The sequence below is a fragment of the Cygnus olor genome, chromosome 34 (assembly GCF_009769625.2).
Source record: "Cygnus olor isolate bCygOlo1 chromosome 34, bCygOlo1.pri.v2, whole genome shotgun sequence".
Taxonomy (NCBI): domain Eukaryota; kingdom Metazoa; phylum Chordata; class Aves; order Anseriformes; family Anatidae; genus Cygnus; species Cygnus olor.
The window spans coordinates 322,909-461,053 of NC_054091.1; the positions used below are offsets into that span (position 1 = coordinate 322,909).

Below are 138,145 nucleotides of genomic sequence, written 5' to 3' on the forward strand. Positions count from 1 at the left end.
TGACCTTCATCACTTCTTCTGCGATGTCCCCCCTCTCTTGGAACTGGCCTGTGCAGACACTTTCTGCAACCAAGTGACTCTGCACACTATCATCCTCGTAGTTGCTGTCCTTCCCTTTTCCATGATAGTTATTTCTTACACTAAAATTATCAGGGCAATTCTGAAAATGCCTTCAGTTCCGAGCAGACACAAAGCCTTTTCCACCTGCTCTTCACACCTCGGGATTGTGACTCTCTTTTATGGCTCAGCCATGCTTGTGTACTTTACACGCCGGTCAAGGGACTCTGCAGACACTGACAAATACCTTGCCCTGTTTTACACAATTGTGACCCCCATGTTTAACCCAGTCATCTATAGTCTGAGGAACAAGGAAGTTAGAATCGCCCTGAGAAGACTCCTATGGAGAAAGTGATATGGCAGAGTATGTGAAAGAAGCCCAAATAGTACCAAAAGTCCCAACGAGGCATTTGGCTGTGTGAATGTAGGCATCAAGAATCAGCTTAGACAAAATTGATATCTTTGATTCTCCTCAAGGCCTTGATCCTCCTCAAGAAGGGGACAAGTCTCCTGGGGCATTCCTGTTATCTCTGAGAACCCCACCTAGGTATCTTCATGCTCCAAAACACCTGGAGTTCTCCTTTATATTTAAATTCAAAACCCTTATTCAAGCAGTGTCTGTCTAAGTTGTCAGTACCATTAAAGAGCAATACTCAAAGAAGCTGATGGAGATCACAGGGTAACACATGCACTGAGAAGGTGCATTGGGTTTATGCAGCGAGGTTCTGGTAGTAGTGGGGCTGCAGGGGTGGCATCTGTGAGAAGAGACCAAGAGCTGCCTCAAGTCGGCTAAGAGCCAGTTCCAGCCATCTCAAAAAAGTAACAACCACCGGCCAAAGCTGAGCCAATGACCGATGCTGGTTGCACCTCTGTGATAAAATATGGAAGAGAGGCTAGAGAACATTGTGCTGCCTCTGTGAGACAGGAGTGAGAAATGTAATGAAACAAGACTGCAGACATCAGGGCCAATGAAGAAGGAGAAGGATCTGGCTTCCTGAGAAGCATCTCTCTAATAAAAGGGTGTCTCCTCATTGCAGCAACTGAAGGCTGGGCTCTTCTTCCCTATGAAAGCAGGAATTGGTTCCAGGAATTACACTCTCCATGGGCTGTTGCTGTGCTTGGTTCTCCATGGGCTCAAGGCTTGGAGGTCATAGGGAGATGTGTTGCAGAATGAGGGCTGGACTCAGCTCCCACTTGTGGCTGCTTCCCACCTTGACCGTCTTAGCCAGTATGAAATAACTCCCTGTACCCGGGCACCACTGTCCCCTCTTCCCGCAGAGCAGCACTGCCATCTCAGGGTCCTCTGAGGAGCACTAGGAGGAGGCCAGGAGCAGCAGGGCTGGTGCTCCTGGAGGAGGGATGGGGAGAGGTCAGGGAAGAGCTGACCTGGGCTGGAATTTTTCTCACAGAGAAAAATACTGATGTTCTGTTAATCCAAGACAATGCCCAGGCTGCGGGTACCCTGAAGTACACTTATAGTGAAGTCCCTTTTGACTTGGCGCTCTGCTAGTGTCTCCTGCTCTAAACTTTGGTGCCTTCATTCCTCCAGAAGGGTGTCATCAAAAGGAAGGGTGGGACCCTGTGTCAGGAGCTATACTGAAAGAACAATAACCCATACCCCATGGTAGTTCACAGACGTCCTTCAGTCCCCATGCCCAGCACACATCCTTGAGACAGTCTCTCCCACTCCATGTGCCAGGCCTTACCCCAAAAGTCTCCCCCAGACAAAGCTCCTCAGCTGTGGTCGAGCTGCATCACTGGAGTCCAGCCATGACCATAGGGAGGACAGAGCCTCTCATGGGTCTTCTGAAGGGAGATCATCCTCTGTGATCCCCAGAGAAAATGGCAGCAGGCAGAGGAGAACTTAAGAAACTGTTGCCCATTCCTGTGCACATGGGGCCCTCAGCCCAAGATCCTGATTGGCTTGTTGTTGCATGAACAGACAGCAGAAGCTCTCACACGAGCCTTAGTCCAAGATCACACCATTTCACAGAATGCTTGAGGCATTTCATCATAGGAGGTTTTCAAGATGTTCAAGCATGACTTCCCTTTGACGAATCCATGCTGACTACTGCTGATGACTTTCACGTCCTTTCTTTGCCTGTAAATGGTTACCAGGAAGAACTTCTCCATCACTTTCAGAGGGATGGAGGTGAGGCTGCCCAGCCTATAGGCTCATGGGTCCTCCTTCTTGCCCTTCTTGAAGATATGGAAAGCACAGCACTATATGAGCTGTTATAAGAATGTTAACTCAATCCCAGCCACACCTAGTACAGTTAGGCTTGGTCAGAGTAGGTGAGGTAATCTGTCCTGGTGGCAGGGATGGGGGGGGAAAGACAAAAGACCAAGAGGAAAAAAAAAAAAAAAAGGTGAAAGGGGCAGAAAGAGAAATTTCGAATGGTTTTCAGGAGAAAATAAATCACCGTGAATGTGAATTAAAGCTTGGTGAGGAGAAAGTACTGACTAATCTGATCTCTCAGTTAAGTTGTCTCTGCTCAGAGCAGACCACAGTGCTAGAGAGCTCCAGAGGTCCTTTGTGACCCTAGGTCCTGTCAGGGAACGGGGCTGCACAGTGGAGGCAGGGGTAGTGGGCACTTCTGTGTGTGGTGGCGTTGCTGGCCTTTGTAATCCCTGGCCGGACCTGTCCTCAGCACTGCACAGTGACCATGTTCATCCTCAAAATGCGGCTCTGATCCATGGGCTGCAGGACTCCATCAAGGATGGGGGTACCACAGACAATTTCTCAGAAACACTGCTGGGCATTACAGAATCACAGAATAATGAGGGTTGGAAGAGGCCTCTGGAGACTGTCTGGTTCAAGTGCTTCCTACTCAAGCAGGGTCAGCTGGAGCAGGTTGGCCGGGACAGGGTCCAGCAGTGTTTAGAATATCTCCCAGGGCAGAGGCTGCAGTATCTCTCTGGGCAACGGTCATCAGTCACCTACAGTAAAGAAACGTTTCATAGGGTCAGCTAGTGGCCATTGCCTCTGGTACTTCATCAGCCTCTCTACCAGGATCTTATGGGAGACATGTGAAAAGACTTTCTGAAGACAAGGCAGACAGCATCCACCGCTCTCCCCTCATTTACCAAGGCAGTCTTTTCATTGGAGAAGGCTATCACGTTGTTAAAGTCGCAAGAGACCCTTGGGGAATCCATGCTGACCACTCCTGATCACTTTGTTGTCCTCCATGTGCTTGGAAACATTTGCCAGGATTAGCTGCTCCACCACCTTCTCAGGATCTGAGGAAAGGCTGTCTGGCCTCTAGTTCCCTGGGACCTCTGTCTTGCCTTCGTGCAAGGTAGGAGTCACATTTGCCTTCCTCAGCTCTGCTCTGGGCCTCTTTCTAAGGCTGTGCTCTGGGTTTCTGGGTATTGCTTGCAGTCTGGCGCTTGGAGAGCCATGGTGCTATGCAACTGTACACCCCATAAAGATTTGGCCAGCTCATAAAGAGGAAGGATGAAAGGGAAGTCCTAGCACATGTGGCCATTGGTCAACAGCAAAGAGCTATATCTATCCAACCCCTCTAACCTTAATTGCTCTCTGCTCCATTTAGATCTGAAATGGAGATGTGCAATGTGCCAATACACGCATGTCCTGGGAACACAGTTTCACCACTCAAAGTTTTGGGAAAGAATGTGTTTGGGAAAATGGGTGCAAATTTGGATGAGAATTCATAGACAAGCCTAAATATTCTGAAAGTTAGTGCATTTCATTTGTTTTGTCTCTTGGCTTCCCTCCATAAATCAAGAGAGCTCAGGATTTCAGCATGTGACTCTCTGAGTCCAAAAAGCGAATATCAGGAAATGAAGTCCTGGGAAAGGAGTGGTTTTGGTGGCCTTGACATATGTGCTTGACACTCACAAAAAAAGATATTTTTCATTTCTCTAAGGTTCTCCATTGTGGAAATTGGACTAAGTAGAGGAAATATGGACTTAATATAGAGCTGAAGAGTGTCTTTTATTTTTGACCAGACCGTGCCTTTTATCTTTCATTGCTGTCAATTAAGACATTACCTTCAGTCCCTGCATGTAGCTCATTCTCCAAGGAAAGCAGCTGGGAATCGGTGCCAAGGGGCTGGAAAACATTCCAATGCAATGCTCATGAAAAATCTCAGAGCTTATCACAGCTGCTGTCAGTCCCAGGTGGCTGATAAGGGAAAGAGTGGGGCTGAGGGGTAGGGATGAAGACTGTGCATAGGGTGCCTGGCAGAAAGGGTCTTGATTTCCCCACGGGCTCAGAGTCCCTTAGGAGACATTCAGGACCGATATCAGTTGGAGATTGTTGATGTCACTTTATCTGTAGGCAGACAAGTAAAGAAACAGCAGAAAGAAGAAATCTTTTCCTATACTTTTCATTATTATTATTCTTGAAGTCTCTCCATTTAAGGAGACTCCTGGCATCTCCCTAATTAACCCCATAAGAACTGAAGACTTCAGGAGAATTATGTCCGGAGCCTTGGCTTGTGAGGGCGTTTTGCATGTTGATTCGCCCTCTGCTGCCAAGTTCCTGAACTGCAGATCCTGAAGCAAGTCTGAAGAAGTAAAGGACAGAAGCAAGCCCCCAGATGTTTGAGGGTGTTGGCCAACCCCGATGAGGGCCATCCCAGAAGAGACCACGAGAGAAATAACCAGACAAGGTGCCAGTCTCTGGGAGATGGTGAAGGAGAAAATCAGAGGCACTGGTTACGAGTGGAAAACCAAATGGAGAAGTTGCTCTGAAAGCCCTTGATGTGTTTCACCAAGGGGGATGGCCAAGGCCTGAGCACATCCCCTGGGAAGGGGGATCCTGCACTTCCTGGGCTGCTCGGGGCTCTGGCAGGGGCAATGGGATGTGGGGGTGTGCAATTCCGAGTGTAGGACACTGGTAGGACACTTGCCAGGCTCTGTGGGGCCTCAGTGGAAGAGGCTGCAGCTGTAGCCCTAAGGACACCAGTTTCATTGGGGGGCTCCAACCCTACTGTAGCCCTTTGTCATCCCTCTCTGCAGCCTCTCCCAATTTTTCCTGTACCTGTGCTTGCATCCCTGCAAACTTTTACCACACATTCACATTCCCAGCTCACTCTGTCCCCTCGACTGCACAAGGTCTCCTGATTTCTCTCCATCCTCACTAGATTTGGCTTCAAACACTTTGTCTTCCTGAGGATTTACCAATACCTGTGGTTTCCCCACAACACATCGGGCTTCTTCCAAAGCCCAGTCCTAATGGTCTTCTATCAGCCAATATGTCCCAGACCCACATTTGTTTGCTTCATCTCTGCATTGAATCTCTACATTGCAGCCCTGACCTCCGCATTACCCTTCTGAAATGGAAAAGGACTCACTAGAGCATGTACATCTCTGAAGAGAATGTGGCACGTGGATAAGTCCACACCTCTGAAGGCACACCTGCAAACGTCTGTGGCGGTCGGTAAGTCCATGACACAGTAGGTAGAGCTTTGAAGGGACTGTGGCTCATGGATAAGGCTGTGTCAGAGCACGTACAGCTCTAAGGGACTGTGGCCAGTGGACGAGCCCAGGCTGGAGCTGAGTTGACGGGAGGAGTTCATTGCAATGTCAGATTGTGCGGCCTGGTCTGTGCTGTGGTTTGACCCAGCAGGTAGATAAGCACCTCACAGCCATGTTCCATAGCAGGAAACACTCGAATCAATGGCAGACGAGCCTCACAAGAAGCAGTGCAAGCGCAGCAGTGACCTGAGCTGAGCTGGCATTGGTGACCTCTCAGTCCATGTAACATATGTCTTCTCCTGTCCTGGGGGGCCACACCAACAGCTAGAACCCAATTCATGGACAAAATGGATTCATTGAACATTTTATGGGCATTTCACTGAGTAGGCCCATAGACTAAGGGTATGAAATCCGTGTTTTAATTGCAGGGTGTTGATTAATGAAGACGTCTTGGAAAGTCCTGAACCTGCCATTATATAAACAGTAGAGAATAAGGGGTGGATATTGTCCTGGTTACTTCTTGGGTGACTTTTATGGCTCTCAGCCCAGCTCAGAGAGGTTGTTTGTTCCTCCACAGAGGGACACTGAATGGCTAAGTCAGAAGTCCATATGTGTGCCCTGTATAGATGAGGCTTCAGTGTGCACATTGTGTGCCTGTGCATGTGAGGCGAACCTGAGTGAGCACAAATGCCCTCTCCCTGTGTCCATTCCTCATGCCATGGGGTATCTCAGAGAAGTGCAGAGCAGGGCGATGCACCACAGGGCTCAGGTGCCTCCCAGAATCTGGGAGAGGCAGCAGGAGCCAGAGGGACACCACAAGCACTGCAATGCCCTGCCTTTGGGTGTACAAGGGTAGGACTTGTGTGTTCTTGCCTGTCTCCTGCACCACCCTCCCCTGCCTTCCTGGACTGTGTCAGCAAATGTGCCAGAGGGACCAGAGAGCTTTCTGGAGACTTGGAATGACATCAGACGTGTCTTCCAGAAGAGGAAAAAAGAGGGTGAGAAGAATTAAGGCTGGTCAGCCTCACCTCCATCCCTGGGAAGGTGATGGGGCAAGTTTTTCCACAGCTACCTCTGGGCACTTGAAGGACAAAAATGGGATTGCTGAAACCCTAGGGGAGGGGAAAGAAAGGGACGCTGTCTACCTGCACTTTAGCAAGGCTGTTGACATTGTCTCCTGGAGACTACTTACAGCCTGATTGGTGCTATGTGGACTTAACAAATGGATGAGGCTGTGGGTGGGAATTTGGCTGGACAATCAGGCGCAGTTGTCATCTGTGATGGAAAGTTCTCCTGTCAGGCAGTTCCTAGCACCATCCCTCAGTGATGAGCGCTTGAGCCAGCACTGTTGAATGTCATTATTAACTCTCTGAATTACAGGATGGAGCACACTTTCAGATCCTTTCTGGATGGTGCCAAGCTCAGAGGAGCCCTTGACCAACCGCATCTAGTTTAGTGTGCCTTGAGCAGGACAGGTGAAGAGGATGCCATTCAGGGGTCTCTTCCAACATGAGTTATTTTGTGATTCCATGACTCTTTCCCTGAGAGTGTTCTCTGAAGTCCTGAAAGGTAGAGGAAGAAGAAAAGAGAGAGAGGCAGAGGTAGAGAGACATCACGTGTTACTATGAACACAGTAAATCCTGTGAGGAATGTTTCCATATTTAAAGAAGTGTTAGAAAATTTGATTGATAAATTTCATTTAAAAAGCTTACTTTTTGTGTCCTCAGGTCCTGGCCCACAAGGCGAGTGCTGGCTGAATGTGTTCTTATGTGGTCTGTTGTGCCTCAGAAACTTGAAGTCCAGTAGGAAGCATCTGGTCACCTCAGTCTCTGGAGCTGACAGGCCAGCAGCAGTAACATGGCTGGGGACAGGGCCTATGAGGTGACTGCTTCCTGAAGCAGCTGATGTGTCAGCCTTGCCTCCTGGCTGAGACCTGTGCTTTCTGGCTTACACCTGCCAGCATCCCTGATAAGGCAGCAGAAGGCGCCTGCTTGGCACATTGATTGTGAGATGCCCTCTGTCTGAGGGCCTGATAGGCCCCATGCAGGAAGAGGCCTTGGGTGTGGGTTTTCAAGTCCCTTCTGCCTGAGAACATGGTGGGCCAGCAACAGGCACACAACTTGGTCACGTCTACCCTAGAAACTGGCAGGCCAGCAGCAGGTATATGGCTTGGAAGACCATGGTGAGGTTTCTCCTGTCTCATCAGGCCATAGGGCTCCAGAAGGCTAATGGCTTGGGACATCTGCCAGAAAAGTGGTTTGTGGATGATGGAGCTTTCTCTGGTGGTGGGAAACAGCAGAAGAGATTCAAAACTGCCACAAAGTGCTGCTTGAAGTTTAAGACTGGGCATGAGGAGGAGGAAATATCACTGAAAGGGTAGTGCTGTGGTGCCAGAGGTCACCCAGAAGGAGTCTGTGGTCAGCCCATGCCATTGTGTTTCAAGCAACTGCCATGGAGGGTGGGGAGACATCAGTGAGAGTAAGGAGATGCATGTATGAGAGCAAGGGGGAGAAGTGAGGTGGGTGACTAAAGCTTGCAGGGAAAAGGGGGCACAGACAGGACAGCATAGGACTGCCTGTAATGGAAAAGACCAAGAGCACTGGCAAGACCAGAAGGCCCCAGCAGAACCAAGGGCTTTGTCCCCCTGCCTATGGCAGTTGTCTCTGCTACTGAGGCTCATGAGGAGACATGCTGTGTTCATGACACTGGGGCCTTGTTGCTTCCTTGAACCCAGTGGGGAGGCCAGGAGGTGTCATAGCATTGTCCTTCACACAGCATCACACACCCCACATCCCACTGCCCCAGGAAGAGCCCTGAGCCATGGGTGAGGGACAGGACCTCCCTTCCCAGGGGCTGTGGACAAGGCTTGGCCCTTCTGCTTCACCAAACAAACCAAGGCCTTTACTCAGCATTAGAGTCTCCTGCCCAGCGCTTTTGCCTACCTGCAATCATGGCCTCCGATTGTCTGCTCTAACAAGTCCATGGGGAGGCTTTGTCAGTAATGACCCTCACTGGGGCCCATTAATACTCCTAGACACTTCAAGGTTTCCTTCTGACTTGAACTTCTCCTGCAGTTACATCATTCTCCTCTCACTACCTGAGGTTTATGGACTCAGCACCAAATGCACCATGGGGCTCATTACAATTCAGTCATTTTCATCCAGTCTTCCAGACTTGTACAATTAATTAGTGAGGTTTGAAAAGTGCAGTTAAAGAGGAAGTTTTCTATGAGCACTTTACAGAAAGCATTTTCTTTATTTAAGATTAGTTTCCATTAATCTTGAGTTTTCATAAGAAGTGACAGAATCATTCTCTAGTTGACATGGATCCAATGTGCCTCCTAAGGAGGTCTGGATGTGTAGGAAAAGCAGTCCCCTGCAGTCCTAGACTGTATGGACAACCTTGCTGCTCAGCTCCCCATCCCCACCACTTGTCTCATCAGCCACCTGGGACTCGCATCACTTTTCCTTACACCAGACTTCTCCACTGAAGTCTGCAGCTGGATGTTACAGCATCTTTTCACCAAGTCCCACCTCCTTTCCTCAGACAACTGGCTGCACACAGGCACAGTTTTTGTTGTTGTTGTTATTAACATTTAACAACAAACAAGCAAACCCCACGGTCCTCAACAGTGAGCCAAATCCAAGTTGCCTCCAATGAGGTGCAACTTCCACAAGGGATGACTATACAAGAAATGTTTGACATGGGTAGGAAATGATGAATAGAAATGCAATTACAGAGTTGGCTGTAGGGATGATGAGATAGAAAACTGAAATATGGGAAGCTTGAGATCCCTCAAGTTCTGAGAACCAACTGTGTAGGTGAGAGGTATCTGAATGATCAAAGAGTAAGGGGAGGGGAATCTGGAGAAGAATGGAAACTGCACACGTCCAGACAGTCTGCTGGAAAGGTTACTTCCAACACGGTCTGTTTCATAAAGCCAGGTGGAAATACCAGAAAGACTGGGGAGATGAAGTGCGGTGCATAAGGGACAGAGTTCTGGCAATGCAAGTACAGGGGAAGATTGGTATTTTTTCTTTCGCTGTAATAAACATCCAGGAAAAAAAAAAAAAAAAAAAAAAGATGTCATGGGACAATTCAAACATTGTATTAGAAGTGTTCAATCATTTCAGCTGATTGAAGTGTGCTAATTGAAGTGAAACGTTTGAAATGGTTAAAAAAAAATTGTAGGCAATACTCGGGCCTAAAGCCTTAAAATGACGATTTTCTGTCCTGCATGGAGCCCAGTTACCATAAAACCATCCCTGCTCGGGACTGTTCATGCCACCCCTCACTCCTGGCGCAGAGCAAATCTGTGACATGTCGACCTCTCCAGCTTGTTAGAGGCCCAGATGATGTAGGCAATGGTATCTGAATTACCAAATGCGGGTACAGGTATAGCAAACTAGGGATCAATGGGGGAAAATGTGATTGGTGAGAACTGGTAATTGAGCAGGGCACTGCATGTAAGAAAGGAAGGGATTAAAGTGTCTCGAGGAGGAAGAATCCTGTGGAAGAGGAGGGGAGAGGGATGCAAGGGGCCAGCTGCATGTGGATATGGGGCTGGTCAGGGCTGGTCTGGTCAGGCCCTGTTCCTGATCACTGTCCTGCCTTCTTATTCAACTCTGTTGCTGGCTATTTGCTGTGTGAGTGTGCCCACTCCTGGGTGTGTTGGGGGTGACTCATACAATTATGGAACCACATAGCCATGTGTGCGTCTGCACCCATGGGTAATTGCTGCTGGGGATGCGTGGAGCACTGGCGACCTTCAGAGCAGATCAGGCTGAGGTGGGGAATGGGATGGGGCCAGGTGTGTTGCTCATGGCTCTGTGTGTGCTGCTGGTGGTGTGGTGGCTGTGAAGGTGCTGTTCCCTGTTGGTGTTGCTCTGTGTGTGGTCGGCTGTGTCCATGCCCTGTGTGTATTTGCCTGTGTGCACAAGAGTGTTGGAAATTCTGAGAGAATTTCTCCAGGTTCCTGATGAAAGAAGAAGCTGGGCTTTGCTGGATCTTAGGACTGAGGGATATTTTCTGATGCTCCCACAGACACAGAGATGGTGAAAGGGGTGTTAGCATGTTATCAATATGCTCCCTTTTCCTGTGGAGCATGCAAAGGCATCCAGCCATGGACAGGCCCAAGGAGAGGGTTCGTCCTTCCTGTGGTCACAACTGTACTCCAGTCCTTGGGGTGGACCCAAGCTGAGGACATGCTGAGGACTTTTGGGCTCAGGTTCAGCACACAGACTGGGGGGGTGTGTGTCACAGACATGTGCTGGACACAGCCAGAGGAACAGCAGCAAACTGCTATGGCTGCTGGGCCCTGTTTCCATCAGTCAAAGCCCTGACACAGGGCACAGGCATTGCTTTTGATACCACCCAACAAGAAAGATGGTTGCATTAAGGGCTGGAGAATATAGGGCACCAGTTCTTCCTCAGCCACTTCCTAGGCTTGGGGAAGCACCAGGAAACCATGGACGTGTGGCTCTGTATCGTAAGAAGCACAGAATCATAGAACTATTAAGGTTGGAAAAGACCTCCAAGATCATCTGGTCCAACCATCCCCCTACCACCAATATCACCCACTAAACCAGGTCCCTAAGTACTACATCCGAACTTTTCCTCTGCACAGCTTTCCAGCCAGTCTGTCCCAAGCCCATAGCACTGCATGGGGTTGTTGTGGCCACAGGGCAGGACGCGGCACTTAGCCATGGTGAACCTCATCCCATTGGCCTCTGCCTATCGATCCAACGTGTCCAGGTCCCCCTGCAGAGCCTTCCTATCCTTCAGCAGATCGACACTTCCCCCCAACTTGTTGTCATCTGCAAACTTACTGAGGGTGCACTCAATTCCCTCATCCAAATCATCAATAAAGCTGTTAAAGAGGATGGGCCCCAACACCAACCCCTGGGGAACACCACTAGTGACCGGTCACCAGCTGGATTTCACTCCGTTCACCACTACTCTCTGGGCCCAGCAATCCGGCCAGTTTTTAACCCAGCAAAGAGTGTACATGTCCAAGCCATGGGCTGCCAACTTCTCCACAAGAATACTATGGGAGACCGTGTCAAAGGCCTTGCTGAAGTCTAGGTGGACTGCATCAACATGATTTCCCTCATCCACCATGCAAGTCACCCAGACATAGAAGGAGATGAGGTTGGTCAGGCAGGACCGGCCTTTCATGAACCCATGCTGACTGGGCCTCATCCCCAGGTTGTCCCACATACGTTTTGTGATTGCATTCACGATGATCTGTTCCATCACCTTTCCTGGCGCTGAGGTGAGGCTGACAGGCCTGTAATTCCCCGGGTCCTCCTTACAAACCTTCTTGTAGATGGGCTTCATATTAGGAAGTCGCCAGTCATCTGGGACCTCTCCGGATGACCATGACCACTGACAGATGATGGAAAGAGTCTGATAGGTGATGGAAAGCGGCACAAGCTTCTGGAAAGCTTGGCAACCACCTTGAAAAAAGAACCAAGCCTTCAGACAGTGCACTGTGGAGATGCCATTTTATTTTGCAGATGCTATGGAAGAGTCAGCTCTGACCTTCTGTTAGACACATATTTATAGAGCCTCAAGAGCAAACAGAGCAGTGTCGCTCCTCAGCAGAAGTAGGATGAAAAAGAAATATTACTCTAAGAGCATAATAAATGCAAATGATATCAAAGATAAGAAGGACAATAATGATAATGAAAGAAGGACTGGGCCTGAGGGGAAGTACCAAGTTAAGTCATTTCTGGAAAAAGAGGGGAAGTTTGTCACTATTCAGAAACAGCCATAAAATCACTTTGCTAACAGCCCACTTGAGCTCCCTGCTTCTCATGCTATAGATGAGGGGGTTCAATATTGGAGGTATCACCGAGTACAGAACTGCCACCACCAGGTTCAGGGATGGGGAGGAGATGGAGGGGGGCTTCAGGTAAGCAAAAAAGCAGGTGTTGATAAACAGTGAGACCACAGCCAAGTGAGGGAGGCACGTGGAAAAGGCTTTGTGCCATCCCTGCTCAGAGGGCATCCTCAGCACAGCCCTGAAGATCTGCACGTAGGACAGTATGATGAAAACAAAACAGCCAGATGCTAAACAGACACCAACCAGAAGAAGCCAAACTTCCCTGAGGTAGGAGTCTGAGCAGGAGAGCTTGAGGACGGAGGGGATTTCACAGAAGAACTGGTCCAGGGTATTTTGTCCACAGAGTGGCAGTGAAAATGTATTGGCCGTGTGCAGCAGAGCATAGAGAAAGCAACTGCCCCAGGCAGCTGCTGCCATCTGGGCACAAGCTCTGCTGCCCAGGAGGCTCCTGTAGTGCAGGGGCTTGCAGACGGCAACGTAGCGGTCGTAGGCCATGATGGTGAGGAGACAATATTCTGCTGAAAACAAAAAGAGGAAGAAAAACATCTGTGTGGCACATCCTATGTACGAGATGGCCCTGGTGTCCCAGAGGGAATTGGCCATGGCTTTGGGGAGAGTGGTGGAGATGCAGCCCAGGTCGAGGAGGGCGAGGTTGAGGAGGAAGAAGTACATGGGGGTGTGGAGGTGGCGGTCGCAGGCTACAGCGGTGAGGATGAGGCCGTTGCCCAGGAGGGCAGCCAGGTAGATGCCCAGGAAGAGCCCGAAGTGCAGCAGCTGCAGCTCCCGCGTGTCTGCGAATGGCAGGAGGAGGAACGCGGTGATGGAGCTGCTGTTGGACATTTCATGCCCCTGGGAATGGGGACCTGTTGAAGAAGGAAAATGCAGTGACACTTTAGGACAGACTTCTTTGAGTGAAACCTACTCAGTTTCTTGCAGAAACCTCTGAAACTTAGTGATACACTGTCTGCATTCCTTGTCACATCAGACATTCATTAAAAGAGGGCGTTGTGGTTTAACCCTGCTGGCAGCTAAGCACCACAGAGCCGTTTGCTCACCCTCCCCCCTTCCTCTCTGGGATGGGGGAGAGAATTAGAAAGAAATGAAAGCCTGTGAGTTGAGATAAAGACAGTTTATCAGGATAGAAAAGAAAGGAAAATAATAATTATAATGATAAAAGTACTACTAATAATCATGTTTACAAAACAAGTGATGCACGATGCAATTGGACATGTGCTGACTCTTGGTCTCAGGGCCTGTCCAAAGACAAAAGGACATGGAGAACTTTGGGCAGACTTCTCTGAGCAAATTTCTGTTCTTTCATCAACACCCCTCCTTTCTCCCACACCTCCACAAATCTTTCTCAGCAGCAGCTTCACTCACGTCTCTTGCTGGAGCTCTTCTTTCTGCTGGCTGAGCGCTGTTTGGATCAGCAGCCTCTGCCCATGAGCTCCTTAAGACTCAGACCTGCTATGCAGCGGTGGGTACCTGGGAAAGCCGGTGACACATTCTGAAACCTGTAGTTTTGTTCAGATGCAGTGCACCTGTAATACAGAGGGGCTGTACAGGGACACCGCTGGATGTCCTTAAATCAGAGTGACCTGAACAGAGCCAGCTCATTTCGCTGCCCTGCGCACTGCAGTGCCCAGAGCCACATTGGCTAGAACAGCTTGGGCACTTTACTGCCACTAACACAATTCAAGAGCAGGACTCACAATTCTGGAGTTAGAACTCTGGCATTAACTCCACTGCTGAGAGAGACTGAGGGGAACAGTAAGGGCAGGATGGATGGGAGAGGAAACACAGAGAAATGCCCTCCCACACAGAGAAATGAGGGAGGAAGAAAATGGAGTGAGAGATGGGCAGCTGGGGGGGTTCTCTTCTGAGGGTCCTCCTGCCAAGGGGAAAACACAGCCTGAGATCCCATGGATGTGGGGGCAGAGGCTTTGCTGAATGGGAGCAGACACCATGTGGTTGGTCAGGGGAAGGTGCCTGCATGGCAGGGATGGCAGAGAGGTGCTCAAATTCCCCTGCCACAGAGTTTCTGGGAGCAGCTCCCTCTCACTCCCTGACCAAGGCTCTGCTGCCTGCAGTTGTCCCTGCCTGCAGCTGGGTCTCTGTCCCCACGCCTCCTGCCTGCAGGTCACAGCCCCCATCCCACCCGCCGGGTGCTCAGCTCTGCCCTGCAGACACCTCCTGGCAGCAGGGCTCTGCCCAGGGGCAGCTCGCTGGGGGCACGTCCTAGAGACCAGGTCACACAGACCCTGCTGGCACTGCATGTGTGGTGGTGGAGCTTTCTGTGGGCTGAGGGACAGGCAAGGGAATTGTTGGGGGGTCCTTGTAACCCTCAGTGGTATGGCTTAGGAGTGTCATGCTCATCATGGAAATTATAGTATCTCTTCCTATTCCCACAGAGCCAAAGAAGACAAAACTGAAAGCTCAGGAGGCTCAGAAAAGCTGAGACTGAATCTGAAATCCCTTGCCTTGACCCAGCTCTTGCAAAGTCCCTTGGATACACCCTGGTGGTGTTGTGGATCTGTGAGCAGGCTGCCCCAGGCAGCAGCCTCCCGCCAGCAGCAGGACCCTGCCCTGCCGGGGGGGCTCCTTCCACCCGCAGCTTCTCCCCGCAGCACCCCGGGCAGCTCCCCGGGCAGGCTGAGTGCTGAGCCTGGCAGGCGGCAGAGGCCCTGCCCCGGCACACAGCCCCTGGGGCACAGCAGGGACCCTGCTCTGCACCACAGCCCTGGGCACCCCTGCCTGCACCCCCGGCTTCTCCTTCCTCCGGGAGCTGCGGCTGCATTGCCCTCCAGCCAGACACTTACCGGGCTCAGGGCTGGCAAGTGTTCTCCCCCAGCGAGCTCTGTGCATCCTGCCACTTCTGCCTGCCTTTACCCACTCTGTCTGTGCAGGCAGTGCCCCCAGCCCTGCTGCGCTGGGCAGAGGAGCTGCTCCTGGGCAGAGCTGGCTCTGTGCAGCGCTGCCCGCTTGCCAGGAGCTCCCCTTGGGCCCAGGAGCCCGGCCCAGCTCAGCAGCAGAGGCTCAGCCCAAGGCCTCCCTTGCTCTGCCCCCCACCAGGCTCCCTGCCCATGGCCCTGGGGCTGCAGGGGAACCTGCTGGGAAACAGCCTGAAGGAATCCCTGGGCTTCCCTCCCTCCCCTGGGCACACACACTTCTTCATATCAGGCTCATTTCTCCTTGCAGAAAACCAATTAAGTGTAACAATCACATCTTGTTGTCCCAGTATCGGTTCGGACATGAAGTCATGGTCAGGGACTGATCTCCTCCATCCCCACTTGAGGAAGGAATTCAGCAGAGTCAGTCGAGGCATCTCATGCTGCTTGTTATTCCTGCGGCTGGAAGAGGGTCTCAGCTCCCTCCCATGTCTGCCACAGACTCACAGGACCTGGGATTCCTCCGGCCTCAGTTCAGGTGTCGGGGAGTCTCAGATAGTGCCATATTGCCACTGGTGCACCATTTGGATTGCTAATGGCACTTCGACCCTGAGCAACCCCACAACTGAAGGATCCTGTGAGGGACCGGGCAAGGCAGAAAACTGTTTAATGTGCATAAATCACCATAAATCACCTCCAGCATGGCCAATTCCATCAGATACAGGCTCCCTCTCTCCCTGGTGGTCCATGTGCCTGGGTGACATGCAACATCTTCCTTGAAGGGATACCTTTCCTTTAGGCCTGACAGGAGTTGCCTCAAGAGAGTGAGGATTTGTGCCCCCTTTCCAATTGCTTTGTCAGTGCCCCCTTCCCTGGGGAGGGATCCCAGCTGCTTGGCTTCCCTGCCCTCTAATTCCAGGCTACTGGCCCTGTTATCCCAGTATCGGAACAGACAGGTGACAATGTGCTGGCCTAGATGATGGCTGAAATCTTTTCGCATATCTCAGCTCCCCAAGGAACAGTGATCAGGTGCTTACTGATGATTTTATGTTATCTCACTCTTCATCCACCTGTTCCTTTGACGGCCCTACTTTGGAATAGCCTGCCTCGTCTTCTTCTTCCTCCTTCCCTGTATGAGTAGGAGCTTCTTTCCTTGCTAAACAAGCTGATTTTGTGTTTTTCTCACATATACGTATGACTGACACAGGCACAGGTTGGTTCTGTGGCCCAGTCACAGGGATTGGCGTTGTGTAGATTGCAACTCAGTAAGCAAAAGCCAAGCCCCAGTACATTGCAGTGATTTCTGTCTCTTTGGAATTGCCAGGGTGATGACACTCCTTTTTCAAGCATTCAGTGATTTTTTTTTTAGGATTCTGCACTTGTTCATGGGTGAAGTAACAAAGCATTGCAGGTGTCTACAGTTCTAGGTGCCTGCCCATATCCTCCCACAGTCCCTGCCACTCACAATTATCCTGCCTCAAGGCACATCACTGTGTGGCATTCTAGAAATAGGTTACCCTAACCTTAAACAAAACCTGAAACACATTCAGGAGAAATAAGAATAAGAAGAAGTTGGTTTGAACATCCCAAGGATATTGAAAGTTTTGAAGAGCTATTGTAACTAGCCTGGAGGAGAAAGGGGGAGGTGAAGGAGAAAGGGAAAGGGAAGAATTGGGGAGAAGAAGTGTCCCCCCTCATCCCTCCCATAGATTGGCTCCCCGAGGAGAAAAGGTAACGACTGTTAATTATGAATAGTTTCTGAGAGATGGTTCCTCAAGTATGGAGGTGACAGCAATGCTGAGTACAACTACCAGATTAGCCTCATGACCAGTAATTTCATCATAACATAAGGTAGCGTTACCCAGTAGAGTAAACTAATAACCATAAACCAGCCCCCAGAAAGCCCCCAGCACAACAGGGAATACACTGAGTACGTAATGGGCTATCTAACAGAATTCTGAGGCGAAACACAGCTACTACACCGAGATTAAAAAATAAATAAAAAAATACACATTGTGGTCAGCAGCTATGAAGCAGATATAATGCTTGTAACCGTTTTATTTTAACATGATCTGGTCGTATCTGTTTTTATCTCAACCCTTCGGGCCCCACGCAGGACCCCTTCAGGAAGGAGGGCATCCCACATGAGAGACCCAGAGAGGGCAGAGATGGGTTGTCAAGCAGCGGTGGAGACAAGTGTCATGGACTGACTGCAATCCCCATTCCCCTGCACCACTCAGTGGAAGGAGTTACAAGAGGCTGGATTGGGGGAATGGTGTTTTTAGTTTGCTTGTGGTTCCTGACGGTTGTAGTCCACTGGTAATAGGCAATAAATTCTATTAATCTATAGACCTATGCTAAGTCTGTCTTGCCTGTGATGATAATTGGTGCCCATGATGGTATTTGGTGGGTGACCTCGTGCTCTACCTCAACCCCTGAGCTCTTTTCATCATATTTTCTCCCCCTTTTCCTTGTAGGTTGGAAGTGAAAGAGCTGTTGCCGTGGAGTTCACCTGCGTAGCTGGATAACACCACCACAGTAATGGACATGGAAAGGGTTCAGCACCAGGACTGTGGCCACCCAGGGATGGCATCTCAAAACCCAGGACATGCTCTGCCAGCCTGGCTGCACAGAAGAGAAGGAACAGAGGTTCCCCTGAAGGAGAGCAGTAGAAGAGGAAGGCTTGATTTCCAACACAGGCATTTCTGGCACATCCCTGAGAGGCCTGTGCGAGCTGCAGGCCACACCAGTCTCTGGGACACCAGAGGTCTTTCCTCCCAATGCCAGATCCCAAAGAGGCACCAGCTCCCAGGGAAACCTGGCCCTGGATTGTCCCCATCAGGAGAAGTCTGAGCCATGCCCAGAGAAGCCCTGGGGCTCAGGGCAGCCCTAGCATCAGGACCCAGGAATCCTGGCTGCCACATTGTCCCCCTGAGCCCAGAAGAACCCTCAGGCAGGCCTCTTGCAGCAGCCATCAGCCCTATCCAGCCTCCTCCCAAAGCCCTGGACTTGAAGCTCTGGACAGCTGACAGCCCCTCGGCCACCCCTTGGGAAGGGGCTCCTGACACCCTCACCTTTGGAGGAGAGCTGCAGGAGCACTGGAAACAGGGAAGTCAGGTCAAAGGTGATGGTCACCCTCCAGCAGCCCTCCATCTCGCTTGCTGCTGGCCCTCAGCTCAGGACAAGGGATGCCCACCCTGGCTCCTCAACCACAGCTCCTCTGCAAGGTACCCCTGCTCCTCCACCCATTGGCGAGGGTCGCCCAGTGCAACCTTGCTGCCTGCTGACCCCACTCCTGGCCACAGAAGGACAGCGGTGGGGAGCACCTAAGCAGCGCCCAGCAGGGACCAGGCCTTGCAGGGAAGTGCCGGCACTGCCGCTGCTCCAGTGAAGATGTCCTGGTGATGCAGTGCATCCCTCTGTGACATCAGCACGTGTCATTTGAAGGCCTGTGATGTCAGCAGCAAGGAGATGGCGCAGCTCAGGAGAGAGACGAGAGATTTCCCTTCTTGTCCTGAGAAACTGTCACCTCCCTTCTGACCAGTTCTTTTCCACAGGGTCTTGACAAATCCACCAGGAACCTCTCCAAATGGTGACAAAGGCCATTGGATATAGGAAGTAGAGCGCTGGAGAAGTCACTGCTGTGTTCCTGCACCAACACACCTCTGCTCTTGGAAGCCCTTCCAGAAAGTTGGGGTTTGAGGCTTGTCCTGGGCCTGGGCTTTTTTCAAAAGATGGGAGTGAAGGCACCTGGGTTGCAGCAGCCCCTCAGTGTGCCTGAACTCCTCTCCACTGCATGTCCCTCACTTGGAGAAGTAGGATGTGTTATATGGATGGAATTGCAGTGCATGCCAGGGCCTTCCTCCCTGAACATCCCACAAGGCTCTGTGCTCTGAGAAGGCCTCAGCAACATCCCCCGGCCTGCCATGCGGGAGGCAGAGGTGGTACACGAGGGAATGGCAAACGTAATCGCTGTTGATCATCCCCAGCTGTCTCTTCTGAAGAATCTGCACCCATCCAGCACAGCACCCCAAGCTGAGGGACCTGTTCCCCCACACCTCAGCAGCTCTTCCATCCATGTCCCAGCCCTGTGACAGCAGGCGGGGATCCAGCTCCTCCTGCCTGTGCCCCAGGCTGAGGGCATTGGGGCACATCTTGGCTGCAGCACCTCAAATGTGGCACAAGGGCCAAACTCAGACTTGTCCCAGATCCTGTGCCCAAGCATGAGCATGCAGAGGCTTTCCTTCACAGTAGAGACATGCTGCCATGGATGGCAGATGGCCACGGGAGGATGAAATGAGGGGCCCGAAGCACAGCACGCCCTGGTGTTCCTGAGGCCAGAAGGAAACAGGCCTGGGCTGTGCCGCCCTGACAGCAGAGGGCCTTTTGTGGTGTTGGTGCAGCCCTGAGGGCCAGTGCTAGAGCTGGGGCTGATCTCCAGGCAGGAGAAGGGGCTGCCGCCAATGTCCTTGGCTATGGGCATCCTGTGATCCAGGGACACAGAAAAAAATCACTGGGCTGTGTCTTGAGTAAAGGATGGGGGTAAGAAGCAGCAGCAGTGTTTGCAAACACAAGTGGAAACCCCAGTGCGATGTGCCTCATATCCATGCACTGCCTGCCTCTACTGGATAGAGGAGGGACAGACCTTGGCTTGCTGCAGCCCTGGGAAGCGGCCACTTGCTCATAAGCATCAAGTCTGTTGGAGATGCCATCAGGGGTGCCCGTTAAGTACCAGCTATGAATGGCCAAAGCTGTCCTGTGGGTCCGGTGCTGCCCGTGTCAGCTGCATGCTCCAGTGGTGCTGGGCAGCGCTGGCATCTCAGGTAGCACTGCAGGCCTGGAATTGGCTATTACATGGAGCAGCTGCCCTGAACGAGGTTAGGCAATGTAGGGATGTCCATGGGACAAGTGTTGTTACAGTCACTGGAGATGGAGGGAAAACCAGATGGAGAAGAGGGAGAGGGAGACTGAGCTCTCCCTGTGGCACAGGACTCCCTTTGGTCAGGTGGATGCCTCTACAGGCTGCCCTGAGCCTACTGAGGAGGGACAGGTTTAGTTGTCCTAAATGTGTGCATTTGCTGTCACTTCAGCTGGCCAAAGGCATTCCCCACCAGCCTCAAGGGGATGCCCCCAGGTGCTGCCCTGTCCCTTGGGGTTCCTCCATGAGAGCTTGCAGATACCTGCACATACCTCTGCCCCCTGACATGTCACCAGGTGTTTGCAACCCCCTGATTTCCTCCATCTCCATTGGTGATCATGTCTCTTCCTGGAGGTGAGAAATGGAGCTCACCTGCAGGTGCTCATGTTATGGACACCTAAATTGAGGGCAGAGTAATCCCAGGTCCTGGGGGTTTGTGGCAGGCATGGTAGGGATCTGAGCCCCATTACAGCCCCAGGACAAAAACCCAGCATGAGATGCCTCAAGTGACTCTGCTGAATCCCTTCCGTAAGCAGGGGGTTAAAGGAGTTATTTTTGTGACCATGTCTGGGTGTCCCATCATCATCCGGGATGAGAAGAGGTGATTGTTATAGGTAATTCTTTTTCTGCTAGGAGAAATGAGCCTGGTGTGAAGAAGTGTGTGTGCCCAGGGGAGGGAGGGGACCCCAGAGATTCCTTCAGGCTGTTTTCCAGCAGGTTCCCCTGCAGCCCCAGGGCCATGGGCAGGGAGCCTGGTGGGGGGCAGAGCAAGGGAGGCCTTGGGCTGGGCCTCTGCTGCTGAGCTGGGCCGGGCTCCTGGGCCCAAGGGGAGCTCCTGGCAAGTGGGCAGCGCTGCAGAGAGCCAGCTCTGCCCAGGAGCAGCTCCTCTGCCCAGCGCAGCAGGGCTGGGGGCACTGCCTGCACAGACAGAGTGGGTAAAGGCAGGCAGAAGTGGCAGGATGCACAGAGCTCGCTGGGGGAGAACACTTGCCAGCCCTGAGCCCGGTAAGTGTCTGGCTGGAGGGCAATGCAGCCGCAGCTCCTGGAGGAAGGAGAAGCCGGGGGTGCAGGCAGGGGTGCCCAGGGCTGTGGTGCAGAGCAGGGTCCTTGCTGTGCCCCAGGGGCTGTGTGCCGGGGCAGGGCCTCTGCCGCCTGCCAGGCTCAGCACTCAGCCTGCCCGGGGAGCTGCCCAGGGCGCTGCGGGGAGAAGCTGCGGGTAGAAGGAGCCCCCCCGGCAGGGCAGGGTCCTGCTGCTGGCGGGAGGCTGCTGCCTGGGGCAGCCTGCTCACAGATCCACAGCACCACCAGGGTGTATCCAAGGGGACTTTGCAAGAGCAGAGACAAGGAAGGGTTTACCTAATCCTGTTTTGGTATTTCTGAGTCTCTGCTTTCAGTTTTCTCCTTTTGTCTCAGTGGGGATAGAAATAGGTGCTTTTATTTCCAAGAAGAGGCTGAGGCTGCTAAACCATCACAAGGAGGTTTACAAGGATCCCAGCAAGTCCCTTTCCTGCCCCTCAGCCCCTAGAAAGCTCCACCACCACACATGCAGTGCCAGCAGGGTCTGTGTGACCTGGTCTCTAGGACGTGCCCCCAGCGAGCTGCCCCTGGGCAGAGCCCTGCTGCCAGGAGGTGTCTGCAGGGCAGAGCTGAGCACCCGGCGGGTGGGATGGGGGCTGTGACCTGCAGGCAGGAGGCGTGGGGACAGAGACCCAGCTGCAGGCAGGGACAGCTGCAGGCAGCAGAGCCATGGGCAGGGAGTGAGCGGGAGCTGCTCCCAGAAACTCCGTGGTAGGGGAGATTTGAGCACTTCCCTGCCATCCCTGTGCTGCGGATGCCTCCCCTGGAGCCAGTCCCTACTCTCCTTTTTCTCACACCATAGACTTCCAGCCCTAATGTCACTGGGGCTTTTGATAGGCTGCAGGCTGCCTTGCACAAGGGCACAGCTCTTCCCTAGCAGCTCTGTGCTATCTAGCATCCCCATGGAGAAGACATGTCAGTCCTAAGGCCATAGAAATGCTGCTGGATGGCTGTATATTGGCAGCTGTTATGACCCCTCCCTGTCCCTGGAGAAGAGCAGAGAGCTGAGATCCTCCTCAGGTACGATGAGATGGGTGAGGGGCTTGGGGATCTGCACTTTGAACCTGGATTCAGGTGCTGTCAGCAGCATCCAGGTTCTTTTCAGGGGAACACCTGAGTGTGACCATCCTCCAGAGGTGCCCGCACAGGGCAGCTGAGACCAGGATGGATGGACACAACCACTGTCCTCACTCTGCCCTGAGGGACAGTCCCTTTGCCTCCCAGGAGCCCAAGGTTTCACTTGGTGGGCAGTAAATGTGCCAAGGATTTGTGCCTTAAACGCACTCCTCAGGTGTAGGGGGACAAGTATAAAGTAACAAACCAAAGCATTATGCACAAAGCCCTGCTCTGCAGTTGGGTGAATTTTGAGAAAGTGTACTCCAAAACTCCCTGTTACATCAAACACAGTTCATCTGAGACCACCCCATGTTCCATTTACTTCTTGCTACAGGTCAGCACTGTCTCCTGCAGAGTCTCTTGCCCCCAGTAGCACCCTCAGGCAGCACCACTTTGACATCAAGCAGAGGACCAGTCCTCCCAGAAGTGAAGAGGCAGTTTTTTATGGTTAAAAAAAAAAAAAAAGAAAGAAAGAAAGAAAGAAAAATAAATGTAGTAAAATAGTCTAGGTTTTCCTCACAGAGGTCTACCCTAACATTTTAATTCTCTTTCCTCCTTGGACAGGCCTCCCTATTCAGAGCAGCAGATCGCCATTCCCAGGAGGATCAGATGTCCAACAGCAGCTCCATCACCGAGTTCCTCCTCCTGCCATTAGCATACACGCGGGAGCTGCAGCTCCTGCACTTCGGGCTCTCCCTGGGCATCTACCTGGCTGCCCTCCTGGGCAACGGCCTCATCCTCACTGCCGTAGCCTGCGACCACCGCCTCCACACCCCCATGTACGTCTTCCTCCTCAACCTCGCCCTCCTCGACCTGGGCTGCATCTCCACCACTCTCCCCAAAGCCATGGCCAATTCCCTCTGGGACACAAGAGCCATTTCCTATTCAGGATGTGCTGCACAGTTCTTTTTCTTGCTCTTCTTGATATCAGCAGAGTTTTATCTTCTCACTGTCATGTCCTATGACCGCTACATTGCCATCTGCAAGCCCTTGCACTACGGGAGCCTCCTGGGCAGCAGAGCTTGTGCCCAGATGGCAGCAGCTGTCTGGGGCAGTGGGGTTCTCACTGCTCTGCTGCACACAGCCAATACATTTTCCCTGCCCCTCTGCCAAGGCAATGCTGTGGACCAGTTCTTCTGTGAAATCCCTCAGATCCTCAAGCTCTCCTGCTCAGACTCCTACCTCAGGGAAATTGAGCTTCTCACATTTAGTGGTTTTCTGTTTTGGGGGTGTTCTGTTTTCATTCTTTTCTCCTATGTGCAGATCTTCAGGGCCGTGCTGAGGATGCCCTCTGAGCAGGGACGGCACAAAGTCTTTTCCACGTGCCTCCCTCACCTGGCCGTGGTCTTTCTGTTTCTCAGCACTGGCATGTGTGCCTACCTGAAGCCCCCCTCCATCTCCTCTCCATCCCTGGACCTTGTGATGGCTTTCCTGTACTCGGTGATGCCCCCAGCAGTGAACCCCCTCATCTACAGCATGAGGAACCAGGAGCTCAAGAATGCCATTAGGAAAGTGATGTCATGGATGTTTGTAAGGATGTGTTGAGGAAACTGATTGTGCCTCTCCACAACTGTTTCTTTTCTTCTTCAGATGAATTACAGTTTATGTAATGACATGGCAAGCCTGTCTTAACTTCTGGAGGGATTTGTTTGGTTTTCTTTTTCTTTTTCCCCGTGTGATAATGTTTTCCACAAAGAAATGCTGTTCTTCATCCTGTTGTACCCAAGTACCGACATATCATAGAATCATAGAATGGCCAGGGTTGAAAAGGACCTTAAAGATCACGTAGTTTCAACCGCTCTGCTCTGGGCAGGGTTGCCAACTACTAAAGCAGGCTGCCCAGAGCCACATCCAGCCTGATGGATATCTTGTGTGACCCTGAGGCTTTGCATAAACAAGGAGCCAGATTCTTTGTGTATTTAAACAAAATAAATGAAGCTACAACAACTTCTTTGTCTGAGACCCACTCTCAGCTGATCAGGAAGTAATGGGAATAGCAAACCCCTTTCTGGCTGCAGCAACCCGGGGCAGGCTGCCCTGGCCCTGGGGCAGCAGGAGCTGCCTGAGGACCCCCAGGGATGGTCCAGAGGGGCTGCAGGCCTCTGAGGTTGTGCTGCAGAAGAGAGCAGGGGACACAGCATGGTACACTGACCTCTGTATGCTTGTGCCATGGTTGTCCCATATGTGGGGCTGAGCCCTCTGTGTCTCCGGGAGCTTCTGTGCTCGTCAGAGGGGCTGGGGCTGTGGTGGCAGTGCCCAGAGCCCTGCAGCAGCCTGCGCTGGGCACTGCCCTGGGGCCACTGCCACTGGGCTGGGATGAGGACAGGGAGGTGGGCAGAGATCAGGGAGGTGGGAGAACTGTGCTCAGGGTCTGTGTTGGGGGAATGGCCAGCCCTGTCAGCCTCTGTCCCGGCCCAGAGCCCTGCAGACCTGGAGCAGGGCTGTCTGCAGAGGCTCCCATGGGATGTGGCTGGGTCAGGGCAGGGGCCATGGGCTGGAGCAGGCTGCAAAGGCAGGAGGGCCATGGCAGGAAGGGACCCTGAGGGTGCCATTGGGATTGTAACACGGGGAGTTTGACCCAGCACTGAATGTGCACTGCCATGTGCGGTGCCTTGGCAGCACGGCTGTGGGACCATGTGTGGGGCAGTGGGGCTGGGATGCTGCAGGGACACAGTGTTCAGAGGGGCCACGAAGGAGCTGCCGGGGGGTGACAGCAAGGACAGGATCCAAAACAGAAATTTATGGTGGAGGTGGAGGTATGGTTTTAGCAAGGGCAGAGCTCACCTGGAAGTGGTGTTATCGAGAAAAGTCAAGAGCAAAGAGAAGAGCTTTTGCTGGAGCTAAGGCTCAGATTTCTCACCCAGCTCGCCCAGGGCTCGTCCTGAGCAAGGCGGCCACGAGCCCTGCCTGCCCTCCTGCCTGCCCCGTGCCGTCAGGTGGCTGTAGCAGAGGGGACCCACAGCCAGCCCCTCGATGGGGCTCTGCCAGCCCCTCGGCCTCCCCTCTGCAGTGACGTCATTTCTGCCCAGGGGGCTCTCTGACGAGCGTGATGATGTCATAGTGCCTGCTGGCCAGCCCTTCTGAGGGCCAATCAGGCTGCTGCAGTGGCAGTGACCTCACTCCAGCCCCTCCCCACGGCCTGCCTCTCCGCTTCCTCTCTCCCCTGTCTGGACCCCGGGGACAAAAGTCGGTGTCACGCAGCAGCTTTGCAGTGGTGGCCTCCGTGGTGGTGTTGCCAGGGAGGACATCTGCCCCTGTGCCAAAAGGACCTACTACTGCCCAGATGCATTTGGTGTTTCAAGCTGTCAGTGGCAGAGGTCTTGCAAAGTCTTTCTGCAGTTGTGCCCAGGGACCTTCACTCCATGGGTCCTGGGCCGGGGCTTTCACTTCAGACGAACCTGCGTCAGTCGTGGCACAAGAAAGACGCCTCTTACAGCTGTGCTCTGCATCCTCCTTCATGGTAGGGCACCACTCGGTGTCCTTCGCTCTGCTCACAGTGTTTGTCTTAGCTCAGGGATGAACAGGATTAGATCTGCTTGAGTCTTCTGAGGCCCAATCCAAGGCCTATTGCCTGCTGCACCTACAGCACAATAACCATTACTTCTCCGTATTATGCAGATTGACCTGATGGGTCTGTTCATATTAATCCCTTTTAATTTCACTAGATGGAAGAGGACATATTCCCAGACTGGGGCAAGCTGCTGGGCTCTGCCACAGCCATTCAAAATCACCTGCTCTTGAGTCGTTCAGCCTGAGTTTATCACACATGGACCGAAACGATTTTTTGGGGGGTCTCAATGGCCATTTCAAGTGTAGTTAACTCCAGGAATCCACTGGCAAGTGTGCCAGGATGCATGGTGCCAGCCCACAGGAATCCCTCACAGAACCTATGGTCTTGTCCAGGCCATAGTCTCAAGTTCCCCTAGACTGCGGTGGCTGCCTTCCAATGATTGTGACTTATTTACACTCATAGGACCATAGAACAATAGAGCCATGTAGATTGGAAAAGACCTCTCAGATCATTTGGCTCAGGCCAAAGACGACAAGCTAACAAACTCTGACCTGTATACAGCCCTTCCTGATAAATTTGGCAGTGGCCCTGTGTTATCTTTGTTTCCTCTTTAACTGTAACAGGAACAGTTCACCTTGGTACCATGGCACAAGCATACAAAGGTCAGTGTCCCCTGCTGTGTCCCCTGATCTCCTCTGCAGCACATCCTCAGAGGCCTTCAGCCCCTCTGTGCCATCTCTGGGGGCCCTCAGGCAGCTCCTGCCACCCCAGGGCCAGGGCAGCCTGCCCTGCCCTGCTGCAGAGAGAAAACAGTTTATTATTCCTGTTTATTAATCCACTGAACATAGGTCTCAGAGAAAGAAATTGCTCCAGCTTCATTTATTTTGATTAAATACACAGAGCCTGGAGCCTTTTTTTACTGAAACCGTAGGTCACACAGACAACGGAATACTCAGGTAGAAGGAAGTGAAGGGCTTTTCTGCATAGACAACATTATCACAAGGACACAAGGGAAAAACAACCGAACAAACCAACAAACACCAAGCAGAAAGGCAAGAGTGCCTGTCGTGACATACAGTGGGAGTCATTTGCAGAAGAAGGTAGACAGTCTGTGGCCACAGATAAAAACCCAATCAATCAACATTTTCCATATCGAATCCTTGAGATCCTGGTTCCTCATGCTGTAGATGAAGGGGTTCGCTACTGGAGGCACCATGGAGTACAGAACTGCCGCCGCCAGGTTCAGGTTTGGGGAGGAGATGGAGTGGGGCTTCAGGTAGGCAAATATGACAGTGCTGAAAAAGAGTGAGACCACGGCCAGGTGAGGGAGGCACGTGGAAAAGGCTTTGTGGCGGCCATGCTCAGAGGGCATCCTCGGCACTGCCATGAAGATCTGCACGTAGGAAAAAACAATGAAAACAAAGCATCCACAACCCAAAAAGGACGTTGTTGTGGTTTAGCCCGGCTGGCAGTCAAACACCACACAGCCGTTCGCTCACCCTCCCCCCTCCCTCTCCGGGATGGGGGAGAGAAACGGGAAAGTGAAGTCTGTGAGTTGAGATAAAGGCAGTTTATTAAGACAGGGAAAAGAATAACAATAATAATAATAATAATAATAATAATAATAATAATAATAATAATAGTATTAATAGTAATAATGTGTACGAAATAAGTGATGCACAATGCAGTTGCTCACCACCCGTTGACTGATGCCCAGCCTATCCCCGAGCAGCCGGCCCCCCCCCTCCACCCCGGCTAGCCACCCCTATATATTGTTCAGCATGACGTCAGATGGTATGGAATACCCCTTTGGCCAGTTTGGGTCAGCTGTCCTGGGTCTGTCCCCTCCCAGCTCCTGCTGCATCCCTAGCCTGCTCGCTAGCAGGACAGAGAGAGGCTGAAAAGTCCTTGGCTTGGTGTAAGCACTGCTCTACAACAATTAAAACATCAGCATGTTATCAGCGCTCTTCTCATTCTAATCCAAAACATAGCACCCTGCCAGCTACTGGGAGGAAAATTAACTCTGTCCTAACTGAAACCAGGACAGACGTGAACATGAGAAGCCCAGCTTCCCTGAGGTAGGAGTCTGTGCAAGAGAGCTTGAGGATGTGGGGGAATTCACAGAAGAACTGGTCCACAGCATTGCCTTGGCAGAGGGGCAGGGAAAATGTACTGGCAGTGTGCAGCAGAGCATAGAGAACCCCACTGCCCCAGGCAGCTGCTGCCATCTGGGCACAAGCTCTGCTGCCCACGAGGGTCCCGTAGTGCAGGGGCTTGCAGATGGCAACGTAGCGGTCATAGGACATGACAGTGAGAAGAAAAAACTCTGCTGATATCAAAAAGACAAATGCAAAGACCTGTGCAGCACATCCTGAGTAGGAGATAGCCCTGGTGTCCCAGAGGGAATTGGCCATGGCTTTGGGGAGAGTGGTGGAGATGCAGCCCAAGTCGAGGAGGGCGAGGTTGAGGAGGAAGAAGTACATGGGGGTGTGGAGGTGGTGGTCGCAGGCTACGGCGGTGAGGATGAGGCCGTTGCCCAGGAGGGCAGCCAGGTAGATGCCCAGGAAGAGCGCGAAGTGCAGGAGCTGCAGCTCCCACGTGTCTGCGAATGGCAGGAGGAGGAACTCGCTGATGGAGCTGCTGTTGGACATCTGATCCTCCTGGACAAAGGGGACTACCCAAGGAAGAAAAGACAGTGATAATTAGCAGAGACACCTCTGAGAAAAATTTTCTCCACCTCTCACTGAAACCCCCCACAGTGACTTTCCCCTTTCCGAGACCTTTCTGCTGCTCTGTTGCTTGAGCTTTGGATGGTGCTGGAGGAGAGTGCCTCTGGGAGCAGGGGACCCTGCTGTGCACTTTGGAGGAGTCACGCCTGTCCTACAATTCTAGGTATAAAGAAATCAGGAGTGACCTCTGATTAAATCTACCTCTGATGTATGTGGACTTCCCAGCATTACCACTCTCAACACGCTTGACTGCCAAACAGCATTTGTGCTTTAATTTGTTCCAACTGCATGTGTGACACTCGGAAGAGTTTTTTTTGAGGGTAGAAAACCCTGGCATTTGTAATATATTCCAGGTGCAATTTTGTGAGTCCCAGGGGCAAAGTGAATGTCCTTAGTGCAGTGTTGATAGCCAGTCTGTCCATCTACCCTGGTCTCAGCCAGAGTCTTCAAGGGCTCAGTCCAGTTGCCCACACTGAGCTGCTCAATTGTTGTGGCTTCAGGAACACCCGGGAAAGTGATTCAGCTTTTTCCTTCCCTCCAGACTGCATTGCCCCAAGCCCCAGAGTTTAGAAGGGGGTTTGGGCACCTTTCCCCTAAGGACAGGTCTGCGTGGTGGGACCCAGAGGGTCAGAGCTTGAGCTGCAGCTGAAAGCCAGATCTGCAGGGAGCCATAAAGCAACAACAGCAACAGTAGGTGTAGGAGCAGAGAAAAATAGCGCAGGGCTTCTGCCAGGAGAGGCAAAGCCAGAGAGGTACTGACAGAAACTCAGGAGAGTCTGCTCTGCTGGAGGACCTGCTGCTGAGGTTATGAGTCACATCGTGAATCTTGTGGGACTGAGGGCGGAAAGGGAAGTACCAGAGTATTCTGTTAGCACTGTCTTGCCATTCCCTGCCCATGGCTCTGCTGCCTGCAGCTGTCCCTGCCTGCAGCTGGGTCTCTGTCCCCACGCCTCCTGCCTGCAGGTCACAGCCCCCATCCCACCCGCCGGGTGCTCAGCTCTGCCCTGCAGACACCTCCTGGCAGCAGGGCTCTGCCCAGCGGCAGCTCGCTGGGGGCACGTCCTAGAGACCAGGTCACACAGACCCTGCTGGCACTGCATGTGTGGTGGTGGAGCTTTCTAGGGGCTGAGGGGCAGGAAAGGGACTTGCTGGGATCCTTGTAAACCTCCTTGTGATGGTTTAGCAGCCTCAGCCTCTTCTTGGAAATAAAAGCACCTATTTCTATCCCCACTGAGACAAAAGGAGAAAACTGAAAGCAGAGACTCAGAAATACCAAAACGGGATTAGGTAAACCCTTCCTTGTCTCTGCTCTTGCAAAGTCCCCTTGGATACACCCTGGTGGTGCTGTGGATCTGTGAGCAGGCTGCCCCAGGCAGCAGCCTCCCGCCAGCAGCAGGACCCTGCCCTGTCGGGGGGGCTCCTTCCACCCGCAGCTTCTCCCCGCAGCGCCCTGGGCAGCTCCCCGGGCAGGCTGAGTGCTGAGCCTGGCAGGCGGCAGAGGCCCTGCCCCGGCACACAGCCCCTGGGGCACAGCAAGGACCCTGCTCTGCACCACAGCCCTGGGCACCCCTGCCTGCACCCCCGGCTTCTCCTTCCTCCAGGAGCTGCAGCTGCATTGCCCTCCAGCCAGACACTTACCGGGCTCAGGGCTGGCAAGTGTTCTCCCCCAGCGAGCTCTGTGCATCCTGCCACTTCTGCCCGCCTTTACCCACTCTGTCTGTGCAGGCAGTGCCCCCAGCCCTGCTGCGCTGGGCAGAGGAGCTGCTCCTGGGCAGAGCTGGCTCTCTGCAGCGCTGCCCGCTTGCCAGGAGCTCCCCTTGGGCCCAGGAGCCTGGCCCTGCTCAGCAGCAGAGGCCCAGCCCAAGGCCTCCCTTGCTCTGCCCCCCACCAGGCTCCCTGCACATGGCCCTTGGGTGCCAGGGCTCACAGCTCCTGGATGGCAGCAGGGTCCCTCCTGGGGAACACGCTTGGAAGCAGACAAAGCAAACACTGACTGGCCCTCTCTAAGCACCGTGCTGACTGATTCCTGCAGCAGGAATTGCCCTGCCAGGGTGTACAGGGCTACGGGACGTGCCAAAGTTCCTCTCTGTTGTTCAACTTACTCATCAATGAAGTGGATGATGTAACAGAGTGCACCCTCAGCGACTTTGCTGATGACACAAAGCTGGGAGGATTGGCTGATACCCCAGAAGGCTGTGCTGCCATTCAGAGGGGCCTGAACATGCTGCAGAGATAGGCTGAGAGGAACCCCATGAAGTTCAACAAGGGCAAGTGCAGGGTCCTGTCTCCATCCTAGGGCGGAATAACCCCCAGTACCAGTACAGGCCGGGAATGATCTGCTGGAGAGCAGCTCTGCAAAGAAGGACCTGGAAGTCCTGGTGGACAGCAGGCTGAGCATGAGTCAGCAGTGTGCCCTTGTGGCCAAGAAGGCCGACGGGATCCTGGGGTGCATTCGGAAGAGTGTTGCCAGCAAGCCAAGGGAGGTGATCCTCCCCCTCTACTCAGCCTGTACAGGTGCTTGGTGTTATTCCTCCCTAGGAAGGAGACACCAATTTTCTTTGTGGTGTCAAATGCATGAGAAGCCGGACAGGGTCAGAAAAGTGGCCATTTATTTGCAGAATAAGCAGTAGGGCTGGATTCCCCTGAAATGCTACCAGTTGCTTGACAGAGCGGCACACTGCCACAGTCATGGTGACAGCCTGGCAGCTTTGCGCCTGGGTATTACTGTGAGATCAGCCAAATGGGATGAAGGCTTTGTTCCTCATCCCTTCTGTTGAGAGAGGGGTTTTGCCTCTCGGCAGGAGCTATCGCTGCCACATGTCACCCAGGCAACCTCCGTGAGTGGCATGTGCCCTTGGGGCCCAGAGATGTGCAAAGCCTTGGTTCTCTTGCTTTCCAATATCCACTGGCATTCCATCCAAGCTAAGCAACCCAAGTCCTTCTCCAGAGCTGGTCATCAGGGAAAGGCACTTCTGGGACTCCTTGCAACTGGCTTCAGTAATTCTGCCATTGCTTATGTCAATCATGAGTGCCTGGAGTGTTTCGGACTCTTCTAGAGGTGAGTTTGAAGTATGGGAATGCTTTATACAAACACAAAAGAGCTTTGACATGTTGGCTTGCACTCAGTGACTTCTGTCCTAGAGCACTGCAGGTTATTGAATCAAAGACTGGAGTGCGCGGAGTGCATCCAGTGTCCTAGAGCCACTCACACACTGGCCGATACTGACTTGGGTACTGAAATTACAGTCTGGTCGGGGTCTTCAACTTCCCAGATGTCTGCTGGAAAGACAACACAGCAGAGAGGAAATAGTCTAGGAGGTCTCTGGAGTGGGTGGAAGATAAGCAGGCGGTCCCAGTCAACTGTCGGTTAGCAAATGTGACGCCCATCTACAGGAAAGGCCCAAAGGAGGACCCAGGGAACTACAAGCCTGTCAGTCTGACTTTGGTGCCGGGGAAGGTTATGGTGCAGATTATCATGTGTGCCATCCTACTGCGTATACAGGACAACATACAGGTGATCAGGCCCAGTCAGCATGGGTTTATGGAAGGCAGGTCCTGCTTGACGAACCTGTTCTCCTATGAAAAGGTGATGCACTTAGTGGATGAGGGAGAGGCTGTGGATGTTGTCTGCTTAAGGTTTAGCAAAGGTTTTGACTCTGTTTCCCAGAGTTAAATACAATTGGCGGCCAGTCACAAGTGGTGTCCCCCACGGCTCAGCGACAGGACAAGAAGAAATGGCCTCGCGTTGCACCAGGGGAGGTTTAGGTTGGATATTGGGAAAAATGTCTTCCCTGAAAGGGTTGTGATACGTTGGAACAGGCTGCCCAGAGATGATGTGGTGGAGTGGTCATCTCTGGAGGTATTCACAAGACATACAGATGTGGTGCTTAGGGACAAGGTTTAGTGGTAGACGTGGCAGTGTTAGGTTAACGGTGGAACTTGATGATCTGAGAGGTCTTTTCCAATCTACATGATTCTAAGACTCCATGGCTCTAGGAGTCTAACATAAGTCATAATCATTGGAAGGCAGCCACCGCAGTCTAGGGGAACTTGAGACTATGGCCTGGACAAGACCATAGGTTCTGTGAGGGATTCCTGTGGGCTGGCACCATGCATCCTGGCACACTTGCCAGTGGATTCCTGGAGTTAACTACACTTGAAATGGCCATTGAGACCCCCCAAAAAATCGTTTCGGTCCATGTGTGATAAACTCAGGCTGAACGACTCAAGAGCAGGTGATTTTGAATGGCTGTGGCAGAGCCCAGCAGCTTGCCCCAGTCTGGGAATATGTCCTCTTCCATCTAGTGAAATTAAAAGGGATTAATATGAACAGACCCATCAGGTCAATCTGCATAATACGGAGAAGTAATGGTTATTGTGCTGTAGGTGCAGCAGGCAATAGGCCTTGGATTGGGCCTCAGAAGACTCAAGCAGATCTAATCCTGTTCATCCCTGAGCTAAGACAAACACTGTGAGCAGAGCGAAGGACACCGAGTGGTGCCCTACCATGAAGGAGGATGCAGAGCACAGCTGTAAGAGGCGTCTTTCTTGTGCCACGACTGACGCAGGTTCGTCTGAAGTGAAAGCCCCAGCCCAGGACCCATGGAGTGAAGGTCCCTGGGCACAACTGCAGAAAGACTTTGCAAGACCTCTGCCACTGACAGCTTGAAACACCAAATGCATCTTGGCAGTAGTAGGTCCTTTTGGCACAGGGGCAGATGTCCTCCCTGGCAACACCACCACGGAGGCCACCACTGCAAAGCTGCTGCGTGACACCGACTTTTGTCCCCGGGGTCCAGACAGGGGAGAGAGGAAGCAGAGAGGCAGGCCGTGGGGAGGGGCTGGAGTGAGGTCACTGCCACTGCAGCAGCCTGATTGGCCCTCAGAAGGGCTGGCCGGCAGGCACTATGACATCATCCCACGCATCAGAGAGCCCCCTGGGCAGAAATGACGTCACTGCAGAGGGGAGGGTGAGGGGCTGGCAGAGCCCCATCGAGGGGCTGGCTGTGGGTCCCCTCTGCTACAGCCACCTGACGGCACGGGGCAGGCAGGAGGGCAGGCAGGGCTCGTGGCCGCCTTGCTCAGGACGAGCCCTGGGCGAGCTGGATGAGAAATCTGAGCCTTAGCTCCAGCAAAAGCTCTTCTCTTTGCTCTTGACTTTTCTCGATAACACCACTTCCAGGTGAGCTCTGCCCTTGCTAAAACCATACCTCCACCTCCACCATAAATTTCTGTTTTGGATCCTGTCCTTGCTGTCACCCCCCGGCAGCTCCTTCGTGGCCCCTCTGAACACTGTGTCCCTGCAGCAGCCCAGCCCCACTGCCCCACACATGCTCCCACAGCCGTGCTGCCAAGGCACCGCACATGGCAGTGCACATTCAGTGCTGGGTCAAACTCCCCGTGTTACAATCCCAATGGCACCCTCAGGGTCCCTTCCTGCCATGGCCCTCCTGCCTTTGCAGCCTGCTCCAGCCCATGGCCCCTGCCCTGACCCAGCCACATCCCATGGGAGCCTCTGCAGACAGCCCTGCTCCAGGTCTGCAGGGCTCTGGGCCGGGACAGAGGCTGACAGGGCTGGCCATTCCCCCAACACAGACCCTGAGCACAGTTCTCCCACCTCCCTTATCTCTGCCCACCTCCCGGTCCTCATCCCAGCCCAGTGGCAGTGGCCCCAGGGCAGTGCCCACCACAGGCTGCTGCAGGGCTCTGGGCACTGCCACCACAGCCCCAGCCTCTCTGACGGGCACAGAAGCTCCTGGGGGCACAGAGGGCTCAGCCCCACAGATGGGGACTTCCATGGCACAAGCGTACAGAGGTCAGTGTCCCCTGCTGTGTCCCCTGCTCTCTTCTGCAACAGATCCCCAAGAGGCCTGCAGACCCTCCATGCCATCCCTGACAGCACTTGACATCCATGACATCACTTTCCTAATGGCAGAAATGGTCTCTCCTTGAGCTCCTGGTTCCTTGTGCAGTACATGAGGGGGTTCACTGCTGGGAGCATCACTGAGTACAGGACAGCCATCACCAGTTCCAAGGATGGTGACAAGATGGAAGGGCACTTCAGGTAGGCAAAAAAGGCACTCCTGAGAAACAGGGAGACCATGGTGAGGAGAGGGACGCACGTGGAGAAGGCTTTGTGCCGTTCATGTTCAGAAGGCATCCTCAGCACAGCCCTAAAGATCTGCACATAGCTGATGGACTCTCCAGGGAGCTTCACATTTATGTCCTGGAGGATGTCCTCTGCCCTGCCCCATGAGGGACAATCATGCCTATGTACCTCAGTGACCATCTCTGCTGTCATTAGACACCAACATGTTGCTCCTAAATCCTATGCTTGGTCTCTCCCAAATCCATGCAGCAACAGGCCTGCCGGGGAGCAACTGCACAGCCCTGATTTTGGCACAAGCTGTGAAAGAAGAGTGAAGTGTTCAGACTGCACTATTAAGATCCTGTTTTATTAAGCAGATACTAAAACAGTCAGTGCTGACCTACTGTAAGACATATTTATAGAGTATATTATAGCCTCCAGAGTAAACAGAGCAGTGTCATTCCTCATTAGAGATGAGACATCTGCAAACATTTCTCTAAGAACATAAATGCTAATGACACTAAAGATAACAATGAAAATATACATATGAAACAAGGATGAGGCCTTCATGGGGATAGGAAAGTCACTTGCGTAGAAAGAGGGAAAATCTATCACTACTCAGAAACATACATGAAATCATTTGCCTAATGGCACCCTTGAGCTCCTGGCTTCTCAAGCTGTAGATGAGGGGGTTCAGTGTTGGGGGCATGACCGAGTACAGAACTGCCACCACCAGGTCAGAGGATGGGGAGGAGATGGAGTGGGGCTTTAGGTAGGCAAAAATGGCTGTGCTGAGAAAAAGAGAGACCACAGCCAGGTGAGGGAGGCACGTGGAAAAGGCTTTGTGCCGTCCCTGCTCAGAGGGCATCCTCAGCACGGCCCTGAAGATCTGCACGTAGGAAAAAACAATGAAAACAAAACATCCAGATGTCAAACAAGCACTAAACAGAAGCACCCAAACTTCCCTGAGGTAGGCATCTGTACAGGAAAGCTTGAGGATCTGGGGAATTTCACAGAAGAACTGGTTCACAGCATTGCCTTGGCAGAGGGGCAGAGAAAATGTACTGGCAGTGTGCAGGACAGCATTGAGAACCCCACTGCCCCAGGCAGCTGCTGCCATCTTGGCACAAGCTCTGCTGCCCAGGAGGCTCCCGTAGTGCAGGGGCTTGCAGATGGCAATGTAGCGGTCGTAGGCCATGACGGTGAGAAGGGAAAGCTCTGATGGAATGAAAATGAGTAGCAGAAATATCTGTGAGCACATCCTTGATAGGAGATGGCCCCGGTGTTCCAGAGGGAATTGGCCATGGCTTTGGGGAGAGTGATGGAGATGGATCCCAGGTCGAGGAGGGCGAGGTTGAGGAGGAAGAAGTACATGGGGGTGTGGAGGCGGTGGTCGCAGGCTACAGCGGTGAGGATGAGGCCATTGCCCAGGAGGGCAGCCAGGTAGATGCCCAGGAAGAGCGCGAAGTGCAGGAGCTGCAGCTCCTGCGTGTATGCGAATGGCAGGAGGAGGAACTCGCTGATGGAGCTGCTGTTGGACATGTGCTGCCTGCTGGGTATGGGGATCTGTACAGGTAGTAAAAGACAATGAAAAGTTAGGACAGGCTTCTCCGAGTGAACCCTATGCCATTCCTTGTAGACCCTCCTCCTGCCATACTTAAAGGCTTTTCCTTTCTCTACTGAAATCTTTCATTCAGCTTCACCACATGAGCTTCATTTTAAAGGTTCAGTGCACCATGAGGAGCAGGGGCCTTTGCTCCTGGGCTCTTGAGGGAATAAGTCCTTACTCAGTGCAGTGAGTACACGGGAACGTGGCAGCTGGGAAAGGTTTTATTTTCAGATTTTGTCAGATGAAATACTTTCTTACACAGAAGGCCATGTCAGCATCTGCATTCCAGTGCTACAGAATGTAGTTGACAGAAAGGAGTTTTAGGGGCAATTTTTTCTACATATCCTTTTCCCTCTCTTCATGCCCAAGCAGTGTTCTCTACACTCAGAAATCCTGAGGATTTCTGCTGCACTCACTGTGAACGGTTGTGAGACCTGAGAGGCAAAGTATTCCCTTTGGCTCAGAGCAGGGTGAGGGGAGTTGGCTGGGCTTGTTCCCAACTGCCCTGAGTGTGCAGCTTTTGCAGATGGAGGACAATCACATTTCTGTTACCCAGAAAGACGCCAGACACTGCTGAGAGAGGAGGAATCCACTGCCGATTCCTCAACGCCCAGCCTTTGTCAAGGTACCTGAGCAAGGTCTCAGCACCACACCTCCTGCCAAGGACACCTAACGTTCATTTCACCAGCCCAATAGTATGTCCTTGCATTTAGCATCTCTTCTACTACTTATGCCTTCCAGATATTACAAGCATACTATGGGAAAGATTTCAGTCCTGCAGGGCAGCTCACAGCTCGAAAGACCAAGAGGGCAGCGACTTTTTTTTTAGGTGTGAGAGGAAGCTAGGAGGTAGGCTCACAGGAAGGGGTCTTTACTGAATGGAAAAATATGGAGTTTTCTGATGAATTAGCCCTGTGACAGGTTTTATGATTTACCTTCCTCTCATTCCTTGATCATACCCCTGATGACTGAAGGTTTTATTTCTGGGAGCTGTTTCCTTGTCTCAAGTCTTATTCCTGTTTCTGCTCACAGCCTCAACCCAATCTCTGTGCAGTAATCTTTGCCCTTCGGCAACCTGCCTGTATGCAGGGGACTGCCTAGTTGCATGTGCATGTTTACAGGTGGAAAAGAACCTGTAGAAATGCCCGGATGGGTTGAGCAAAGATGATGCTGTTGCTATTGATAGGAAGAGGAGAGGCTGAAGGCAGTTCCAGGGCAGCTCACAAACCTACTGATCATCAGTATCACAGTTCAGGAATCTCACCAATGTGCTCATATTTGACAGCTCCTTTTCCATTTCTCCCTGTTTCCTGTCCCCATCCAGTAGAGTAGGTAACTGACAAGAGGGCAGAATATTCCTAATTAGACTTTTCTTGTGGAAAACTTAACTGGGAAATGCCACTGGGTGCTGTATACCTGTGAGCAGGCTGCCCCAGGCAGCAGCCTCCTGCCAGCAGCAGGACCCTGCCCTGCCGGGGGGGCTTCTTCCACCCGCAGCTTCTCCCTGCAGCACCCTGGGCAGCCCCCCGGGCGGGCTGAGTGCTGAGCCTGGCAGGCGGCAGAGGCCCTGCCCCGGCACACAGCCCCTGGGGCACAGCAGGGACCCTGCTCTGCACCACAGCCCTGGGCACCCCTGCCTGCACCCCCGGCTTCTCCTTCCTCCAGGAGCTGCGGCTGCATTGCCCTCCAGCCAGACACTTACCGGGCTCAGGGCTGGCAAGTGTTCTCCCCCAGCGAGCTCTGTGCATCCTGCCACTTCTGCCTGCCTTTACCCACTCTGTCTGTGCAGGCAGTGCCCCCAGCCCTGCTGCGCTGGGCAGAGGAGCTGCTCCTGGGCAGAGCTGGCTCTCTGCAGCGCTGCCCGCTTGCCAGGAGCTCCCCTTGGGCCCAGGAGCCTGGCCCTGCTCAGCAGCAGAGGCCCAGCCCAAGGCCTCCCTTGCTCTGCCCCCCACCAGGCTCCCTGCACATGGCCCTGGCGCTGCAGGGGAACCTGCTGGGAAACAGCCTGAAGGAATCTCTGGGGTCCCCTCCCTCCCCTGGGCACACACACTTCACAACACAGTCATTTCTCCTAGCAGAAAATGAATTAGCTGTAACAATAACTTCTTTATGTCCCAGTATCACTTTGGACATGAAGTCATGGTGGGGGGCATTTCTTCCTCCTTGTGGCCAGTTCCAACCTTCCAAAATGCACTTTGTGGTGTGTTATTTGCATTTTTTTTTTCGTCCTGCTCTTCTCTACTACCAAAGAAAGCTTCATCAAGGTTGAAAACTCTCCTAAAGTAGGCATCCCAACCTATCAGCATACTTGCTGCCTGTCAGCCAACCAGACAGAAGTCACCTCACCAGCATCTTTCAAGAAATGGGGCTGTTGCTGGCCTTGCACTTCTTGGCTGGTCACACCCAAGCCTTGTACCTCCTGCTGTCCAGTCATGGACTCAAGCAGAAGGGACAGGACAACCCATATGTGGGCCTTCTTTCTGTCTGGGTCCTCCTGGGTATGTAGGCAGAGGGGATCCCACAGTCAGCATGCCAACCAGGTGCCTTCTGCTGGCCTTCCAGTGCCACTGGCAGATGTCAGCCCAAAAGTACAGATCCCAGGGAGAAGTCAAGGGTGACCTGTCAGCTACTTCAGACAGAAATGACCTCACAGTCCCTTTCCGTGACACGTTCCTGTTGCTGCCCTATCAACTGCAGAGACAGAAGTGACCTCACAGTCACTGCCCCAGTCACATTCCTCCTGCTGGGGCAGGAGATCCTGAGGCAGAGCTGAGCTCATCAGAGCATTCCCACCCATCTCCTCCTTGTGGCCCACAAGCTGATCAGATCCATGGCCCCTCACATTCATCTTTGAATGCCATGTGACTGCACAGCAACCTCACGGTTCCTGCCCTGCCCCAAGGGGGCAAGCGCCTATAGTTAAAGGTTAGGAGAGGGGTTGAAGATGAGGAAGTTAATGCACAGGAACAGGGGCTTTGGGTGTTAGTTGTTCATTTATGGCATTAGGGACTAGGGGACTAGAGCTCACTTTTCTGGGTTAGAGATTAAGCAAAATCTAGTGGAAGTGTTTGGTGTTCTGCTTGGGGTGTCAGGTCTGTGGTTAGGGTATGGTCAAGCTCTGTAGTTTAGGGTTTTGTTTAGGTCTGCAAGAAGACTAGGGTTAACTAGAGCATTTTAATGCTAGTGTTAAGGGCAGGGATCAGGGTGAGCAAGAGTGTAAGCATAATGGAAAAAGGCTATGGACTAAGTTTGGCTTCAAGGTATATTGTGGTCAAACGTTAGAGTAGTGGATTCCTGTCAGGGTGTGGAGTAGCATTTAGGTTTAGGGATTAATGTTACAGAATAAAATAGGTTAAGGGCCTCACATGACTGCTTTAAGTCAGCTTTACGGTGGGATCAACATTACCTGAACATTCTTACCTCTTCAAAATCGTTAGCTTCTGCTATCCAAGCTCCTCTTCCCTCCCCCAAATCTCTCATCTCTGCTGGCCAGGCTTTCCTGACTTCCTGATATCAGCCACCTTCTTAGGGGCAGCTTTCTGATGGCTTTCATGAACTCAGAGTATCTGTCTCACCTCTGCTGGCTCCTCCACTCCTGAGAAAGAAACAACTCCTAAGCCAGCATGGAGAAGGACACCAAGGTCTGTAGGAGCACCCTGCACAATGTGCCCAGCAGCTCTGCAACACCACAAAAGTGTGCTTCCTGCCTACAAGTTTTGGTTCCAGAATGGTTCCTGTGGACCCAGGGTAACTTCTTCCAGGCTCTCATGCAGGCTTTATGTTCCCCCGGGCATCTGGGAGGCAGTGGCCCCCTCTGTGCAGAAAACTGAAAGCAGCCCTGAAGGATGAATTAGGCAAAGCTGAAACCTCTGACATGACAACAGCTATCCAAGACCTCTTCCTCTATGGGGCCTGCCAGGTAATTAGGAAGAGAAGATCTTACAACCTACGTGCAAAGCAGGTGCATCTGCTGGCCTATCATGGACACCAGCAGATGTGAGCCTAAAGGCACAGATCCCAGCCGGAAGTCAAGGGATGACCTGTTGGCTACTTCAGAAAGAAGTCAACTCACAGGCCATTTAACAGCCGTTCGTGTCCTACTGGACTTAGAGCTTCTGGGGCACCACTGCCCTCATAATACCATACCTACAAAACATCCCCTTCTTGGGCAAGGATCTGGCCAGGTAGAAGTGAGCTGGCTGTGATCCTTCAAGCCCATGGCACTGCTGCCGGACTCCCAGCCTCTCTGATGCATGGGAGCCAGTTCTATGCCAGTCCTGGGAGGTGCTAGGGCAGGAGGGACCTTGCAGGCAATGTTCAAGTCCCGTGCCTGTTGGCAGTCTCTCAGCTCCTTCCACACAGTGAAGATCACGCTGACGTCCAGAAGCCATGTGCCTGAAGCTGGCCTAGAAGACACTCAGGGGAGGCGCCCTCCCAGCCCAAGCCCCTGCCCCAGATGCAGCTGGCAGTGCTGCTCTGCAGAGCGAGGGGGCTGTGGTACCCGGGGCACAGGGGCACTCTGCAGGGCTGTGTTGGGCAGGCTGGGGGGCAGACCCAGCTCATGGGGTCACTGCCATTGCCCCAGGGCTGCAAAGAATCACTCGCCAGACTCCTTTGCCGGGCCTGATGCATGCCCTGGGGCTACAGAGCTCTCCTCTGCCTGTTCACACCAGATCGAGCACTTGAGCTCTGGTCAGGCCACCTGGGATAGGCTCATGCTCTGCAGGCTCCATTCACTGCTGTTTCCTGGGCTCAAACTTCCCCTGCAGATCCAAGCACTGGTGCTCCCTGGCTGTGCTGCTGGGATGGGACTCTTTTCCTCTGCACCCCTGCACACGGGCACTGTCCCTGCAGAGCCAGACCAGGTCTCAGAGGAAGGACGTCAGACAAAGAAGGCAGTGCAGGCTCCTTTGTTTTGTTTAAATTCACAGAGAGCATGGCTCCTCAGGTACAGAATCTCAGTACATACACTCAACATGTACATACTGAACTGGAAATGGGACAAATAATGATATTTTATTGGGCAACAGCTGAATTAAAACTAAAAAATACTGGTACTAACAATACAAACTCAAAGACACAAACAAACAAACAAAAAGAATATTGAAGAGAATTTTGGCTCTTCCTGTAATAAGTGGCTTTATGAGTCATTTGCAGAAGATGACTGAAAAATAATTTCTTCTGAAACACCTCAAGATATCAGTTTCCACAGGGCATGTTTCAGTCCCTTATTCCTCATGCTGTAGATGAAGGGGTTCAATGCTGGAGGAACCACTGAGTACAGAACTGCCACCACATGGTCCAGGGATGGGGAAGAGATGGAGGGGGGCTTCAGGTAGGCAAACATGATTGTGCTGACAAAGAGGGAGACCACGGCCAGGTGAGGGAGGCATGTGGAAAAGGCTTTGAGCTGGCCCCGCTCAGAAGGCATCCTCAGCACAGCCCTGAAGATCTGCACATAGGACACCACAATGAAAAAAAAACAACCAAAGCCTAAAGAAAAGCTAAACACAAGTGCCATGACTTCCCTGAGGTAGGCATCAGAGCAGGAGAGCTTGAGGATCTGGGAGATTTCACAGAAGAACTGGTTCACAGCATTGCCTTGGCAGAGGGGCAGTGAAAATGTATTGGCCGTGTGCAGGACAGCATTGAGAACCCCACTGCCCCAGGCAGCTGCTGCCATCTGGGCACAAGCTCTGCTGCCCAGGAGGCTCCCGTAGTGCAGGGGCTTGCAGATGGCAACGTAGCGGTCGTAGGCCATGACGGTGAGAAGGGAATATTCCACGGACATAAAAAGTACAAATAGAAACACCTGTGCAATACACCCGTCATAGGAGATGGCCCTGGTGTCCCAGAGGGAATTGGCCATGGCTTTGGGCAGAGTGGTGGAGATGCAGCCCAGGTCGAGGAGGGTGAGGTTGAGGAGGAAGAAGTACATGGGGGTGTGGAGGCGGTGGTCGCAGGTTATGGCGGTGAGGATGAGGCCGTTGCCCAGGAGGGCAGCCAGGTAGATGCCCAGGAAGAGCACAAAGTGCAGGAGCTGCAGCTCCCGCGTGTCTGCGAATGGCAGGAAGAGGAACTTGCTCACTGAGCTGCTGTTGGCCATTTGCTGTTTCTGGTCATTTGGTCCTGCCCAAGGAAGAAAAAGCACTGCCAAGTTACCGCAGACTTATCTGAGAAGTTATGGCAGACTTAGTGAGAAAAACTCTATTTCTCAGCTTAAGGCCCCCAAAATGCTTGTTCCCTTCCAGGCAGACAATTGGCAGGTCCCTTTCAGGAGTTCTGATTCATGTTGCCTGAGGGTATCCCTGGGAGAAGGGGACTCTGCTGTAGACAACAGAGGAGGAAGTCCTGCTGTATAGCAAGAGGTAAAGAGGAACATGGGATAATCTCAGATAAAATTTAGTAATGATATCAAAGAGTCTTACCCCTTTGTTGCTCACAGTTCAACCAATTGCCGAGCAGGACTTTGGGGATTTATTTTTTTGTATTTTTTGTTATTGATACCTTCCCAGCATTTAAGTTCTTTTTCTGAGGCAGAAATCCTGGGCATTTCTACTGCACTCCAAGTGAAATCCTGTGGATCCTCGGAGGCAAAGGGACTGTCCCTTTAGTGCAGAGTGTCCTTCAGGGAGGACAGCCAGTCTGTCCATCAGTGCTGGTCTGAGCTGCCCTGTGCTGGTATCTCTTTGAGCTGATTGCAGTTGCAATCAGAGTTTCACCTGAGCAGGATCTGAACACTGCTGAGAGCAGAGGAATCCAGGCTCAAATTGCACATCTCCAGACCCCCCACCCTGTCCCCATACTCCCCTTCCCCCAAGCACACCGAGGGCTCACTCCATGGGCATGTGAAACCCCCATCCCCAGCCAGCCTGGGAACAAGAACAGCAGCAGCACGGCCAGGTGGAGAAGCCAGGAGGAATGGCACCGTGCTGCTGCCAGGGGAGGCAAGGCCAGGGAGGGACAGACAGACACTCAGCAGACCCTCCTCTGCTGCAGCTCTCCCTGCAGAGGAGACTGCTCATGCTCATTGCAAATACTGTGTGTTCTGTTCTGGCAGGAAGACACAAAGGCAGGGCCCTGGGCATCAGAGGGTTTCCAGCTCCTAAAGATCAGCTAGGATAAAACCTGAGAGGACCAAAAAGATAGTGTTGGTGCAGTCTGTGGGCTGAGGTGTGGAAAGGGACTTCATGAAGTTCATCGCTGATACATATCCCATTGCAATGCTCTAGGTGTCTCAGTCTCCTGTACAATCCCAACAACCCATTACCATGAAACCTGCCTGCCTTCCACTGCAAGAATCTGCAAGCACAGACTGCAGAAAAATTCTTACCCTTCGGGTAGCACCTGCCTTGGTCTTTCTCTTGAAAAATCCAGTCACCGATGCCATTCTCTAAAGCATCTTCTACTCTGTGCTGGAGAAACAAAAAGAGCCGCCCTGAGAGATGCTATCAACGATCAGATGTGCCAGCTGTAGAAGACCCCTCTGGCAACCCCATCTGCATTGCCCTGCTGCCAGAGACTCACAGTGTCAAGAGGCTGCAGATCTGTCCTGCCACACGCTGCCCTCTGTTGTTGCACTCCTCGCTGCCTCCAAGCCCTCTCTCCTCTCCTCTCCCTGTGCCACCTGCGGTCAGAGCCCCCAGCCCTACTGCGCTGTGCAGAGGAGCTGCTCCTGGGCAGAGCTGTCTCTCTGCAGCGCTGCCCGCTTGCCAGGAGCTCCCCTTGGGCCCAGGAGCCCGGCCCAGCTCAGCAGCCCAGCACCCGATCATGGCATTGCTTGCTCTGTGCCATTGGGCTCCCTCGAGGTGTCTCCAAGGCCTCAGGGCTGACAGCTCCTGAAGGCAGCAGGGTCTCTGCTGGGGTGTAGTGTTTGAGGTTGACAGGAATAACCACTGACTGCTCCTCACTGAACACAGAAGAGACTGATTTTAGAAGTGTGATTTGTGCTATTGATGTGCAGTTGTCAAACATGACGTTGTGGTTTAACCCAGCTGGCAGCTCAGCACCACACAGCTGTTAGCTAACTGCCCCTGCAGCTCCACACCTGTAAAGCTCATGGGTTGAGATAAAGACAGTTTAAAAGGACAGAAAAGGAAGAGATTAATAATAATAATAACAAGAATCACAACAATAAAAATCAGGTTTGCAAGGCAAGTGATGCACAGTGCAATTGCTCACTACCCTGTGATCGATGCCCATCCCATCCCCGAGGAGTGGTCCCCTCGACCCTGGCCAGCCTGCATCGGGATCCAGTGTTGCGGTCCCTTGACATTTGTTTTAGGGTAAAACCAGCTTTCAGAGGGATTTGGATTATTTCTTTCCCTTTCTCAAATACTTCTTCTGCTCTGTTGCCCCACATGATGATGTCACCAAGGTATTGCAGGTGTTCAGGAGCTTCCCCCATTCCAGGGCAGTCTGGGTCAGTCCATGGTAAATGGTAGAGCCAATTGCTTTGTCAGTCACCCCTTCCCTAGAGGGGGATCCCAGCTGCTTGGCTTCCCTGCCCTCTAATTCCAGGCTATTGGCCCTGTTCTCCCAGCACTGGAGCAGCCAAGTGACAGTGTGCTCATCTAAATGATGACTGAAATTTTTTCGCAAGTCTCATAGCTCACCCTGGGATAAGGGTCTTGTGGTTACTGATGCCATTCTGATCTCTTCCTTTTTGCCCTCCTTCTTCCTTGATGGCCCAACTTTGTTGAAGCATTCCTTGTCTTCTTCCTCCTTTCTTGTCTGCATAGGAGTTTTTTTCCTTTCTAAGAAAGAAAAAAGTTTTTTACATCCATAGTTTTCTCTTGCATATAGGAACAACCAATAGTGGCACAGGTTGGTTCTCTGGCACAGCAATGGGGCCCATCAGAGGGGCTGGAGTGGCTGCAGGGCCTGTCACAGGGGTTGGAGTGGCTGCAGGGCCCATCCCAGGAGTTGTTGTGGCTGCAGGGCCTTTCAGAGGAGTTGGAGTGGCTGCAGGGACTGTCACACAGGTTGGAGTGGCGGTAGGGCCTGTCACTGGACTTGGAGTAGTATTGACTGTGTCTTCTATACTTAGGAAAAGCCCCAGCATGTTGCAGTGATTTGTGTCTTTTCACAAGACTTTTTCATGCATTTCACCAATTTTTTAGGATTCTGCACTTGCTCAGGGGTGAAGTTCCAAAGCATTGGATGTGCCCACTGCTCTAGGGGCCTGCCAGTATCCTCCCATGCTCCTAGCCCCTACTAAATCTCCTGCCTTGGGGCAGACTTCTGGATGGCATTCTCAAGTACTTGTTTAACCTTAAACAAAAGCTGAAATACATTCAGGAGACATCACAATAGGAACATGCTGGATTGACCATCCCAGGGATATTCAAAGCTTTGAAGAGCTATTGTAACTAGCCTGGAAGAGAAAGGGGAGGTGAAGGAGAAAGGGAGAGTGAAGTAGTTGTGAAAAGTGTTACCCTTTTGTCAGCTCCCTGTCCCTATCTACCAGCTCAGGGGCTGAGTACCAGGGGAACAAGTGGTCTTGCTGCTAAAGGCAGAGGCATAGAAGGCATTAAATATCTCAGTCTTTTCTTCATCTCTTCTCAAAATGTTTCTCTCCACATCCAATAAAGTATGAAGATTCTCCTTAATCCTCCCCTTCTTGTGTATTTATAAAAACATTTTTATTGTCTTTGATGGTAACAGCCAGACTGATCTCCGGTTAGGCTTTGGCCCTTCTAATTTTGTCCCTGCAAAGCCTTGCAACATTTAGGACAAAGCTCCAAACAAAATGACAGAAGGCATGAGAAGGAAGCACAGAAAAGGTGCCTTCCATGCTCTAGCCTTCTGTGAGTCTGTGCTGCAATTCCGTTCAACTAGTTACTCCTGTATTGTCCAAATTCTCCTGCAACTTCTGATGCTGCTATCTTGTGAGAGACAGCACAATCAGGGTGAGCCCTCTGCCTACAGACATTAACAGCTGACACAATGGAGCATCTGTCCAGGGGAACCCTGAGAAACAGTAGGATGTTGCCTACCGAAACCTCTTGACATTTACAAGAAGAGCCTAGTCCTGCAACAGAAGAAGAAGAACCCCATGCATCAGGGCAGACTGGGACCATGCTGAGTGAGCAGTGCCCAGGAGGAGGAGGGCCTGGGCACCACGAGGGATGCCGTAGAGCAGCGGTGCCTGCTCACCAGGAACGAGGCCAGCTTCCTACAGAGCTGTCTTACAAGGAACATGGCCACCAAGAAAATCTGAGTCATCTTACTCAGCTCAGATCCGGTGTGACATGACACAGACAAGGGTCTACAGCCAGCTGGGAAAGAGGTGAAGGTCTAGGAGTCCCTAGGATATCCTGGTGTGGAGAGGATCAAGGACATTGACAAGGCTGAAAGTCCCAGCAGGACCCAGGTCCTTGTGTCCATGGCTATGGCTGTGGTCTCTGCCACTGAGGCCTATGAGGAGACAGCTTATCGTTAAAGCACCAGGGCCTCATTGCCTCCTTGCCCCCTCCCATGAACCAGGCAGGAGTCGTACCATTCTCCAGCACTTGTCCATAGACATCCCCATCTCCTACTGCCCCAGGAAGAGCCCTGAGCAAGGTGTGAAGGGAAAGGATCTCCCATTTCCAGGGGCCGGGGATCAAGGCTCAGCCCTTGTGCTTGGTGAAACACATCCAATTTGTCTACACATCAGTGTCACCTTCACATTGCCTTTGTCTCCTTGTCCTCACTGCCTCCAATGTTCTGCTCTAACGAGCTCCAAGGGAGGCTATGTCAGTCCTGGCCCTCGGGGAACACTGCAGGAAACTTGCATCTGACATCGACTTCTTGAGAGATTTCTTCAGTTTGCTCTCAGTGTCTGAGGTTCATGGGCTCATCCCCAAAGCCACCAGAGGGGTGATTCCTATGCCTTGGGCTGGGCCTCTGCTGCTGAGCTGGGCCGGGCTCCTGGGACAGAGAGAGCTCCTGGCAAGAGGGCCCTGGTGCAGAGAGACAGCTCTGCCCAGGAGCAGCTCCTCTGCACAGCGCAGCAGGGCTGGGGGCTCTGATCGCAGCAGAGACGCAGAGAGGAGAGAAGGAGAGAGGGCTTGGAGGCAGTTGGGAGTGGGAGGATGCCGAGAGCTGATTGCAGGAGAAATCTGCACAGCCCTTGACACGGTAAGTCTCTGGCTGCAGGGCCATGCAGCTGCACATCCTGGAAGGGTCTCCTCCTGGGACTTGTTTCTGGGAGGGCAGTGGGCAATGCAGTAGGCTTTGAGAGTCCTGCTGGATTGCACTATGAGGTGAGGAAGACTGGCAGAAGCCCCTTGGCATTCCCATTACCTAGGTGCCCCCAGTCAGCCCAGAACACCCTGCCCTGGCTGGCCGTGCCGGGCTCTCTGTCAGCTGCCCTGTAGCTCCTGCAGCCATGGAGGTGCCCCTTGGCCGTGCCCTGCTGGGTGGCAGGGTGCTGCAGGGCAGCACTGAGCACAGCCGCGTGGGATGGGGTCTGTGAGCACGGGCAGGGGGAAAGAAGAGGTGGGCGCAGAGCTGCAGCTCCCAGCAGGGACAGCTGCAGGCAGCAGAGAGAGGGGCAGGCAGCCAGAAGGAGCTGTTGCCAGAAATGCCGTGGCAGGGGGGATTCGGGCACCTCGCGGCTGTGCCCTGCAGTGCAGATGACTTTCCCTGGAGCAGCCCCTCCCTGGCCTCCTCTCCTCACTGCAGCCCATGGGCTGTGGGGCAGGCATGGCCAGCACAGCAGGCAGAGCCCAGATGAAGAGAAGCTCCCAACCGCAGTCTGCCTCAGAGCTTCACCCAGAGACAAGGTGAGGATGCTGTCTAGCTGCACTTGGACTGGGGCTTCTCTGCTCTCAGCTGTCTCCAGTTTCTTCTCATGGAAACACCTGAGTGGGATGGTCCTGCAGCTTACAGAGGGGTGACAAAGGGCAGCTGTGAACAGGACTGCTGGGCAGAGCTGCTCTGCTCAGTCTTCACCAAGGGACAGTCCCTTTGACTCCTGGCACCCACAGGATTTCACCAGGAGTGCACAGGAAATCTCAGGGAGTTCAACCACACAATATGTCTCCTAAGGATTATAGGGGCAAATGGAATAAAACACAGCAAACAAACCCCCTGAAGCTTTGCCTGTGCTTTCACATGAGCTTTTTGTAACAGCACTGCAAATCTCATGGATCTGACAAGTGGAATGAACTTGAGTTTTCCCTGTGAGTTTTGAGTTTTCCCTTTTTCCCTCCCGATGCACAGCAGGAAGTACTCCACAGCAGCCCCTACTCCCAGTGCCACTCTCAGCTAGCATCATCTTGAGCTCAAGAGAGCTGCATAAAGGTTCTTTGCAAAGAGAGGCTCAGGCTGGGGGTGATCTAAGAATTCCAATAGGTTTTCCTCAGAGAAGTCTGTTCTGACTTTGTTCTGCCTTCTCCTCTTTAACAGGCAACAATGTCCATTGTCAGCAAACGTCCAACAGCAGCTCCATCACCAAGTTCCTCCTGCTGGCATTTGCAGACACGCGGGAGCTGCAGCTTCTGCACTTCGCGCTCTTCCTGGACATCTACCTGGCTGCCCTCCTGGGCAACGGCCTCATCCTCACAGCCGTAGCCTGCGACCACCACCTCAACACCACTATGTACTTCTTCCTCCTCAACCTCGCCCTCCTCGACCTGGGCTGCATCTCCACCACTCTCCCCAAAGCCGTGGCCAATTCCCTCTGGGACACCAGAGCCATCTCCTATGACAGGTGTGCTGCACAGGTCTTTCTCTTCTTCATATCATCAGAAATTTCTGTCCTTACTATCATGTCCTACGACCACTACATTGTCATCTGCAAGCCCCTGCACTATGCGACCCTCCTGGGCAGCAGAGCTTGTGCCCAGATGGCAGCAGCTGCGTGGGGCAGTGGCTTTCTCCGTGCTGTCCTGCACACTGCCAATACATTTTCCCTGCCACTCTGCCAAGGCTATACTCTGGACCAGTTCTTTTGTGAAATTCCCAAGATCCTCAAGCTTTCCTGCTCAGAGTCATTTCTCAGGGTGGTTGGGCTCATCATAGTCAGTGTCTGTTTATCATTTGGGTGTTTTGTTTTCATTGTTGTGTCCTACGTGGAGATCTTCAGGGCTCTGCTGAGGATCCCCTCTGAGCATGGCCGGCACAAAGCCTTTTCCACGTGCCTTCCTCACCTGGCCTTCATTTCCCTGTTTATCAGCAGAGGCGTGTTTGCCTACCTGAAGCCCCCCTCCCTTTTCTCGCCATCCCTGGACCTGATGATAGCAGTTCTGTACTTGGGGTTGCCTCCAGCAGCAAACCCTCTCATCTACAGCATGAGGAACCAGGAGCTCAAGGATGCAGTGAGAAAACTAATTGGATACATGCTTCTTCATCATTAATAATGGATTCACAATCCTAGAGGACTCAGAGCTTTTGAAAACCTATTAGGACCATAATAGTTTCTTTTATACAATTTTCTGAAAGTTTTGATTTTGATTTAATAATTATATTTGATAATGAAATGTATTTGGTTTGTTTGTTTGTTTCTAGTCCATTTATATCATATAGAACCATACTTCCTGTGCAGGTAAAGACAATAAATAACCCAGTAGAACTTCATTGATCTCAGCTGCCATCTCTTCCCATCTGCGCTGGAGCTGGGGGAGCAGCCCCAGCATGCTGGAGGAGCTCAGGGCCAAGAGCCCAGCTGCCACATGGAGGAGCAGCCCCGGTGCCTCTCAGGGCTGCCCCTCACTGCCCGCTGGGCTCTGCCTCTCTGCTGCTTTCGGGCTGGGGCTGCTGCTTCCCTGGAGCCATGGCCATGGCCAGCAGCAGGATGTGGCCTTTTCACTGCTGCTCTTTTTTGGCTTCCACATTGTGCTTCTTGTATTTGGATAAGCCCTGAGATCTTATGTGCCTTGGTGACAGTCCCATTGTCTCTGCAGTGGTATCTCCACCATACCTCTTCATGCCTCTTCCAAAGCTGATGTCAGGAATACACCCAAGAAACTTCTCCATTGACAGGCCTCTTGCTTTTCTGGGCTTCACCATGGATCAGAGCCCCAGAGTGGTCAGTGAAGGACCGAGGGCTGGACTGGGAGTTCCCTTCTTGGTTGCACATGGCCCAGCAAACAGTACCTGTGTCCAGTTCTGGGCTCCCCGGTACAAAAAAGACAGGGATCTCCTGGAAAGAGTCCGGCGGAGGGCCACAAAGATGATACGGGGCCTGAAGCATCTTCCCTATGAAGAAAGGCTGAGAGACCTGGGTCTGTTCAGCCTGGAGAAGACTGAGAGGGGATCTCATCAATGTGTATAAATACCTAAGGTGTGGGAGACAGAGGGATTTGGCCAACCTCTTTTCAGTGGTTTGTGGGGACAGGACAAGGGGTAATGGCCACAAGATAGAGCACAGGAAGTTCCACAGCAACATGCGAAAGAACTTCTTCACGGTGAGGGTGACGGAGCACTGGAACAGGCTGCCCAGGGAGATTGTGGAGTCTCCTTCTCTGGAGATATTCAAGGCCCATCTGGACGCCTACCTGGGTAGCCTGCTCTAAGGAACCTGCTTTGGCAAGGGGATTGGACCCGATGATCTTTTGAGGTCCCTTCCAACCCCTTCTGTGATTCTGTGATTCTGTGATTCTGCATATTCACATCTTTCTGTCTGTACAGTGATATATATTTCTATAGCCACAGCTGTAACTACAGCTATATGTGCAAGTAAATGTAAATGTATATACAGAGTTACACGTGTACACATGGATAACTGGGAGAGAGACGCACAAGTGGCTGGGACTCTAGGATTTTTACATCATCTGAACTATCAGGAAACCATCCCAGCAGTGCTGGGAGCTGGGGAGAGGGGAGAGGGGGAGGAAGGTTCCGGTGACATGGCTGGGAGGTGGGTTGTGACGCCATTCCTACTGCAGTGATCTGACTGCCTGGTGGCAGGCAGGCAGACACGGCGATGTCATCGAGTGCATCACAAATCCCATGGGACACAAGGGGCAACTCATGCAGGGGACAGCTCTGTCGAGCCACCATGGCTGGGCTGCTGCTGCTGAGGTCACCTCCTCACAACACTGCAATGGGCCAGGAGCAGGCAGGCCTCAGGAGGCCATCAAGAGCAGCAGCTGTGGAAGCTGCAGGCAGATGCCAGGGCCCCTGGGGAGGGCTGCCCTGCAGTGATGCCACCTGGACATGGGGTGGGAGCCTGTGGGACAAGGCATGAGAAAGTGCTGGATGTGACAGAGCACAGCGTGAGAAGGGAGAGAGTACAGGCAGGGCTGTGAGGGACAGCAGCATCTCATGTGCCCTTGGTTGGCAGAGATGTGAGCAACGAGCAAACGACACAGAGAGCTGGAGGGGAGCAGTGGGGACCCTCTGGGGAGTCAAGTCTAGCAAAGGCAGCAGTGCCCAGGAAACCCATCGGTGATGTCACTGAAGCCCAAATGATGTAGGCAATGGTATCTGTACTGTCAAATGAGGGGATATGTATACCAAACTAGGGATCAGTAGAGGAAATCTAGTTGGCAAGTGTTGATAAATGGGATAAGGACTGTAGCAGAGAAAGGGAGGGATGAAGGTCGACTGAGGAGGAAGAATCCTGTGGGAGAGAGGAAAAAGAAAGCGGAGAGGAGAGGAGAGGAGAGGAGAGGAGAGGAGAGGAGAGGAGAGGAGAGTGGACAGGAGTTGGAGTTGGTCTGGGTGTGCTCAGCTATATCTGCCTGCATGTCCACATCCATGTGCACAACAATCTGCCTGCATGTGCACAACATATTCTTGCAGACACCAGCTGCAGGTGAACTTCGTCTTTCCTAAAAGCTTATGTCCACCACAAAGGTAAGTTATGTAAGTTTCTTTTTTGGAGCCTGTCCTTGCTGTCACGCCCTGGCAGCTCCTTCATGGCCCCTGTCTGCACCCTGTCCCTGCAGCGGCCCAGAGCCACTGCCCCACACATGGTCCCACAGCCATGCTGCCAAGGCACCGCCCACGGCAGTGCACATTCAGGGCTGGGTCAAGGTCCCTCTGTTATAATCCCAATGGCACACTCGGGGTCCCTTCCCACCATGGCCCTCCTGCCTTTGCAGCCTCCTCCACCACCAACAGGCCCTGAGCCTGGCATGAGGATGGAGATGGCCTGGCAGACAAATGCAGCCCTAAACCTGGGGGGAGCGGCCAGTGCGGGACATGGCTGACGAGAAAGGCTGCGGGTGACAAAGGCCCTGGGCCACCTTCCTGCTCTGTCTGTGCCAGCAGGGCACAGCCCGGCCTCCTCCCTCCTGCACCAGTCTGTCTTTGATCTCTGCCACATAACCCAAAGCCAGCGGTGCATGTCCTCCCCCTGCATGTTCTCACATCCCAGCTCGACACGGATGTTTCTCTCTGCTGGGCAGCTTCCAGCCCAGCCCAGCTGCCCCCCAGCTCTCCCACCTCCCTGATCTCTGCCCACCTCCCTGCCCTCTGCCCAGCCCAGCCCAGCAGCCCAGACTGGGCTGGCCCCACGGCAGTGCCCACCACAGGCTGCTGCAGGGCTCTGGGCACTGCCACCACAGCCCCAGTTCCCATTCACTCCTGATCTGCTGAGATTGGGTCTCAGACCAAGGTTTATTTGGTTTAAATACACGGAGAGCCTGCCTTCCTGGCTACAGAAACCCTGGGTCACATGGACAGGCAGATGGATACTCAGGTAGAAGGGCATGAAGAAGGGCATTTCTGGGTAGACAACAGTATCACAACAGCAGAAAGGGAAACCAACAAACTGAACAAACTCCTTATAAAAGGGGGAGATGGATTGTCAAGACATACACGGAGAGTCATCTGCAGAAAAAAGAAAACAGTCTGTGGTCACTGATAAACACCCTGTTAGCAGTTTCCATATTGAATTCTTGAGCTCCTGGTTCCTCATGCTGTAGATGAAGGGGTTCAATACTGGAGGCAGCACGGAGTACAGAAATGCAACCACCAGGTTCAGGGGTGGGGAAGAGATGGAGGAGGGGTTCATGTAGGCAAAAATTCCAGTGCTGACAAAGAGGGAGACCATGGCCAGGTGAGGGAGGCACGTGGAAAAGGCTTTGTGCCGTCCCTGCTCAGAGGGCATCCTCAGCACAGCCCTGAAGATCTGCACATAAGAGAAAACAATGAAAACAAAACACCCAAACCCTAAAAAGGAAATGAACGTGAGAAGTCCAGCTTCCCTGAGGAAGGAGTCTGAGCAGGAGAGTTTGAGGATCTGGGGGATTTCACAGAAGAACTGCTCCACAGCATTGCCTTGGCAGAGGGGCAGTGAAAATGTATTGCAAGTGTGCAGGACAGCATTGAGAACCCCACTGCCCCAGGCAGCTGCTGCCATCTGGGCACAAGCTCTGCTGCCCAGGAGGGTCCCATAGTGCAGGGGCTTGCAGATGGCAATGTAGCGGTCATAGGACATGATGGTGAGAACAGAATACTCTGCTGAGAGGAAGAATACAAATAGAAAGACCTGTGCAACACATCCTTGATAGGAGATGGCCCTGGTGTCCCAGAGGGAATTGGCCATGGCTTTGGGGAGAGTGGTGGAGATGCAGCCCAGGTCGAGGAGGGCGAGGTTGAGGAGGAAGAAGTACATGGGGGTGTGGAGGCGGTGGTCGCAGGCTACAGCGGTGAGGATGAGGCCGTTGCCCAGGAGGGCAGCCAGGTAGATGCCCAGGAAGAGCGCGAAGTGCAGGAGCTGCAGCTCCCGCGTGTCTGCGAATGGCAGGAGGAGGAACTCACTGATGGAGCTGCTGTTGGACATTTGATTCCTTTGGGCATGGGGACCTGTCTGAGGAGGGAAATACAGCAAAATGTTATGCTAGACTCTGTGAGGAAAATTCTATTTCTTGTACAAACCTGAGAAGAGTCTGCTGAGAGCAAAAGCATCCAATTTCAAAGTGCAAATCTCCAATCTCCTCAGCTCTTCTGGATGGTCTTAGTTCTCCCCATCTAGCAAGAGACAGAGGGATCATTGCAGCTGACCACGTAGAGATGTCCAGTAGCAGCTCCATGCCTTTAGCCATCAGGTGTCTTCTCCATGGATAGCACAGAGCTGCTATGGCAGAACTGTGCCCTAGTGGAGGGCAGCCTGCAGCCCAGCAGAACCTTTGCAGGAAAAGAGTGGAAAGCCCTAAAGGTGGGGTGACCTTTAGGTAGAGTCAGCCCATTCACAGCCCCAAAGAATTTTGAGAGCCCTCCATGTCAGGAGGGGACATGGATGCTTTTCCTTCATTAATGTATCTGCATGATAGAATGTGTATCATCACTGTCTCAGCTGCACCTGAATTCTAAACAACTACAGTATTGACTCAAAAGGCAACTCACGTTCAAGTTCCAGTGACATTGTGCTTGGAGGTCTATGCTATGGATGAGAGGAGATCTAGAGCATTCTTCTGTGAAGGCGTCAGCAGTACAGGGATGGCAGGGAAGTGCTCAAATCCCCCCTGCCATGGAGTTTCTGGGAGCAGCTCCCACTGCCCATGGCTCTGCTGCCTGCAGCTGTCCCTGCCTGCAGCTGGGTCTCTGTCCCCACGCCTCCTGCCTGCAGGTCACAGCCCCCATCCCACCCGCCGGGTGCTCAGCTCTGCCCTGCAGACACCTCCTGGCAGCAGGGCTCTGCCCAGGGGCAGCTCGCTGGGGGCATGTCCTAGAGACCAGGTCACACAGACCCTGCTGGCACTGCATGTGTGGTGGTGGAGCTTTCTAGGGGCTGAGGGGCAGGAAAGGGACTTGATGGGAGTCCTTGTAAGCCTCAGTAGTATGGCTTAGGAGTGTCAGCCTCTCCTTGGAAATAACAGTCTCTATTTCCATTCCCACTGAGCCAAAGAAGCAAATAGTCTGAAAAGCTGAGCCTGCAGCCTCTAACCGCTGACTGCCTTCTCGCCTTAATACATCCCACGGGTGCTGTGGATCTGTGAGCAGACTGCCCCAGGCAGCAGCCTCCTGCCAGCAGCAGGACCCTGCCCTGCCGGGGGGGCTCCTTCCACCCACAGCTTCTCCCCGCAGCGCCCTGGGCAGCTCCCCGGGCAGGCTGAGTGCTGAGCCTGGCAGGCGGCAGAGGCCCTGCCCCGGCACACAGCCCCTGGGGCACAGCAGGGACCCTGCTCTGCACCACAGCCCTGGGCACCCCTGCCTGCACCCCCGGCTTCTCCTTCCTCCAGGAGCTACGGCTGCATTGCCCTCCAGCCAGACACTTACCAGGGTCAGGTCTGGCAAGTGTTCTCCCCCAGCGAGCTCTGTGCATCCTGCCACTTCTGCCTGCCTTTAAGCACTCTGTCTGTGCAGGCAGTGCCCCCAGCCCTGCTGCGCTGGGCAGAGGAGCTGCTCCTGGGCAGAGCTGGCTCTCTGCAGCGCTGCCCGCTTGCCAGGAGCTCCCCTTGGGCCCAGGAGCCCGGCCCAGCTCAGCAGCAGAGGCCCAGCCCAAGGCCTCCTTCGCTCTGCCCCCCACCAGGCTCCCTGCCCATGGCCCTGGGGCTGCAGGGAACCTACTGGGAAACAGCCTGAAGGAATCCCTGGGGTTCCCTCCCTCACCTGGGCACACACACTTCTTGATAGCAGGCTCATTTCTCCTTGCAGAGAACCAATTAAGTGTAACAATCACATCTTCTTGTGCAGCTGTCAGTTTGGACACCTAGAGAGAGTCAGGAACTGATGTCCTTTACCCCTGTTTAGGGACGGGTTTCAGCAGAGTCAGTCAGTGCATCTCATGCTGGTTGTTATTCCTGGGACTGTAATGGGGCTCATCTCCCTCCCATGCCTGCCACAGACTCACAGGAGCTGGGATTCCTCTGGCATTCATTCAGGTGTACACAACACAGGCACCTGCATGTGAGGTACCTCACTAATGCCAATTAGTGTCCCACTAATGCTCCTTAGTTGAGATGGAGGACAGGCAGGAGTTGTTCAGATGCAAACATCTAAAATGGCAGCAGATGCCACATGTAGGACAAGTGAACCTGTCCCTACTCCTTATGTTCAGGGCAGCCTATGGAGGAAGTCAGCAGAGCAAAAGGAGTCATGTGTCATAGTGACACAGTGAAAACTCAATAACCAAAGTTATTAAGCAGGTATTCTTTATCTCTGCACTGGGTGTGTGGGGGATTGCTCCACCTAACACACACTCCAAGGGTTACTGCTAGTGTGCTTATATTAATGGAATATATACATATTCATGTCCATGCCATGTAAGCTTCTTGCATATTCATTAGGTCTCCGAAGAATCATTAACATGGGCTCCCACCCCTATTCGCATGCACACCAGAGTCCTCGGGTGGTCCTCCAGCGTACTCTGGTGGTCTTTTGATGAAGGCCAGAAGTCTACCTTGCTGCTAAATTTCTGACCCTTCCTTTCTTTTACAGACTTCAGCAGTCCAAGACAGTTCTTGCTGGTTCTATTATCTGTGTGTATGAAGTCTTTTCTTCCCTTATCTTTAGGGTCGTCCCATCCTCATACTCCCTGTCTCTGTCCTGTCCTTGTGGCTGATATACAACATACTTCCTGTGTTAGCTAAAACCTGCAAAATCAACATGCTTTACCTTGTTCCCTTGTCTCAATAGGATAAACCTCTTCCTTCCTCTTCTATATGACCCTTGACTTTAATGGCTGCTGTGTCATGGACATCCCTGCATGAACTCAGGTCTCACCAGCAAGGTCTCCTTGCCTTTTGTGCCTTGAGGCAGGACTCTGCAGAAGTACAAGAGGTGCTGGGTGGGGATAAAATCAGCGGTTACTTTGCAAACTCCACTCTTAACAGTTCATGGGACCATAGGACCTGCATCCAAGGGTGCCGAGAGAGTGTTCTGGCCTGGAGGTACTGGTTCCTTACGATCCCCAGAAGAAAAGGAATGCCAGGTCCCTCTTTAGAGTCCATTTCTGGACTGCAATTTTCTTGACAGCAACTGTGAAGGAAGACCTGAGCCCTCAGGCACTACCCTGAGCACAATCACTTTATGGGATGGAAATGCTGTTCTGGAGGCCAGCTGTGTCTACACAGGCTTATACCAACAGAAAAGGCTCAGAAGGAGAGCAAGGAAGTGGAACGAGAGCTACTTGCCGAGGCGACCGGCTCCGGGGCAGACGCGTGCTGCAGCGGAGCGCGGGATCGGGACAAGCAGGGCTATTTTTCGGGCATCGAGCCTATGTGAGGGAGCCGCCAGGCACCGGCAGCCCTCGTGAGGGAGGCTGACGAGGCGTAGGCGGAGCCAGCAGCGTCAGCGACAGCTCCTCCCCCAGGCCGTTCAAAGGCAGCCCTTAGGGAGCGCGAGCGACCAGGAGCGCGGCCAACAGGGCCGGCCAACAGGGAGTGACGCGGGGGGAGTGAAGCGGCAGTTAGCGAGGCAGTTGGCGCAGGCAGGGCGGGCAGGAAGGGCGGAGTGCTCACACCCGCCCATAGGGACAACTCCTCTAACGGCACTCTCCCGTCAGCTGGGCTGCAATGGTCTCCACCAGGCACGGTGCTTTCTCTAGGAAGTCAGTACACACCCAGACCGACTGCCCGTCCAAACATGCGGCAGTTCAGGTCTCCGGATGCGGGGAGTGTCTGAGCCTCTTGCTGCCGTCGGCGGGAGGCAGAGAGACTGCTTGCGTGAGGTGCGAGCAGGTGGACGACCTGGTCCGCATGGTGGCGGAACTCAAGGAGGAGGTGCAGAGGTTGAGGGATATCAGGGAGTGCGAGCGGGAGATAGACTGGTGGAGCAGCTCCCTGCAGGACCGGAGGGAGAGGGACCAGGGTGAGACGCCCCAAAGGGGGGTGGACCCCCTGCCCTGTCGCCATCGGGCAGAGGGAGGGGACCTGCGAGTTGAGGAGGAATGGAGACAGGTCCCTTCTCGACCTCGCAGGAGATGCCCTCCCCTTCCGGCGCCGCCTTCCCAGGTGCCCTTGAACAATAGGTTTGAGGCCCTGGAGCTTGAGAGACCGGTGGGTGAGGACGAGGTAGGAAGCCTACCCAGGAGGATGCCTGAGGTGAGGAAGTTGACTCCACGCCTCAGGACTGCCTCCACCAAGAAAGAAAGAAGGGTGATTGTTGTGGGCGACTCCCTCCTCAGGGGAACGGAGGGCCCTATTTGTCGGCCTGACCCCACACATAGGGAAGTCTGCTGCCTCCCTGGGGCCAGGGTCAGAGACGTTACCAGGAAGCTTCCAAACCTGGTTCGCGCCTCTGACTATTACCCGCTTTTGATAGTCCAGGCTGGCAGTGATGATGTTGAAAAGAGAAGCCTCAAGGCTATCAAACAGGACTATAGGGGGCTGGGACGATTGGTGGAGGGAGCGGGAGTGCAGGTGGTGTTTTCGTCTATCCCTACGGGGGAAGGGAGAGGCACGGAGAGGACACGGAAAGCTCACGTGGTTAATAGGTGGCTCAGAGGCTGGTGCCAGCACAGAAATTTTGTTTTTTTTCACCATGGGGAGCTTTACTCGGCACCCGGCCTGATGGCCCCAGACGGGTCCCTGTCTCCAAGGGGAAAACGGATCCTAGCCCAGGAGCTGGCGGGGCTCATAGAGAGCACTTTAAACTAGGTAAGAAGGGGGACGGGGCTCAAACAAGGCTTGTTGGAGCTGTGCCGGGGGAAACAATGGCTAGGCTGGGGAAGAAGGCGATGGCCCAGCTGAAGTGCATCTACACTAATGCACGCAGCATGGGTAACAAACAGGAGGAGCTGGAAGCCATCGTGCAGCAGGCAGGCTACGACTTGGTTGCCATCACGGAGACGTGGTGGGACCGCTCCCACGACTGGAGTGCTGCAATGCCTGGCTATCGGCTCTTCAGGAGGGACAGGCAGCACAGAGGGGGTGGTGGCGTGCCTCTCTACATTAGAGAATCTTTCGATGTTGTGGAACTCCAGGCTGGGAATGATAAGGTTGAATCCCTGTGGGTTAGGATCCGCGGGAAGGCCGGCAAGGCTAGCATCCTGGTCGGGGTCTGTTATAGACCGCCAAACCAGGATGAGGAGACGGATGAAGAGTTTTATAGGCAACTGACAGAAGTTGCAAAATCATCGGCGCTTGTTCTCGTGGGGGACTTCAACTTCCCAGACATATCCTGGAAGCACAACACGGCACAGAGAAAGCAGTCTAGGAGGTTTCTGGAGAGCGTGGGAGATAGCTTCCTGACGCAGCTGGTCAGTGAACATACCAGGGGTGGTGCCCCGCTAGACCTTCTCTTCACAAACAGAGAAGGACTGGTGGGAGATGTGGTGGTCGGAAGCTGTCTTGGGCAGAGTGACCACGAAATGGTCACTCTGGCAAGTTCTCTATTCTTGGCGAGGCCAGGAAGGGGACCAGTAAAACTGTTGTATTGGACTTCCGGAGGGCTGACTTTGAGCTGCTCAGGACGCTGGTTGGCCGAGTCCCTTGGGAGGCGGTTCTGAAGAGCAGAGGAGTCCAGGAAGGCTGGGCGCTCCTCAAGAAGGAAATCTTAACGGCACAGGAGCGGTCCGTCCCCACGTGCCCAAAGACGAGCCGGCGTGGAAGAAGACCGGCCTGGCTCAACAGAGAGTTGCGGCTTGTGCTTAGCAGAAAAAAGAGGGTTTATAATCTTTGGAAAAAAGGGTGGGCCACTGAGGAGGACTACAAGGATGTAGCGAGGCTGTGCAGGGAGAAAATTAGAAAGGCCAAAGCTCATCTGGAGCTCAACCTGGCTACTGCCGTTAAAGACAACAAAAAATCCTTTTACAAATATATCAACGCGAAACGGAGGACTAAGGAGAATCTCTATCCTTTACTGGATGCGAGGGGAAACCTAATTACTAAGGATGAGGAAAAGGCTGAGGTGCTTAATGCCGCCTTTGCCTCAGTCTTTAGCGGCAATACCGGTTGTTCTCTGGATACCCAGTTCCCTGAGCTGGTGGAAGGGGATGGGGAGCAGGATGTGGCCTTCGCTATTCATGAGGAAATGGTTGGCGACCTGCTACGGAGCTTGGATGTGCGCAAGTCGATGGGGCCGGATGGGATGCACCCGAGGGTACTGAAAGAACTGGCGGAGGAGCTGGCCGAGCCGCTTTCCATCATTTATCGGCAGTCCTGGCTATCGGGGGAGGTCCCAGTTGACTGGCAGCTAGCCAATGTGACGCCCATCTATAAGAAGGGCCGGAGGGCAGACCCGGGGAACTATAGGCCTGTCAGTTTGACCTCAGTGCCAGGAAAGCTCATGGAGCAGATTATCTTGAGGGTCATCACGCGGCACTTGCAGGGCAAGCAGGCGATCAGGCCCAGTCAGCATGGGTTTATGAAAGGCAGGTCCTGCTTGACGAACCTGATCTCCTTCTATGACAAAGTGACGCGCTTGGTGGATGAGGGAAAGGCTGTGGATGTGGTTTACCTTGACCTCAGTAAGGCTTTTGACACCGTTCCCCACAACATTCTCCTCAAGAAACTGGCTGCTCGGGGCTTGGACTGGCGTACGCTTCGCTGGGTTAGAAACTGGCTGGATAGCCAGGCCCAGAGAGTTGTGGTGAATGGAGTCAAATCCGGTTGGAGGCTGGTCACTAGTGGTGTCCCCCAGGGCTCGGTACTGGGGCCGGTCCTCTTTAATATCTTTATCGATGATCTGGATGAGGGCGTCCAGTGCACCCTTAGTAAGTTTGCAGATGACACCAAGCTAAGTGCGTGTGTCAATCTGCTCGAGGGCAGGAAGGCTCTGCAGGAGGATCTGGATAGGCTGGAGCGATGGGCTGAGGTCAACTGTATGAAGTTCAACAAGGCCAAGTGCCGGGTCCTGCACCTGGGGCGCAACAACCCCAAGCAGAGCTACAGGCTGGGAGATGAGTGGCTGGAAAGCTGCCTGGCCGAGAAGGACCTGGGAGTATTGGTTGATAGTCGGCTGAATATGAGCCAGCAGTGTGCTCAGGTGGCCAAGAAGGCCAACAGCATCCTGGCCTGTATAAGAAGCAGTGTGGCCAGCAGGTCTAGGGAAGTGATTGTGCCCCTGTACTTGGCTCTGGTGAGGCCGCACCTTGAGTACTGTGTTCAGTTTTGGGCCCCTCACTACAGGAAGGACATGGACGTGCTCGAGCGAGTCCAGAGAAGGGCGACCAAGCTGGTGAGGGGTCTGGAGAACAAGTCTTACGAGGAGCGGCTGAGGGAGCTGGGCTTGTTCAGCCTGGAGAAGAGGAGGCTCAGGGGCGACCTTATCGCTCTCTACAGTTACCTTAAAGGAGGCTGTAGAGAGGTGGGGGTTGGTCTGTTCTCCCACGTGCCTGGTGACAGGACGAGGGGGAATGGGCGAAAGTTGCGACAGGGGAGTTTTAGGTTGGATGTTAGGAAGTGCTTCTTTACCGAAAGGGTTATTAAGCATTGGAACGGGCTGCCCAGGGAGGTGGTGGAGTCACCATCCCTGGAGGTCTTTAAAAGACGTTTAGATGTAGAGCTCAGCAATATGGTTTAGTGGAGTACTTAGTGTTAGGTCGGAGGTTGGACTCGATGATCTTGAGGTCTCTTCCAACCTAGAAATCTGCGTCTGTGTCTGTGTCAGTTCTGGACAGACCAAACCCTGCTGCTTCCTGGCAGTGCTGCTGTGATGGGACTCTATTCCTCTCCACTTCTACCCATGGACCTTACCCTGGAACCCCGAACAAAGTTCTCAGAGGAAAGTTTCTTATGATCCCTGGAAGAAAGGCGTTCAGACACTGTAAGGGATCATTTAAATGCTCTTAGAGCTAAGACAATAAGGAGAGAAGAGTATCAATCATCTATTGAAGTTGGTGTGATGTCTTTCCAGACACAATAATCCACTGTTAGTCTCCACTCTCCATCAGACTTTTGAAGCGGCCATATGGGACTATTAAAGGGTTAGCACGTTTTGCTGATCACTCCTTGGCTCTCCAGTCAATCAGTCAGCTTATGGATGGGAATCAGGGAGTCTTGTGTGTAGTGATATTGCCACAGGTGCATGATTTTGGCAGAGATTGGCACTTCAACCCTCAGCAATCCCACAATAGAAGGGTCCTGTGAGAGACCAGGCAAGGCAGAAAACTGTTTAAAATCTTCCATCTCCAAGACAGCTATGATAAAAGCTCACTGGTACCTTTTTGGTTCCTTGGAACACCTTCTCCTGAGGTAGTCTCTGCAAAGGCTGCCTGGAGTCCCAGTGGGGTGCTCTGCCAGTCATTCCCAGTTAAGCTGACTTTGCCCTCCAACACAGTTAGCTCTTGGGATCCCCCTGTCACTCCAGAAATACAGGTGGGTTCTGCCCCTTTCAAGCTTGATGGTATCACGGTACACTCTGCACTGGTGTCCACTAGAGCCTTCTACTCCAAATCCACAGAGGCCAATAAAGCCAATTATCCCTTTCCTCCCCCTGGCTGAGGCAGGGCCCCTCTAGTCCTGGTCACAGCAATCATTACTCTGTCTGGGGAACTGCCCAGTGGAAATTAGAGCAGCAATTTTCCTGGAAGAACCCCTTTTTTCCATTGTTTTTCTTTGCATCTCATCTATTGGTGCCTGTAGGGTTAAGGTGGATTTCCCATCCCAATTGCTCATGTCCTCTGCACAGTAATGCTGGTAAAACCACAGGGTGACACGTGGTGTCTACCCACTATATCCCCCCTCTCTTGGGCAGAGGGACATTTACACCTACTCACTGAGATATTGGTTCATACAGTTGAGGAGGAAGATTTTTCCTTTTTTTTTTTCCTTTATTATTTTTCCTCTGATGGCCCTACTTTGGAGTAGTCTGCCTTTTCTTCTTCCTCCTTCCCTGTATGAGTAGGAGCTTCTTTCCTTGCTAAACAAGCTGATTTTGTCTCTCTTGTTTCTTCTTGTGTATATGTATGACTGATACAGGCACAGGCTGGTTCTCTGGCCCAGTCACAGGGATTGGCGTTGTGTAGATTGCAACTCAGTAAGCATAGGCCAAGCCCCAGCACATTGCACTGATTTCTGTCTCTTTGGAATTGCTAGGGTGATAGCACTCCTTTTTCAAGCATTCTGCCAGTTTTTTAGGATTCTGCACTTGTTCAGGGGTGAAGTTCCAAGGGACTGCAGGTGCCCACAGTTCTAGGTGCCTGCCCATATCCTCCCACACTCCCTGCCACTCATAGCTATCCTGCCTCAAGGCACATCACTGTGTGGCATTCTGAAATAGTTTTCCCTAACCTTAAACAAAACCTGAAACACATTCAGGAGAAATAAGAATAAGAAGAGGCTGGTTTGAACATTCCAAGGATATTGAAAGTTTTGAAGAGCTATTGTAACTAGCCTGGAGGAGAAAGGGGGAGGTGAAGGAGAAAGGGAGAGGGAAGAAGTGGGGAGAAGAAGTGTCCCCCCTCATCCCTCCCATAGATTGTCTCCCCGAGGAGAAAAGGTAAAGACTGTTAATTATGAATAGTTTCTGAGAGATGGTTCCTCAAGTATGGAGGTGACAGCAATGCTGAGTACAACTACCAGATTAGTCTCACGACCAGCAATTTCAGCATAATATAAGGCAGTGTTAGGCTGTAGAGTAAACTAATGCCAATAATCCAGCCCCCAGAAAGGATAAACAGCACAACAGGGAAACACACAGTATGTAATGTGCTATACAACACAATTCTAAGGCCAAACACAACTACCACACTGAGGTTAAAAAAACAAATACAAAATAAATCCACATTGTGGTCAGCAACTATGAAGGTGATATAATGCTTGTAACAGTTTTATTTTAACACGATCTGGTCATATCTGTCATTGTCTCAATCCTTTGGGCCCCACGCAGGATCCTTTCAGGAAGGAGGGGATCCCATGGGAGCGATGCAGGGGCAGAGATTGACCGTCAAGGAGCGGTGGAGACAAGTGTCATGGACTGACTGCAATCCCCATTCCCCTGCTCCACTCAGGGGAAGGAGGTATAAAAGTGTGGATAGGGGGAATGGTGTTTTTAGTTTGCTTGCAGTTCCTGGCGGTTGTAGTCCACTGGTGATAGGCAATAAATTATATTAATCTGCCTATGATAAGTCTGTCTTGCCTGTGATGATAACTGGAGCCAATAACAATATTTGGTGGGTGACCTCCTCTTCTACCTCAGCCCTTGAGCTCTTCTCATCATACTTTCTCTCCCTTTTCCTTGTAGGTTGGGAAGTGAAAGAGCAGTTGCTGTGGAGTTCACCTGCGTAGCCAGATAAAACCACCACGGCAGGGGTATGGGAAGGGTTAAGCACCAGGGTTGTGCCCATCCAGGGATGGCATCTCAGCATCCACGACGTGCTGTGCCAGCCTGGCTGCACAGCAGGGAAGGAAGTGAGGTTCCCCTGAAGGAGAGCAGTACAAGGGGAAGGCTTGATTTCCAACTCAGGCATTTCTGGCACATTCCTGAGAGGCCTGTGGGAGCTGCAGGCAACAACAGTCTTTGGGACACAGGACGTCTGTCCTCCCAGACCAGACCAGATCCCAAAGAGGCACCAGCTCCCAGGGAAACCTGGCCCTGGATTGTCCCCCATCACGAAGAGGCTGAGCCATGGCCAGAGGAGCCCTGGAGCTTAGGGCAGCCCTAGCATCAGGACCCAGGAATCCTGGCTGCCACATTGTCCCCTGAGCCCAGCATGACTCTCAGGCAGGGCTCTCATAGCTTCCACCTGCCCCATTCAGCCCCCCTTCCCCTTCCCTCTGATCCCAGGACTTGCAGCTTTGGACAGCTGACAGCCCCTGTGTGACACACTCACCTTTGGGGGAGAGCTGCAGGAGCACTGGGAACATGGAACTCATGTCGGAGGTGATGGTCACCCTTCAGCAGCCCTCCATCTCGCTCTCTGCTGGCCCTCAGCTCAGGACAAGGGATGCCCGCCCTGGCTCCTCAACCACAGCTCCTCTGCAAGGTGCCCCTGCTCTTCCGCCCGTCAGCGAGGGTTGCCCAGTGCAACCTTGCTGCCTGCTGCCCCCACTCCTGGCCACAGAAGGACAGCGGTGGGGAGCACCCAAGCAGCGCCCAGCAGGGACCAGGCCTTGCAGGGAAGTGCCGGCACTGCCGCTGCTCCAGTGAAGATGTCCTGGTGATGCAGTGCATCCCCCTGTGACATCAGCAAGTGTCATCTGAAGGCTTATGATATCACAAGCATGGAGACGGCACAGCTCGGGAGAGAGATAAGAGATTTCCCTTCTTGTCCTGAGAAACAGTCACCTCCCTTCTGCCCAGTTCTTTTCCAGCAGTTCCTGACAAATCCACCAGGAACCTCTCCAAATGGTGACAAAGGCCATGGAATATAGGAAGTGGAGTGCTGGAGAAGTCACTGCTGTCCCCCTGCCCCAACATGTTTCTGCTCTTGGGAGCCCTTCCAGGAGGGCTGGGTTTGAGCCTACTGCCCTGGGCCTGGGCTTTTTTCAAAAGACGGGAGCGAAGGCACCTGGGATGCAGCAGCCCCTCACTGTGCCTGAACTCCTCTTCTGCACGAGTCTGGGCACTCTCTCATAACTTGACCAAGTCTCTAATTTCTGGAGGCCTGTGGTATGCTGAAGGCCGGACTACTGCCCCTGACTGTACTGCACAGAGATACATGTGGTCCTGTGTCACCTGGACTATGCTGCAGGTGCACACTACTGGGTCATGTCAACCTGGTCATGATGTTCAGGGCATGAGCTGCCATGTCTGCAACCAGAGCCCCAGAAGAGGAGAGGTGCATCTCTGCAGCCATGCTCCCCTTTCCTCTTGCATGACAGATGGGTTGCCAGTGACTGCCCAGCAGTGCCCATCCCTGGGGGCTGTGCACAGCTGGGTGAGGCTCTCGGGGTGGGGTTTCTCTGCCTCTTTGTCTTCCTCAGAGTGAGCACCGTGATATTTCCCCACTTTTCACCACCCGTTCATGCTGCTCCTGCTATAGTGTTTAGGCTCCGTAGGGATGGTGGATTCAGGTACAGTTCCAAAAATGACCCTGATCACCCTGCCACAGATGTGTCTGCATAGCAATGAGGTGTTCCATCACCCATCTGACTTGTGGGGCACAGGCAATGCAGTGCAAGGGGGTGGGTAACATGCCAACTGTCCCTGCACAAGACCTAGAGTGCCTTTCTCCTGGGATCATAATGAACCAGCACCTCCTGGTCATAACCAAGAATTCTTCAATGTAGGCCCTACTGTCCCATGGACTATAAGGATGTAGTCTGCAAAGTACCAGTGATTTTATCCCCACCCAGCACCTCTTGTACCCAGGCAGAGTCCTGTGTCAGGGCATAAAAGGCAGGCAGACCTTGCTGGTGTTAGATGAGGCCATGTGGACATGTCCATGACATAAACTAATTCTCAGAGAAGATGTGATTGTTACACTTAATTGGTTCTCTGCAAGGAGAAATGAGCCTGCTATCAAGAAGTGTGTGTGCCCAGGTGAGGGAGGGAAGCCCAGGGATTCCTTCAGGCTGTTTCCCAGCAGGTTCCCCAGGGCCATGTGCAGGGAGCCTGGTGGGGGGCAGAGCAAAGGAGGCCTTGGGCTGGGCCTCTGCTACTGAGCTGGGCAGGGCTCCTGGGCCCAAGGGGAGCTCCTGGCAAGCAGGCAGCGCTGCAGAGAGCCAGCTCTGCCCAGGAGCAGCTCCTCTGCCCAGCGCAGCAGGGCTGGGGGCACTGCCTGTAGCTGACATGGGGAGAGAAGTGAGTGGGAGAGAGGTAAGGGACTGTGTGGAGAGGCAGGATGCTAAGAGCTCGCGGAATGAGCAGTGCTTATAGCCCTTAACAGGGTAAGTCTTGTAGTAGTGCAGTACACAGGTATTATCCTGGAGGAATCCTATACTTGGAATATCCCATAGCAGATCAGGCTGGAGGCTCTTCGTATTTCTGTATTGCAGAGAAGGATGTATTGCAGAGAAGAATGTGCTGCAGAGAAGGGCTTCCCTGCTGCAGGGTCAGTGTCCAGGCCCTGAGGGCTACATTGTCGCGGCCGGCTGCAAGCTTTGAAGCCAGGGGTGCAGGCAGGTGTGCCCAGGGCTGTGGTGCAGAGCAGGGTCCCTGCTGTGCCCCAGGGGCTGTGTGCCGGGGCAGGGCCCCTGCCGCCTGCCAGGCTCAGCACTCAGCCTGCCTGGGGAGCTGCCCAGGGCGCTGCGGGGAGAAGCTGCGGGTGGAAGGAGCCCCCCCGACAGGGCAGGGTCCTGCTGCTGGCAGGAGGCTGCTGCCTGGGGCAGCCTGCTCCACAGCGCAAGCAGGATGTATCCAAGGGGACATCGCAAGAGAAGACAAAAGGCAGGGGTTAGCTCCTTGAATCTCTGCTTTCCTGAGTCTCTGCTTTCATTTTTTTCTTCTTTGTCTCAGACAGAATAGAAATAGAGGCTCTTATTTCCAAGAAGAGCCTGAGGCTCCTTAGTCATCACTAGGAGGGTTATAAGGATCGCAGCAAGTCCCTTTCCTGCCCTTCAGCCCATAGAAAGCTCCATGACCACATGTAGCATTCTCCCCAAACCTGAACCTGGCGGCGGCAGTTCTGTACTCAACTCCGTGCCATCCCTGCACTGCAGACAAGACGCCTTCCCCTGAGCAGCCGTGTTGTCTGCTCTCCCATCCAGCAAAGCCTCTGCCCCCACAGTCATGGGGTCTCTGACTGTTAGCCTCTCGGCTGCCCAACCTTCAGAAGAAGAGGACACTCCCAGTGCTCACCTCTCACTCTCATTCTTGCTTTCCTCAGCAGAAGCACTGGGGCATTTCTTTGTGTTTCCCCTCCCATCCATCCTGCCCTTACTATTCTCCTCAGACTCTCTGGGCAGTGGGATTAAAGCCAGAGCTCAAACACCAGAACAGTGAGTCCTGCTCTGGAGATGTGTCACTGGGAGCAAAGTGCCCAGGCTGTTCTAGCCAAAATGTCTCAGGGCACTGCAGTGCCTAGTGCCGGGAAATGAGCTGGCTCTGTTCAGGTCACTCTGGTTAAAGGTGATCCAGCAGTGTCCCTGGGGTTATCCTGCTGGAGGATGTTGAACAGCCTTTCTTTATTATAGATGCACTACATCTGAACAAAAGTATGTGTTTCAGAATGTTCCTTTCCCAGAATGTTCAGTTCCTTTCCCAGGACCACACTGCTGCACAGCAGGGCAGAGTCCTTGAGAGCTCATGGGCAGAGGCCGCTGCTCCAAACAGTGCTCAGCCAGCACAAACCAGAGCTCCAGCCAGAGAGGAGAATGAAGCTGCTGCTGAGAAAGCATGTGTTTGTGACTGATAGGAACAACATCATCACTGTTTGAGCTGCATTAGGGATCATAATTCATATGCAGCTCAAACAGTGACAATGTTGTTCTTATCGCTCAGGTATGTGCATGAACAAAAAGCATCCATGTTCCCTCCTAACTTTTGGGCCTCTAAGGTGTGTTGGGCTAGGAAGGATCTCACCCTTCGGGACACCACATCTAAGGATATTTGACTCTTTACATGGGGCTTCTGCTGGGCTGCAGGCTGCCATGCTCAAGGGCACAGCTCTGCTCTAGCAGCTCTGTGTTACCTAGCAGCTCCATGGAGAAGAGACATCAGTCCTAAGGCCATACAAATGCTGCTGGATGGCTGTATGTGCGCAGCTGCTGTGATCCCTCTGTGTCTGTGGTGAAGAGCAGAGAGCTGAGATCTTCCTCAGGTATGATGAAATGGGTTAGGTGTTTGGAGATCTGCCCTTTGAACCTGGATTCCTCTGCTCTCAGCAGTATTCAGGTTATTTTCAGGGAAACAGCTAAGTGTGACCATCCTCCGGAGGTGCCTGTACAGAGCAGCTGAGACCAGGACTGATGGATACACCAGCTGCCCCCACTCTGCCCTGAGGGACAGTCATGCTGAAAAATTCTTTGATAGCTCAACTGTATTCTACCTGAGAAAAGCCCATGTTGTCATCTACCTAACTCTGTAGGGCAGGACTCCCTCCTCCAGATCACCTCTGATCCTGGTGGTACCGTCAATCAGTACCAATCACAGCTCATGAAAGGGACCTGCAAAGGCCTTCCTGAAAGGGGAGAGGCAGTCTGGGAGGTTTCTACAAGAAATGGAGTAGATTTGATCACAGAGTTCTGTCCTAATGTTTTCCTGTTTTTTCCTCCTCAGACAGCTCTCCATACCCAGATTACTTCCCTCACTCTGATCTCAAGGACAGAGTCATTACCTCACAGGACCCACAAGATTTCACCTGGAGTGAAACAGAAATGCAAAGGGTTTCCATAGTCGCCTGCTCCCAGTAGCACTCTCTGACACCACCAAGCAGGGCCCTAGAAAGGCACTTGCAGAGGTCTTCCTTAAAGGGAAGCATCATTTTTGAGGTTTAAGAAGAAACGGAGTACATTTTGCTCACACAGTCCAGCCTGACATTTTGCTGTATTTTCTTTCTCAGACAGGTCTTCAGGCCCAGAGGAATTAAATGTCCAACAGCAGCTCCATCACCGAGTTCCTCCTCCTGCCATTTGCAGACACGCGGGAGCTGCAGCTCCTGCACTTCGCGCTCTTCCTGGGCATCTACCTGGCTGCCCTCCTGGGCAACGGCCTCATCCTCACCGCCGTAGCCTGCGACCACCGCCTCCACACCCCCATGTACTTCTTCCTCCTCAACCTCGCCCTCCTCGACCTGGGCTGCATCTCCACCACTCTCCCCAAAGCCATGGCCAATTCCCTCTGGGACACCAGGGCCATCTCCTATGAAGGATGTGTTGCACAGGTCTTTTTCTTTTTCTGTTTGTTTTTAGCAGAGTTTTCTATCCTCACCATCATGTCCTACGACCGCTATGTTGCCATCTGCAAGCCCCTGCACTACAGGAGCCTCCTGGGCAGCAGAGCTTGTGCCCAGATGGCAGCAGCTGCCTGGGGCAGTGGGGTTCTCTATGCTCTGATGCACACTGCCAATTCATTTTCACTGCCACTCTGTGGAGGAAATATCCTGGACCAGTTCTTCTGTGAAATCCCTCAGATCCTCAAGCTCTCCTGCGCAGACTCCTACCTCAGGGAAGTTTGGCTTCTACTGGCTGGTTTCTGTTTAGCATTTGTCTGTTTTGTTTTCATCATACTGTCCTATGTGCAGATCTTCAGGGCTGTGCTGAGGATGCCCTCTGAGCAGGGACGACACAAAGCCTTTTCCACGTGCCTCCCCCACCTCTTTGTGGTCTCCCTGTTTCTCAGCACTGGCTTTTTTGCCTACCTGAAACCCTCCTCCATCTCCTCCCCATCCCTGGATCTGGTGGTGGCAGTTCTCTATTCAGTCATGCCCCCAATATTCAATCCTCTCATCTACAGCATGAGAAACGAGGAGCTCAAGCGTGCTATCAGGAAAGTGATTACATGGATTTTTCTTAAGATTGATAATTTTTTCCCCTTTCTCCACAAATGACTTTGTTTGTTTTCCGTTGCAGGCCTGCATGGTACTTACTTTCATTCTCATTATTTTGTAATTATCTTCAATGTCATTTCCAATTATTTCTTTCTTAGAAAAAAATTATTTATTCATCCCTCATCTCCTGAGGTATGAAACTGCTCTGTTTACTCTGGACATTATTTGACTACCTATTTGTCAGCACTCTCCCTTGGCATCTGCTTAATAAAACAGGATCTTCCCCAATGCACTACCTGAAATCATGCCTCTTCTTTCAAAGCTGTTGCCAGCAACAGGGTTGAGCATTGGGGTCGTTTCACACTGATGGGCAGCTCAACTCCACCACTCTTTCACCCCCGCTCCTGAAAGAAGTAGATGGAGAAAACAGAGTGGAAAAGGGCTCCAGGGCTGTTTTAAAGGACAGGCAGATCAGTCACCAATTGCAGTCATGGGCAAAGCAGACTCAGTGTAGGGAGATTAAGATAATTTATTGAGCATTACTAACAGTCTGGAGCAGTGTGTAATGGGTCTGGCTGGGATGTTAACATTCCCTGCAGCAGCCCATACAGTGCTGTGCTCTGCACTTGTAGGTAGAATAGCACTGCTATCACACCAGTGTTGTGTCTGCTGCTGAGCAGTGCTGGCACAGCATCAGGAGTCTCTCTAACCCTCCCAGAGCCAGCAGGCTAGGGGTGGGCAAAAAGTGAGAAAGGAACATCACCAGGGCAGCCGACCTAAACCAACCAAAGGAATATTCCATACCATATAATGTCACACTCAGCAATAAAAGGTGGAAAAAGGAAGCAGAGGGGAGGGGTGGGCTCTCGTTGCAAAAACATCTGTCCTCCCGAACAATGGCTACGTGCATTGAGGCCCTGCTTCAAGGATGTGAACATTGCTCATTTGTGGGAAGTAGAGAGTAATTTCTTTCCTCTGCACTTCCACACAGCCTTTACTTTTTTTTTTTCCTTTTCCCCTCCCTTTTCCCCTTTCCCTTTTTTCCCTTTAGTTAAATGGTCTAATTAGTAATAATCTTTCCTTAATAATTATTTGTCCTGGTTTCAGCTAGGATAGAGTTAATTATCCTCCTAGTAGCTGGTAGGGTGCTGTGTTTGGGATTTAGGATGAGAATAATGTTGATAACACACTGATGTTTTAATTGTTGCAGAGCAGTGCTTACACCAAGCCAAGGACTTTTCAGCTTCTTGCTCTGTCCTGCCAGCGGGCAGGCTGGGGGTGTAGCAGGAGCTGGGAGGGGACAGACCCAGGACAGCTGACCCAAACTGGCCAAAGGGGTATTCCATACCATCTGACGTCATGCTGAACAATATATAGGGGTGGCTAGCCGGGGTGGGGGGGGGCCAGCTGCTCAGGGATAGGCTGCGCATCGGTCAGCGGGTGGTGAGCAACTGCATTGTGCATCACTTGTTTCGTACACATTATTATTATTATTACTATTACTATTACTATTATTATTATTATTATTATTATTATTGTTATTGTTATTGTTATTGTTATTATTATTATTATTATTATTTTCTGTCCTAATAAACTGTCTCTATCTCAACCCACAGGCTTCATTTTCCTGTTTCTCTCCCCTATTCCAGAGAGGGAGGGGGGAGGGTGAGCGAACGGCTGTGTGGTGTTTAGCTGCCAGCCGGGTTAAACCACAACAGTCCTTTTTGGCACCCAACGTGAAGCCTCGAAGGGTTCAGGTTACGACAGATTTGACCAGAGTGTGTTAAACTAAAATTGGTATAAGTATTAGACCTGCTTAATAGTAGCTAGTCACAATGCTGATTGCTTTGATCTCATGTCTGCTGTGCCTGTTTTCCAAATTGAGTTATATAGCACATTACTTACTGTATGTGTTCCCTGTTGTGCTGTTTATCCTTTCCAGGACCTGGTTTAAGATCATTATTTTACTGTGTGGTGTAACACTGGCTTATGATACGATGAAATTTCTGGTCATGACCCTAACCTGGTATTTGTACTCAGCACTGTCGTTGACTCTATACTTTGGAAACTATATCTCAGAAACTATTAACAATTACCCCTATTGCCTTTTTTCTTCAGGGAGCCAGTGTATGGAGGGGACAGGGGGAGATATTTTTTCCTACTTGTTCACTCTCCCTTTGTCCTTCACCCTCCTCTTATCCTCTGGGCTAGTTACGATAGTTCTTCAAGATTTTGAATATCCTTGGGATGTTCAGACGAGCACGTTCTTATTGTTATGTCTCCTGAATGCACTTCAGATTTTGTTTAAGGTTAAACAACTACTTAGGAATGCCATCCAGAGATCTGTCCTGAGGCAGGATAGTCATGAGTGGCAGGGAGTGTGGGAAGATATGGGCGGGTTTCTAGGGCAGTGGGCACCTCCAGTGCTTTGGAAATTCACCCCTGAACAACTGCAAAATCCTAAAAAACTGACAGAATGCTTGAAAAAGGGGTGTCATCACTCTGGCAATTCCAAAGAGACACAAGTCACTGCAATGTGGTGGCCTATGTCTATCGAGTTGCAATTGATGTTACTATAAACCTAGTGACAGACCCTGCGGCGACTCCAAGTCCTGTGACAGGCCCAATGGCCATGCCAAACTCTGCAGCCACTCCAACCCCTGTGATGGACCCTGTGGCTGCTGCAGACCCTGCAGCCGCTCCAACCTCTGCAGCCTCTTCAGCTCCTGCAGCCTCTCCAGCTCCTGTGGCCACACCAACTCCTGCGGCCACACCAGCTCCTGCAGCCACTCCAGCTCCTGCGGCCTCTCCAGCTCCTGCGGCCGCTCCAATCCTTGTGATGGGCCCAGCGGTCATTCCAGCTCCTGTGACAGGCCCAGCAGTCATTCCAACCCCTGTGGCAGGCCCAGCGGTCATCCCAGCTCCTGTGGCAGGCCCAGCAGTTGTTCCAGCCCCTGTGGCTGGCCCAGCATTTATTCCAACCCCTGTGACAGGCCCTGTGGCTGGGTCAGAGAAATGAACTGTAGCAGTGCAAGTTGCTCCTGTAACCAAGGTGAAAAAATGGTATAGAGTCAGATCATTTAGCATGCAGAGAAACTCCTGTTAAGACTAAGTATGGACAAGAAAAGGCCGGGCCGTCAGAGAAACAGGAGGTTGAAGATGAAGATGTTGCAAAAACAACAGTATCTAGCCGAAACCTATACCAGCGTGAGCTATGAGATGTGTGAAAAGATTTTGGTCACTGTATAGGTGAGCAGTTAGTCACCTGGCTGCTCCAGTGCTGGGACACTGGAGCCAATTGTGTGGAATTAGAGGGCAGGGAAGCCAGGCGGCTGGAATCCCTTGCTAGAGATGCAGGCATTGACAAAGCAATTGGAGATGGAGCAACAGGCTACAGCCTCTGGAGGCGTCTCCTGTCAGATGTGAAGGAAAGGTATCCCTTCAATGAAGAACTTGTATGTTGTCCACTTGTATGTTGTCCATTATATTTCCATAGTGGACCACTATGGAAAAGGGAATCGAGTACCTGAGGGAATTAGCTGTACGGGAGGTGATTTATAGAGACCGAGACAACGAACAAATATCCACAGGTCCAGATAAGTCAAGTGTTCACAACCCATGTGGTGGAAGTTTGTACAGAGTGCACCATCATCATATGCCAGCTCATTGGCAGTAATGGCCTGGAAAGAAGATGAGGAACCCACAGTGGATGAATTGACTAAACAATTCCAGCAGTACGAATAAAGTATCTCCTCTTCCCTACAGGCCTGCATCTCGGCTGTGGAGAAACTTTCTGAAAGTGTCAATCAACTAAAAGAGAATACTTTGGAGAAACTTTCTGAAAAGGTCCACCAACTTGAAGAGAGATTATTTTCCTCCCCACCTGTACAAGCCAGAGTTTCAGCTATCAGGGGTAAGCATCCATCCATGCAAGGAAGATGATATAGTGGGTACACACCCCGTGCCACCCTGTGATTCTACCTATGTGACCATGGAAAGGACATGACAAAACACGATGGAAAATCTACTGAGACCCTAGAGGCACGGGTACATGAATTGCAAAAGAAAACAATCGGGAAAAAGGGGTTCTCTGAGAAGCTTGCTGCTCCAACTTCCAGCAGGCAGTCCTTCAGACACAGAAATAAAGATTCTGACCAGGATTGGAGGAGCCCTGCCTCCAGCCAGGGGGAGGAAAGGGACAATTGAGTTTATTGGACTGTGTGGATTCGATGGCCTGGCATGTCAGACGCACAGAAGTATAAGGCTTTAGTAGACACCGGTGCACAGTGTACTGTAATGCCATCAGGCTATAAAGGGCCAGAACCCATCTGTATTTATGGGGTGATGGGGGGATCCCAGCAGTTAACTGTATTGGAGGCTGAAGTGAGTCTAACTGGGAATGACTGGCAAAAGCACCATATTGTGACTGGCCTGGATGCTCCGTGCATCTTTGGCATAGACTATCTTAGAAGAGGATATTTCAAGGACCCAAAAGGGTTCTGCTGGGCTTTTGGCATAGCTGCCTTAGAGACAGAGGACATTAAACAGTTGTCTACCTTGCCCGGTCTCTCAGAGGACCCTTCTGTTGTGGGGCTGCTGAGGGTTGAAGAATAGCAGGTGCCAATCACTACCACAACTGTGCACCGGCAGCAATGTCTCACCAACCAAAACTCCCTGATTCCCATCCATAAGCTAATTCGTCAACTGGAGAGCCAAGGAGTGATCAGCAAGACCCATTCACCTTTTAATAGTCCCATATGGCCAGTGCGAAAGTCTAATGGTGAGTGGAGACTAACAGTGGACTATCGTGGCCTGAATGAAGGCACGCCACTGCTGAGTGGCACCACATGCTAGAACTCCAGTACAAACTGGAATTGAAGGCAGCCAAGTCGTATGCCACAATTGATATCGCTAATGCATTTTTCTCCATCCCCCGAGCAGCAGAGTGCAGACCACAGTTTGCTTTCACTTGGAGGGGTGTCCAATACACCTGGAATTGGCTGCCCCAGGGGTGGAAACACAGCCCTACTATTTGCCATGGACTGATTCAGTCTGCGTTGGAACAGGGGGAAGCTCCTGAACACCTGCAGTACATCGATGACATCATTGTGTGGGGTGATACAGCAGAGGATGTTTTTGAGAAAGGAAGAAAATAGTCCAAATCCTTCTGAAGGCCGGTTTTGCCATAAAACAAAATAAAGTCAAAGGACCTGCACGAGAGATCCAGTTTTTAGGAATAAAATGGCAAGGTGGATGTCGTCAAATCCCAATGGATGCGATCAACAAAATAACAGCTATGTCTCCACCAACTAGCAAAAAGGAAACACAAACTTTCCTAGGTGTCGTGGGGTTTTGGAGAATGCACATTCCAAATTACAGTCTGATCATAAACCCGCTCTACCAAGTAACCCATAAGAAGAATGATTTCAAATGGGGCCCTGAGTGATGACAAGCCTTTGAACAAATTAAGCAGGACTTAATTTGTTAAGGACTTAAGCAGGACTATTGTTCATGCAGTAGCCCTTGGGCCAGTCCGAACAGGACCAGATGTAAAGAATGTGCTCTACACCGCAGCCGGGGAGAATGGCCACACCTGGAGCCTCTGGCAGAAAGAGCCTGGGGAAACTTGAGGTCGACCCCTAGGGTTTTGGAGTCGGGGATACAGAAGATCTGAGGCCTGCTACACTCCAACCGAAAAGGAGATATTGGCAGCATATGAAGGAGTTCAATCTGCTTCAGAAGTGGTCAGTACTGAAGTGCATCTCCTCCTGGCACCCTGACTGCTGGTACTACGCTGGATGTTCAAAGGAAGGTTCCCCTCTACACATCATGCAGCTGATGCTACATGGAGCAAGTGGGTTGCACTGATTACTCAGTGGGCTCGAATAGGAAACCTCAGTTGCCCAGGAATCTTTGAATTTGTCATGGACTGGCCAGAAGGCAAATATTTTGGGATATCACCAGAGGAGGAGGTGGCCCGTGCTGAAGAAGTCCCATTGTACAACAAGCTACCAGAAAAAGAGAAGAAATATGCCCTGTTCACTGATGGGTCCTGTTGTATTATGGGAAAGCATTGGAGATGCTACACGACGAGTTGCAGAAGCTGCTGAGGGAGAAGGTGAATCGAGTCAGTTTGCAGAGGTGAGAGCCGTTCAGCTGGCCTTAGATATTGCTGAATGAGAAAAGTGGCCAGTTCTCTATCTCTATACTGATTCATGGATGGTAGCAAATGCCCTGTGGGGGTGGTTACAGCAATGGAAGCAGAACAACTGGGAACGCCGGGGCAAACCCATCTGGGCTGCTGCATTGTGGCAAGATATTGCTGCCCGGGTAGAGAACCTGGTTGTAAAGGTACGCCATGTAGATGCTCATGTGCCCAAGAGTCGGGCTACTGAAGAACATCAAAACAACCAGCAGGTGGATCAGGCTGCTAAGATTGAAGTGGCTTAGGTGGACCTGGACTGGCAACATAAAGGTGAATTATTTATAGCCCGATGGGCCCATGACACCTCAGGCCATCAAGGTAGAGATGCAACATACAGATGGGCTCGTGACCGAGGGGTGGACCTGACCATGGACACTATAGCACAGGTTATTCATGATTGTGAAACATGTGCTGCAATCAAGCAAGCCAAACGGTCAAAGCCTCTCTGGTATGGAGGACGATGGCTGAAATATAAATATGGAGAGGCCTGGCAGATTGATTACATCACACTCCCTCAAAGCCGCAACGGCAAGCGCCACGTACTTACAATGGTGGAAGCAACCACCGGATGGCTGGAAACATATCCTGTGCCCCATGCCACCGCCCGGAACACTATCCTGGGCCTTGAAAAGCAAGTCCTATGGCGACATGGCACCCCAGAAAGAATTGAGTCAGACAATGGGACTCATTTCCGAAACAAACTTATAGACACTTGGGCCAAAGAACATGGTGTTGAGTGGGTGTATCACATCCCCTATCATGCACCAGCCTCCGGGAAAGTCAAATGATACAATGGACTGTTAAAGACTACACTGAAAGCAATGGGTGCTGGGACATTCAGAAATTGGGATACACATTTGGCAAAGGCCACCTGGTTAGTCAATCCTAGAGGATCTGCCAACCGAGCTGGACCTGCCCAATCAAACCTGTTACGTACTGTAGAAGGGGATAAAGTTCCTGTAGTGCACGTAAGAAACATGCTGGGTAAAACCGTCTGGGCTACTCCTGCCTCAGGAAAAGGCAAACCCATTTGTGGGATTGCTTTTGCTCAGGGACCTGGATGCACTTGGTGGGTAATACAAAAGAATGGGGAGGTCCGGTGTGTACCTCAAGGGGACCTAATACTGGGTGAGAATAGCCCATGAGTTGAATTGTAGTATGTTAATGTAATATGTAATATAACACTGTATGTCATCACTACCATGGTTGCTATATATCATAGATGAAAATGGTGATTAATTAGAAGGTATTGGAAAGAGTGTAACCTGAGCATGACATAAATGGTATGGAATAAGGGGTGGATGCATGTCCTGGTTTCAGTTAGGACAGAGTTAATTTTCCTCCTAGTAGCTGGCAGGGTGCTATGTTTTGGATTAGGATGAGAAGAGCGCTGATAACATGCTGATGTTTTAATTGTTGTAGAGCAGTGCTTACACCAAGCCAAGGACTTTTCAGCTTCTCGCTCTGTCCTGCCAGCGGGCAGGCTAGAGGTGCAGCAGGAGCTGGGAGGGGACAGACCCAGGACAGCTGATCCAGACTGTCCAAATATTTAGAGATTTAGACATCCATTTAGACATACCATCTGATACCATGCTAAACAATATGTAGGGGTGGCTAGCTGGGGTGGGGGGCCGTCTGCTCGGGGATAGGCTGGGCATCGGTCAGCGGGTGGTGAGCAATTGCATTGTGCATCACTTGTTTCATACAGATTATTATTATTATTATTATTATTATTATTATTATTATTATTATTATTATTATCCTGTCTTAATAAACTGTCTTTATCTCAACTCACAGGCTTCACTTTCCCGTTTCTCTCCTCCATCCCAGAGAGGGAGTGGGGAGGGTGAGCGAACGGCTGTGTGGTGTTTAGCTGCCGACCGGGTTAAACCACAGCAAGACTAAACACGTACAAGTCTATGGGGCATGATGACATACATCCCAGGGTCCGGAGGGAACTGGCTGATGTAGTTGCCAAGCCTCTCTTCATCGTATTTGAAAAGTCCTGGCAGTCAGGTGAAGTCCCTAGTGACTGGAAAAAGGAAAACATCACTCTCATTTCTAAAAAGGGTAGAAAGGAGGACCCAGGGAACTACAGAATGGTGAGCCTCACCTCTGTGCCCGGCAAGATCATGGAAAAGATCCTCCTGGAATCAATGTCAAGGCATATGCAAGACAAAGAGGTGATCTGACACAACCAGCATGGCTTCACCAAAGGGTAAATCATGCCGGACCACTCTGGTGGCTTTCCACAATGGAGTAACCACATCAGACAACAAGGGAAGACCGACCGATGTCATCTACTTGGACTTCTGCAAGGCCTTTGACACGGTCCCACATGACATCCTGGTCTCCACATTGCAGATGTACGGATCTAATGGGTATACTTTTCAGTGGATAAGGTCAAAAACACAGAGTGGCAATCAATGGATCCATATCCAAGTGGAGGGTGACGACAAGTGCTTTACCTCAGGGGTCTGTCCTCGGACCAGTACTGTTTAATATCTTCATCAACGACATAGACAGTGGCATTGAGTGGAGATGACACCAAGCTGAGTGGTGCAGTTGATACTATAGAAGGAAGGGATGCCATCCAAGGGGACCTGGACAGGCTTGAGAACTGGGCCTGTGTGAACCTAATGAGGTTCAGCAAGTCCAAGTGCAAGGTGCTGCACCTAGGACAGGGAAATCCCAGACATGTGAAGAGGCTGGGAGAAGAACTCATTGAGAGGAGCCCTGCAGAGAAGGATTTGGGGGCTCTGCTGGACGAAAAGCTCGACTTGAGCCAGCAGTGCATGATTGTAGCCCAGAAGGCCAACGGCATCCTGGGCTGCATCAAGAGAGGAGTGGGCAGCAGGTGGAGGCAGGTGATTGTCCCCCTCTGCTCTGCCCTTGTGAGGCCTCACCTGGAGTCCTGTGTCCAGGTCTGGAGCCCCCAGCACAAGAAGGATGTGGATCTGTTCGAGTGGGTCCAGAGGAAGGTCACAAAGATGATTAAGGGGCTGGAGCACCTCTCCTATGAAGAAGGGCTGAGAGAGCTGGGGCTGTTCAGCCTGACAGAGGAGAAGGCTCCAGGGTGACGTCATTTGCAGACTTTCAATACCTAAAGGGTCTTATAAAAGGGATGGAGAAGGACTCTTTACTCACATAGATAATGATAGGACAAGGGGAAGTGGTTTTAAACTAAAAGAGGGGATATTCAGATTAGAGGTTAGAAGGAAATTTTTCACTCAGAGGATAGTGAGGCACTGGAACAGGTTTTCCACAGAGGTATCTGGGTGGATGGGGGCAGAGCAGTGGATGTCATCTACCTTGACTTCAGCAAGGCTTTCGATACTGTCTCCCATTACATCCTGATAGCAAAGCTGAGAAAGTGTGGGATAGAGGAGTGGACAGTTAGGTGGGTTATGAACTGGCTGACTGGCCGATCTCAGAGGGTGGTGATCAGCGGCACAGAGTCCGGCTGGAGACCTGTGACTAGCGGTGTTCCCCAGGGCTCGGTGCTGGGTCCGGTCTTGTTCAACATCTTCATCGATGACCTTGATGAGAGAATAGTGTCTGCCCTCAGCAAGTACGCCGATGACACAAAGCTGGGAGGAGTGGCTGACACGCCAGAAGGCTGTGCTGCCATTCAGCGAGACCTGGACAGGCTGGAGAGATGGGCAGGAAGAAACCAAATGAGGTTTAATAAGAGCAAGTGTAGAGTCCTGCACCTGGGAAGGAACAACCGGACGTATCAGTACAGGCTGGGGGATGACCTGCTGGAGAGGAGCTCTGAGGAGAAGGACCTGGGGGTCCTGGTGGACGACAGGTTGACCATGAGCCAGCAGTGTGACCTCGTGGCCAAGAGGGCCAATGGGATCCTGGCGTGCATTAAAAGGAGCGTGGCCAGCAGGTCAAGGGAGGTGATCCTCCCACTCTACTCTGCCCTGGTCAGGCCTCACCTGGAGTACTGTGTCCAGTTCTGGGCTCCCTGGTACAAAAAAGACAGGGATCTCCTGGAAAGAGTCCGGCGGAGGGCCACAAAGATGATACGGGGCCTGAAGCATCTTCCCTATGAAGAAAGGCTGAGAGACCTGGGTCTGTTCAGCCTGGAGAAGACTGAGAGGGGATCTCATCAATGTGTATAAATACCTAAGGTGTGGGAGACAGAGGAATTTGGCCAACCTCTTTTCAGTGGTTTGTGGGGATAGGACAAGGGGTAATGGCCACAAGATAGAGCACAGGAAGTTCCGCACCAACATGCGAAAGAACTTCTTCACGGTGAGGGTGACGGAGCACTGGAACAGGCTGCCCAGGGAGATTGTGGAGTCTCCTTCTCTGGAGATATTCAAGGCCCATCTGGACGCCTACCTGGGTAGCCTGCTCTAAGGAACCTGCTTTGGCAAGGGGGTTGGACCCGATGATCTTTTGAGGTCCCTTCCAACCCCTTCGATTCTGTGATTCTATGATTCTGTGATTCTGTATTGGATGCCCCATCCCTGCAGGTCTTCAAGAGCAAGTTAGAAGAAGTCCTGAGCAACCCAGATCCACTGGGAGGTGTCACTGCCTATGGTAGGGGGGTTGGAACTAGATGATCTTTGAGGTCCTTTCCAACCCAGGCCATTCTATGATTCCATAATTCTATGACTGGTTAAAAATAATTTTAAAACTTGGTATGCAGCAGGACAAGAATAACATTATTTCTATCAATATAAAATTTTGTTAAAACATTAATAAAAATATACTTAAAGAAATCATTCTATCAGTTTCCCAAATAACCAGCTAGTCCTGTTAGGATTATTTCTAGTATTACATTTTGATAATAAGCATAATGACAAAAATGATATAATAATAATCACAATAATGAAGTCGTTATTGATGATGAAGAACTATGTATAGAAATACTTTCCTCACTGCATATTTGAGCTCCTGGTTCCTCATGCTGTAGATGAGAGGGTTCACTGCTGGAGGCAACACTGAGTACAGAAATGACACCACCAGGTCCAGTGACTGGGAGGTGATGGAGGGAGGCTTCAGGTAGGCAAACAAGCCAGTGCTAACAGTCAGAGAGACCACAGCAAGGTGAGGGAGGCACGTGGAAAAGGCTTTGTGCCGGCCCTGAGAAGAGGGCATCCTCAGCACGGCTCTAAAAATCTGCACATAGGACACCACAATGTAAACAAAGCAAAGAAATACTAAAGAAAGAGTAAAGACAAGTGCCCCAACTTCCCTGAGGTAGGCATCTGAGCAAGAGAGCTTGAGGATCTGGGGGATTTCACAGAAGAACTGGTCCACAGCATTGCCTTGGCAGAGGGGCAGGGAAAATGTACTGGCCGTGTGCAGGACAGCATTGAGAAAGCCACTGCCCCAGGCAGCTGCTGCCATCTGGGCACAAGCTCTGCTGCCCAGGAGGCTCCTGTAGTGCAGGGGCTTGCAGATGGCAATGTAGCGGTCGTAGGACATGATGGTGAGAAGGGAAAACTCTGTACCAGCCAAGAAGGCAAAGAGAAAGACCTGTGCAGCACACCCTTGATAGGAGATGACCCTGGTGTCCCAGAGGGAATTGGCCATGGCTTTGGGCAGAGTGGTGGAGATGCAGCTCAAGTCGAGGAGGGCGAGGTTGAAGAGGAAGAAGTACATGGGGGTGTGGAGGCGGTGGTCACAGGCTACAGCGGTGAGGATGAGGCTGTTGCCCAGGAGGGCAGCCAGGTAGATGCCCAGGAAGAGCGCGAAGTGCAGGAGCTGCAGCTCCGGTGTGTCTGCGAATGCCAGGAGGAGGAACTCAGTGATGGCACTGCTGTTGGACATCTGCTTTTTTGGGGATGTGATCCTAAACAAAGAAGAGGATGAGAGTAATAAAGTACAACAAACATATCAGAGGAAAACTAATTCCATTTCTCATTTAAAATCATCAAATATATTGTCCACTTTCTGGCAAACATTTGGCAGATTCTTATCATGTGTCCTGATTCATTCTGCCTGAGGGTCTCTGTTGGAACAGGGGGCTTTACTATGGGCAAAGGAGTCCTGTCCTACAGCAAGAGGTGAAGAGGAACATGGGGGAATGTCAGTTTCACTTCCATCCTGATATCAAAAGAGTTTTGCCCCGGTGTTGGTCCCAGTTCACCAAACTGCAGAGCAGAGCTGTGGAGGCTTTTTTTTTTTGTTTGTTTGTTTCAGCTGTCCCACCACTCCTGAGGAGTGTTTCTAAGCCACAAATCCTGATTATTTCTGCTGGGCTCAAAGTGAATCCTTGTGGATCATCATCAGAGAAAAAGGTTCTGTCACTTTAGTGCAGAGTGTCACTCAGGGAGGACAGCCAGTCTGTCCATCAAGTCCGGTCTCAGCTGCCTTGTGAGAGCTGCAGGAAAATTCTACTCAAATGTTTGACTGAAAAGAACAAGGACACTGCTGAGAGATTCTTGAGGAATCAAGGCTCAAAGTGCACATCTCCAGACCCCTCACCCTGTCCCCATACTCCCCTTCCCCCAAGCACAACGGGGGCTCACTCCATGTGCATGTGAAACCCCCATCCCCAGCCAGCCTGGGAACAAGAACAGCAGCAGCACGGCCAGGTGGAGAAGCCAGGAGGAATGGCACCGTGCTGCTGCCAGGGAAGGCAAGGCCAGCGAGGGACAGACAGACACTCAGCAGACCCTCCTCTGCTGCAGCTCTGTCTGCAGAAGAGGCAGCTCCTACTGGGGACACCGGGGGCTTGAGGGCAGAGGCTCTGCTGGTGGGAGAGGAGAGAAGGGGGTGTCCCAGGGAAGGTGCCTGCCCTGCAGGGGATGGCAGGGAGGTGCCTGAGCCCTCCCTCGCACAGCATTTCTGGCAGCAGCTCCCTCTCACTACCTGCCCATGTCCCTGCTGCCTGCCCATGTCCCTGCTGGGAGCGGGTTCTCTGTCCCCACATCTCCTCCCTGTCCACGCTCACAGACCCCATCCCATAAGCTGTGTGCTGAGCTCTGCCCTGCAGAGGACTCCTGAGTACAGAGCCCTGTCCATGGGCATCACAGGGGCTGCAGCTCCGAAAGATCAGCTCAGTTAGAACCTGAGGAGACCACAAACGTGATGTTGGTGCAGTCTTTAAGCTGAGGTGGCTGAAGGGTCTTTGTGAAGTTCATTGCTGACATACTGATCTCTCAGTGCAATGCTCTAGTAGACTCAGTCTCCTGTACAATCCTGACAACCCATTACCATGAAACCAGTAAAAACTTTGCAGCAGAAATCTTAAACCATAGAGTCCAAAAAAGCCTTCCCCTTCAGATAAAACAAGCCTCGGTCTTTCTCTTAAGATGCTTCCTCATAAAAGACATTCTCTACAGCATCTTCTACTCTTTGCTGGAAAAAACAGAGAGAACCATCTGGACATATGGTATATCAGCCATTGGATGTGCCAGCTGTAGAAGACCCCTTTGGCAACTACACCTGCATTGCCCTGCTGCCAGAGACTCACAGTGTCAAGAGGCTGCAGATCTGTCCTGCCACACGCTGCCCTCTGTTGTTGCACTCCTCGCTGCCTCCAAGCCCGCTCTCTGTCTCTCCTCTCCCCATGCCACCTGCGGTCAGAGCCCCCAGCCCTACTGCGCTGTGCAGAGGAGCTGCTCCTGGGCAGAGCTGTCTCTCTGCAGCGCTGCCCGCTTGCCAGGAGCTCCCCTTGGGCCCAGGAGCCCAGCCCAGCTCAGCAGCACAGCACCTGACCATGGCATCGCTTGCTCTGTGCCATTGGGCTCCCTCGAGGTGTCCCCAAGGCCTCGGGGCTGACAGCTCCTGAAGGCAGCAGGATCTCTCCTGGGGTGTGGTGTTTGAGGCAGACTGAAGGCATCACCGACTGCTCCTCTCTGAACAAAGGGGAGATGGATTTTGGAAGTGTAATTTCTGCTATTAGAGTGAGGATGTCTACCAGAAGTACAAATGACACCCTCCGTTAAAACCCTATTCCTTTTCCACGGTGTGGAAAGACACCTCAGCCATGACAGGCAGAGATAATTTCACCTCTCTGAGCTTTGTTCACCATTTCTTTTACAAACTGAGAAGAAACATATTGGTGATTCGTGTCCCAACAAGAGAGAGGAGACCAGAATGTTCTAAAACGTATTCCATGAAGAAAGGCAAATGGGACAATAAGACAGCATTGATTGACTTTCCCCTACTGTGAATATGAAAGGCCTTCAACCCTTAGATAAATATATTCCTCATCTTTCACATGACCAGCACGGTGAATGGGATGTGGAACACCCTCATCATTGTGCTGGTGCCTACAAGCAAACACCTGCAGATGCCCGTGGCCTTCTTCCTGGGGGAGATTTGTTCTCCTTGCAGACCTTGTACAGCTCCACCACCCTGCGCCAGATGCTGGCCAGCTTCCTGACTGGGGACAGAACCCCCATTGCTCACAGAAGTGGGAGCGCTATCAGCTGCAACTTCTGCATGAACTGAGTGCTTCCTGCTGGGGCCATGTCCTATGGTCAGTCCTGTGCTTTATGCCATCCCTGTTCTCTGCAAGAGTCATGAAGTGGAAGGTCTGGCTCCAGAAGGCAGCAGTACCTGAACCAGGGGTATTTCTCTCATGTACAGTAATTATTTTTCTTCCTGCCAGCTATAGTTCTGTGGCCCCGGTGTCATGGTCCCCTCCTGTGATTTTTGTCCCATTGCTGGAACTTTCCTGCAGTGCTATGGTGATACTCATGGTCTTTGCTTTTATAATCTGCAGTTTGGATCCAATCTTCCTCTTCCCTCCCCTGCAGTTTTCATGTGTGTGTGTGCTGTGTTGGCAGGCCCAAGGCCTTATCCACCTGCTCTTCTGTCCTCACGAGTGTCACTGTTTTCTATGACACCATCATCACTCTCCGTGTGAAGCACAGAACAGTCCTTTTCAGAGATTTTAACCAAGCCCTTTCCCAAACCTTCATCATCCCCCTGGTCAGTCCTCAGGTTGCTTAGAGGTGGTTTTGGAAGGGTGATAGAGGTGGTGGTGGAGCTGCAGACGTCGTCATAAGACCTATCTCAAAGACTTTGGAAATGACAGATTGATCAAAGACGTTCCTCAGGACTTGGAAAAGGCAGATGTCAAACCCATCTTCTACTAGAAGGGGGACCAGAAGGGTGATTAAGCCTAACCAAGAATTAAAATGCCAGCCTTAACCCTAGCCCTCAACCAAGAACTAATCTCTAACCTACTGTCCTGGTTTCAGTTAGGACAGAGTTAATTTTCCTCCTAGTAGCTGGTAGGCTGCTATGTTTTGGATTAGGATGAGAAGAGCGCTGATAACATGCTGATGTTTTAATTGTTGCAGAGCAGTGCTTACACCAAGCCAAGGACTTTTCAGCTTCTCTCTCTGTCCTGCTAGCGAGCAGGCTAGGGATGCAGCAGGAGCTGGGAGGGGACAGACCCAGGACAGCTGACCCAAACTGGCCAAAGGGGTATTCCATACCATCTGACGTCATGCTGAACAATATATAGGGGTGGCTAGCCGCGGTGGGGGGGCCGGCTGCTCGGGGATAGGCTGCGCATCGGTCAACGGGTGGTGAGCAATTGCATTGTGCATCACTTATTTCGTACACATTATTATTATTAATACTATTATTATTATTGTTATTATTTTTCCTGTCTTAATAAACTGTCTTTATCTCAACTCACAGGCTTCACTTTCCCGTTTCTCTCCCCCATCCCAGAGAAGGAGAGGGGAGGGTGAGCGAACGGCTGTGTGGTGTTTAGCTGCCAGCCGGGCTAAACCACACCACCTACAAAGCTTGCTCTTCCCCTATACCTTGAGCAGGCACCTTGAGGAGAACACCAATCCCTCCCTCAAAGCCCTTGCTGTTCCCTTAACCCTAGGAGGTGACCTCAAATCTCTAAATGTTAAAATGAATACCTAACCCCCAAAGCCCACCACCATGCACACAGCACATCTTATCTTCAACATACCCTAACTTCAGCTGTTTGTCCCCTTGGGGATTGGCAGGAACTGTAAGGTCCTGGAGCAGTCGCATGGCATTGGAAGAGGCATGTGAGGTGACAGGCATGTGATCAGATCAGAGGCCACAAGGAGGAGCTGGCTGGGAATGCTGTGATTAGGTCAGGTGTGCCTCAGGATCTGCTGGGCCTGCAGGAGGCACGTGGCTGTGAAGGAGTCTGGGAGGTCACTTCTGTCCCTGGAGCTGACAGACCATCAGGAGGAATGTGGCACAGATAGGGACCGTAAAGGCCAGAAGCATGCACATGGCATTGAAGATGGTGAGGCAACTTCTGTTCTGGTCAGCTGAGAGACCACAGGAAGGCTGGTGGGATGGGAGTCATGCTTGAGGAGTAGTTTGTGAGACCATTGAATCATAGAATGGCTCATGTTGGAAGGGACCTTAAAGATCATCTAGTTCCAACCACCCAGCCATAAACAGGGATGCCACCCATGAAATCAAGTTGCCCAGGGCCTCATTCAACCTGCTCTTGAACAGCTCCAGGGATGGGGCATCTCTAAGGTCTCTCAGCAACTTGTTCCAGTGCCTCACCTCCCTCTGAGTGAAAAATTTCCTCCTAACCTCTAGTCTAGATCTCACCTCTTTTAGTTTAAAACCATTCCACCTTTTGCTGTCATTATCTGACTGAGCAAAGAGTCACTCCCCATCTTTTTTATAAGCCCTCTTTAAGTACTGAAAGACCACAAAGAGGTCACCCAGGGGCTTTCTCTTCTCCAGGCTGAACAGCCCCAGCTCTCTCATCCCTTCTTCATAGGAGAGGTGCTCCAGCCCCTTAATCATCTTTGTGACCTTCCTCTGGACCCACTCGAACAGATCCACATCCTTCTTGTGCTGGGGGCTCCAGACCTGGACACAGGACTCCAGGTGAGGCCTCACAAGGGCAGAGCAGAGGGGGACAATCACCTGCCTCCACCTGCTGCCCACTCCTCTCTTGATGCAGCCCAGGATGCCGTTGGCCTTCTGGGCTACAAGCATGCACTGCTGGCTCAAGCTGAGCTTTTTGTCCAGCAGAACCCCCAAATCCTTCCCTGCAGGGCTGCTCTCAATGAGTTCTTCTCCCAGCCTGTCCTCCTGTCTGGGACTTCCCCAGCCCAGGTGCAGCACCTTGCACTTGGACTTGCTGAACCTCCTTAGATTCACATGGGCCCACATTTCAAGCTTGTCCAGGAACATTTGGATGGCATCCCTTTCTCTGTTGCATCAACTACACCTCTTAGCTTGATGTCATCTGCACGCTTGCTGAGGGTGCACTCGACCCCACTGTCTATGTCATTGATAAAGATATTAAACAGTACTGGTCCCAGGACAAACCCCTAAGGTACACCACTCATCACCAGCCTCCACTTGGACATAGAGCCGTTGACCATCACTCTCTGGGTGTGACCTTCAAGCCAACTCCTTATCCACTCAATGGTGCACCCATCAAATGCATATCTCTCCAGTTTGGAGACCAGGATGTCTTGTGGGACCGTGTCAAAGGTCTTACAGAAATTCAAGTAGATGACATCGGTTGGTCTTCCCTTGTTGTCTGATGTGGTCACTCCACTGTGGAAAGCCACCAGATCGGTCAGGCATGATTTACCCTTTGGTGAAGCCATGCTGGTTGTGTCAGATCACCTCTTTGTCTTGCATATGCCTTGACATTGATTCCAGGAGGATCTTTTCCATGATCTTGCCGGGCACAGAGGTGAGGCTCACCATTCTGTAGTTCCCTGGGTCCTCCTTTCTACCCTTTATAAAAAGGGGAGTGATATTTTTCTTTTTCCAGTCACTAGGGACTTCACCCGACTGCTAGGACTTTTCAGATATGATGGAGAGAGGCTTGGCAACTACATCAGCCAGTTCCCTCCGGACCCTGGGATGCATGTCATCAGGCCCCATAGACCCGTACATGTTGAGTTTCATCAGGTGGTCTTGAACCTGCTCTTCGCTTACAGCATGTGGGACTTTGCTCCCCCAGCCTCCATCTTCAGGTTCAAGGAAACCAGAGACTTGGGAAGCCTGACTGGCAGTGAAGACTGAGGCAAAGAAGTTGTTGAGTCCCTTGCCTTCTCCATGTCTGTCATTACTAGTTCACCCTTCTCATCCATCAGAGGGAGTACACCCTCCCTGGCCTTTCTTTTCTGAGCAATGTATCTCTTATCTGAGCAACGAATCTCTTCCTGTTATTCCTCGCATCCCTTGACAAGCACAGTTCCATCTGTGCCTTGGCTTTCTTTATACCATTCCTGCACATTTTAAACTGAAACATGCATGAGGGCCTGGGAGAGGTAACCCTGAATACATAGAAGCCATTTGGGAAACAAAACTTGTAGGTAGGAAGCGCAGTTTTGTGGAGGTGCAGAGCTGATGGACACATTGTGGAGGATGCTCCTAAAGACCTTTGAGTCCTTTTCCCTCCTGACTACAATGCCACTTCCTTCTCAGGAATGGAGTAGCCAACAAAGGTGAGACAGATACCCTGAGATCTTGAATGTCATCAGAAAGGTAATCCCATGATATGGGGAGGTCAGAAGCAGCCTGGACAAGAGAGATGTGAGATTTTGGGGTGGGAAGAGGAGTATGGAAGCAGAAATTAATGATTTCATAGAGGTAAGAGGTTCATGTAATGTCGAAGCTGCAGTAATACTGATTTAAAACAGTCATGTATGGCCTTTACCTTATTTTAACTAATAATTTTCATCCCTAAAACCTAAATGCTATTCCAACACTCTGACAGGAATCCACTACTCTAATGCTTGAACTCAGAGTATCCACTGAAGCAAAACTCAGGCCATCACTCCTTTCCCTTACCTTTACTCTCTTGTTCACCCTAATCCCTTCCCTTAACATTAGCATTAAAATGCTCTATTTAACCCTAGACTTCTTGGCAGACCTGATACCCACAGAAGAACACCAAACCTTCCCAAATCTTTGTTTACTCTTTAACCCAGAAAGGTGAGCTCTAGTCCCATGTGTATCTGAAAGCGGTCAGCTCCCCCGAGGAATGTGACGGTGACAGTGACTGTGAGGTCACTTCTGTCTCTGCAGCTGATAGGGCAGCAGCAGGAACGTGTTACAGAAAGGGACTGTGAGGTCACTTCTGTCTGTAGGTGGCAGATCACCCTTGACTTCTACCTGGGATCTGTACTTTTTGACTGACATCTGACAGCTTCAAGGTCAAGGCCTGGCCCTTGTCTCGGTGAAACACATCCAGCTTTTCTACATATCAGTGTGCCTCGACATTGTCTTTCTCTATTTGTCCTAACTACTTCCAATGTTTTGCTCTAACGAGCTCCAAGGGAGGCTATGTCTGTCCTGGCACTAAGGGGAACACTGCAGGAAACTTGCCTCTGACTTGGACTTCTGGAGAGATGTCTTCAATTGTCTCTCAGTGCCTGAGGTTCGTGGGCTCCTCCCCAAAGCCCCCCGAGGGGGGATTGCAATGCCTTGGTCTGGGCGTCTGGTGCTGAGCTGGGCCGGGCTCCTGGGACAGAGAGAGCTCCTGGCAAGAGGGCCCTGGTGCAGAGAGACAGCTCTGCCCAGGAGCAGCTCCTCTGCACAGCGCAGCAGGGCTGGGGGCTCTGATCGCAGCAGAGACGCAGAGAGGAGAGAAGGAGAGAGGGCTTGGAGGCAGTTGGGAGTGGGAGGATGCTGAGAGCTGATTGCAGGAGAAATCTGCACAGCCCTTGACAAGCCCTTGACAAAGCCCTTGACAGCCCTCTGGCTGCAGGGCCATGCAGCTGCACGTCCTGGAAGGGTCTCCTTCTGGGTCTTGTTTCTGGGAGGGTAGTGGGCAATGCAGTAGGCTTTGAGACTGCGGCTGGATTGCACTGCGAGGTGAGGAAGTCTGGCAGAAGCCCCTTGGAGTGCCCTAAGCCAGGTGCCCCCGGTCAGCCCACACGCTGCCCTGGCTGGCCATGCCGGGCTCTCTGTAAGCTGCCCTGTAGCTCCTGCAGCCATGGAGGTGCCCCTTGGCTGTGCCCTGTTGGTGGCAGAGTGCTGCAGGGCAGCACTGAGCACAGCCGCGTGCGAAGGGGTGTGTGACCACGGGCAGGGTGAAAGAGAGGAGGGTCCAGAACAGCAGGAGCAGAGTGGCCAAGCATCCTTCAGACACTGCAGGGGTGCAGCTGGGATGCTGGCACACTGCAGCTTTCAGATATCCAGCTCTGTCTGTGGGGCATACTCCTGGGCTGCAGGCTGCTCTCCAGCAGGATGCAGCTCTCTCGTGGCATCCTTTTGTTATCCAGGTGGCCCAAGGAGAAGACACCTCCTTGCGAAGCCATGTTTGTGCTGCTGGATGGCTGTCTGTGGGCAGCTGGAGTGAGGCTTCTGCACCACTGGCTAGGAGGGAAGTGCTGAGATCCTGATCAGGTGCCCAGAGACAAGGTGAGGATGTTGTCCAGCTGCACTGGGACTGGGGCTTCTCTGTTCTCAGCTGTCTCCAGTTTCTTCTCAGGGAAACACCTCAGTGGGATGGTCCTGCAGCTCACAGAGGGGTGACACAGGGCAGCTGAGAACAGGTCTGGTGGGAATATCTTCTCTGCTCAGTCTTCACCAAGGCACAGTCCCTTTGCCTCCTGGCACCACCAAGATTTCACTGGGACTGCATAAATGTCAGGGAGCTTAACCATCAAATACCTCTCCTAAGCATTACAGGAATAACTGAAAGAAAGGAAAGCAAACAAATTACCTGCAGCTCCAGTCTGTATTCTGGTGAACAGCAACACTGCAAATCTCTTGGATCTGAGAAGTAGAATAAATTCGTGTTTCCCCTGTGTTCCTGCTTCCCTCCTGCTGCACAGCAGGCAGGACTCCTCTGGAGCCCACAGCAGTCCCTGCTCCCAGTGCCACTCTCATCCAGCACCAGGTGCAGCTCAAGCAAGAGAGCTGCAGAAAGGTTCTGTGCAAAGAGAGAGGCTTGGGCTGGGGGGTGCTCTCAGACTTGCCCTGGTTTTACTCAAAGTCTGTTCTAACTTTTTTCTTCCTTCTCCTCTTCAACAGACAACAGTGTCCAACGTCAGAAAATGCCCAACAGCAGCTCTGTGAGCAAGTTCCTCCTGCTGGCATTTGCAGACACGCGGGAGCTGCAGCTCCTGCACTTCGCGCTCTTCCTGGGCATCTACCTGGCTGCCCTCCTGGGCAACAGCCTCATCCTCACCGCCGTAGCCTGTGACCACTGCCTCCACACCCCCATGTACTTCTTCCTCCTCAGCCTCGCCCTCCTCGACCTGGGCTGCATCTCCACCACTCTCCCCAAAGCCATGGCCAATTCCCTCTGGGACACCAGGGCCATCTCCTATCAAGGATGAGTTGCACAGGTCTTTCTGTTTGTTTTCTTGTCTGGAGCAGAGTTTTCTCTTTTTACAATCATGTCCTACGACCGCTACATTGGCATCTGCAAGCCCCTGCACTACAGGAGCCTCCTGGGCAGCAGAGCTTGTGCCCAGATGGCAGCAGCTGCCTGGGGCAGTGGGGTTCTCAGTGTTCTGCTGCACACTGCCAATACATTTTCACTGCCATTCTGCCAAGGCAATGCTGTGGACCAGTTCTTCTGTGAAATCCCCCAGATACTCAAGCTTTCCTGCTCAGATGCCTACCTCAGGGAATTTGGGGCACTTGTATTTAGTGTTTCGTTATTATTTGGTTGTTTTGTTTTCATTGTGTTGTCCTATGTGCAGATCTTCAGGGCAGTGCTGAGGATGCCCTCTTCTCAGGGCCAGCACAAACCCTTTTCCATGTGCCTCCCTCACCTGGCTGTGGTCTCTCTCTTTATCAGCACTGTCATGTTTACCTACCTGAAGCCCCTCTCCATCTCCTCCCCATCCCTAGACCTGGTTGTGGCAGTTCTGTACTCTGTGGTGCCTCCAGCAGTGAACCCCTTCACCTACAGCATGAGGAACCAGGAGCTCAAGAATGCCCTGCGGAAATTGACGACTAGATGTGTTTCAGAAGCAATAGATTTCCAAGCTACTACTGCAGATGACTAATAATATCAATGACTACAACAGCTAATACTGTTTTTGTGTGCATTTGTGTATTTATGAGTGTTTTTATTACAGGATTTTCTTTGTTTTAATACTGCTAAAGTTGCCCATTAACATGATAGGATTCATCTCATTTCTTTTTCAGTATGTACCTGTCAAGTACAGCTCAGAGATTCTGTATATGAGGAGCCAGGCTCTCTGTGAATTTAAACAAAAAAAAAGGTGTCTGCACTGCCTGGTCTGGCGTCCTTCCTTTGAGACCTGGTCTGGCTCTGCAGGGGCAGTGCCAGTGTGCAGGGGTGCAGAGGAAAAGAGTCCCATCCCAGCAGCACGGCCAGGGAGCACCAGCGCTTGGGGCATGCAGAGCTGCTCTCTTGCCACTGCCACTGTCTCCTGCTGAGCCCTGCTGGTGGGGTCAGGCCCGGCTTCTCCTGTAGCTTGGTGGCAGTGCTGCTGTGCGGCTATACTGGGACTGCAGGCAGGGACAGGCAGTGGGCACGGCAGTGGCACAGCTGGCCTCCGCTGCAGCACTTCCCTCCTAAGAGGGGATCTCCTCCGGGCACTGCCTGAAGGCTGAGGCCTTCCTGCAAAGCTGCTGTCAAGATCAAGCCCCAGGAAGAGGCTCCAAAGGGGCACGATGCTTTGCTTCTTTCCACATAGGCTCGGTGTGGTGAGAGCAGAGACTCAGCATGGACTTTTAGTGATTTGGGGCTGTTTCAGAGGTTCCCTGTTAGTTGCCAGTTCCCTTGAGTTGATGAATGTTCCCAATTCCTAGGCACTGGGGCTCTACAGCACATGATGGGGCTGATGGCTGACAGCACCTCACAGGACTGCAAGTAACTGGCTACCGTGTCTCAGGCTGGGAGTCCAGCAGCAGTACCACGGGCCTGAAGGATCACAACCTGCTCACATCTACCTGGGCAGGTCCTGGGCCAAAAAGGGGTGTTTTATAGGTGTGGTATTATGAGTTCAGAGGTGCCTCAGAAATTCCTAATCCAGTCCTAATTGAATATCTGTAAAGAGGATTGTGAGTTGAGCTCTTTCTGAAGTAGCTGGGATCTCTGCCATTAGGCTCACATCTGCCAGTGTCCATGATAGGGCAGCAGAAGGCACCTGCTTTGCACGTAGGTTCTGAGATCCACTCTTCCTAAGTACCTGGTAGGCCCCATAGAGGAAGAGGTCTTGGACAGGGGTTGTCATGTCAGAAGTTTCAGCTTTTGCCAAAAGTCATCCTGACTTGTGGTGACGATGCAAAGCTGGGAGGAGTGGCTGATATCCCAAAGGGCTGTGCTACCATTCAGAGGGACCTCGACAGGCTGGCGGGTTGGGCCAAGAGGAACCTCATGAAGTTCAGCAAGGGTAAGTGCAGGGTCCTGTGCCTAGGGAGGAATAACCCGAAGCACCAGTACAGGCTGGGGGGGTGACTGTCCTGGTTTTGGCTAAGATAGAGTTAACTATCCTCCTAGTAGCTGGTAGGGTGCTGTGTTTAGGAGTGAGGATGAGAATAATGTTGATATCACACTGATGTTTTAATTGTTGCAGAGCAGTGCTTACACCAAGCCAAGGACTTTTCAGCTTCTCGCTCTGTCCTGCCAGAGGGCATGCTAGGGGTGCAGCAGGAGCTGGAGGGGACAGGCCCAGGACGGCTGACCCCAACTGGCCAAAGGGGTATTCCATACCATCTGACGTCATGCTGAACAAATAATATGGGGGGGCTGGCTGGGGTGGGGGGACCATCTGCTCGGGGATAGGCTGGGCATCCGTCAGCAGGTGGTGAGGAATTGCATTGTACATCTTTTCTTTATACACGTTATCAGTAGTAGTGTTATTATTATTATTATTATTATTATTATTATTAATCATTATTATTATCATCATCATCATTATTATTATCATTATTATTATTTTATTATCCTTTCTTTCCTGTCCTTACAAACTGTCTTTATGTTAACCCACAAGTTTTCATTTCTTTCTAATTCTATCCCCCCATCCTAGGGAGGGAGGGGGAAGGGTGAGCGAACATCTACAATGATTTCGTAGAGGTAAGAGGCTTCAGGTAATGTTGATGCTGCTTTAACACTGAATTAAAACATTGATGTAAGGCTGTTACCCAATTTTAAAGAGTAACCTTAATCCCTAAACCGAAATGCTACTCCAAGACCCTGACAGGAATCCACTATTCTAATGCTTGAACTCAAAGTATTCCATGAAGCAAAACTCATCCCATAGCCCTTTGCCCTTGCCTTTATTCTTGTGCTCACCCTAATCCCTGCCTTCAACACTAACATTTAAATGCTCTATTAAACCTAGACTTCTAGGCAGACGTAAAACAAAAAACTATTCCACAAAGCTTGCCCATAACCTAACCACAGACCTGACACCCTAAGCTGAACAACACATTTGCTAAATTTCTAACCCAGAAAAGTGAGCCCTAGTCCCAAAGAGACTAGAGAGGTCAGCTCTGCCTCGTGATTTCCTGCCCCAGCAGGAGGAATGTGACTGCGGCAGTGACTGTGAGGTCACTTCTGTCTCTGCAGCTGATAGGGCAGCAGCAGGAATGTGTCACGGAAAGGGACTGTGAGATCACTTCTGTCTGTAGCTGACAGGTCACCCTTGACTTCTCCCTGGGATCTGTACTTTTGGGCTGACATCTGCCAGTGGCCCTGGAAGGCCAGCAGAAGGCACCTGGTTGGCATGCTGACTGTGGGATCCCCTCTGCCTACATACCCAGGAGGACCCAGACAGAAAGAAGGCCCACATATGGGTTGTCCTGTCCCTTCTGTTTGAGTCCATGACTGGACAGCAGGAGGCACAAGGCTTGGGTGTGTCTAGCCAAGAAGCTGCAAGGCCAGCAGCAGGCCCATGGCTTGGAAGATGCTGGTGAGGTGACTTCTGTCTGGTGGGCTGACAGACCACAAGAAGGCTGATTGGGATGCCTACTTCAGGAGTGGTTTCCACCCTGATGGAGCTTTCTTTGGTAGTAGGAAAGAGACAGAGAGGAAAAAAACTGCCACAAAGTGCACCTTGGAAGGTTGGCACTGGCCATGAGGAGGAAGAAATGTCCCTCAAAGGGTCGTGCTGTGGTGCCAGAGGTCACCCAAAGAGTCTATGATCAGACCTAGGCTTTGTGTTTCAAGGAACAGCTGGTGAGGGTTGACGAGACATGGGTGAGATGATGGAAAGTCGAGGATGAGAGCAAGGTGGTGAACAGAGATGGGTGTCTGCAGACTTCAAGGAAACAGGGCAAAGTGTGGGACAGCATAGGAGAGTCTGCAGAGAATAAGGCAGAGGGTTCTGGCAAGAAAGGAAGGCCCCAACAACCCTGAGGTTTTTGTCCCCTTGGCTAGAGCTTATGAGAAGACATGATATTCTCATTGCAATGAGGCCTCATTGCTTCCTTGTAACACTGTGCAGGGGTGGGGAGGTGTCATAATGAAGTTCTTCTCATGGCATCACAGTGCCCACCACATCCCACAGACCCCAAGAAGAGCACTGAGTGAGACATGGGCATGCAGGATCTCCCCTCCCAGTGGCTGGGGTCAGGCCTTGGACCTTCTGCTTCACTAAAACCAACCAAGATTTTTCTCAGCACAGCCCTTTTCCTGTCTGTAGTCATGGCCTCCAATTATCTGCCCTAACAAGGCCCTGGGGAGGCTTTGTTAGTAACAGCCCTCAGTGGGCAAACTAATACTCCAAGTCACTTCAACTTTTCCTTCTGACTTTACTTTCTCAAGCGGTTGCATCATTCTCCTCTCAGTACCTGTGCTTCATAGACTGAGCACCAAAATACACCACGGAACTCATTAAAATGCAGAAAGTCCTAAGCAGACATATCTGTCCCACAATTTTCTTCAAGTCTTCAAGACTTGTAGAGCTAATTGGAAAGCTTTCATGGTGTAGTTAAGGGGGAAGATTTCAAGAAGCACCTGAAAAAAATCTTTTCTCATCTTAAAGGATGCGTTTAGTTGAATTTTGGTTTGGAGCATTATTCTCTAATTGATATTGACCCAGGGTGTCTCCTTTGGAGACCTGCATAGGGAGGAAAAGCAGACTCTTGAGGTCTGACACTGCATGGAAAACCTTGCTCCTCACCACCCCAGCCCTGACATTTCTCTCTTTGGCTCTTGCATCACTTTTCCTTACACCAGACTTCAGCACAGAAGTCTGCATCTGGATGTTACAGCTCCTTTGCACCAGCAACCTCCTGCTTTCCTTACAGACCTGGATGCACACAGGTGCTGAAAGGTTTCTCCTTATTTCAAAACAAACAACAGGAAAACATGCAGCAATTTTCCAAAAGCAAAGCAAGCTCCTCATCTTGTATGCCTCCTGTGAGGTTTACCTTCCCAAAAGGATGACTGTTCAAGAAGTCTTTTATACTGATAGACCGGAAATTACAAGTATTAAGATTAGAATTAATCCGTATGATATTACTTCAATGATAAATGATGATGAGCCTTCTAAAGACACAATTAGACAGACTGCAAATAGATGAGCAGGCTTCAACTCCCTGAAGCTCGAAGCAGCAACTGGGTTGGTGAGGGCGGTCTGAGTGATCCAGGAGTAAGGGGAGGGCAAACCAGGAGAACCATGGGAAGAGGATAGGTCCAGACAGGCAGCTGGAAAGGGGACATTCAGCAGGGTAGATTAATGAAGACAGGTTTTGTACCTGGAAGATGAGGGAGTACACCATGATAGACAAAGCGATGACAAAGCAAGTACAGGTGAACATCAATATTTCTTCTCCTACAATGACCATAGATCCTGAAAATTCACATTTCTTCATGATAGAAACTATACTTTCTGACATTTTACGGAGGGATTGAGTCATCTGAGATGACGAGTAAATGCTTTCTTCGTTAAGTACTGTGGAAATTACTGGGTATTCAGGCAGAGCTTTGCTTACAGACCGTAAGCAACCAGTGCCACCTCCAGAGGCCCCGGTGCATCTAAAGTAATTCCCTGGGCTGGCAGCTGTCAGAATGGACCTTCAGGAGATCTGAGCCCTTTGGGGGATTCAGATGGAGCCAGGTGCAGTTCCCAGGGCACATTCACTGTCAGCAGTGGTCTTTGTCCCTGTAACTACAGCCCAGCCCGGCACATTGAAACCCATTCAAAGACAAACCCCTTCTTCAGTGGGTTCTTGGGATTGACCTAAAGTTGAAATGGCCTCTGGGAACCCAAGATACTCTCCCTTACTCCTAGTAGACTCCTGGACATCCATTAAACTTCTTGAGTCATCTGTGGAAAACTCAGGCTGAAAGACTTAAGAACAGGACTTTTCAAATGGCTGAGACAGAACCCCTCAGCTTGCCCGACTTTGGGAAACCATCCCCTTCCAACTACGGGTATGAAAGTGAAAAATGTGAAATGACCTGTCTGGTCAAGGCGCAGAGTAAGGGAAAGTCATAGGTATTGTGCTGCAGTGGCAGAAGGTAAAAAGCATTGCATTGTGCCTCAGACTAATCAAGGAGACCTAATCCAGTTCATCCATGAGATAAAGCAGAGTGAAGGATGTTGAGTTGTGTCCTAACATGAAGAAGGATGTACATCACTGGTGAAGGAACCATCTTTTTGTGCCATCACCAGTGCAAATTATACAAGAACTACATCAAATAAAGGTAACCTGTCCCACCCCGGCCCTGTCACACCACGGGGCAGGGGAGGGACGTTTTTCAGTTTCAGCCTCTTTTTCAGAGAGGCTTTGCCCTCTCCCTGCGCACCACAGGGAAGAGCCTGGCCCTGGACGCTCCATGACCACCGTGCAGGTCCTGGCAGGCTGTGGTGAGGGGATGAATGCCCTGGGCCCCCTTTCTGCTCTGCACAGGCCAGCAAGGGCCCAGAGCAGTGTCCTCTCCCCTGCCCCTGCAGCTCTGGGCTCCCTTTGCGCAGCCCTGGCTCTGCAGCACCAAGCCATGCTGGGAGCCCTTCCCTTGCATGCTCCCACCACTCCCTGACGCTGCTGTTGCCCTCTGCCGGGCACTGCCCAGCCCAGCCCAGGCCCTGCCCACCTCTCCCCACCTCCCTGCCCTCTCCCCAGCCCAGCCCAGTCCAGCCCAGCAGCCCAGGCTGGGCTGGCCCCAGGGCAGTGCCCACTGCAGGCTGTTGCAGGGCTCTGGGCACAATCACCACAGCCCCTTGCAAGGCACCGCAGCTGCTGGGACAAAGGTGGCTCTGGGCCTCCCCAGCAGCTCCTGGGCTGGGGCCAGCCATGGCTCAGGAAATGGAGTGCCCCAAGCTGGCGGTGCTGCTGTGCAGAGCCAGGGGACTGTGGTGCCCTGGGACCCCTGCAGGACTCCCCCTGCCTGTGCTGCTCAGGGTGGGCAGCAGACTCAACTCTGTGTCCTCAATTACTCTACAATCTTATGGGCCTTCATCTGCTGGCTCTTCACCACCTCACCGGGCATTGCAGAGTCTTCCTTATCCCCTGGACACCTCAGATTTTCCTTTTCCTTTACCAGACTCTTCTTGGTCGCTCCTTTTATGAGGTCCTAATCACTACCCAATGAGCACATTGTCCCTGGGTTCCCCTGCCATCTGGCAGCTCCAGATTCCTCTCCAGGCAGGCATCGGCCATCTGCCTCACTGCAGGGGGCACATTCCAATGTAGATGAATCCAAGACCAGTTGTCTGCTTGGGCATGTGCCACCACAAAGGGAGCTCTTGGTCCAGCCCTTGATTCCTCACAGACCACGCTGGGACTTTCAGCCTGTGTTCTTCAGTCCAGGAAAAATCCCAGAAAACAGAAAAGCAGGGAGCAACTCCTTGGCTGTATGTCTTACAGCAGCACTGGAAGAGGTGTTGAGGCTTCTGGGTTTGCCCTGAGCAGCCCCTCTTGTTACTGTGGTGCGAGCAGGGAGGCCAGCTGTGATCCAGGGCTGCACAGTGCCTGCTGCTGGCTGCAGTCACAGAGATGGAACTGCAGAGACAACAGGACTGCCATCAAGGTACACGAGATGTGAGGACTAATCCAAAAACAGGAGCACAAGAGAACAATGTGGAAGCCAGAATAGAGCAGCAGTGAAAAGGCCACATCCTGCTGCTGGCCATGGCCATGGCTCCAGGGAAGCAGCAGCCCCGACCCAAAGGCAGCAGAGAGGCAGAGTCCAGCGGGCAGAGAGGGGCAGCCCCAAGGGCCACTGGGGCTTCTCCTCCATGTGGCAGCTGGGCTCTAGGCCCTGAGCCCCTCCTGCATGCTGGGGCTGCTCCCCCAGCTGCAGAACAGATGGGAAGAGACGGCAGCTGAAACCAGTTAATTTATGTTGGATTCTTTATTTTCTTTATCTACACAGAAAAACAGGTTCTTTGGGAACAGGAGATACTTGGGTCAAAAATAAAATGAAATAATTAACAGATAGGAAACTTAGAATATCATTAATAAATGACAATCACAAATCTCAGAAAACGGTGTAAAATGAGAATAAAATACTGTTCTAACACATTGTAAGAAAAACTTTGAGTCCTGTTAGGACTTTGGGTCCACTATTAAGATGAAGAAGCACGTATCCAAAGAGTTTCTGCAGGGCATCCTTGAGCTCCTGGTTCCTCATGCTATAGATGAGAGGGTTCACTGCTGGAGGCACCACTGAGTACAGAACTGACACAACCAGGTCCAGGGATGGGGAGGAGATGGAGGGGGGCTTCAGGTAGGCAACTGTGGCAGTGCTGACCATCAGGGAGACCACGGCCAGGTGAGGGAGGCACGTGGAAAAGGCTTTGTGTCGTCCCTGCTCAGAGGGGATCCTCAGCACTGCCCTGAAGATCTTCACATAGGACACCACAATGAAAACAAAACAACCAAATGCTAAACAGAGACTAACTACAATAAGCCCAAACTCCCTGAGGAAGGATGTTGAGCAGGAGAGCTTGAGGATCTGAGGAAGTTCACAGAAGAACTGATCGAGATCATTGCCTTGGCAGAGGGGCAGGGAAAATGTACTGGCCGTGTGCAGGACAGCATTGAGAAAGCCACTGCCCCAGGCAGCTGCTGCCATCTGGGCACAAGCTCTGCTGCCGAGGAAGCTCCTGTAGTGCAGGGGCTTGCAGATGGCAACGTAGCGGTCGTAGGCCATGACAGTAAGAGTATAATACCCTGCTGATATGAAGAAGAGAAAGAAAAAGACCTGTGCAGCACATCCTTGATAGGAGATGGCCCTGGTGTCCCAGAGGGAATTGGCCATGGCTTTGGGGAGAGTGATGGAGATGGATCCCAGGTCGAGGAGGGCGAGGTTGAGGAGGAAGAAGTACATGGGGGTGTGGAGGCGGTGGTCGCAGGCTACAGCGGTGAGGATGAGGCTGTTGCCCAGGAGGGCAGCCAGGTAGATGCCCAGGAAGAGCGCGAAGTGCAGGAGCTGCAGCTCCTGCGTGTCTGCGAATGCCAGCAGGAGGAACTCACTCACAGAGCTGATGTTGGCCATTTGCTGACATTAAACACAGCTGTCTGTTGAAGAGGAGAATGCATAACAAAGTTACAAGAGGCTTCAATGAGGAAAACCTATTCCATGTCTTAGAACACCCCCCAGACAATCCTCTCTCTTTTCAGGAGAACCTGTATGAATCTCATTTCTTCCATATTGATTTCTCAGTGCAATGCTCCAGGAGTCTCAGTCTCCTGTACAATACTGAGAACACATTACCATCAAACTTGCCTCCCCTGCAATGCAGCAATCGGAAAGCACAGAACCAAAAAAAGCCTTCTCCTTCAGATAAACCAAGCCTCAGTCTTCTTCTTGAAATGCCCCCTCATAATGCCATTCTCTAAAGCACTGCAGAAACAGAGAGACACATCCTGACAGATGCTATCACCCATCGGATGTGCCAGCTGTAGAAGACTCCTCTGGCAATCCCACCTGCATCACCCTGCTGCCAGAGACTCACTGTGTCAAGAGCCTGCAGATCTGTCCTGCCACACACTGCCCTCTGTTTGTGCGCTCCTCACTGCCTCCAAGCCCGCTCTCCTTCTCTCCTCTCCCTGTGCCACCTGCGGTCAGAGCCCCCAGCCCTGCTGCGCTGTGCAGAGGAGCTGCTCCTGGGCAGATCTGTCTCTCTGCAGTGCTGCCCGCTTGCCAGGAGCTCCCGTTGGGCCCAGGAGCCCGGCCCAGCTCAGCAGCACAGCACGCGACCGTGGCATCGCTTTCTCTGTGCCATTGGGCTCCCTCAAGGTGTCCCCAAGGCCTCAGGGCTGACAGCTCCTGAAGGCAGCAGGGTCTCTGCTGGGGTGTGGTGTCTGAAGCAGGCTGAAGTTATCACCAACTGCTCCTCTCTGAAGATGGGAGAAACGGATTTTAGAAGTGTGATTTGTGCTGTTGGACTCTGGTTGTCAAACGTTGTGCTTTAACCTGTCAGGCACCTCAGCACCACACAGATACTAGCTCACACCCACCCCCCAAAAAATAATGGGTTGAAATAAAGACAATTTAAAAGGACAGAAATTTAAGAGGGAGTTAAAACAATAACAATACTAATAATAAATAATAATAAAAATATTTTTATTATTATTATATGTATAAAGCTAGTGATGCACAGTGCAATTGCTCATCACACACTGTCCGATGCCAAACCTTTCCCCAAGCAGGGGTCCCCCTGAATCTGGCCAGCCTGGACTAGGATCTCCTGTGGAGGTCCCTTGAGCTTACTTTGGTTTAGGGCAATACAAGTTTTCAGAAGGATTAGGACTATTTCTTCCCTTTCTCAAATACTTTTTCTGCTGTGTTGCCCCATGTGATGATGACATCAATGTACTGGAGGTGTTCAGAAGCTTCCCCCTCTTCCAGGGCAGTCTGGATCAGCCCATGACAAATGGCAGGGCTGTGTTTCTACCCCTGGTGCAGTCCATTGCAGGTGGACAGGATGCCCCTCCAACTGGAAGCTGAGTGTGGCTTTCACACGGCTGCCAAGGGATGGATTAGTAATCGCGGCATAGCACTTAGCTGCCTTTGACTCCAGTTCATACTGAATGAAGTTCTAGCATGCCCAGCACAGCAGCACTCAGCAGTCGTGTGATTTCATTCAGGCACAGAAGTCCACCATTATCTTCCACTCACCATTAGAATTTTGTACTGTCCATATAGGACTACTAAAGGTTGAGCAAGCGTTGCTGATCACTCCTTGGCTCTCCAGTCAATGAAACAGCTCATAGATGGGAATCAGGGAGTCTTTATTTAATTTATTAAAATTAAATAATTATAATACTATTATATATATAGGGTTAGGGTTAGGGTTAGGGTTAGGGTTATGTTATAATAATATTAAATAATTATTAAAATAAAATAAAATAAATTAATAAATAAAATAATTAATCTTCCAGTACTTAAAGAGGACCTACAGGAAAGCTGGGGAGACAGTCTTTGTCAGGGAGTGTAGTGATAGGACAAGGAGTAATGACCTTAAACTAAAAGAGCGTAGGTTTAAACTAGGTATATGGAAGAAATTCTTTACTCTGAGGATGGTGAGGCACTGGAACAGGTTGCCTGGAAAAGCTGTGAATGTTCCATCCTTGGAAATGTTCAAGGACAGGTTGGAACGAGTTTTGAGCAACCAGGTCTGGTAGGAGGTGTCCCTGCCCATGGCAGGGTGGTTGGAGTAAGATGATCTTTAAGGTCTCTTGCAACCCAAACCATTCTATGATTCTATGATCCCATGTTTCTATGATTATCCATGACACTGCTTCCATGTCCAGAGGCAAACATGACCTGTGCTCCTGAACCTTTAACTATTCGCCCCAAAGCCCTAAAGTCGCTTTTGGTTGCTCTCAGACTTCTCCTTGCTACTTCATCATTACCAGCCAGAAAAAGCAGTAGCCGGTAGTAGTCAGAGGGCTGTACCAGACGAGTGACTTTCCTGGTAATGTCTCTCACCCAAGCCCCAGGGAGGCAGCAGACTTCCCTGGGGGTTGGGTCTGGATGGCATATCAGGCCCTCTGTCCCTTTCAGAAGGGAGTCCCCCATGACGATAACCCTTCTTTCTTTCTTGACAGAAGATGTAGTGATGCGGGGGGTCGGTAGTCTTGCCTTAGGCACCCCTTCCAACCAGGAAGCTTTCGTCTACATCGTTGTTTTGACTGTCAAATTCTAGAGACTCACACCTGTTACATAAGGGTAGTCGGGAAGGTGAGGTGGGCAGGGACAGGGCTTGTCTACCAACCACCTCGAGCAGAAACCTGCTTCCACTCCCCTCCTTGGCCTAGGTCCCCTCCTACTACCTGGTGTGATAGGGAAACCTTTGTTTCTTGTGTGGTGGCTGGCTCATGAGTCTGCCTCAGGGTGGGTAGAGTAGGCTTCCACCAGTCAGTTTCCCTCTCTGACTCCCTGATGCTCCTCAGCCTACTCACCTCCTCCCGAAGCTCCACTACCAGGCTGAGCAATTCTTCAACCTGGGCACACCTCCCACAGGCATACCCACCGCTGCTGCTGTTAGACACTGTTGTGGTTTAACCCGGTAGGCAGCTAAACACCACACAGCCGTTTGCTCCCCATCCCCCCTCCCTCTCCGGGATGGGGGAGAGAAACGGGAAAGTGAAGTCTGTGAGTTGAGATAAAGACAATTTATTAAGACAGGGAAATAGTAATAACAATATAACAATAATAATAATAATAATAATAATAATGTGTACGAAATAAGTGATGCACAGTGCAACTGCTCACCACCCGCTGACCGATGCCCAGCCTATCCTTGAGCAGCCGGCCCCCCACCCCGGCTAACCACCCCTATATGTTGTTTAGCATGACGTCAGATGGTATGGAATACCCTTTTGGCCAGTTTGGGTCAGCCGTCCTGGGTCTGTCCCCTCCCAGCTCCTGGTGCACCCCCAGCCTGCCCGCTGGCAGGACAGAGCGAGAAGCTGAAAAGTCCTTGGCTTGGTGTAAGCACTGCTCTGCAACAACCAAAACATCAGTGTGTTATCAACATTATTCTCATCCTAAATCCCAAACACAGCACCCTACCAGCTACTAGGAGGAAAATTAACTCTATCTTAGCCAAAACCAGGGCAGGCTGTTATGGGCTTTACACCGACAATGATGGCAGTATCATAGAAAACAGTGACACTAGTGAGGAGAGAGGAGCAGGTGGATAAGGCCTTGGGCATGCCAACACAGGCTTCACACACATGAAAACCACATGAGAAGGAAGAGAAAAATTGGATCCAAAATGCAGATTATGAAGGCAAAGACCATGAGAATCACCGTGGCACTGCAGGAGAGCTCCAGCAAGGGGAAAAATCACAGAAGGGGTCTACAACATTGGGACCACAGAACTGTAGCTGGGAAAAGAATTAAATGGTTTCTGTGCATGAGAGAAATCCCTTGTGTTAAGGTACAGCTGCCTTCTAGAGTCACACCTTCCACTTTCGAGCCTTGCAGAGAACAGGGATGGCATACAGCCCAGGACTGACCGTAGGACATGGCCCCAGCAGGAAGCACTCAGTTCATGCAGAAGGTGCAGCTGATAGTGCTGCACCCTCTGTGAGCAAAGGGGGTGCTCTCCCCAGTCAGGAAGCTGGCCAGCATCTGGCACAGGGTGGTGGAGCCGTACAAGGTCTGCAAGGAGGACAAGTCTCCCAGAGGAAGAAGGCCATGGGCATCTGCAGATGTTTGCTTGTAGGCACCAGCACAATGATGAGGGTGTTCCACATCCCAGTCACCATGCTGGTCATGCAAAAGAGGAAGAAGAAATTTGTCTATGGGTAGAGGATCTTCCGGATGAACAGCTGGGGAAACTCAACAAATAGTGTCTTAGTGTCCCACTCCCCTTTCTTCACGGAAACCCTTTTAGAGCATTCTGATCCCCCATCTCTTGTTAGGACACCAATAAGCAAGATGTTTCTTTCTCAGTTCCTAAAAGAAATGGTGAAGGGTGTTCGACTGGTTAAAATGATCCCTGCCTGCCATGGCTGAGGTATGCTACCGCACCATGGAAAAGGAAAGGGTTAAGGGAGGGAATCATTTGTACTGTTGTTAGAAAACCACACGCTCCAGCACAAATCACACTTCTAAAATGCTTTTCTCCCATGTTCAGAGAGGAGCAGTTGGTGATGCCTTCAGTCTGCTTCAAACACCACACCCCAGGAGAGACCCTGCTGCCTTCAGGAGCTGTCAGCCCTGAGGCCTTGGGGACACCTTGAGGGAGCCCAATGGCACAGAGAAAGCGATGCCACGGTCGCGTGCTGTGCTGCTGAGCTGGGCCGGGCTCCTGCAGACTCTTGACACCGTGAGTCTCTGGCAGAAGGGCAATGCAGGTGCAGTTGCCAGAGGGGTCTTCTATGGCTGGCACATCCAATGGCTGATAGCATCTGTCAGGATGGTTCTCTCTGTTTCTGAAGTGCTTTAGAGAATGGCATTATGAGGGGGTATTTCAAGAGGAAGATCGAGGCTTGGTTTATCTGAAGGGTAAGGCTTTTTCTGCAGTCTGTGCTTTCAGATTCCTGCAGTGGAGGGGAGCCAGATTTCATGTTAATGGATTGTCAGTATTGTACAGGAGACTGAGACTCCTGGAGCATTGCACTGAGAAATCAGAATGTCAGTGATGGAATTTGTAAAGTACCTTCCCTCGTCTCACGGACTGCACCAACATCGTATTTTCATCCTTTTACCCAGCTAGGTTTTATCCTAGCTGATTTTTAGGAGCTACAAACCCCCTGATACCCCCTGTCTTTGGGAGGTGTCTGCAGGCCAAAGCAGAGCACAAAGCATTTGCAATGAGCAGGAGCTGCCTTCTCTGCAGGCAGAGCTGTAGCAGAGGAGGGTCTGCTGAGTGTCCATCTATCCCTCCCTGGCCTTGCCTCCTCTGGCAGCAGCATGCTGGCATTCCTCCTGGCTTCTCCACCTGGCCGTGCTGCTGCTGGTCTTGTTCCCAGGCTGGCTGGAGATGGGGGTTTCACATGCCCATGGAGTGAGCCCTCGTTGTGCTTGGGGGAAGGGGAGTACGGGGAGAGGGTGAGGGGTCTGGAGATGTGCACTTTGAGCCTGGATTCCTCTGCTCTCAGCAGTGTCCTGGTTCTTTTCAGGTGAGGATGTGAATGTCATTGTCATACAGCTGAAAGAGATGCCAGCAGAAGAGACCAGCCTTGATGGACAGACTGGCATTCCCCTCTGAAGGATATGCTGAACTAAAGGGAGTGTCCCTTTCTCTGAGGATCCAGGTTTCACTTGGAGTGCAGCAGGAAGGAAAATATACAAAAAAGAAAAGCCTGCAGCCCTGCTTCCTTTCAGGTGAATCGGGAGCAAAAATGTGGATAATCACATATCAGGAATGAACTGAATCTGGCATTACCCTTTGCCCGTCTTTATCTGTTGCTATACAGCAGGACTGCCTCCTGCATTACTAAAGCAGTGTCCTCTGCTCCCAGGGACACCCTCAGGCAGAACTGGACAGAACTCACGAAGGGGACCTCCATATGTGTGCATGAATTACTCCTTGTCAGATAATTCTGTTGTATTTTCTTACTGCGTTTTTCCTCCTTGGGCAAGACCCCATGAACCACACCAGCAAATGCCCAACATCAGCTCTGTGAGCGAGTTCCTCCTGCTGGCATTCGCAGACACGCGGGAGCTGCAGCTCCTGCACTTCGCGCTCTTCCTGGGCATCTACCTGGCTGCCCTCCTGGGCAACGGCCTCATCCTCACCGCCATAGCCTGCGACCACCACCTCCACATCCCCATGTACTTCTTCCTCCTCAACCTCGCCCTCCTCGACCTGGGCTGCATCTCCACCACTCTGCCCAAAGCCATGGCCAATTCCCTCTGGGACACCAGGGCCATCTCCTATCAAGGATGTGCTACACAGGTCTTCTTTCTATTCTTCTTGGTTGGAGCAGAGTATTCCCTTCTCACTGTCATGGCCTATGACCGCTATGTTGCCATCTGCAAGCCCCTGCACTACGGGAGCCTCCTGGGCAGCAGAGCTTGTGCCCAGATGGCAGCAGCTGCGTGGGGCAGTGGCTTTCTCATTGCTGTCCTGCACACGGCCAATACATTTTCAGTGCCCCTCTGCCAAGGCAATGCTGTGGACCAGTTCTTCTGTGAAATCCCCCAAATCCTCAAGCTCTCCTGCTCAAATGCCTACCTCAGGGAAGTTGGGGCTCTTCTGGTTAGTGCCTGTTTAGGTGTTGGTTGTTTTGTTTTCATTGTGTTGTCCTATGTGCAGATCTTCAGGGCTGTGCTGAGGATGCCCTCTGAGCAGGGCCGGCACAAAGCCTTTTCCACGTGCCTCCCTCACCTGGCCGTGGTCTCCCTGTATCTCAGTACCACCATGTTTGCCTATCTGAAGCCCCCTTACATCTCCTTCCCAGCTCTAAATCTGATGGTGTCATTTCTGTACTCGGTGGTGCCTCCAGCAGTGAACCCCATCATCTACAGTATGAGGAATAAGGAGCTCAAGGAGGCACTGAGGATGTTATTGCGATATTCGTTATTTCAGTGAGGAACCCATCTTCTGCATGTGATTCCCTGAAATATACCTGGATAAAGCAGAAACATCTTTGTTCATATATTTCAAAAATTGTTCTTCCTTTTCAATTTTATTCCAATATGTTAAATATTTTTTTATAATTTTATTTTATAAAATTAAGATATTTTTCTTCCTCTAACTTCTTCTACCTTTTCTTCTAACCCAAAGGCCTCATGTAGAGGTGCTGCTAAGCTCTTTGTAACTAACTAAATAAAGGAATCAGCAGGTAGTCAATTTCTGTGGATCTCATTTCTCTTAAATTCTTCTCAGGTACAGCAGTGGTTGTGGGATGAAGAGCCCTGCTGCAACGTGGTGGAAGAGCCCTGGTGTCCTTTGGGGCTGCCTTTTTCTGCCCTGGCAGGCACTCCCTCCCTGCAGCCTTTGAGTTAGGGTCGCCACTTTCTTGGACCCATGAACACTGACAGCAGCAGAACATGGTCGTTTTGGTGCTGGTCACTCCTCTCTTCCATACTGTTGTCTTGTAGCACCACTGAATCAGAACTGGCCTTCCAGCTAGCACCCCTAGAAGTATGGCTTTCAAAAGTGAGGTGGAGGAAGCATTGAGGAAGCAGCCTGATCTGATGTGAAAGTTCTCCCTGCTCAGAGCAGATCTTGGCACTGGAAACCTCCAGAGGTCCCTTCTGACTCTAATCCTGAAGGAAAGAAGGGTCAGTAGAGGGAGGCAGGGGGAGGAAACACTGCTGTGGGTTGAGGTATTGCTGACATGTGTAATCCCTGCTCCACATTGTCCTCAGGGTTACATCATGAATGAGTTCATCCTCAAAAGATCCTCTGGCCCATGAGCACCTGGTGTCCAGCCGGTTTGGAGATACTGCAGAGAAGTTCTCAGAAACACTGCCAGGCACTGCAGAGTGACAGATTTATTGAGACTGGAGGGGACCTGCAAAGCCCATCTAGCCCTTCCCCACTAGCCAAGCATGGACACATAAACAAGGCAGCCCAGGCCCATTTCCAGTTGGGCTTTGGGTATCTCCAGTGATGGGGACTTGCCCACTTCTGGGGAAACATGATCCAGTGCTTGGTATTGCTCACAGTAAAAGTGTTTTCCTGTGTGGAATTCCCATGTCTTGTCCTGTCACTGGGCACTGCTGAGATTGTCAGAGGAAAAGATCTGATAGTGAACCCATGTCCCATAGCCACTTCATAGCAGAAGACAGAGATGGGGTTGAGGGACTCAATGTTTCCTCTGTATTAGTCTGTACCAAAAAGTTCTCCTAGACCTCTGTATTCAGCAAAAGAGTTCAAGGATGAGAAGAGAATGTACTGAGAGGAAAGCCATGAAAAGCCACCAGGACAAGGGCCATTTTCTGCCCCTGCAGGGGACTGACCCTGGGCAAGGCCCAGCTTGGGAAGCAGCCCTGTCGGATGTTCTTGGTGGGCAGTGAGCTGGGAATAAGGCAGCTGTGTGCCCTGGCAGCACAGGAGGGAAGGCTGAGGGGCACCTCACCACAGACTGCCAGGACCTGCAGGGATGTCAGGAAGAGCCCAGGACCAGGTTCTGCCCTGTGGTGTGCAGGGAGAGGGCAAAGCCACGGGGTGTGGGGCGAAGCAGGAGCTGTTCGGCCTGCAGAGCAGGAAAAGCTTTGCCTCCCAGCTCAGGGCTCGTCTGCAGCAAGGCGGCCACAAGCCCTGCCTGCCCTCCTTCTGCCACACTCCGTGTCGTGGCTGCAGCAGAGGGGACCCCCAGCCAGCCCCTGCACGGGGCTCTGCCACCCGCCTCGCCCCGGCCCTCTCCAGCACCCTCCTTGCTGCTCTCTGATGCACACCAGGACCTCCCTGTGTGTGCCGGCCAGCACATCTGCTGAGGGCCAGTGCAGCTGCTGCAGGGGCAGGGAGCTCAGCATGGCCCTTGCAGCCCCCTGCCCTGGGCCTGCCTCTTCCCCTGCCCTCGGCCCCGGCCTTGTCTCTGCTGGCAGGAGCGCTCTTGGCTTGCGCTTCCTGGCCTCCCCTCGCCTGCACACAGCTGCTGCCCACTCAGGCTGCTGGCACAAACGTGTCCTCGCAAGCAGCACCACTGATTGAGATGCTTCTCCTGGCCTCCCCGACCCCACTGCCTTGACTGTTTGTCTCTGCTAAGCCCCACCTCCTGCACCGAATTGCATCCCTTGGCTGTCAGCTCCCTCTCCCCTGTCCTGTGGGATGACAGTGCTATGGTGGGACGTGTTTCCAGTGGGCCATCCACCAGACACAGTAATGAATGCTATGAGCAGGACTAGAGACGTCCTGCTTCCAGCCAGGGGGAGGCGGGGAGGAAAGGGACGATAGGGTTTACTGGACTGTGTATATTTAATGGCCTGGCACATCAGACCCACAAATTTATCAGGCTCTACTGGACACCGGTGCACAGTGTACCCTAATGCCATCAAGCTATAAAGAGGTAGAACCCACCTGTATTTCTGGAGTGACAGGGGGATCCCAAGAGCTAACTCTATTGGAGCCTGAAGTGAGTCTAACTGGGAAGGAATGGTGAAAGCACCCCATTGGGACTGGCCTGGAGGCTATGTGCATCCTCAGCATAGACTACTTCAGGAGAGGGTACTTCAAAGTTCCAAGAGGGCACCAGTGGGGCTTTGGCATAGCTGCCTTGGAGATGGAGGACATTAAACAGTTGTCTACCTTGCTTGGTCTTCCACAGAATCCTTCTGTTGGTGGTTTGCTGAGGGTTGAAGAACAGCAGGTGCCAATGGCTACCACGCTGGCACACCTGAGGCAGCGTCGTGCTAACCGAGACTCCCTAATTGCCATCCATGAGCTGGTTCATTGACTGGAGAGCCAATGTGTAGATGTAGAACTTAGTAGCGTGGTTTAGTGATGGACTTGTCAGTACTAAGTTGCATGACCTGGCTTACGTGTCCCAGAGTAGTGTAAGACACAATGCAATTCTTTTTGCCTTCTGCATCTATAGCACAGGAAGTATGACTTTGCCCTACTCTATCGACCGGACAGGTCTTTTCACATTACTCAGTTTAGTTTTCTGTGGCTGGAAGGGGACGATTTCCCAAAAGAGGCTAAGCTCATGGGTACAGCTACAGCCACTTGAAGATATATTTTCTTTACTTTCATCCTGAGTTTTCAACAGAAGACCCAAGAGAGACCATGGATGTCCAGGTGTCTACTAAGATTCAAGCTGAATTTCTCAGGTTCCAATGGTCATTTCAACTTTTATTTTATTTCATTTCATTTCATTTTATTTTATTTTATTTTATTTTATTTTAATTTTCCCAAGGAACCCAGGACTTATCTTAGAAAGGGTTTCATGTGCTGGGCTGGGCTGCAGTTACAGGGACAAAGACCACTGCTGGCAGTGGAGGTGTCAGACCTCCAGACTCTGCTTTTCCTCCCGATGAAGGTCTCCAAAGAAGTCACCCTGGATCAATAGCAATAGGAGAATGATGCTCAAAGCTGAAATGCAGCAAAATTCAGCCTTTAAAACAAGAAAAGATTTGTATTAGATGCTTTTTGAAATCTTCCTTAACTACATCATGCAAGCTCTGCAATCAGCTGTACAAGCTGTGAAGACTTGAAGAAAACTGTGGAAGAGACGTTAGGAGTTTCTGCATTTTAATGAGTTCCGTGGTGTATTTTGGTGCTCAGTCTATGAAGCTCAGGTGCTGAGAGAAGAATGATGTAACCGCTTGAGCAAGTAAAGTCAGGAGGAAAAGTTGAAGTGACTTGGAGTATTAATGGGCCCCACTGAGGGCTGTTACTAACAAAGCCTCCCCAGGGATGCATTAAGGCAGATAATTGGAGGCCATGACTACAGACAGGCAAAGCTCTGTGCTGAGAAAAGTCTTGGTTGGTTTTGGTGAAGCAGAAGAGCCAAGGCCTGACCCCAGCCACTGGGAGGGGAGATCCTGCACCCCCACATCTGGCTCAAAGCTCTTCCTGGGGGTCTGTGGGATGCAGTGGGCAGTGTGATGCCACGAGAAGAACAGTGGTATGCCACCTCCGAGCTGCTGGACAGGGTTGAAAGGAATCAATGAGGCCCCATCGCAGTGCGTATAACATATCTCCTCATAAGCTCTAGCCAAGGGGACAAAAACTTCAGGGCTATTGGGTCCTTCCCTTCTTACCAGCACGCTCTGCTTTCTCCTCTGCAGGCTTTCCTATGCTATCCCACCCTTTGACCTATTTCCTTGAAGTCTGCAGACACCCATCTCTGTTCACCACCTTGCTTTTACCCCTTGCTTTCACCCATGTTTCGTCAACCCTCACCAGCTGTTCCTTGAAACACAAAGCCAGGGTCTGATCAGAGGGTGACCTCTGGCACCACAGCACGACCCTTTGAGGGACATTTCTTCCTCCTCGTGGCCAACGCATAACTTCCAAGGTACACTTTGTGGAAGTTTTTCTCTCCTGCTCTTTCCTACTACCAAACAAAGTTCCATCAGGGTGGAAACCACTCCTGAAGTAGGCATCCCAACCCATCAGCCTTCTTGCGGCCTGTCAGCCAACCAGACAGAAGTCACCTCACCAGCATCTTCCAAGAAATGGGCCTGCTGCTGGCCTTGCAGCTTCTTGGCTAGACACACCCAAGCCTTGTGCCTCCTGCTGTCCAGTCATGGACTCAAGCAGAAGGGACAGGACAACCCATGTCCAGGCCTTCTTTCTGCCTAGGTCCTCCTGGGTATGTAGGCAGAGGGGATCCCACAGTCAGCATGCCAACCAGGTGCCTTCTGCTGGCCTTCCAGGGCCACTGGCAGATGTCAGCCAAAAAGTACAGATCCCAGGGAGAAGTCAAGGGTGACCTGTCAGCTACCTAAGATAGAAGTGACCTCACAGTCTCTTTCCGTGACATGTTCCTGCTGCTGCCCTATGAACTGCAGAGACAGAAGTGACCTCACAGTCACTGCCCCAGTCACATTCCTCCTGCTGGGGCAGGAGATCCTGAGGCAGAGCTGAGCCGATCAGAGTATTCCCACTCATCTCCTCCTTGTGGCCCACAAGCTGATCAGATCCATGGCCCCTCACATTCATCTTTGAATGCCATGTGTCTGCACAGCAATCTCAAATTTCTGCCCTGCCCCAAAGGGCCAAGTGCATAAAGTAAAGTGTTAGGAGAGGGGTTGAAAGTGAGGAGGTTAATGCACAGGAACAGGGGCTTTGGGTGTTAGTTGTTCATGTATAGGATTAGGGACTAGGGCTTACCTTTCTGAGTTAGAGATTAAGGAAAATTTAGTGGAAGTGTTTGATGTTCTGTTTAAGGTGTGACATCTGTGGTTAGGGTATGGACAAGCTTTGTGGTTTAGGGTTTTGTTTAGGTCTGTTAAGAAGATGTCCAGGGTTAAACAGAGCATTTCAATGCTAGTATTAAGGGCAGGGATCAAGGTAAGCATGAGAGAAAGCATAAGGGAAAGAGGCTATGGGCTGAGTTTTGGCTTCAAGGGATACTTTGAGGTCTGGCATTAGAGTAGTGTATTCCTCTCAGGGTGTGGAGTAGCATTTAGGTTTAGGGATTAAGGTTACTGGTTGAGACATGGGAAGGGCCTCACATGAATATTTGAAGTTAGTGTTAGAGCAGCATTAACATTACCTGAACTCTTTTCCACTTCAAAATCATTAATTTCTGCTGCCCTAGGTCCTCTTCCCTCCCCTAAATCTCACATTGCTCCTAGCCAGGGTTTAGCTGACCTGCCCATAGCAGTAATCTTGTTGGGATCAGCTTTCTGATGGCTTTCATGATCTCAGAGTGTCTGTCTCACCTCTGTTGGCTACTCCATTCCTAAAACAGAAGTGTCACCTAAGGCAAAATGGAAGAGGACACAAACATGTCTAGGAGCACCTTGCACAATGTGCCCAGTAGCTCTGCACCACCACAAAAGTGAGCTTCTTGCTCTTAAGTTTTGGTTCCAGAATGGCTCCTATGGATTCAAGCTAACTTTTCCCAGGCCCTCATGCATGCTTCAGTTTCCCCCAGGGATCATGGAGGCACTGGCTGACTCTGTGTAGAAAACTGAAAGCAGCTGTGGAGGATGACTTTAGGCCAAAGTTGAAATCTCTGACATGACAGCCAGAGGTGCTGCTCTGCAGAGAGAGGGGGCTGTGGTGCCTGGGGCATGGGGGCACTTTGCAGGACTGTGCTGGGCAGGCTAGGAGGCAGACCCAGCTCATGGGGTCACTGCCATTGCCCCAGCGTTGCAACAAATCACTCGCCAGACTCCTTTGCTGGGGCTGCTGCGTGCCCTGGGGCTGCAGAGCTCTCTTCAGCCTGCTCACACTAGATTGAGCACTTGAGCTCTGGTCAGTCCACCTTGGACATAACATGGTGCTCAGCAGTAAATACTGGGGTCATCTTTCCAAGACAAGGTAGCAGTTTCTCAGAGACTGGCAGCACAGCGGTCTGCTTGTGGGAATTGATGAGTTACTAAATATTCATCATGTCTGGGGTTGGAATTTCTCTTTCTTTAATTTTTCTTTTCCTTTCCCTTCCTTATGTGTCTATCTCTCTGTGAGTTTTTATGTTCTTTCCCTTCTCTCTCTAGATGTGTTTCCTCCTCTCCCTCTAGAGGAGGAGGAAGCAGGCAGCTCATGCATGTGTAGTTGCTGGTTGGGGTGAGCAAGGAGGAGGCTGGCAGTGGTGCAAGGAAATGGAGGTCTGTAAACCTGCAGGAGCCCTGGTCTCTTGCCTGGGAGATCCCCAGCACACAGTGCCTGTGCCCCACAGGGCCAGCCCCGCTCCCCAGGCCAGCACAAGAGGCCTGGCCCAGGCACAGAGCTGCCTGCCCCAAGCAGGTGCCTGCAAAAAGAGCTTTCCCTTTCTCCTTTACCTATCGGTGCAGGCACAGAAATGCTGCCCTACTCTTCCCCAGGGCCATCCCTGCTCCCAGAGAGCCTTGCCCAGGGCAGTGTGTCTGTGATGGCCTGGCTGGCTGTTGCTGCTTCCCTCCCCGTGCTCCCTGCAGGGCCCCAGCTGGCGGTGCTGCTGTGCAGAGCCAGGGGCTGTTGTGCCCTGGGACCCCGGGGGTCTCCCCCCTGCCCGTGCTGCTCAGGGTGGGCAGCAGACCCAATTCCATGGGAATCTCTGCTGCTGAGCCCCTTTCCATCTGCCCTGATGGCTCAGCAGCACAGGACAGTGCTTGGCAGGGCCATGGGGTGTCTCGAAGGGCACAAAGGACAAGCGAGTACTGCACCAGACCTCACCCACAGCACTTCAAAATGGTTATCCTCAATTAATCTGCAGTCTTATGGGCCTTTGCCTGCTGGCTCTTCACCACCTCTTCTGGCATTGCAGAGCCCTCCTTTAGCCCATGGACTCCTCAGATTTGCCTTTTCCTTTACCAGACCCTTCTTTGGATGGTCACTCATTTTATGAGGTTCTAATCACTGCCCACTGAGCACATTGTCCCTGCAGATCCCCTGACATCTCCTGGAAGCTTCAGATTCCTCTCCAGGCTGGCATTGGCCATCTACCCCACTTCAGGGGACAGTGTTGTCTGTTTGGGCATGTGCTGCCACAAAAGGAGTTCTTGGCCCAGCCCTTGGTTCCTCACAGACCGTGCTGGGACTTTCAGCCCGTGTCCTTCACTCCATGAAGAACCCAAAAAAATCAGAAGAGCAGGGAGCAACCCCTTGGCTCTATTCCTGATAACACATTTGGAAGAGGTGTCCAGGCTTCTGGATTTGCCCTGAGCAGCCCCTTTTGTTATTTTGGTGCTAGCAGGGAGGCCAGCTGTGACCCAGGGCTGCACAGTGCCCGCTGCAGCCTGCAGGGACAGGGATGTCACTGTAGGGACAACAGGACTGTCACCAAGGTACATGAGATCTCACGGATTATCCAAATACAAGAAGCACAATGAGGAAGCCAAAATAGAGCAGCAGTAAAAAGACCAGGTCCTGCTGCTGGCCATGGCCATGGCTCCAGGGAAGCAGCAGCCCCGACCCAAAGGCAGCAGAGAGGCAGAGCCCAGTGGGCAGTGAGGGGCAGCCCCGAGGGCCAGCAGGGCTGCTCCTCCATGTGGCAGCTGGACTCTTGGCTCCGAGCCCCTCCTGCATGCTGGGGCAGCTCTCCAAGCTGCAGAGGAGATGGGAAGAGAGGGATACTGAGACCAATCAGGTTCTGACAGCTTCTCAATTGTCATTATCTACAAGGCAAGAATGGTTCTACAGGTACATGAGACATTCATGTGAAAAAAAAAAAAAAAAAAAGAATAATTAAGAGATATGAAAATAAAAATACCATTATTAAATGAAAATCTAAAGATGCAGTATAATATATAATAAAAGAATTATGACAAAAGACTATCCTAACAATTTTATAGAAAAACAGTGAGTTCTGATTGGATTGTGGGCTTCAATATTACTGATGAAGAAGCATGTATCCAAAGAGTATCCTCACTGCGTCCTTGAGCTCCTGGTTCCTCATGCTGTAGATGAGGGGGTTCAGAGCTGCAGGAAAGACTGAGTACACAACTGCCACCACCAGATCCAGGGACGGGGAGGAGATGGAGGGGGGTTTCAGGTAGGAAAACGTGCCAGTACTGAGAAACAGGGAGACCACAGCCAGGTGAGGGAGGCACGTGGAAAAGGCTTTGTGCCGGCCTTGCTCAGAGGGGATCCTGAGCACTGCCCTGAAGATCTGCACATAGGAGAAAACGATGAAAACAAAACAAAGAAAGACTAAAGAAACACTAACTACAATAAGCCCAACCTCCCTGAGGAATGACTTTGAGCAGGAGAGCTTGAGGATGTGGGGTATTTCACAGAAGAACTGGTCCACAGCATTGCCTTGGCAGAGGGGCACTGAAAATGTATTGGCCGTGTGCAGGACAGTATACAGAAAGCCACTGCTCCAGGCAGCTGCTGCCATCTGGGCACAAGCTCTGCTGCCCAGGAGGGTCCTGTAGTGCAGGGGCTTGCAGATGGCAACGTAGCGGTCATAGCCCATGATGGTGAGAAGGAAATACTCTGCTGATATGAAGAAGAGAAAGAAAAAGACCTGGGCAGCACACCCTTGATAGGAGATGGCCCTGGTGTTCCTGATGGCATTGGCCATGGCTTTGGGGAGAGTGGTGGAGATGCATCCCAGGTCGAGGAGGGCGAGGTTGAAGAGGAAGAAGTACATGGGGGTGTGGAGGCGGTGGTTGCAGGCTACAGCTGTGAGGATGAGGCCGTTGCCCAGGAGGGCAGCCAGGTAGATGCCCAGGAAGAGCGCGAAGTGCAGGAGCTGCAGCTCCCGCGTGTCTGCGAATGCCAGGAGGAGGAACTCGGTGATGGAGGTGCTGTTGGGCATTTGATGAGTTTGGATACAGTTGTCTGTTGAAGAGGAGAAGGCAGAATGAACAGATTCCTCAGAGGAAAACCTATTGCAAGACTTAGAGCACCCCCAGCCTGAGCCTCTCTCTTTGCAAAGAACCTTTCTGCAGCTCTCTTGAGCTGTGGCTTGTGCTGGCTGAGAGTGGCACTGGGAGCTGGGGCTGCTGTGGGCTCCAGAGGAGTCCTTCCTGCTGTGCAGCTGGAGGAAAGCAGGAACATGGGGGAAACTCAAGTTCAGTCTATGAGTTTTGCAGTGTTGTTGCAACAACAGATCTGAATACAGAGCAGAGCAGAGCTGCAGGGATTTTGTTTGCTTTCTTTTTGTTTGCTTTTCTTATCCCAGTTGCCACATAATGCTTAAGAGAGGCGTTGGATTGTTGAACTGCCTGACATTTCCTGTGCGTTCCTGGTGAAATCTTGTGGGTGCTAGGAGGCAAAGGGACTGTCCCTTGGTGAAGACTGAGCAGAGAAGATATTCCCACCAGACCTGTTCTCAGCTGCCCTGTGTCACCCCTCTGTGAGCCACAGGACCATCCCACTGAGGTGTTTCCCTGAGAAGAAACTGGAGACAGCTGAGAACAGAGAAGCCCCAGTCCCAGTGCAGCTGGACAACACCCTCACCTTGTCTCTGGGCACTTGATCAGGATCTCAGCACTTCCCTCCTAGCCAGTGGTGCAGAGGCCTCACTCCAGCTGCCCACAGACAGCCATCCAGCACCACGGACATGGCCTTTGCATGGAGGTGCCTTCTTCTTGGGCCACCTGGATAACACAAGGATGCCATGAGAGAGCGGCATTAGCTGGAGAACAGCCTGCAGCCCAGGAGTATGCCCCACAGACAGAGCTGGATTTCCACAAGCTGGGGTGTCCCAGAATTGCAGCTGCAACCCCTGCAATGTCTGGAGGATGCCTGGCCACTCCGCTCTTGGCTGACCAAGGGCAGCTAGGTTAGGGCACTCCATGTGGCTTCTGCCAGACTTCCTCACCTCGCAGTGCAATCCAGCAGGACTCTCAAAGCCTACTGCATTGCCCACTACCCTCCCAGAAACAAGACCCAGAAGGAGACCCTTCCAGGACGTGCAGCTGCATGGCCCTGCAGCCAGAGACTTACCGTGTCAAGGGCTGTGCAGATTTCTCCTGCAATCAGCTCTCAGCATCCTCCCACTCCCAACTGCCTCCAAGCCCTCTCTCCTTCTCTCCTCTCTGCGTCTCTGCTGCGATCAGAGCCCCCAGCCCTGCTGCGCTGTGCAGAGGAGCTGCTCCTGGGCAGAGCTGTCTCTCTGCACCAGGGCCCTCTTGCCAGGAGCTCTCTCTGTCCCAGGAGCCCGGCCCAGCTCAGCAGCAGAGGCCCAGCGCAAGGCATTGGAATCACCCCTCTGGTGGCTTTGGTGATGAGCCCACGAACCTCAGGCACTGAGAGACAATTGAAGAAATCTCTCAAGAAGTCCAAGTCAGATGCAAGTTTCCTGCAGTGTCCCCCTGAGGGCCAGGACTGACACAGCCTCCCTTGGAGCCCATTAGAGCAGAACATTGGAGGCAATGAGGACAAGTAGACAAAGGCAACGTGAAGGTGACACTGATGTGTAGGAAAACTGGATGTGTTTCACCAAAGAAAAGGACCAGGCCTTGTCCCCTGGCACCCTGGAAGGGGGATCTGTTTCTGTCACACATTGCTCAGGGCTCTTCCTGGGGCAGTAGGAGATGGGGATGTGCATTGCCAAGTGCAGGAAAATTGTATGACCCCTGCCTGGTTCAAAGGTGGGCAAGGTGTCAATTAGGCTCTGGTGCTTTAGTGATTAGCTGTCTCCTCATAGGCTTTAGTGGCAGAGACAACAGCCATAGCCATGGACCCAAATATCTCATATATACAGCTGTCTATGAAGCCAGCCTGGTTCCTGGTGAGCAGGCACCACTGCTCTATGGCATCGCTCGTGGTGCCCAGGCCCTCCTCCTCCTGGGCACTGCTCACTCAGCATTGTCCCCGTCTGCCCTGATGTGTGGGGTTACTCTTCCTCTGGTACAGGACTAGGCTCTTCTCCTTGTAAATGTCAAGAGGTTTCTGTAGGAGAACTCCTGGGATTTCTCAAGGTTCTCCCTGACCGACACTCCATTCTGTCAGCTGTTAATATCTGCAGGCGGATGGCTCACCTTGACTGTGCTGTCTATTATAAGATAACTGCACCAACAATTGCAGGACTATTTGGACAATACAGGATTTAGTGGAATAAAACTGCAGCACAGTATCACAGAATGATAGGGGATGGAATTCCACTGGATTCTACCTTTTCTCTGCTTCCTTCTCATGCATGCTGTCATTTTGTTTGGAACCGTACCCTAAATGTTGTGAGGCTGTGCAGGGACAAAATTAGAAGGTCGAAAGACCAACTGGAGCCCGATTTATTTATTAAAGATAAATAAAAAATAAAATATTTTTAAATTCATAAAATAAAAAAAAGAGGATAAATGGGAATCTTCATCCTCTATTGGTTGTGGGGGGAAACATAGGTAAAAGTGATGAGGAAAATGCTGAGGTTTTTATTGCTTCCTTTGCCTCAGTCTCCAGCAGCAAGAACAGTTGTTCCCCTGGTACTCAGATTCCTGAACTGGTAGATAGGGACAGTGAGTGGAATGAAGCTCTCATAATCCATAAGGAAATATTTAGAGACATGCTACTCCACGAAGATATATGCAAGTCTACAGGGGCCAGATGGGATCCACCCAAGGGTACTGAGGGAGCTGGCCGAAGCACTCACTGAGCGGCTTTCCATCACTGATCAGCAGTCCTGCCTATAAGGGGAGGTCCCAGTCAACTGGTGACCAGCAAATGTGACGGCCATCTACAAGAAGGGCCAGAAGGAGGATCTTTGAACTGCAGGCCTGTCAGTCTGACCTTGGTGCCAGGGAAGCTCATGAAGGGGAAGCAGATTATCTTGAGCACCATCACACAACATTTACAGGACAACCAGGAGATCAGACCCAGTCAGCATGAGGGAAAGTAGTCAGCATGAATAGATGAGGTAAAGTCTGTGGATATGGCCTACCTAGACTTCAATAAGTCTTTTGAGGCCATTTCCCACACTCCAGGAGAAACTGGTTACTCGAGGCCTAGATGGATGTACGCTTCATTGGGTTAAAAACTGGCTGGGTGGCCAGGTCCAAAGAGTCATGGTAAGTGGAGCTAAATGCAGTTGGAGGCTGGTCACTACTGGTGTCCCCCAGGGCCCAGTACTGGGGCCAGTTTTCTTCAATATCTTCATCAATGATCTGGACGAGGGGATTGAGTGCACCCTCAGTAAGTTTGCAGATGACACCAAATTCAGAGCGAGTGTTGATCTGCTCGAGGGTAGGAGGGCTCGGCAGAGGGATCTGTATAGGCTGGACCCATGGGCTGAGTCTTGCACTTGGGGCACAACAGCCCCATCCATGCTGGGGAAAGAGTGGCTGGACAGCTGTCCGGCAGAAAGGGCCCTAGGGATATTGGTGGATAGTCGGCTGAATATGAGCCAGCAGTTTGCTCAGGTAGCCAAGAAGGCCAACAGCACCCTGGCTTGTACCAGGAATACTGTGGTCAGCAGGACTAGGAAAGTGATTGTCCCTTTGTTCTTGGCCCTGGTGAGGCCACACCTCAAGTACTGCTTTTAGCTCTCAGGCCCCCAGCACAAGAAGGACATGGATCTATTAGAATGAGTCCAGAGGAGGGCCAATGGGACGATCAAAGGGTTGGAGCATCTCTCCTATGTAGACAGGCTGAGGGAGTTGGGGTTGTTCGGCCTGGAGAAGAGAAGGCTCTGTGGAGACCTTACAGTGGCCTTCCAGTACCTAAACGGGACTACAGAAAAGCTGGGGAGGGACTCTTCATCAAATAGTGTAGTGATAAGAATAGGGGTAATGCTTTTAAACTGAAAAAGGGTAGATTTAGATTAGATATTAGAAAGAATAGGTTGGAATTATATGATCTTTAAGGTCTTTTCCTACCCAGACCATTCTGTGATTCTGTAAATATGAAACACAGCACCATAGCAGCTATTAAGAAGAAAAATTATCGCAGCCAAAACTAGGACAATATCCCCCGCTTATTCCATACATTCTACGTCATGCTCAGGTCCGACACTTTCCAATTAATCACTACCACCTTTTCTGTCTTTTGAGATACATAAAAAAATATCATGTCCTTAGTCTATTGGTGTCTATAATAATAGTAATAATAATAATAATTCCTCTTGTGTCCTATGAAACAGCCTTTATCTCAACCCATGAACTTTTACTTTTTTTTTTTTTCTCCCAGTTCTCTCCTCCATCCCATTGGATGAATAGCTTAGGCATCTGAGCAAGAGAGCTTGAGAATCTGGGGGATTTCACAGAAGAACTGGTCCACAGCATTACCTTGGCAGAGGGGCAGTGAAAATATGTTGGCAGTGTGCAGGACAGCATTGAGAAAGCCACTGCCCCAGGCAACTGCTGCCATCTTCACAGAATCACACAGAGAATCACAGAATGTTAGGGATTGGAAGGGACCTTGAAAGATCATCAACTCCAATCCCCCTGACGGAGCAGGAACGCCTAGATCAGTTCACACAGGCATGTGCCCAGGTGGGTTTTGAATGTCTCCAGAGAAGGAGGCTCCACAACCCCCCTGGGCAGCCAGTTCCAGTGCTCTGTCACCCTCACTGTAAAAAAGTTCCATCTCATATTTAAGTGGAACCTCTTATCTTCTAGCTTGCACCCACTGTCACTTGTCCTATCATTAGATGTCACTGAGAAGAGCCCCTGGTTCCGTCCTCCTGACACTCACCCTTTACATATTTATAAGCATTAATAAAGTCACCCCTCAGTCTCCTCTTCTCCAAACTAAAGAGACCCAGCTCTCTGAGCCTTTCCTCATAAGGGAGATGCTCCACTCCCTTAATCATCCTCCTGGCTCTGCACTGGACTCTCTCAAGCAGTTCCCTGTCTTTGAACTGAGGGGCCCCGAACTGGACACAATATTCCAGATGCGGTCTCACCAGGGCAGAGTAGAGGGGGAGGAGAATCTCTCTTGACCTACTAACCACAGTTGTTCTGATACACCCCAGGAGGCCATTGGCCTTCTTGGCCACAAGGGCAGTGTTAGCTCATGGTCATCCTGCTGTCCACCAGGACCCTCGGGTCCCTTTACCCTTCGCTGCTCTCCAGCAGGGCAGTCCCCAGCTTCCACTGGTGTCTGGAGTTGTTCTTGCCCAGATGCAGGACTCTACACTTGCCCTCATTACATTTCATTAAATTTCTCCCCACCCAACTCTCCAGTCTGTCTAGGTGTCACTGGATGGCAGCACAGCCTTGTGGCACGTCAGCCGCTCCTCCCAGTTTAGTGTCAGCAGCAAACTTGCTGACAATGCGCTCCATTTCCTCATCCAAGTTGTTGATGAATATATTGAATAGTACTGGTCACAGTACCAACCTTGAAGGACTCCAGTAGATACAGGCCTCCAGCTAGACTCCATCCCATTAACCACAACTGTCTGGCTTCTTCCCTTCAGCCAGTTCACAGTCCACCTCACCACCTGATCGTCCGGAACACACTTCCTCAGTTTAGCTGCGAGGATGCTGTGGGAGACGGTGTCAAAGGCTTTACTGAAGTCAAGATAAACCACGTCCACTGCTTTACCATCATCTGTCCACCCAGTTATATCCTCATAAAAGGCTATCAGGCTGGTCAAGCGTGACTTCCCCTTGGTGAAGCCATGTTAACTGCCTGTTGACAGCTGTTCGTTTGAGGAGGGGGAATGAAAGAGCAGTGTGGCAGAGTTCAGCTGTCCATCAATGTGAAACTACCAAACTGTTCAGCTCTGTTATTGGCACCAGCTATGAAAGGAGAGGAAAACTTTCTGTCCGTATATTGGGGAGATTCTGTTTTAGTACAGAAAAGCAAAGTGAGAGGCAGTGCTGACATATAGGTAGAAAAAAAAAATAAAAAATGCATAGAGCAGTTTCATAACTGAATGGACACTGTATAAATCAAAACCATTTTTCTAGGAAACTAATGAACAGAAGAGATAATGAAGATAAAAGTAACAATAATGATAATGAAACAAGTATCCAGGAAATCACTTTTGGAGAAAGAGGAGAAATTTATCAATATTCAGAAACATCCGTGAAGCTACTTTTCTAACAGCACCTCTGAGCTCTTTCTTTCTTATGCTGTAGATGAGGGGGTTCACTACTGGAGGCACCACCGAGTACAGAACTGCCACCACCAGATCCAGGGATGGGGAGGAGAGGGAGGGGGGCTTCACGTAGCCAAATATGACAGTGCTGAGAAACAGGGAGACCACAAACAGGTGAGGAAGGCATGTGGAGAAGGTTTTGTGCTGGCCCTGCTCAGAGGGCATCCTCAGCACTGCCATGAAGATCTGCACATAGGACAGCATGATGAAAACAAAACAGCCAAACCCCAAAAAAGCACTGAACATGAGAAATCCAACTTCCCTGAGATAGGAGTCTCTGCAGGAGAGCTTAAGGATCTGGGGAACTTCACAGAAGAACTGATCCACAGCATTGCCTTGGCAGAGGGGCAGGGAAAACGTATTGGCCGTGTGCAGCAGAGCATAGAAAACCCCACTGCCCCAGGCAGCTGCTGCCATCTGGGCACAAGCTCTGCTGCCCAGGAGGCTCCCGTAGTGCAGGGGCTTGCAGATGGCAATGTAGCGATCGTAGGACATGATGGTGAGAAGGAAATACTCTGCTGAAAACAAAAAGAAGAAGAAAAAGACCTGTGCAGCACATCCTGTGTAGGAGATGGCCCTGGTGTCCCAGAGGGAATTGGCCATGGCTTTGGGCAGAGTGGTGGAGATGCATCCCAGGTCGAGGAGGGCGAGGTTGAAGAGGAAGAAGTACATGGGTGTGTGGAGGTGGTGGTCGCAGGCTACGGCTGTGAGGATGAGGCCGTTGCCCAGGAGGGCAGCCAGGTAGATGCCCAGGAAGAGCCCGAAGTGCAGGAGCTGCAGCTCCCGCGTGTCTGTGAATGCCAGGAGGAGGAACCCGGTGATGGAGCTGCTGTTGGACATCTAATCTTCCTGGACAAAGGGAACTACACAAGGAAGAGAAGATGGTGATAAACTAGGAGAGACAACTCTGAGGAAAATCTACCCCAGTTCTCATCGAAGCCCCCCTACAGTTACTTTCCCCTTTCTGAGACCTTACTTGAGATCTGGTTGGTGATGGCTTGAGGGTGCCTCTGGGAGCAGTGGTCTGTGCTGTGGGCACTGGAGGAATCAGACTTGCCCTACAGCTCTAGGTAAATAAGAACAAGTTGTTTTCTCTGCTTTAATCTCTCTCTGATCTGTGGAGCATTAAAACTGTCAGTACTCTTGACTGCAGAAAAGTGTTTGTGGTTTAGTTTCTTCCAGCTGCCTATGTCACACTCAGAAGCATTTTTTTTGAGGGAAGAAAAACCCTGGCATTTGTAAGGTATTCCATGTGAGATCTTGTGAGTCCCAGGAGGCAAAGGAACTATCCTTACTACAGTGAGGACATCCAGTCTTTCCATTTGTCTTGGTCCCAGCCACAGTCCTCGAGGTCTTGGTCTAGTTGCCCAATTACTGTGGCCTCAGGAACTCCCTGGACAGAGATTCAGCTGCTGTTGGATATTTGATCCTCCTGCGAATGGGGATCTGCTGCCTCTGAATAGGGAGGCCTGTCCAAGGAGGAAAAAGAGTTAAAATGCTATGGTAGACCTCTGTAAGGAAAACCTACTCCATTTCTTGTAGTAACCTGAAAAAAATTGCCTCTTCACTTTCGGGAAGACTGGTCCTCTGTTAGATCTCAAATTGGTGCTTCAGGAGTCAAGGGACTCTGCAGGAGATGGTCCTGCCGTAGAGCAGTATACAAATGGAACACGGGGTGCTCTCAGACAAACTGTGCTTGGCAAAACTAGGAGTTTGTCAGCATTCTTTCTCAAAATTCACCCAACTGCAGAGCAAGGATTTTTGCAAAACGTTTTGCTCTGTTTCTTTATACTTGTCCCCGCACACCTGAGAAGTGTATATAAGGCATACATCCTTGGCACTTGTACTGCCCACCAAGGGAAATCTTGGGGATCCTGCAAGGCAAAGGGACTGTCCGTCAGGGCAGAGTGAGGACAGCAGTTGTTTCCATCCATCCTGGTCTCAGCTGCCCTGTGCAGGCACCTCTGGAGGACGCTCACACTCAGCTGTTTCCCTGAAAAGAACCTGGATGCTGCTGAGAGCAGAGGAATCCAGGTTCAAAGGGCATATCTCCAAACCCCTCACCCATCTCATCGTACCTGAGGAGGATCTCAGCCCCCTGCTTTTCACCACGGACACAGAAGGATCATAGCAGCTGCCCACATACAGCCATCCAGCAGCATTTCTACAGCCTTAGGACTGACGTGTCTTCTCATTGGGGCTGCTACACATGGAGCAGCTCCCTCTCACTCCCTGCCCATGGCTCTGCTGCCTGCAGCTGTCCCTGCCTGCAGCTGGGTCTCTGTCCCCACGCCTCCTGCCTGCAGGTCACAGCCCCCATCCCACCCGCTGGGTGCTCAGCTCTGCCCTGCAGACACCTCCTGGCAGCAGGGCTCTGCCCAGGGGCAGCTCACTGGGGGCACGTCCTAGAGACCAGGTCACACAGACCCTGCTGGCACTGCATGTGTGGTGGTGGAGCTTTCTAGGGGCTGAGGGGCAGGAAAGGGACTTGCTGGGATCCTTGTAAACCTCCTTGTGATGGTTTAGCAGCCTCAGCCTCTTCTTGGAAATAAAAGCACCTATTTCTATCCCCACTGAGACAAAAGGAGAAAACTGAAAGCAGAGACTCAGAAATACCAAAACGGGATTAGGTAAACCCTTCCTTGTCTCTGCTCTTGCAAAGTCCCCTTGCATACACCCTGGTGGTGCTGTGGATCTGTGAGCAGGCTGTCCCAGGCAGCAGCCTCCTGCCAGCAGCAGGACCCTGCCCTGCCGGGGGGGGTTCCTTCCACCCACAGCTTCTCCCCGCAGCGCCCTGGGCAGCTCCCCGGGCAGGCTGAGTGCTGAGCCTGGCAGGCGGCAGAGGCCCTGCCCCGGCACACAGCCCCTGGGGCACAGCAGGGACCCTGCTCTGCACCACAGCCCTGGGCACCCCTGCCTGCACCCCCGGCTTCTCCTTCCTCCAGGAGCTGCGGCTGCATTGCCCTCCAGCCAGACACTTACCAGGGTCAGAGCTGGCAAGTGTTCTCCCCCAGCGAGCTCTGTGCATCCTGCCACTTCTGCCTGCCTTTACCCACTCTGTCTGTGCAGGCAGTGCCCCCAGCCCTGCTGCGCTGGGCGGAGGAGCTGCTCCTGGGCAGAGCTGGCTCTCTGCAGCGCTGCCTGCTTGCCAGGAGCTCCCCTTGGGCCCAGGAGCCCGGCCCAGCTCAGCAGCAGAGGCCCAGCCCAAGGCCTCCCTTGCTCTGCCCCCCACCAGGCTCCCTGCCCATGGCCCTAGGGCTGCAGGGGAACCTGCTGGGAAACAGCCTGAAGGAATCTCTGGGGTTCCCTCCCTCCCCTGGGCACACACACTTCTTGATAGCAGGCTCATTTCTCCTTGCAGAAAACCAATTAAGTGTAACAATCACATCTTCTTGTCCCACTACCAGTTTGGGCATCCAGACGAAGTCAGGGAATCATTTTCTTTATCCTCTGTTCAGGGAAGGGATTCCACAGAGTCACTTGAGACATCTCATGACGGATTTCAGGACTGCGACCAAAATGGAGCTCAGCTCACACCCGTGCCTGCCCTAGACTAACAGCAGCTGGGATTCCTCTGCTCTCACTTTAATGTACACCACATGGGCACCTGCAGGTGAGCTCCATTTCTCAGCTCCAGCATCATTAATGGAAATGGAGGAAATCAGGGGGTTGCAAACACCTGGTGACATGTCAGGGGGCAGAGGTATGTGCAGGTATCTGCAAGCTCTCATGGAGGAACCCTGAGGGACAGGGCAGCACCTGGGGGCATCCCTTTGGAGGCTGGTGGGGAATGCCTTTGGCCAGCTGAAGTGACAGCAAATGCACACATTTAGGACGACTAAACCTGTCCCTCCTCAGTAGGCTCAGGGCAGCCTGTAGAGGCATCCACGTGACCCAATGGAGAACTGTGCCACAGGGAGAGCTCAGTCTCTCTCTCCCTCTTCTCCATCTAGTTTTCCCTCCATCTCCAGTGACTGTAACGACACTTGTCTCATGGACATCCCTACATTGCCTAACCTCGTTGAGGGCAGCTGCTCCATGTAATAGCCAATTCCAGGCCTGCAGTGCTACCTGAGATGCCAGCGCTGCCCAGCACCACTGGAGCATGCAGCTGACACGGGCAGCACCGGACCCACAGGACAGCTTTGGCCATTCATAGCTGGTACTTAACGGGCACCCCTGATGGCATCTCCAACAGACTTGATGCTTATGAGCAAGTGGCCGCTTCCCAGGGCTGCAGCAAGCCAAGGTCTGTCCCTCCTCTATCCAGTAGAGGCAGGCAGCGCATGGATATGAGGCACATCGCACTGGGGTTTCCACTTGTGTTTGCAAACACTGCTGCTGCTTCTTACCCCCATCCTTTACTCAAGACACAGCCCAGTGATTTTTTTCTGTCTCCCTGGATCACAGGATGCCCATAGCCAAGGACATTGGCGGCAGCCCCTTCTCCTGCCTGGAGATCAGCCCCAGCTCTAGCACTGGCCCTCAGGGCTGCACCAACACCACAAAAGGCCCTCTGCTGTCAGGGCGGTACAGCCCAGGCCTGTTTCCTTCTGGCCTCAGGAACACCAGGGCGTGCTGTGCTTCGGGCCCCTCATTTCATCCTCCCATGGCCATCTGCCATCCACAGCAGCATGTCTCTGCTATGAAGGAAAGCCTCTGCATGCCCATGCTTGAGCACAAGATCTGGGACAAGCCTGAGTTTGGCCCTTGTGCCACATTTGAGGTGCTGCAGCCCAGATGTGCCCCAATGCCCTCAGCCTGGGGCACAGGCAGGAGGAGCTGAATCCCCACTGTAAGGAAGCTGTGTCAGCCTTAAGGAGTGCACTGCATCTGTCCCAAGCTGTTCTCCCTATTCTTCCCTTCATCTGCAGCACTGCCCTACCCCTTTCCCTTGCCATGAGGTGCTGAGAGTACGTTTGCCATTCCCTCGTGTACTACTTCTGCCTCCTGCATGGCAAACCGGGGGATGGTGCTGAGGCCTTCTCAAATCTCAGAGCCCCGTGAGATGTCCGGGAAGGAAGGCACTGGCATGTGCTGCAATTCCCTCTGTATAACACATCCTACTTCTCCAAGTGAGCGACACACATTGAAAAGGAGTTCAGGCATACCGAGGGGCTGTCTTCACATACCGAGCTGCCTTCGCTCCCATCTTTTGAAAGAAGCCCAGGCCCAGGACAAGCCTCAAAACCCACCTTCCTGGGACAGCTCCGAAGAGCAGAGGCATGTTGGGGCAGGATGGCAGTAGTGACTTCTCCAGGGCTCCACCTCCTATATTCCATGGGCTTGGTCACCATTTGCAGATGTTCCTGGTGGATTTGTCAGAAACTGCTGGTAAAGAACTGGGCAGAAGGGAGGTGACTGTTTCTCAGGACAAGAAGGGAAATCTCTCGTCTCTCTCCCGAGCTGTGCCGTCTCCACGCTGCTGACCTCCCAGGCCTTCAAATGACACGTGCTGATGTCACAGGGGGAGGCACTGCATCACCAGGATATCTTCACTGGAGCAGCGGCAGTGCCGGCACTTCCCTGCAAGGCCTGGTCCCTGCTGGGCGCTGCTTGGGTGCTCCCCACCGCTGTCCTTCTGTGGCCAGGAGTGGGGGCAGCAGGCAGCAAGGTTGCACTGGGCGACCCTCGCTGACGGGCGGAGGAGCAGGGGCACCTTGCAGAGGAGTTGTGGTTGAGGAGCCAGGGCGGGCATCCCTTGTCCTGAGCTGAGGGCCAGCAGCAAGCAAGATGGAGGGCTGCTGGAGGGTGACCATCACCTCCGACATGAGTTCCATGTTCCCAGTGCTCCTGCACCTCTTCCCTAAAGGTGAGGGTGTCAGGAGCCCCTTCCCAAGGGGTGTCCCAGGGGCTGTCAGCTGTCCCAAGCTGCAAGCCCTGGGCTGTTTGGGGGGCTGGGCAGGACAGGTGGCTGCTGCAAGAGCCCTGCCTGAGGATTCCAATGGGCTCAGGGGACGTTGCAGCAACCAGGACTCCTAGGTAGTGATGGTAGGGTTGCCCTGAGCCCCAGGGATCCACTAGGCATGGCTCAGCCTCGTCGTGATGGGGGACAATCCAGGGCCAGGTTTCCCTGGGAGCTGGTGCCTCTTTGGGATCTGTTTGTGGGAGGAAAGACGTCCAGTGTCCCAGAGACTGGTGTGGCTTGCAGCTCCCACAGGCCTCTCAGGAATGTTCCAGCCATGCCTGAGTTGGAAATCAAGCCTTCCCCTTGTACTGCTCTCCTTCAGGGTAACCTCTGTTCCTTCCCTCCTGTTCCGCCAGGCTGGCAGAGCATGTCCTGGATGCTGAGATGCCATCCCTGAATGGCCGCAATCCTGGTGCTGAACCCTTCCTATATCTCTGCTATGGTGGTTTTACCCGGCTATGCAGGTGAACTCCACAGCAACTGCTCTTTCACTTCCACACCTACAAGGAAAAGGGGGAGAAATATGATGAAAAGAGATCAAGGGTTCACGTAGAATATGAGGTCACCCACCAAACATCCTCATGGGCACCAGTTATCATCGGGGCAAGACAGATTTAGCGTAGGCAGACTAATATAATTCATTGCCTATCACCAGTGGACTACTACCTGAAGAACTACAAGCAAACTAAAAACACCGTTCCCCCCAGCCACACTCTTCTATCTCCTTCCCCTGAGTGGAGCAGGGGAATGGGGATTGCAGTCAGTCCATGGCACTTGTCTCCACCGCTCCTTGACGGTCAATCTCTGCCCCTGCATCCTTCCCATGGGATGCCGTCCTTCCCGAATGGATCCTGCGTGGGGCCCAAAGGGTTGAGATAATGACAGCTATGACTGGATCATGTTAGAATAAATCTGTTATAAGCATTATATCGCCTTCAGAGTTGCTGACCACAATGTTTATTTTGTTTTTATCTCGATGTAGTAGCTCTGTTTGCCCTCAGAATTGTGTTGGATAGCACATTACATACTGTGTGTTTCCCTGTTGTGCTGTTTATCCTTTCTGGGGGCTGGTTTATGGTTATTAGTTTACTCTACAGCCTAACACTGCCTTATGTTATGATAAAATTACTGGTCATGAGACTAATCTGGTAGTTGTACTCAGCATTGCTGTCACCTCCATACTTGAAGAACCATCTCTCAGAAACTATTCATAATTAACAGTCTTCACCTTTTCTCCTCGGGGAGACAATCTATGGGAGGGATGAGGGGGGACACTTCTCCCTACTTCTTCCCTTTCCCTTTCTCCTTCACCTCCCCCTTTCTCCTCCAGGCTAGTTACAATAGCTCTTCAAAACTTTCAATATCCTTGGGATGTTCAAACCAGCCTCTTCTTATTCTTATTTCTCCTGAATGTGTTTCAGGTTTTGTTTAAGGTTAGGGAAAACTATTTCAGAATGCCACACAGTGATGTGCCTTGAGGCAGGATAGCTATGAGTGGCAGGGAGTGTGGGAGGATATGGGCAGGCACCTTGAACTGTGGGCACCTGCAGTCCCTTGGAACTTCACCCCTGAACAAGTGCAGAATCCTAAAAAATTGGCAGAATGCTTGAAAAAGGAGTGCTATCACCCTGGCAATTCCAAAGAGACAGAAATCAGTGCAATGTGCTGGGGCTTGGCCTGTGCTTACTGCGTTGCAATCTACACAACGCCAATCCCTGTGACTGGGCCACAGAACCAGCCTGTGCCTGTATCAGTCATACATATACACAAGAAGAAATGAGAGACAAAATCAGCTTGTTTAGCAAGGAAAGAAGCTCCTACTCATACAGGGAAGGAGGAAGAAGAAGACGAGGCAGGCTACTCCCAAGTAGGACCGTCAGAGGAACAGGTGGATGAAGAGTGAGATAGCATAAAATCATCAGTAAGCACCTGATCACTGTTCCTTGGGGAGCTGTGAGATGTGCAAAAAGATTTCAGCCATCATCTAGGCCAGCACATTGTCACCTGTCTGTTCCGATACTGGGATAACAGGGCCAGTAGCCTGGAATTAGAGGGCAGGGAAGCCAAGCAGCTGGGATCCCTCCCCGGGGAAGAGGGCATTGACAAAGCAGTTGGAAAGGGGGCACAAATCCTCACTCTCTTGAGACAACTCCTGTCAGGTGTAAAGGAAAGGTATCCCTTCAAGGAAGATGTTGCATGTCACCCAGGCAAATGGACCACCAGGGAGAGAGGCAGCCCTTATCTGACGGATTTGGCCATGCTGGAGGTGATTTATGGTGATTTATGCACATTAAACAGTTTTCTGCCTTGCCCGGTCCCTCACAGGATCCTTCGGTTGTGGGGTTGCTGAGGGTCGAAGTGCCAGTAGCTACCCAAATGGTGCACCAGTGGCAATATGGCACTATCCGAGACTCCCTCATTACCATATATATGCTGCTTCATTACTGAAGAGCCAAGGACTGATCAGCAAAATTTGTTCACCCTTTAATAATCCCATATGGTCAGTGCAAACAGTGCAAACGTCTAATGGAGAGCTGAGACTAACACTGGAGCATTGTGTAGAATGAAGTCACACCAGATTCAATGGATCATCTATAGTCTTCTCTCCTTATATTCTTAGCTCTAAGAGCATTTAAATGATCCCTTACAGTATCTGAATGCTGCTGTCTGATCCCTTCCTGGGATCATAAGGAACCAGTGCCTCCTGGCCAGAACACTCTCCCTACACCCGTGGATGGAGGCCCTAAGGTCCCATGAACTGTTAAGGGTGGACTTTGCAGAGTAACCACTGATTTTGTCCCCACCTACCACCTGTTGTACCCCTGCAGAGTCCTGCCTCAAGGCACAAACGGCAGGGAGACCTTGCTGTTGAGAGCTGAGGCCCTGTGGAGATGTCCGTGACACAACAGCCATTACAGCCAAGGGGCATGTAGAAGAGAACAGAATAGCTTTAGCTCTCCCTGTGACACGACTCCTTTGCTCTGCTGACAACCTCTGCAGGCTGCCCTGCACATAAGGAGTAGGGACAGGTTCAGTTGTCCTTCATGTGGCATCTGCTGCCATTTCAGTTAGCCAAAGGAATGCCTCCACCACACTCCCAGGGGATCAACCTCAAATTTCACCAGACGTTTGCATCTGAACAGCTCCTGCCTGTCCTCCATCTCCACTAAGGAGCTGTTGTGGCTCAGTAATTCGCATTAAGGTGCCTATGTTGTGGACACCTGAACTGAGGCCGGAGGAATCCCAGGTCCTGTGGGTCTGTGGCAGGCATGGGAGGGAGCTGAGAGCCCCTTCCAGCCCCAGGAATAACAAGCAGCATGAGATGCCTCGACTGACTCTGCTGAATTCCTTCCTTAAGGGGGGATGAAGGAGATCAGTCCCTGACCATGACTTCATGTCCAAACTGATACTGGGACAACAAGATGTGATTGTTACACTTAATTGGTTTTCTGCAAGGAGAAATGAGCCTGCTGTCAAGTGCGTCTGTGACCAGGGGAGGGAGGGAACCCCAGAGATTCCTTCAGGCTGTTTCCCAGCAGGTTCCCCTGCAGCTCCAGGGCCATGGGCAGGGAGCCTGGTGGGGGGCAGAGCAAGGGAGGCCTTGGGCTGGGCCTCTGCTGCTGAGCTGGGCCGGGCTCCTGGGCCCAAGGGGAGCTCCTGGCAAGCGGGCAGCGCTGCAGAGAGCCAGCTCTGCCCAGGAGCAGCTCCTCCGCCCAGCGCAGCAGGGCTGGGGGCACTGCCTGCACAGACAGAGTGGGTAAAGGCAGGCAGAAGTGGCAGGATGCACAGAGCTCGCTGGGGGAGAACACTTGCCAGCCCTGAGCCCGGTAAGTGTCTGGCTGGAGGGCAATGCAGCCGCAGCTCCTGGAGGAAGGAGAAGCCGGGGGTGCAGGCAGGGGTGCCCAGGGCTGTGGTGCAGAGCAGGGTCCCTGCTGTGCCCCAGGGGCTGTGTGCCGGGGCAGGGCCTCTGCCGCCTGCCAGGCTCAGCACTCAGCCTGCCCGGGGAGCTGCCCAGGGCGCTGCGGGGAGAAGCTGCGGGTGGAAGGAGCCCCCCCGGCAGGGCAGGGTCCTGCTGGTGGGGGACTGCTGCCTGGGGCAGTCTGCTCACAAATCTACAGCACACCCAAGATGTTTCCGAGGGGACATTGCAAAAGGAGAGTGAGGGCAGAGGTTAGCTGCGTCAAGCTCATTTTTCCTGAGTTTCTGCTTTCATTTTTTTCTTCTTTGGCTCAGTGGGAATGGAAATAGACGGTTATTTCAAAGAGTATGCTGACATTTCTAAGCCTTCACAAGGAGCATTACAAGGACTGTACCAAGTCCCTTTCCTTCCCCTCATCCCCTAGAAAGCTCCACCACCACACGTGCAGTGTCAGCAGGGTCTGTGTGACCTGGTCTCTAGGTCGTGCCCCCAGCGAGCTGCCCCTGGGCAGAGCCCTGCTGCCAGGAGTTGTCTGCAGGGCAGAGCTGAGCACCCAGCGGGTGGGATGGGGGCTGTGACCTGCAGGCAGGAGGCGTGGGGACAGAGACCCAGCTGCAGGCAGGGACAGCTCCAGGCAGCGGAGCCTGCAAAGTATTCTGGCACCTCCCTGTCCACTGTCAAGCCCACAGGATTCAGGATGACTCATAACCTCATCAGGAGGACCTGCAGTAGAACGGACTCTCCCGAGTTCCTGTTGGTCCCTGGCCTTGCCTCCCCTGGCAGAAGCCCTGTGCTATTTCACTCTATTTGTGCACCTGCAGCTGCTGTTCTTGTTTTATGGCTCTCTGCAGATCTGGCTTTCTGCTGCAGCTCAAGCACTGACCCTATGGGTCCCACCACACAGACATGTCTGTAGGAGGAAAATGCCCAATCCCCCTTCTTACATATGGGGCTTTGGGCAATGCAGTCTATGGGGAAGGAAAAAGCTGAACCTCCTTCCAGGGAATTCCTCTAGTCCAGAGGACTAGATTCCATTCATTGGGCTGCTAAATATGGGCAACTGTACTGAGCCCTTGAGGAATCTGGCTGAGACCAGGACATATGGACAGACTGTCTGTCCTTACTGCACTAAGGATAGTCATTTTGCTTCCTGGGACTCACAAGATCTCACCTGGAATACAAATGCCATGGTTTTCTACCGCCCCTGCGTGTGACACAGGCAACTGGAACAAAGTACACCATGCACTCTATTCTGCAGTCAAGGGTTTTGAGAGTGGTATTGCTGGGAAGTCCACATACATCAGAGAGAGGTTTAATCAGAGATCTCTCCTGGTTTGTTTTTACATTGAGCTGCAGGGCAGGCCTGACTTCTGCAGAGGCCACAGCAGAGTCCCCTGTTCCCAGTGGCACCACCAACCAAAGCTCAAGCAAGGGAGCAGAAGAAAGGTCTCAGAAAGGAGAAAGTCACTTCTTCAATGAGGAGTAGATTTTTCTCAGACACGCCTCTCCTAATTATCACTGTAATTTCCTCCTTGGATTGTCCCCTTTCTCCAGGAGGATGAGATGTCCAACAGCAGCTCCATCACCGAGTTCCTCCTCCTGGCATTCGCAGACACGCGGGAGCTGCAGCTCCTGCACTTTGCGCTCTTCCTGGGCATCTACCTGGCTGCCCTCCTGGGCAATGGCCTCATCCTCACAGCCATAGCCTGCGACCACCGCCTCCACACCCCCATGTACTTCTTCCTCCTCAACCTCGCCCTCCTCGACCTGGGATGCATCTCCACCACTCTCCCCAAAGCCATGGCCAATTCCCTCTGGGACACCAGGGCCATCTCCTATGCAGGATGTGCTGCACAGGTCTTCTTCTTCTTCTTTTTGTTTTCAGCGGAGTATTCTCTTCTCACCATCATGTCCTACGACCGCTACATTGCCATCTGCAAGCCTCTGCACTATGGGACCCTTCTGGGCAGCAGAGCTTGTGCCCAGATGGGAGCAGCTGCCTGGGGCAGTGGGGTTTTCTATGCTCTGCTGCACACTGCTAATACATTTTCAGTGCCCCTCTGCCAAGGCAATGCTATTGACCAGTTCTTCTGTGAAGTTCCCCAGATCCTCAAGCTCTCTTGCTCTGACTCCTACCTCAGGGAAATTGGGCTTCTCACATTTAGTGTTTTTGTGTTTTTGGGGTGTTTTGTTTACATTGTGCTGTCCTATATGCAGATCTTCAAGGCTGTGATGAGGATGCCCTCTGAGCAGGGCCGGCACAAAGCCTTTTCCACGTGCCTCCCTCACCTTTTTGTAGTCTCCCTCTTTATCAGCACTGGCATGTTTTCCTACCTGAAGCCCCCCTCTGTCTCCTCCCCATCCCTGAACCTGGCAGTGGCAGTTCTATACTCGGTGCTGCCTCAAGTACTGAACCCCCTTATCTACAGCATGAGGAACCAGGAGCTCAAGGATGCCATTAGGAAAGTGATGTCACGGATGTTTTCCAGGATGTGCTGAGGAATTTAATTGGACCTTTCAGCAGATATAGATTCCTTTTCTTTATTTCCATCAGCACATTACAATCATCTGAAATGACGGAACACTTCTAATGCAAATTTTTTTTTTGCTTTTTTTTTTTTCCCCATGACATTAGAATATTATTTTTTTTAGGATGTGTATTGCAGGAGTAGAAAATGTACTCATCTTCTCCCATACTTGCATTGCCAGGACTCTGTCTCTTATGCACTTCACTTAATCTCCACAGTCCTTCAGGTTTGTGGTCCTTCAGGCCACCTGGCCTGATTAAACAGACCATATTGGACGCCACCTTTCCAGCAGACTATCTGGACACATGCACTCTCCATTCTTCTCCAGATTCCCCTTTCCTTACTCTTTGATCATACAGATACATCTCACCTACCCAGTTGGTTTTCGGATCCTGAGAGAGCTTCAAGCTTGCTTGTATTCCAGTTTTCTATCTCATCATCCCTACAGCCAACTCTGTAGTTGTGTTTCTATACATAATTTCCTACCTATCTCGAACATTCCCAAATGTGAAGTCCCACATGGCTGATGAGAGAAGTGCTGGGCATGCGGAGGTGAGCAGCAAGGTTGTCCATACAGTCTAGGACTTCAAGGGACTGCTTTTCCTACACATACAGAGCTCCTTAGGAGACACATGGGGCCAATGTCAACTAGAGAATGATGCTATCACTTCTCCTCAAAACTCTAAACTAATGGAAACTAATCTTAAATAAAGAAAATGCTTTCTGTAAAGTTGTCACTGAAACTTCCTTGTTTACCTGCACTTTTGATACCTCACTAATTAACAGGACAAGTCTGGAAGACTGGATGAAAATGGCTGAATGGTAGTGAGCCCCATGGTGCGTTTGGTGCTGAGTCCACGAACCTCAGGTAGTGAGAGAATGATGCAACTGCAAGAGAAGTTAAAGTCAGAAGGAGACTTCGAAGTGTCCTGGAGTTTAATGGTCTCCAGTGACGGTCATTACTGACAAAGCCTCCCCATGGACTTATTACGGGACACAATTGGAGGCCATGATTACAGATAGGCCAAGGCACTGTGCAGGAGACTCTGATACTGAGTAAAGACGAGGTCCTGTCCCTCACGCATGGCTCAGGGCTCTTCCTGGGGCAGTGGGATGTGGGGTGTGTGATGCTGCGTGAAGGACAATGCTGTGACACCTCCTGGCCTCCTCACTGGGTTGCAAGGAAGCAACAAGCCCCCAGTGTCATGAGCACAGCATGTCTCCTCATGAGCCTTAGTAACAGAGACAACTGCCATAGCCAATGGGACAAAGACCTTGGTTCTGCTGGGGCCTTCCAGTCTTGCCAGTGCTCTTGGTCTTTTCCATTACAGGCAGTCCTATGCTGTCCTGTCTGTGCCCCCTTTTCCCTGCAAGCTTTAGTCACCCACCTTGCTTCTCCCCCTTGCTCTCATACATGCATTTCCTTACTCTCACTGATGTCTCCCCACCCTCCCTGGCAGTTCCTTGAAACACAGTGGCATGGGCTGACCACAGACTCTTTCTGGGTGACCTCTGGCCCTAACCCATCAGCCTTCTGTTGCACTGTGAACTGATCAGACAGAAGAAACCTCACCAGGATCTTCTAGGTCTGCTGCTGCCCTTCCAGCTTCTCAGGTAGTCATGACCAAGCTGTGTGCCTGTTGCTGTCCCACCATGTGCTCAGACAGAAGGGACTTGAAAACCCACGCCCAAGACCTCTTCCTGCATGGGGCCTAGCAGGCTCTATTCTAGTGAGATTCCAGAGGCTGAAGCTGATTGGTTCAGTTTAGCAAGGAGCAGACAATATTTATATATATATATAAAGTAAGCAAGCTTTATTACGAGCTATTTACACACATACCAACCCCAGGGCAATGACAATGGTACCGATGAGTGTGAAGCTTTTCCCAATCATTGATGGCCTAGAGGAAGGAGTCATTAGGCACACCGCTTGAACAGGCATCCCCATTGAGGCAACGTTGTCCTTGGTAGTGCGCCTTGTCTCTCTCCCCTGGGGGAGTCCCAGTTTTATCCCCTCCTACCCAGTAGCTGTTCTGACATGTGAGGCCAACACATGTCACAAGGGCCACCAGGCTCCTCCTTGGTGTTGTATAAGCATGTCTACAAATGCGCATGTGCACCATTTGAGTTGGGGTTGCACCCACTCCGTGAAGGTTGTTCCATCATCATCTTCCCCTGCTGCCCTCTGGCCAACTTTTCCAGCTGCAGGTGTCATGGGTACAAGCCAAGCTGCAAAGTTTCACCAACCTTCCCACAGTCTCACCAGCATTGTCTCAGAGCTTGGTTAGTTCCTTGTTTTTCTTCCTCTTTTCCCCTGCATATG

At 51.8% G+C, this 138,145-nt stretch overlaps 16 protein-coding genes and 1 pseudogene across 16 annotated transcripts in view; 8 read left to right on the top strand and 9 right to left on the bottom strand.

Annotated features, from left to right (window-relative positions):
- LOC121062721 (olfactory receptor 10AG1-like) overlaps positions 1–412 on the top strand; it is a 1,005-nt gene extending 593 nt beyond the window's left edge. Inside the window, exon 1 of the mRNA XM_040542893.1 lies at positions 1–412. This exon is cut by the window's left edge and continues 593 nt beyond it. Within this exon, the coding sequence (XP_040398827.1) occupies positions 1–412 (412 nt within the window).
- A 9,381-nt stretch (positions 413–9,793) lies between these two features.
- LOC121062722 (olfactory receptor 14C36-like) lies at positions 9,794–12,844 on the bottom strand. The gene is made up of 3 exons (XM_040542894.1): positions 12,316–12,844; positions 11,821–11,960; positions 9,794–9,907 (listed from the first exon to the last, which is right to left on the bottom strand). The coding sequence occupies exons 1-3, from the start codon at positions 12,842–12,844 to the stop codon at positions 9,794–9,796; spliced, it is 783 nt and encodes a 260-aa protein (XP_040398828.1).
- A 10,020-nt stretch (positions 12,845–22,864) lies between these two features.
- On the top strand, positions 22,865–23,904 carry LOC121062748 (olfactory receptor 14C36-like). The gene has a single exon (XM_040542943.1). It carries the CDS (start codon positions 22,958–22,960, stop codon positions 23,891–23,893), a length of 936 nt encoding a protein of 311 aa, XP_040398877.1. The 5' UTR covers positions 22,865–22,957; the 3' UTR covers positions 23,894–23,904.
- A 3,039-nt stretch (positions 23,905–26,943) lies between these two features.
- Positions 26,944–28,309, bottom strand: LOC121062723 (annotated as a pseudogene).
- Positions 28,310–35,259: 6,950 nt separating this feature from the next.
- LOC121062724 (olfactory receptor 14C36-like) lies at positions 35,260–35,874 on the bottom strand. The gene has a single exon (XM_040542895.1). The coding sequence runs from the start codon at positions 35,872–35,874 to the stop codon at positions 35,260–35,262; it is 615 nt and encodes a 204-aa protein (XP_040398829.1).
- Positions 35,875–41,431: 5,557 nt separating this feature from the next.
- On the bottom strand, positions 41,432–42,463 carry LOC121062753 (olfactory receptor 14C36-like). Its single transcript, XM_040542946.1, has one exon. The coding sequence runs from the start codon at positions 42,389–42,391 to the stop codon at positions 41,477–41,479; it is 915 nt and encodes a 304-aa protein (XP_040398880.1). The 5' UTR covers positions 42,392–42,463; the 3' UTR covers positions 41,432–41,476.
- A 6,580-nt stretch (positions 42,464–49,043) lies between these two features.
- Positions 49,044–49,631, top strand: LOC121062725 (olfactory receptor 14A16-like). Its single transcript, XM_040542896.1, has one exon. It carries the CDS (start codon positions 49,044–49,046, stop codon positions 49,629–49,631), a length of 588 nt encoding a protein of 195 aa, XP_040398830.1.
- Positions 49,632–53,020: 3,389 nt separating this feature from the next.
- On the bottom strand, positions 53,021–54,007 carry LOC121062751 (olfactory receptor 14C36-like). Its single transcript, XM_040542944.1, has one exon. The coding sequence runs from the start codon at positions 54,005–54,007 to the stop codon at positions 53,030–53,032; it is 978 nt and encodes a 325-aa protein (XP_040398878.1). The 3' UTR covers positions 53,021–53,029.
- A 15,510-nt stretch (positions 54,008–69,517) lies between these two features.
- Positions 69,518–70,488, top strand: LOC121062752 (olfactory receptor 14A16-like). The gene has a single exon (XM_040542945.1). The coding sequence runs from the start codon at positions 69,518–69,520 to the stop codon at positions 70,475–70,477; it is 960 nt and encodes a 319-aa protein (XP_040398879.1). The 3' UTR covers positions 70,478–70,488.
- A 10,988-nt stretch (positions 70,489–81,476) lies between these two features.
- On the bottom strand, positions 81,477–82,412 carry LOC121062726 (olfactory receptor 14J1-like). Its single transcript, XM_040542897.1, has one exon. It carries the CDS (start codon positions 82,410–82,412, stop codon positions 81,477–81,479), a length of 936 nt encoding a protein of 311 aa, XP_040398831.1.
- Positions 82,413–91,933: 9,521 nt separating this feature from the next.
- On the top strand, positions 91,934–92,551 carry LOC121062727 (olfactory receptor 14J1-like). The gene has a single exon (XM_040542898.1). It carries the CDS (start codon positions 91,934–91,936, stop codon positions 92,549–92,551), a length of 618 nt encoding a protein of 205 aa, XP_040398832.1.
- A 7,430-nt stretch (positions 92,552–99,981) lies between these two features.
- On the bottom strand, positions 99,982–101,057 carry LOC121062729 (olfactory receptor 14A16-like). Its single transcript, XM_040542899.1, has one exon. It carries the CDS (start codon positions 100,963–100,965, stop codon positions 99,982–99,984), a length of 984 nt encoding a protein of 327 aa, XP_040398833.1. The 5' UTR covers positions 100,966–101,057.
- Positions 101,058–107,035: 5,978 nt separating this feature from the next.
- Positions 107,036–107,965, top strand: LOC121062730 (olfactory receptor 14C36-like). Its single transcript, XM_040542900.1, has one exon. It carries the CDS (start codon positions 107,036–107,038, stop codon positions 107,963–107,965), a length of 930 nt encoding a protein of 309 aa, XP_040398834.1.
- Positions 107,966–116,309: 8,344 nt separating this feature from the next.
- On the bottom strand, positions 116,310–117,250 carry LOC121062747 (olfactory receptor 14A16-like). Its single transcript, XM_040542941.1, has one exon. The coding sequence runs from the start codon at positions 117,240–117,242 to the stop codon at positions 116,310–116,312; it is 933 nt and encodes a 310-aa protein (XP_040398875.1). The 5' UTR covers positions 117,243–117,250.
- A 5,302-nt stretch (positions 117,251–122,552) lies between these two features.
- Positions 122,553–124,106, bottom strand: LOC121062731 (olfactory receptor 14A16-like; the record flags this gene model as incomplete). The annotated part of the gene is made up of 2 exons (XM_040542901.1): positions 122,553–122,972; positions 123,405–124,106. Coding segments are annotated over 2 exons (1,122 nt in total), but the record flags the coding sequence as incomplete, so codon positions are not given.
- Positions 124,107–128,826: 4,720 nt separating this feature from the next.
- LOC121062742 (coiled-coil domain-containing protein 81-like) overlaps positions 128,827–138,145 on the top strand; it is a 137,814-nt gene continuing 128,495 nt past the window's right edge. The window contains exon 1 of the mRNA XM_040542935.1: positions 128,827–129,279. Within this exon, the coding sequence (XP_040398869.1) occupies positions 129,201–129,279 (79 nt within the window). The 5' untranslated portion in view covers positions 128,827–129,200. The remainder of the gene's footprint in view (positions 129,280–138,145) is intronic.
- On the top strand, positions 134,858–135,793 carry LOC121062755 (olfactory receptor 14J1-like). Its single transcript, XM_040542947.1, has one exon. It carries the CDS (start codon positions 134,858–134,860, stop codon positions 135,791–135,793), a length of 936 nt encoding a protein of 311 aa, XP_040398881.1.

Coding starts and splice junctions, on each gene's coding strand:
- LOC121062722 (XM_040542894.1), bottom strand. CDS start 12,844: ATGGCCTACGACCGCTACGTTGCCGTCTGCAAGCCCCTGCACTACAGG. Junction 11,961..12,315: donor CCTCATCTATAGCATGAGAA/GCAGGGAGCTCA, acceptor TCTTTTTTCAAG/GTGGTTGCCAAGCTTTCCAG. Junction 9,908..11,820: donor TGAAGCCCATCTACAAGAAG/GTTTGTAAGGAG, acceptor ATTGATCCCTAG/TTTGCTATACCTGTACCCGC.
- LOC121062748 (XM_040542943.1), top strand. CDS start 22,958: ATGTCCAACAGCAGCTCCATCACCGAGTTCCTCCTCCTGCCATTAGCA.
- LOC121062724 (XM_040542895.1), bottom strand. CDS start 35,874: ATGGCCTACGACCGCTACATTGCCATCTGCAAGCCCCTGCACTACGGG.
- LOC121062753 (XM_040542946.1), bottom strand. CDS start 42,391: ATGGCCAACAGCAGCTCAGTGAGCAAGTTCCTCTTCCTGCCATTCGCA.
- LOC121062725 (XM_040542896.1), top strand. CDS start 49,044: ATGTCCTACGACCACTACATTGTCATCTGCAAGCCCCTGCACTATGCG.
- LOC121062751 (XM_040542944.1), bottom strand. CDS start 54,007: ATGTCCAACAGCAGCTCCATCAGTGAGTTCCTCCTCCTGCCATTCGCA.
- LOC121062752 (XM_040542945.1), top strand. CDS start 69,518: ATGTCCAACAGCAGCTCCATCACCGAGTTCCTCCTCCTGCCATTTGCA.
- LOC121062726 (XM_040542897.1), bottom strand. CDS start 82,412: ATGTCCAACAGCAGTGCCATCACTGAGTTCCTCCTCCTGGCATTCGCA.
- LOC121062727 (XM_040542898.1), top strand. CDS start 91,934: ATGTCCTACGACCGCTACATTGGCATCTGCAAGCCCCTGCACTACAGG.
- LOC121062729 (XM_040542899.1), bottom strand. CDS start 100,965: ATGGCCAACATCAGCTCTGTGAGTGAGTTCCTCCTGCTGGCATTCGCA.
- LOC121062730 (XM_040542900.1), top strand. CDS start 107,036: ATGCCCAACATCAGCTCTGTGAGCGAGTTCCTCCTGCTGGCATTCGCA.
- LOC121062747 (XM_040542941.1), bottom strand. CDS start 117,242: ATGCCCAACAGCACCTCCATCACCGAGTTCCTCCTCCTGGCATTCGCA.
- LOC121062755 (XM_040542947.1), top strand. CDS start 134,858: ATGTCCAACAGCAGCTCCATCACCGAGTTCCTCCTCCTGGCATTCGCA.